Raw genomic sequence first — 144,179 nt, 5'->3', positions numbered from 1 at the left:
TTAATTATAAGGTAAGATTTTCAATCATATATATATTAATAATCACCTTTAATTATCCGCTTTTTTACTAAATTAACTCAAAAACATTTAATATTTACAAGAATGATTTAGGTTTAAAAATAATTACGGGAATGATTTAAAATAAATAGTGCATGTGGTGCCAGCACCCCATGGCTGACACCCAATTCAATTACATGGTAATCATTACCTGATGATTATTAGGAGTTTAAAAAATATATTTTTCTGGTGTCGGCACTGCAATGGCTGGCACCCATATGTATTTTTTCATTTATATTTTGTAAAATGCATTATTAATTGGTAAAAAAATATTAGGTGTCAGCGTCCAGGAGGCTGACACTGCCACTACCCTATACAATTCTTTTCGGTAATTTTTGGTGTCAGCATTGTGGTGGCCAGCACCCACGTCAGTACATTTTTTTTGGGTGTCGTGTTTCTAGTGGCTGGCGCCCCAGTAAAATATTAATGTTTTTTGGTGCTGGCTTTTTCTTTGCCGGCACCAATAGGCTATATATATCAGTTGTGGATGCACTTTGGGTTCTGATAAAACGAGAAATGAGGAAAAATATATTTTTTGACTTGCTGACAAGAAAAAAATGGGGGGGGGGGCGGAGAGAGAGATTGAAATTGTTTTTATTTGTTTGGGGAGTGTATCATCAACTGAAGATTTCTATTATGTATTGGTAGTGATTCATTAACAGAGTTGAATTATATATTGTCACAATAACTGCAAAGGGTATGCTATTAAGGGGTGAAGATGCCAGTTACAATTTATACGAGTAGGTGGCAGTCTTCATGGACTAAACCTTGTATCACAAGATTCTCAATGGAGCCATTTGAAGATCAACTTAACATTGTTTGGTCGGAAGCTCGGATTACAGAAGTCATTGCGATTTCTGCGCAATGATAGACCTGATTCAAGCAAAAATGAATATGCTGGAGAAAATATTTTTCAAAATACATTAGCAAATTGTGTAGTTTGATTAATCCAAATTTAGTTAGTATTATTGCACCTATAGAGTTTTCATAAATTATGATATTAGTTAGCTAAATTTTATAAAAAAAAGACAATAGTAGAGGTAAATAAATTTTTGAGTAATTTTTAATGTAAATATTAGTATGACAAAAATAAATGGAGTTGTTTTAAGTTATAAAAAATTATTGTTCATAAATTAGTAAATTTTATCTCAAACCGAACGGTATAAATTGAAAATAATAAAAGAGTGGTGATATAATATTTTAAAAATATAAAAAGGTTAAAAACTAATATTATACAAATTTGGTTATTTTTTATAAATACGAAATATAATACTAAACCAATATTCAGAAAAACCGTATTAAATAATGTTGAACAAATGTATTAATTGAATACAAAAGATTTGTTAGTGTTATGTTTTTTTAAAAAAATAAAGAGAGAAAAAAAATTAAAAGTTAGCGTCTTTTTTAAAGGAACACTACCGTCACGACAGTTAAGTCACATCTTGTGTTCTCGACCGAATGAGGGTGCACATCCTAACCCTCCACCGCGCCTTCATCATCTATATCTTCAGGGACCTCATCCAAATCGAGGTCACTAAAATCTTCAAGATCAAGGTGGGACTGATCTTCATTATCCGACCCTTCATCACAATTTGCTATGGGGGCCAACACCTCTGAATGTATCTCTAGACGGGGACGCAGGATTGGGTTGTTGTACTAGTATTCACCGTAGTTTGGATTTTTAGGTGTTTGCGATGTCCCTCTGCAACTCAACTGATCTTCCTAGCAGACATTAAGATCAAAATCAAATTCATAATACTGACTTATTGGATGTACAACTTGAATGGGTTTCGGATTGGCTAACTTTGCGAATAACTCAACCAATCGAGGATTCTCGATCTTAGGGGGGAAATAAATTGCGATCAATGTGGCAATATCATCATCATCATCTACAAGCTCTATTTCTAAGAACTTAAACGGATCCGTTGAAATTGGAAAATTTTAAAACAATCTTAACACCTACTTCTTACAATGGGTAGTTATCTTTATACTGATATTTTGTTTCAATTCTACCAGCATTACACGTTTATTGAATCTCATTCCTATTTTTTGGTGATTTTAAAATGCACAACTTTGTTTAATTGTTCGAAATGAATATAAATGTACGTGTTCCTTCCAATTTGAAATGTTTGTAATTAAGAAATGATTACACATGGCATGTTGTTAATGGTTGGTATAGCATAGCATAGGTGTGAGTTAGCAGAGAGAGAGGGGGGGGGGGGGGCATTGTGTATGTAAATCCATGTAAAAAGAGACGTTGGAATTTCAGAGCCGGCCGTCGCCAACACAAACTTCCCTTTTTAACCACATCAGCTTTACCGTTTATAACAACTAAATAATTGTTGGAGATGTCTATTTCCAAGCGAGTTTCATTCTATTTATCGTATTAGATGTACAACCCACTAGACTTTTTCAACTCTATAGTCTATAGTAAAATAAAGTTTAAATATTTTATATTTTTAATTGCCAAGGGAAGATGCTAAATGAGGGGGAAACTTGGGAAGAGGTGAACCCCCCACGTGAGGCTACCAAATCCCTCGCCTAAAAGTACGTGAGGTTCACTGCTCCCCATTATGCTTTCATTGCGTTAAAACTCTTGTTACAAATTTTCAGATATTTTTTTTTAATTAACCTTACGAAACAATAACTGTCGTTAGGCGTGGGTGTTAATCCTGTTTTAAGTGTCACCAACACCAATCTCATGCTCATCACCAATCATTACTCCACAATTCCTTTTTATATATAAAAAAGAAATGTATGTTAAGGTTAGTGTACAATGTGGAATTATAATTGTATCCCTTGCTTTATGTGTATAAGCTGTCAACCTAAATTCATGATTGCTAATGGGACCCCAAATTGGCCTTCTATCCACCTACAACCAAACCCACCTTTGCTATTTAAGGGTTAAATTGATGATTTTACTACGGAATTCCATAAAGTTGGTTGATGATTAAACACTTATCATAAATTTGACCACTGTCAAAATAATCCTATTTCTTTTTTAATCATTAATTTTTGGTTTTTTTTTCAAATTACTTTTTCTAACAAATTTGATGAAAGTAAATTAATAGAGATGACGTGGAATATTTGTAATAAGGTTTAATTTATTAATTAGGTAACCCAATAAGATAATTACATGTGAAATCATACATAAAATTTAAAATAACTCTTAATTTTTAAAAATAAACGTAATTCTCTAAAAGATGTTTCAAAATAAATGCATATATTTGTTTACTGAGAGGTTCCAAAAAGATAATTAATAAATCAAAGAAAGAATTGTATGAAACTGTGATTCCACATGATCCTTATCCCTTTCCAATAGGAGAATGACAAATCAAATATTTCTTCTTGATTTTTAGCATTTTTAGTTGAATTTAAATTTTTTCAAGAGCAAAAGGTTGAAAATCAAGAGAAAAAAAATCTGATTTGTAATTCTCTTATTGGAAAGGAATAGGAATGACGTGGAACCATTCTTTCTCAATAAATCAAACCGGAAATATTAAGTGTGTGCATTCATTTTGAAATCTTTTTAGATAATTACATTTATTTTCTTTAAATTAAGAGTTATTTTTAACTTCATGAGTTATTTATTTATTGTATTATTTTCCACATGTAATTATTTTATTGGGTTATCTAAGTAATAAACATTCCACATATGAAATTCTACATCATTCGCTAACGTTTTTAACGGTACTTTTATCAAATCATTAAAAAATAAAGGTTGATGGTAAAAAGATTAAAAATACAATTAAAATTATTAAACGTTAGTGACTAAATTTATCATTAAAACATAATTAAAAAGATACCATCAACTCTTAATGCCAAAAGAAAAGTTAAATACTTACCGGCACTAAAGTGGATTTTGCATGATAAGTAATTTAGAGTTGGAATTAGGTGATATTTGAAGAAAGGGCACCAATGTAATTTTGTTGTTGGTGAGGCATTTCAAAGTGAGTTGTCATAATCAAAAAGGTTTAAAGAAATTGATGGAGTAAAACATTACCAGTATCTCCAAGCTGGGCTCCACTTTGAAACAGCTATAAGTACGTATCGTCCCTTTACTCTTTCGAAGTTGTAATTAAGCTCCCCTAACTCTGCTGCTCCTCTTCTTCATTTTTCTCTATTTTCAGTGAATCAAAACAACAGTCACAGATTGTTTGTTACTAAAGCAACAATGGTTGACGTCGACCGGCGGATGTCCGGTCTGAATCCGGCTCATGTAGCTGGTTTACGCCGTCTCTCTGCTCGTGCTTCCGCTCCTTCAACTCCGACTTCTCTTCCTCTTCGCAACGGTCTTCAGTCTCTTTCTTCTCTAGCTGATAAAGTTATAACCCATTTACGAGATTCGGGTTTCCAAGTCCAGCCAGGTTTATTGGACGCTGAGTTCGCCCGAGCCGAAGCCGAGTTCGGTTTCGTTTTCCCACCTGACCTCCGAGCCATATTATCAGCCGGGTTACCTGTGGGTCCTGGTTTTCCCGATTGGCGATCTGTTGGAGCCCGACTCCATCTTCGGGCTTCGTTTGATCTTCCCATCGCTGCAATTTCCTTTCAAATAGCGCGCAACACTTTATGGTCCAAATCTTGGGGGCCCAGACCCTCTGACCCCGAGAAAGCTTTACGGGTCGCAAGGAATGCCCTTAAACGAGCTCCCCTTTTGATCCCCATTTTTAATCACTGCTATATTCCCTGCAATCCGTCTTTAGCCGGTAATCCAATTTTCTTCATTGATGAAACCCGGGTTTTCTGTTGCGGATTCGATCTATCTGATTTTTTTGAGAGGGAATCCTTGTTCCGAGGTTCCGAACCCGACCCGGGATCATTGAAGAAGCAGAGATCGGTTAGTGAAAAATCAGCTGGGTCGTCCACTCATTTTTCAAGGCGTAGTTTGGATGCGGGTTTGGTAACCGGGACGAGAACCCCTAGATGGGTCGAGTTCTGGAGCGACGCCGCGGTTGATCGGCGCCGGAGATTCTCGTCGTCGTCCTCGTCGAATTCGTCGCCTGAGAGGTACTTGGATATGCCGAGAACCAAAATCCCGAAATGGGTCGACGATTACATTGATCAAATCGGGTGTGTCCTTAGAGAAGGCGGGTGGGGGGAATGTGATGTAGCGGAAATCAGACACGTGTCAGCATCTGGGTTCTTCGAAGAAGAGATGGTTTTATTGGATAATCAAGCTGTTCTTGATGCGCTTCTTTTAAAAGTGGATCGGTTCTCAGATTCGCTCCGAAAAGCCGGATGGAGCTCCGAAGAAGTTTCGGATGCACTGGGGTTTGATTACCGACTGGAGAAGGAAAAGAAACCTGCAAAGAAATTATCCCCTCAGCTAGTAGAAAAAATTGGGAAACTTGCTGAATCGGTTACCCGGTCATGACAGAGCTTCTAGTTTGTGTTATAAAAATTTCCTGGGGGTTTGGATTAAGATAAAAAATAGTAAAAATATGGGGTGCCGCGTTGTACCTTGAAAAACAGAGAAGAAGAGAAAGGAGGTGTAAAAAAATGAAATCACATTGTTGTTGTTCATAATATCAAATAATGATTAGGTATTTTCTTTTGCTTGCAACTCACTTGCTTCTTTCCATACAAATGTTTGCTGAACTGGCGCTGTTCTCTAAATCCGCACCACTGCACTACGCCTAACCTTCTTTTCCTTTCTACTTGGATAATTAACTTTGAATAAATTCTAAAATCATCCAAGGATTGTATATGAAGAGTTTATTTTTAAGCTTGTTCGTGTTTGGTTAGTGCTCATTCAGAATTTCAAAATTATTCATGTTCATTTATTCAAATTTATGTGTACCCATATCCATTTATTTAAGTTAAACGAACATGTTCTCGAACATTAAATGACCATGTTTGTGAAAATATAATTCAATATGTTCATAAACAATAAACAAGCAAACAATAAATAATCATATATCTTAATTTTTAGACATAAAATAGTTAAATATTAATAGTAATTGTGGAGTGTGGCTCGCATTTTGAACGAAACAGAGTGGACATCGAGACGACATGTTCCCACATAAATCATATATTTTCTCCTAGTTAAACTCCGCTATCTTTTTTTAGTTGAACTCTAATTAATCTGGGAATATTGTAGTCATATTATTAACCTATTTAAAGGGTCTTTGTAATCCTATTTTAGGGAGTTGATAGAATATCTCTTATGTGAGATTTGATGGAGAGTTTTTGAGAGAGCTTTGTATTATGGTTTTGGATTTTGCTCTTTTAGGGTTTATTTTCTTCATCTTGTACTATTCGTTGGTTTGCCGATTAGTGAAGTTTTTTTTACCAATGGTTTTTTATCCTCTTCTTCGGAGTAGTTTTTCCACATAAATATTTTTGTGCTCAATTTTCTTTGTTCTTATTCATTGTTTATACGGGTCGATCCTCAACAGTAACTATATTATAAATAAATAAAATAAACTACACAAACAATAAAAATAATTGTGTTAATATATAATAATTGAATAATAAATGAGTTTTAAACAAGCTTTAAATAATTTGTTAAATGTGTAACACCCCTAACTCGTCTCCGTCGTTGGATTAGGGTTACAGAGCATTACAGTACAACCGAAAATATTTAACATCTTAACATTTAAATAATCTAAACATATTATAATCCATTCAATCACATGCATTTTGTCCCTAAATCGATCCATCGAGGCCCTAAAATAGCTTTGAAGCAATTCAGGACTAATTTGAAACAAAACAGAAGCTCTTAGAAAAAGTTGCAAAATTTAGAAAACAGGGGTCACACGGCCGTCTGACCAAATTGTGTGAAATCACCCTAGGCCATGTAACTTTCGAACAAGGGACACACAACCGTGTCTCAACCCGTGTCCTTACCCGTGTAACTCACTCAGTAGGGTCACACGGCCGTGTCACACGCCCATGTGCCAGGTCGTGTGTTAGGCCGTGTAACTCACTGACTTAGAACCTTAAGAAATTTCAAATGACATACGGCCGTGTGACAGCCCGTGTCCCAGGCTGTGTGAACCCAAAATTTACCTAAAATTAAACCATTTCATACCCAATTCATGCATAACTAACCAACCCATTTGTGCACACTTTCAAGGGACTAAAGCATCATTCAATTACACATAATCATGTCATTTCAACAACCTAATTCACCTAACTAATATGCCATTCAAAGACACCACAATTGCATCCAAACATCGTTTACCTAAACATGCCAATTTTACCTTATTTCAAGCATAATAACCTGGTTTAAACATCTACCAAATCATGTCTCAATTGACCATTTTCAAGCTCTCATAAACATACAAAAAAGGAGCCTTATATACAAACACTTATAAGTGACAAAAAAGACACAATTTGGTAAAGCATTGTAAATCACCAATCAAACATAACATTAAAAGTTTAAACATACCAAAAACATCCATTACACATCCATGAACTACCAATACAAAAGACCTATACATGCCATTATTAACCTTGGCCAAAATACTCAAAAGCTATCGAAATGATTGATGGATAGTGTGATAGGTCTCCAACAAGCTTCCAACCAAATCGAGCTTCCAATAATCTATAAAAGAAAGGAAAGAAACTACGTAAGCAACAAGTGCTTAGTAAGCTAATATAAACCAAAACATAACTTACCATGTCATTATACAATTCAAAGATTAAACATAAATCATCACCAATGCCATAATCTTAGTAAAAGCCTATACAACATCACCAACTCACAAGTTAGTATACTTGTCCATGACACAAATGAAATCAACCATAAGATATGTAAATTCCCATAGGTAAATACATCATTTAGCTCATAAATCCTTTTCACAAGTCATGATTTAATCCATTTACATACTTACCATTTTATTTCCTTTTCTTACCCGTTGAACCATCTAAATTATATCGGATACTAGGGAAATCTCACACATAGTCTGAGCTCACACATAGTCTAACTTTACATATAAACGTAACCTTTCCTTTACATCAATGCTCACACGAGCTGTGAAATGGGCTTGCTCACACGAGCTGTGGGTTGAAATGTAAGCTACACGATGTTGCTCACACAAGCTGCAGAGAATCCGCAAAAAATGCAGGACCTCAGCCATCGGTACGAAATTTAAGACCAACACACAAAACATGAAATCTCTAATGACATGTCATTTGTATCCTAAGAATTCTTAAGGTTCAACCGGGACTCGATATCCGTCAATTCATCATAGCATTGAGACATTTGTATATTTATTCATTCATATTAAAACGACATAATAAAAATTCAATTTTGATAAAACTAAAACGATTACAGTTCTTATGAACTTACCTCGATAATAGGGCGTAGAAGTAATATCGAACTAATCTGAAGCTTTAGTTTTTCCTCGATTTAGGTCTAATGGTGGTTTAACTTGATCTAAATAAATAATTCCATTCAATTAAGTACTTAGAAATTTTAACTTAATCCATAATTCATATTTATATAAAATTATAAATTTACCCCTAACATTTTAACTTTTTACAATTTAGTCCTTAAGCTCATAACTTAGAATCTAACCATTTCAACTTAGTTCCAACTCAACCCATGTTACAATGAACCTTAAAGCAACTCATATTTATCAAAAATTTGCAATAAACCCTATAGATTTACACCTTTAACAATTTAATTCCTAATTCTAAAATTCATCAAAAATTATTTAACAGAACATGTTTATTTTTCAACAAGGATTCATAACCTATCAACTAGCATCAAAACTCATTCAAAAACATCCATGGCAAGTTCCTCAACCTTTAACAATTTTGCAAATTAATCCTCGTGCTAGCTAGATTAAGCTAAAACGGATTCAAAAACATAAAAATCATTAAAAATGAGGCTTGAACATATACCATGCAAGTGAAAACAATGCTTGGCCGAACCCTAACTATTCATCCATTGAAGAATCAGTTAAGAAGAAACAAATGTGAGGAAGATTATGATTTTAGCCTATTTGTTTTTAACTTTATTTACCATTTTACCATTTTACCCTTTAAAAACAATCAAAATTTCAATAAAATCATGTCCATAACTATCCACTAACTCATTAAATGGTCTATTTATCATTCAAGTCTTTTATTTTAAGATTTCATAGCCATTAGACCCCTTTAGCTAATAGAACTCAACTTTTACACTTTTTACAATTTAGTCCTTTTACTTAATTAACCTTTTAAACATTAAAATTTCTCAACGAAATTTTAATATGACCTTAATATAATCTCATAAAAATTAAATAAATAATAAAATAATAATTTACTCGTCAGAATTGTGGTCCCAAAACCACTGTTTCTGACATCACTAAAAACAGGCTGTTACAAAAGAAGCCTTAAATGAACATAAATAACCTTGTTCAGAACATAAATAACTAACAAAGCTTTTTTCGTGTTTAGTTCGTTTTATAAATGAGCTTCAAAATTTTATTCATTTTCGTTTATTTAACTTCATAAATGAATAGAAGTTAAAATTTTCATGAACTGTTCATCGATTTACAAACTTACATATAGACTAAATCCACAATTGTACGCATAGTACATGACTAGTAATTAAATTTAATCACTATTTTTGAGCAGAATAACATCTCAAAGTTGTGTAAAACTTATTTTTTTAGCCCTACCGGTTACATCAATTTATAGGGAAAAAAAGTGAAACTCCAATTGAATTAGTATTTAATAGAAAAACAACTTCCCAGTTGAATTGGGATAGAGAGGGGTGGCAACCCTAGTTAAATATACTAGGGTTTATCATCCCTTGTGTTTAACATGAGGGGCGTTTGGGCCTTTCCTGTATCAGGTCCAATTATAGCTGCTTCCTAGATTTTTAACTCAACACTTTATAATTCACTCCAACCCAATAAATGCTTTTCTATTTTCCAAAATAAATGTCACACTTTGAATGTCACAAGTGAATAAATCCATAAATAGATTCAAAATCTGTTCTTCTTGTGTCCAGTCTGATGTACTGTCAGTTCAGTCAATCACATTTATGTCTTCATCTTCAGAGAGTCGTCCACTACGATGCTCAAGGCAATGCATCTCCTTAATTAGACTTGATAGACAACATATTAGTCTTTCAATCGGTTTGCTCATTTCCAATTAGACTAAGGACATGTTTAGATTCGTCTACTAGTACAAGTTGTCTTTCCTATTATGATCCGACCACGTAATACCGCTAAGTATTAGTTTAAATATTAGACAACCAATGAGCCAATATTTGCTTCAATTTTTCTTTGCATGCAAAAACCACATGAAGATATTATATAAAGAATATTAATGTAATCCATGAATTATTTTATTAACCAATATGTTCTAAAATAATACAAATTTACAAATGAATATATTACATTTAGGACACCAAATCTAACATAAATTAGGTATGAGTTATAGAGTTACACTTTTTATTATGATGACTATAGATATATTTCATTTATATGATTTAATGTGTTAATGGAATATTCTATAAAATCATGAGAACTTTCTATAAGGTAAAATGGTATTTATATGATTTTTTTTTGTCGTAACTAGGGTATCATTGCATGTAACAATAACTAATCCTCTTGTCGCAAGTGCTCTTTGAAGAGGTAAACGACTGGTCATGAAATGTGCTTTATTCCCATGATAAAAAATATCTTATTTTTTCCTCTCATTTTAACTATTTTAACAATTACTTTTATAACGTTTTAGGTGGTAAAAGTACAAGGTAAGGCCTTGCACTTAGGGTCAAATTGCGTTTCAACCCTTCTATTGAAAAAACATGCAAATTTGCTCATCCATTAAATTTTATCTGTTAAAAGATGACATGGAACGTTAATTTAAATGGTAATTACTCATTTGGTCCCTAAACTAGCTAAAATATCATTTTGATTTTTTAAATATTCTTAACATAATTCTAAATATTTAAAATAAATAAATATAAATTAGTAAAAATATGTTAAAATATGTTAAAAGTTTTCTAAAAATTCAAAATATATATTTAAAAATATTTAAAAATTAAATAAATCTTAAAAATTTTATCGAGTTTTGAGTCGAAACCCAAAAATCATCTTTTACAAAACTTTCTTCCCTATTTTACAAAACCCAGAAAAATAAAAAAGATTTCCCATACACAATTGAAGCCTTATTTTCTAAGGCCTTTTCTACTTTAGTGAATACTCATTTTCGTATCTCCTATCAAATCTCTTGATAATGTGTAATTACCATTATAAAATTTTGATTACTCATTTTTGCGTCCCTTTAGCTATTACAAACTTTCCCATTTGAAGATCTGGTTTTTTTAATACCCTAAGAAGCTTTAATCTCTAAGTTACTATGTTTAATAATTTTTGGGTTTTGAATTTTTAATATAAATTGCTAGGTTCTTAACAAGAACTCTTTGGGTTCTGAAATTTTAGAAAATAATGTTTAAATTTATGGGAAGAAATAAAAGATAAAAAGTGAAATTTTAATTTACAATAAAACCCTCAAAGCATTTAACACGTCTCTAGAGGTGGAGAAGTAGCAAAAAGAGCTCCTTGTCTTCATCTTCTTCTTCATCGCCAAAGAGAGATGCAAAATTGAAAGACTTTGTTTACTATAACTGTGTTGTTTCTTTGGTTTGATTGTATTTCAACAGTAATAAAATCATAATTTTATTGAAATGGATGCTTCTAGAATTGCATCGGAGAGCGTCTTCAACGGGTAAAGTTCTCGTTGCATTAAATAGTTTTCATCGAATTACGAATTTTATGTATTATGACTTTTATCTTATTAATTTTATAAAAATAAATTCAATCCTTTTATCTTTTATCTCTAAAAAAATATTTAAATCCAATTTATATTCATTGTTTTAGATTAAAAATACAACATAGATTTAATTATTATTCCTTTATCTATAGGGTGTATATATATATACTAATACATTTATAGGATACTATTCCATTTTGCTTAGACGGTTTTTTTTTTTTGCAAATAAAATTTAGATTATATATGCATGCTTTTTTTTCTTTGTTTGCAAATTGATTTCAAGAGCAAGAAAATTATTGTGGCTTACAAAAATAATGCCAACTTAAATGAAAAATATTATAACTACCTTTAATATTAATTGCAATTAAATTTTTTAATATATTTCAACCTATTTGTAAAATTTTCATATTTAAATGTGATTAAATGTGTTATGGCTTGTAATATTTTAGTCCTATATTTAGTGTTGAACCAAAATACATAAAACTGAAAATATTTTTTAATTCAAGTTTGAATATTTCAAAGGTTTTTAATTAAAAAGCTATGAATATATTTGAATTTAAAAGGTTAGGTAGAAGGTTTTTTATTTTATATGAGAGATGGGATAATATAGTTTGAATCTATATTAAATGGGTGTCTAATACGTGACTTAACTATCGCTTCATGCAAATCAATTAAGAAAATGTCAAAGTTATGATTTTGTATCATTTATATAAATTTAATTGTACTTAAAATAAACAAATAAAATTTAGCACATGTAATAATATTGAAATATTAAAATATAAATATAAAATAATAATTTTCTTGGAATTTTAGAGAAAAAAAAAAGTAGGGGGAAGGAGATAAAGAAAAACTGATGCCTAAAGCCAAAAGCTTTTCGCTGTTTAGCATTTACGAGACAAAACAATGAGTAGTTTGTGTTCCAACTCTCCCGACCAATTAAGCCAATTAGGATTATTTTCTCATTGTTTTTGAAAAATATTGTAAAAATCTTATAGAAAATAATTTTAAATAGTTTAGTGTAAAATTTAAATGTTTAGTATTATTGTTAAAAAGTATTTTGAGAAATAAAATGTTTATTTTAAATATAATGCTGTCAAGTAAAAATAAATTAGTTAATATTATGATATTTTAGTAAAAATTTAAATAATAAGTTATTGTAAAATTTAATTAATATATAACTTATATTTTAATAATTATTAACGTATAACCATTATAAATTTAAATATATAATTTTATATACTTGGAATAAATTCCAATACAAAAATAATTATATACTTAATATAAATATTATATAAAATATCTTAGAGTATAAATAAAAATTAAAGATGTCCCTTTGACTCCAAAATGCTTTTAAAAAAGCAAATGCTAGACAAAAATACTTTTGCTTTTGGGTTCAAAAGCACCTTTGATCTCAAAACTGTCTATTTAGCATTGTTTATAACTCCAAAATTATGGCTCCGAAAACACTTTTGGAGTAACACCTCGGTCCGATCGTCGGATCCGATTTACAAGATATTTTTAATAATTTTGGAACAATCACATGCAATTTAAAACATTGAATGATTATATTAATACACATTAATTATTACAAATGAAAACGGAACTAAATCGAGCTTTAAAATACAACAGATTAGATTCGGGCATGAAAAAGGACCAAACTGTAAATTTTTAAAAATTTAGAACTTGATATCGATACCAACGGAATAAATATCAATACTTTTATTGTAGGTATCGATATTGGTTTGGCATTCTGCAAATTTGAAAATATTATTCATTTGGTATCGATACTTTTATCCAGATGGTCAAAAATCACAAGTTTGAAAATTCATTTCATGCCCAAGCCTCTATCTTAATCATAGATACAATAGGTACACATTTTTAGTCATATAATAAATTATTAATATAACAAATATAATTTATTATTTTAATAAATTATTTAATATTTCAATTTTATTTTAATAATAAATTTTAAAATGATAATTTTAAATAATATTATTCGCATATTATTGAAAATATTCAATATTAATATTTTAATAATAAATATTCATTACAATTATACATATATTAATAATAAATGTTTTGTAGTATCAAGGTTAAAATATGTCATAAGTCTATGTACACTTCACAGATTTGCAATTTAGTTTTGTACTTTTATTTTCAAGAATTTAGTCCCTTTACTTTTCAAATTTGAAAGTCAAGTCCAATTGTTGACATCGTTAAATTTTTTGTCAATTTTATTGATGTCACATTTTAAATAAAAATAATCACTTGGTAGTCATGTAATTAAAAATGACATTGTAATGAACTTGAATTTAACATAATATTTTTAATATATGCAAAATAATGTAAAATATAAAATTATATATAAAATAATTCAATTAAACAATGAAAAATAAGAAAATCTCAAATGTATGTTTGTTTCATTAAAACAACTTTTATGAAATATTTTAAGAAATCTACCAAACAACAGAAAATATTTTACATAGATTCATCCAAACACCAGAAAAGATTAGCTTTTCCAAAAAAGCAAATCATTTTCTAGAAATCATTTTCCGAAAGTCATTTTCAGTGAAACAAACGAAGCCTAAATGTGCAATTGTTTTCTATTTATTTAAATGGTGAATAAATAAATAAAGTTAATTTCACATTTCACTATAATGTCTTTTGTGTTTATGTATTTTATATTTTGCATGCGTAGCAAAATTGTAACAAGCAAATATTAGCTCATTGATTGTCTAAAGTTTAAACTGAAGATAAGTGACATTGTAAATACTGTTTACATTGCAAGAAAGACAATTTAATTCAATAGATAATCTAAATGAGTCTGTAATCCCGTAAAAGAATTAAAGTGAGCATTTGATTCAAATACTGAGAAGGATTATTATGTTGACTACAATTCCAATTGGGGGGATGACTAGTCTTGGCTATCAGAGCAGATGACTCTATGAGTAGAGACATAGATGTATTCATTGGTAGAATGATACATTGGACTGGACCCAAGATGAATTAATTCTGAATCCATTTGTGAATTAATTCACTTGTGACACTCATAGTGTGATTTACCTAAATCCTGAGTTAGTCACTGACAATGCATATGCAACTCATGTGTTTTCATATAAGTGGAGGCTTATGCTCTAAAGATGATCGAGCCCATAGCCGGTATGTTGGGTAAATGACTTATGTATGGCATGGCTTTAATAGAAACAATGAAATTCATATCTCAGTTAAAGAGTTTAGGAATAATTTAACTGAGTCGATTTATTTAATGTGAAATTAAATTAGGTGGTCGTGAGAATTGTTCAACTAGAGAATTTGATTAAAGAATTTTCTTGAAAAATTAATTTGGAAAATCTAAGTGATTTTTGGAAAAAATTAATTTTGATCATGTAAAATTAAATTAATCAAATCAATTAAAATTAATATGATATTTTTGGAAGTTAATTTTCAAGTCAGACAATTGACCCAATGGGTAATTGAACTTGAAAATTGGACTTGAGACCGTAAATTGGGTCCGGGAGCCCAAAACTGATACTAAGACCCAAAAACTGGTCGAACCAAGCTCGGTATGTGAATCGACCCGATGGTCCAACTAGTGGCTAGACTAGACCAGATAGGTCATCAATAACCTGGATTAAATCGGTTCTGGGTGTCGTAAGGGTGTTGTATGTAACACCCCTAACCCATATCCGTCGCCGAATTTGGGTCACAAGGTATTACCGAACCCAAATACAGATTCGAACATTTATGCAAGTCATATTCATATATATATATAAAGCATATAGCTAATTAAAGGTTAAACATACATTATTACTCATATTACACATACAAATCAAAACCTCAGAAAATTTACCTGAATCCATACCATGAATATAATCATGTTTTCAAACAAATAAACATGCGTCAAAAACCATACAATATATATATTTTACAAAACACATAACTCGAATCATATGCACATCACCTTAATAATATTCGAATACCAAGCATAAATTAAACACTTTACTTCAGTGTTCTACACATGCTTATACACGGCTTAAAGTTTCAAGCAATTGCGGCATTAATCACTCCATAATATGATCAAGCATATTTCATTAAAAATAAATAAATCTTATGCTCATTTAACCGCAGCTATATGAACCATCCAAACAAAATTTATGAACACTTATTGTCATTTATTCATTCCTCAAATCGGCTAACTATTACCATAAGTCGACCATACCTAATTCATTCACAATTCGTCTAACTAATATTAGCCAACAATCCGTACATTAGCAACCATGACATACAATCATATATATATAGTTTCAATTTACCTATCTATAGCCGAATTTGCAAGTACATCAAATTATAACACAAAAATATATCTATTTTCTCACTACCAATTTGTGCGCATGTGACCATGTTAACTTGGACCATTATGTACACTTATAACATCTAATTTACACCTAATTCGCATGCTTAAGATACATACCTATAACCAATCCCAAACCACATAATCGTTCATCACATCCAACCTCCAAAAGTAATTCATTCCATTTTCATCTTGAGTTGTACCTAAAACTCAATCATTCAAGTATATATTATAAGCATACTTAACCATTACATACCTAAATCAATCCTCTCTTTTGTCATTTAGATCCAAAACAAAACCATCAACCAAACAGTTATAGAATATGCCAATTTCTTACAATTAGCAACCGAATTTGCATAGCTAAAATTTCATTAAATATATATATCTATCATTACTTCAATATTAAGCTAAATTATACAACTATCAACCGTTCAAAATTGATCCACATCTCATACTTTCAAAATTAGCTAACTATTAAACCAACTATTTAACCTACTTACCATTTCTCAAATGCTGAAATATAACCAACATCCCAAGCATATCACATATCTACCAATAACATACTTTCAAAATAGGTTCAAATTCTAGCCATATATATACACAAACTTTAACATTATAACCAAGCACCACACATATATATATCATGAAATATACTTTCCTAATAAGCTATTACCATAACCGAATACACTTAAGTATTAATATTAAGATTAAGCCATTTTCGCATGGCTAAATATAATCACACTTCATGACTAAACAAAATCAATGCTAACCTATGCATGCCATATGTTCAAAATTTCAAGCTTTCAAAATACCGAAATAGAGAACGATAGTGTGACGGACTTCCTTGACGATCTCCGAGCTCGTAACTAGCTTTCAAAATCTATAAAACAATGAATGAATAAACACACAGTAAGCTTAAATAGCTTAGTAAGTCGTAAGCAAATAGTTTTCAAAGAACACATATAAATTATACAATTAGGCAGAATTTTTACTAATCTTGAACACATATACAAATGCTAGTAATTAAGTGATTAATTCATATTTCCATGTTATACATAATACTTACCTTTACTTCCAAATTTCGTGTAACTCAAACATACCTGGGTTGTTTAATTCAAATTCACAACCTACGAACTTATGTATAATTCGTACTGTAATTCGTACTGTTTTTGGAAGTCGTAAATCAATTGCATTAAGCTCGTAATTATTCATCCTAAGCTAAATTCAATTCGACATTTAAGACATACATACATACAATTCAATTCAATTCGGTTATGTATAAAATAAATACATTCAATTTAGCATCAATTAATGACCTACGAACTTACCTCGGACAAAGACGAACGAAACGGGATGATTATTCGACCACTTTTGATTTCCCCCATTCCAAATCCGATTTCAACTTTTCTTGATCTAATTCAATATAAATTTTACTTATTTAATCATATATTCATTAAAATTTATTCAAAAACACATAAATGGGCAAATTGCATTTTAGCCATTAACATTTCACATTCTTTCAATTTAGTCCCTATTTCAAAACAACTCAAAATATTCAAAATTTCAACACACTCTAGTTAGGCCGAATCTACCTTAGGTCCCTAGCAAACCAATTCTATCATTTATTTCACATTTTGACCCCTCAATTTACAAATTTCGCAGATTAATCCTTAATACACATTTTTACTAAAAATCCCTTAATTAAACATAATAATCTATCAACCAAGATTTATTTTTCATCATCAAACCACAAAAAATCTCAAGCTATCAACAATGGCAAATCACAAAATCCACAACTAATTCAAAAATTCAAGCATTGGCTAGCTAGTATTCGAAACAACGATCTCAAAAACATAAAAAATCAAAAACCGAGCAAAAACGAACCTTGAATCAAGCTTGGACTATGGCTGAATGTTGCTTGCTCTTTTTCTTTCGTTTTCTTTGATATTTTCGGCCAAGGATGAACAACATGCATGTTTTAATTAGTTTATGTTTTATTTTATTAACATAATTAACTAGTTTACTAAAATAACCTTAATAGTTTTAATGATAAAACTTATAATACAATCCCATTACCGTCCATGCACACTTACAATGGTCAAATATCAACATAAGGACCCCACATTATAAAAGCCATAACAAAACAACACTTTAATAAATTGCTAGCCACTTTTGCATTTTACGCGATTAAGTAACTTTTTTTAAAAAATTGAGCACATAAACGATAAAATTTTCACACGAAATTTTCACACATATAAATTAACATGCTGTAGACACCAAAAATAATATTAAAATATTTTTTGACTAGAATTCGTGGTCCCGAAACTACTGTCCGACTAGGGTCTAAACCGGGCTGTTACATTGCACCTGTATCACCAGACACGACAGTGCTGGTGGCTACGACGATGGCTTACTGGTGGCCGATGGCAGTTGGTCGTCGGTGGTTGAGCAGTGGAATAGGTACACTCCTACTGGGGTTCTACCAGAGAATTTTGTTTCAGATTAATTATTTCAAAAATAATAATATTTTAATAGTTTATTATTAAATTTAATTTAATACTTTTCTTAATAGTATTTTTATTTATTTAATATTAAAGTAATTATTTTAATATTAAATTTAATTTAATGTTTATCTGGTAGATAAATATTCTATTGTTTTAATAAGATTTAATATTAAATTTAATCTAATATTTATGAAGATAAATATTAGATTAAATTTAATATTAAAGTGATTAAGTTTAATCATACTTGAACTCGTTAAACTCTCCTATATAAAGAGAGCATTGGGTCATTATTTACACACACCTGAATTCAAGAGAAAATTATAGAGAGAAAATCCTCTCAATAGATTATTTCAGAAAATTTCTAAAGATATTTTTTCTGATTTACAACTTGACCCAAAAGATTAAAGAAATTACAAAATTACCCCAATGGTAATTTTTGTGAAAAATTTTCTGATTCGAAGCGAGCCTACACTCGGCAGACGTGAGCTTGAGGATAGTGAAGAAGACTACTCGGTCAAAGCGCTCATCCTAGACAAATCGAAAAGGTAAAATTTTGATTAAGTATTTATTATTTTCGATATCACAACTAAGATTTTGTTTTGGAAAAATTTTTAAAACTCTGGTTTTTCCCTAAATTTATTTTCCGCTACATTTTTTGAACTCGTTTTTCTAACAATGCCAACTATATCCGAATTTGCCCAGGCAGTTAATAGGGTATTCATTTTCAATTTCTATTATAAGCCAATTTCTCAGTTCAATTATATATATTCAATACTAATTCATCAATATATATAAATATACAATAATCTCAAATCAATTCAATTTCATACTAGCACAATTCAATCAATTGTAATCAAATATCAAATCATCATTTTAAGTTTTAACCATCGACTTATCAATTTTCTATGTTTTGGTTCTTAACTCACTGTTGTACCAAATTGTATACAATTTAAACTATTATCAAACAAATAAAAATTCACAAATCAAATATAAAAAATTAAATATAATTATACTATGTGAACTTACGAGAAAAACAATAAACGGTAAATTCTCTAAGGACTAATCAACAAATTTGTCTTTTTCCTCGATTAATTCCGATTTGAACAAATTCCCGATCTATACAATTATTCAGTTCAATTTATCAATTTCAACCCTCTTATTTCATCCAATTATAAACATATATCAGGTCAATTTCATTTTTTGGATGCTCCCTAAAGCTTTGCATTTTATTCAATTTAGTTTCTAAAACCTAATTATCATAATTTTCACATTTAAGCCTCGTTTTTCATTCCTATTTCAATTTCATCTTTATACAGCCCTTTAAATTCAATAATTATAGAAATTTTATGCTAAATTCAAAATTATTACATTTTAGTCCCGTAGTTCAGAACTAACAATTTTTTTACAAAAGCTCCAAAAATCATCAATAGTAATATTTTAAATCTTTGTTAGTTTCAAAAACGGAGGTACGGATTAGCTAGACTTAGTTACGACGATTTTAAAAACATAAAATTTACGTAAAACAGGCTTAAAACCACTTACATGAAAAGGATGAAAGCTTGAAACTCTTTCTATTCTCTTCAAGTTTCGGCTATGGAGAAATAAAATGAAAAAGATGATGAAATGTATCATCTTTCTTTTCTTTATTACCTAATATAAAATTTATTATTATAAAATTTAAAAGTTTTAATATTATTTTAATTAAACCACAACCAAACTGTCCACTAACATCAAAATGGTTTATTTCCATTTATACTCTGGTTTAATTACTATTTTAGTCCTTTAGTAATTAAAAATCTCTAGCAATTAAATTGTATGACTTTTACAATTTAGTCCTTTTACCTTAATTAGTCACTAATTTAGCAAAATTATTTATCCAAAACTCAAACCCTCATTTTCCAACACCACTGAATTTCGGTACGAACCACTTGTACCTTGACTAACTCACAAATTAATAAAATCTATAGAATCAAAATTCACAATAACATTATATTAACTTGTAAATAGTAACTGATAATATTTACGAACTCACTCGTTAAAATTTTGGTCCCAAAACCACTATTTTCGACACCACTGAAAATCGAGTTGTCACATTTGGCCTTAAAAGCACTTTTGAAAAACAATGAGAAATAAAGTCTTACTCTCAAATCTTAATTTTAAGGACTACTACCAGATTGAAGGGCAAACGCAAAAGTACATATATATTGATAAATAGAATTCTACTTTTTACAATATTATATCATTGTACTTTAATGTTTGGATACCCAACACTACGAACAGAACATTGCCACAATGTCATAATAAACATCATCGGGATGTCATCAAAGACAATTGTCACATCATATCTAATCTCATTAATACTATCAACTTTCCAAGTTTACCAACTTTATATCAAAATACATCTAGCCCATTCCCTGACCTAAGTCCTAAACCAGTTCTACTAAAGGGACAATCATGCTATGAGGGACCCACTCTAAACTCTCTTTCTCTTGTAAATACTCCCTCTTTCAAGATTAGGGGACACATAACACGAGAGATCAACCATCACTCTACTAAAACGTCATCCTAAGCTTTCATCCTTAGTGACTCTCTACACCATCACGATGTGAACTATCACTATAATGTACCCCAAATACTTTATGTAACTTTTTGTTATAACAATTAGCACCGTTTATGAGAATTTGGACGAAAAGCTATGACTTAATTATCCCAGAACATCCTAAAAGTGTAAGAAAACGAGGTTAATAATGACAAGTGTGATCAACATTACCAAAACCAATATTACAACTAGTATGAGTATGGAGATATCCAATACGGTCAATGGAAGTATTATAGGTAAGGATATGATTAAGAGCAAAATTGTTATCAACAACTAGCACGAAATACCAAGGTTATGCTACTTACAACCATTATGGGCAATCGACTAGACATGGAGAAAATTATAAACAACCTTATGCAGAACAACCACCCAAATATTACCAAAACCTTAACTAACTTGATCTTGCTGGACATAACTAGCAGTTGCAACTTCAAAGGGTCGAAAACCCCATTATGCAAAATAATGCTCCCATAACACAACAATACATTAGACTTGTAACAACCCGATTTTTAGTTTTACCGAAAAGGCAGTTTTTGAACCTCATTTTCGTAAATCAAATTCGTAAATGAAATACATTAGGGAGGACTAACATGTTGGTTGAAAGTGTAGAACGTCAGTTTAAGCCAAAGAGTCAATGAAATGCTCCCTATGTTGCAACACGTTGCTTGGATGTCACAACACGACTTCCGGAATACCTTAGGAGTATAGTATCAACCATGTCGCGACACACACTAGGGGATGCTGCAACACAACCTTAAATGAGCACCAAAGAAGTACACTACCGCTGATGTCATGACATAGACATAAAGGTGTCACGACCCAGCTATGACGAGGCCACTAAAGATAGCAAGGGTGTTTTAATCTGCACAACTCCAATTTATGATGCTTAATGACTTGTATTAAAGGGATTCTTTCCCTTCCATTTAGTTTTCAATTCTTAGATTAGGGTTTTTACTTTAGCAATTTCTTTTCAATATTTTCAGCTCTTGTTTAATTATTCATTCTCTTAAGTTGAATTGCAAATCACTCAACTATTACTACGGATTTCCAGTTTCAAATTTCATTAATATTCAGAATCTCTTTTCATTTCTCTTTATTGTCTTGTGATATTTTATTAATGTTTCAATTCAATTTTGAGATTATGTTAATTAGATTTATGAGTAACTAAAATCTGAGCGAGAGTAACGAGCGGATGTGAGAGTAGTTGACAACTGTTTAGGGTTTCTTGATAGATAAGTTTGTTAGGGTTGAAAGAAATTAAACCTTAGGCCTGACAACCCTAGAAAGTCAATTAGGTAAATGAGGTCAGAGAATAGTCTATCGGGCACCACTTAACCTGTCTCGGTCTAAACTGTGAGGTTGAGAGATAAGTAGTTCTTGCCGACTACTTTGCTTGGTTAGAGGTCGAGAGCTAATAACTAGGTTAACTACCAGTTGATTGAATAGAACCCTAAATTAGAAGTTAGCTACAAACACTAAAGCGAGTTAGTCTTTTATCTTTGTCATTGAGAGATTTACAGTCAATTGTTTTTGTTATTTAATGCTCTTTACATGTTTTATTTTCATTAACCTATTCATATGATTTATTGTAATATGGTTTTAATTCACTACTGCTTATACTTATCAGTGTAGAAATTAATTATTAGTTTAATCAAGCCTCCTTTGCGTACAATTCTCGGAATACTTTCGTGTTCTACTGTAACTTATATATTACAACCTGACCTGTATACTTGCGGACACCGTCTAATTTTATACTTTTTGTAGCAATATTTTTCACTCTCGACATTAGCACGTTAGGAGGCAGTAATGTATCTGAGTCCATTTACTAGGGTTCATCAAGTGAAACAGTTTATATGAAATGAGAAATTGAAATAAGATTAAGATATAATGATATTGATGTTCATATGGAGAAATATTGAATTGAGGTTGAACAATGTATTGTGATATTGACTTTGACATGTATGCAATTGTATCATCCATTTGATTGGATAAGTTTTGAGTTGTCAATTAAAATACCTTGTTAATGTTTTGATTTGCAACGTTTAGCCAAACCATGCCAAGTTATGATAGCTTATTGTATTTAGATAAAAGATAAGGTAAGTTTTGTTTAATACATATGAACTTACTAAGCATTTTATATACTTACCTAGTTTATTTTACATTTTCCTTATAGATTGTCATCTTGTGGAACTCATCAAGCCAGATCGTTTCAAAGCTCACACTATCACCGGATCGATAGTTATACGATCATTTTGAGTTTAGGATTGTGGCATATATATAAGTGTCTTGTTGTGTATCTTAATGTATAAAAGTCTTGATGAGTTGAAGGTTTATAATGAAAATGGCATTTGATGATGATATGAATGTTCGTCACAACATGAAACTTACCTAATGCATGATTTGGTAATGGTTAATGCCTAGTTTAAAAATGATCTATTTTTTGTTATGTTTGGAATACAAGTTGATGTATGGATGGTTTGATTCACTTATAAGGTCACGAAGCTTTTAATGGTTGAATTGTATATGAGTATTGAGTTTGAGTAAAAATAGTTGACATAGTTGGGTGGATATTTGGGATCAAATAGGCTTAATTGGTTAATGGTTGAGAAATGTGACTTGTTCTTGATTATTGATATTCTTGTTCAAGGTTTATAACCATTAAGGTTTATGATGTACATATATGCATGAAATTGGAGTGAAATGGCATGTTTCTTTATGGTATGGAATAGGTAAAGATTGGTATACAAATGGTTTGAATTTTAAGTTCTAATGACATTGAAAAGTTTAAGTTTAATTTATGTTTAAATGGTGAATGTCTTTATGAAAGGTTGAACATGAAGGTTGAGCTTATTTGGTTTGTTTTTGACATTTTTTTTAATCAAGTGAAGTTATTACTTAATACATATAATGAATGGTTGGTTGGAAACAATTGAAATATGTACCATAATGGTTCATTTTTTGCCAAAAATACAGTCTACGTCCCGACAACCATCCTCCCTCGTTACAACATCGGCTGATAGCAAGTGACGTTGTAACGTCGAGTGCCCTAAGGTCATGACGTGACATACTATTTTGTTGTCGTCACGACGTGAAAAAGATGATGTCATGACATCGACCTTAAACTTTTTAAACTTTATAATTTGGTCCTATTTTGTGTTCGGGTTGACAAAAGAGCTTTCGTAAGCTCGTATAAGAACTGAATATGATTGTTTAACATAATTTGAATGAGATTAACCCTTGATTACACGGTGAATGTTTTTATACTGCAAAATTAACTATAGTTACTCTAACAACGAATGTAGTATCTTGTAGCTTGGACTCGAGGATTGGGTCGGGTGAGGTGTGTTATAGGACTACATAAATAGTTTAAGCTCTTTTCTAAAAAATCCAATCAACAAAGGGACAAAATGAGGTAACCTAAAAATGGTAAATGTAGCATCAAGGCAAAACGATGCAACTTCTTTAGCAACTGGGCATGGAGATCACCTAAGTGGAACATAGAAAAGGGAAGTAAGGTGTGACCAAGATAGGATAGGCATGACTATAGTCTACTATTCTTTCAAATGACAAAGGAGGAGCTGAAGAGAGAAATGAATCTTTTGGAAATATTGGTAAAGTAAGGAGAGGCTTTAATGGTCCAATATACAAATGATCCATTACCTTCCTAGGTTACCTCGAAGTTAGTCTTAGTTTCCTTTAAACTACCAAAGGAGACTTACAAGGGAACGAAAGATCCAAGGGACTGTCTACACTAATACAATAGTTACATAAGGATTATAGGTGCCTTTGACACCTTAAAATGCAAGTTGTTTCCCTTGACACTGCTCGAACATGCTAGAAATTAGTATTTAATACTTCTTGCAAGGTTTATAAGCAACTTTAATGGACTAGCTCCCTAGTTTATATGACAAAACAGGGCAAACATCATCGTGGCAAAAAAATGTTGGATTTGGTGTCCTAAGTGTAGTATATTAGTTCTGTATACTTTTATTTTTCAAACAAATTGGTTCAACAAAATATTCACTAATTATTAGCTCACTAGTTATTTAATGTTTAACTAATACTATGTGGCACTATGTGGTCGGATCGTAATACGAAAAGATAGCTTGTATTAGTAGATGAACCTGAACATGTCATTAGTTTAAATCAGAAATGAGCAAACCGATTGAAAGACTAATATGTTGTCTATCAAGTCCAATTGGGGAGATGCTTTCTTGAGCATTAGAGTGGATGACTCTTAGAAGATAGAGACATAGATGTGACTGATTGAACTGACAATACATAAAAAAAAGACCCAAATAGAACAGATCCTAGATCTAATTATGAGTTTTATTCACTTGTAGCGTTCATAGTTTGACATACTTTAATCTTGAGTGGATGATGGACTATGTATGGGTGACTTGTATACTTTAAGTAAAAGCCTGAGTACAAATAGATAATGAGTCGAAAGTTAGTGCGTAGGATATACGACTTTTGCAGTATGTAGCATCATTCAAAATTGTGGAATTCATAAACTAACTAATGGGTAAATGACATCCTCTCATCTACGTTACATGATAGATGAAAAGTAAACATGGTCACGAGTTGTTTGTCTTCGTGATAAATGACTTTATTACTATTTGATAGTAAATGACTTTTCATGAAGGAAGATGTAATGGCTACCATGAGATAAAATAAGATCATATTGGGACAAATGATTTGTCCCGAAAAGATTAAGAATATCCTATGAGGGTAATACATTTATGATAAAGTCATTAGACGATCACTTATTAAGTAACTTCTGTAATGGTATGTAATTAGGGAGAGCTTAGTCACGATACTATAGTGAAATGATTTCATGACTAAATAAGCTTATAATTGATAGGCGAAAAGTTGAAACTTAATTATAAAGTATTTGAGCCTTGATTACATATGTCCAATCCGTCCCTCCGCTAGCTTGTTGAAACCAGAATTGAATTGCATATAAAATCAAATGAACATAAATGAATGTAAATGATGAAGTTAGAGAAATGAGTTGTATTCACAAATGAATGTGTTTTCTCACTAAGTATAGAAATGACTTGAGAATTAATTTAAAGTTTTCAAATTATTATATAATTAATCATAATTAAATAATTTAAGTTCAAAAATAGAATTAAATTAATTAGTTATTATGAACCCGTTGAATATAGAAATTAAATATATTTCTTCATATATTCATTTATGGTAAAGTCGTCATGACTTTAATAGAATTATAATTAGAATTAGGTTTAGAAAATTATTTAATTGGGAAATTAATTTAGTTAATTTGATTAATTAAATAAAATAATATTTATTTTGAAAAATAAAAAACAAATATTAGTTGGATTTAAGTATAAAGTGTTAGGTCAACAGTCTAAGAAGCACATGTAATTGGACCCAATATAGAATAAGCCCAAATCCCCTCAGTTACATGAGAGGAGCGACAGCCCTAGCATTATTATCTAGGGTGTTTCGCCCCCCTTCTCCTAGTTGGACTAGGGGAGTGTTTTCTATTAAATAAATATTGTTTGTGTTATTCTTATTTAACTAAGATTCTCCTATCTCTCCTTATAAAAGGATGAAACTGGTACATCTATTTAAACATAAGTTTCATATATTGTTATCCTGCTAGAAAGAAATGAGAATTTATTTACTAAGAATAAATTTCGTTTTTTGGGAATTACAATTTCTACCGATTTCTATTGAGAGAATTACTTCCATTTCCTAATGGAAGTAATGAACTCATTTCTTGTTCTGTGTTGCTCGATATCACATTCGACACAATTTGGGGTACAAGGATAGCAAAAAAGGTCATTCAATTGAAAGTCGGGAACAATACAGATTCTTCTCACACAAAACACAAGTACTTTTCAGGAAAATTTTTATTGCTATAATAAATATCACAAACCGACTTGGTTTTCAAAATTTTTAAATTTTCGTTGTGACTAAAACTATTTCCTGAACTAGATTTTTCCAACAAAAACCCCATCATTTTGTTCAATAAAAGGTAAAAGGAAAGTGGAAGTTTGTGAGAGTATGTTCAATGATTTAACACTATTACAGAAGGGAATTAAGGGCTTAATAGATGAATGGGCAATCTAGGCCTTCATGGCTAGAGTAAACTATGAGCATCTGAAGTACACATTAATAAAGCATCAATGAGAAAAGTTGTATACCTTATATGAAAATAAACATCGATATGTAGAAACTAAATATTTGAGTGACTTTAGCCAAGGATTTATGATAATGAGAAAAAAAGAAATCTAGAGTCGATAATAAGGGGAATAGATATATCTCGAAAGGTTCACTTAGAAGGTCAAAGAAGGAACCTTAGGCTTAGAGTCAATATGGGAAAACAACCCTTCTTAAGGAATTCTCAAGCAAGGAAGCAATCGTTGTGGCAAAGCAGTGAATTGCCCTAGTACACATCTTAAACCAATTATCTTGAGAAGGGATATTAAAAGCTCTCATGCCAATGAAACCTTTAGACACCTACATGCAATTGAGGGAAAGATACATATATCCTAGAGAAGTCAGACATAACGCAAAAGAATGCTTGAACTTTATGAATTCCATAGAAAGGGCTAGTAGGTGAGGCTAACTAAGATAGTTGGTGGAGATGCAACCTAACCAGTAGAAGTGTCAAAAGGAAAAGGGATATAGAAGAGGAAAAGCATGTATAAAGAGCAATTGAAAGGGACTATCAACATGATAGTAGGTGCTACGAAGATGTGGGGTATTTGAACATTCAAAGAAAGTCCCACATTGGAAACAACATGTCTATAGAAGCTCCCGTCGAAAAGCCTAAAGGAGAACACAAATGGGGAGTAAACTTTGACAAGAGCAACAATAGGGCAATGGTTGACGGTGATGGTAATAATATTTTGGTGATAAAGGCCACCATTGCCAATCATATGGTGAAAAAGATCTTTATGGACAATGGGAGCGCATAGAAGTGTTGTTGGTGTTGCTAAATATAGTGGTGAAAATAGTACTAAAATAATATATAATTTTAAAGCACAAAAATGTTACCATTTTTATCAACTACTCAAAAGTATATGAAATCACTGTCGAGTAATAAATTACAAGAATATAATTCTATTGAATGAAGTATTCTAGGAATCGAACCCACGAAGAGATTAGAATAACATTGAATAAACCAATAACTAACACAACTTAAGTAATTAAATTTACTAATTGCTAAATATAAAACTAAATAAGATTAACCAAATCAAAGAAGAGAATTTTTACTAAACCAATTTAATGTAAAGAATCTAAATAAGATAATAATAAAAATGAAAAGTAATTCTTGAAGAAAATTCGCAAAGATGTAATGGTGAAGAATTATTTTGTTAATGGAACTTAATAATTTAATTCAATAGATCTAGGATTCATAACTAAGATGGTCATCAAGGTGCAGATATCTTGAGTTGGTGTATAGCTTACAAGTGTCTAAAGAATTCCTAAGTTAGTGTGTAGCTTATAGAAATTAACTAAACTGTTGGCTATCACTATCATTAATCCCCCATTACGTAAGTTGGTTTATATCTTGTAGGTAGCCTCACAGTTGGTGTATATGTTAGGGAGTTGGGTAACCATAACATCTCATCGCACTCTCCCTTAGTTTTTTCCTTAACCTATTTGTCATCTATGTTAATTACGAAGGATGATTTGAAAAATTAATTTAGTTACAACATAAAACCATCTTTAATCTACTTTAGTTATTAATCCATCAACTTATAATATCTTAGCTCATAGTAAAATGGAAATCAACACCAAACATAAAGAAGAGCATTATCAAAACAAAGAAAAATATTAAAGAAAGAAAAACCTTATTCAATTGAAGTACGAGTCTATTGAAGAGTTGATTGAACCCACAAACAAATTTAAGTTAATGAATTGAGATTCCTATATAGAGAAAAATGATCAATTTGAATGTAAATAAAATTGAAAATTTAGATATTAATTCATATAAATTTAAATAAAATAATATTGTTAATTTAAGAATAAAAAAGAAAAAGTGTAAACTTTTAGTAATGTTTTCCGTTAGGTTTGTCAAACTTTTGTGTTAGAAGGGAGCATCAAAGTTTGGTCCACATTTGAAAGGATTAACATGATTTTCACATTTCGATTCCACTGCATCTCATTTAGATAAAAACACTATATGGGAGTAAAGAGAAACAGGATGAAGGCTTGGTAGATTTAATTTTGGTCACCAAAACAATGAATACCAAATAATTGCACAGTAAATAACAATGGTTAGGTTTTGATCTTTCATACCACCTTCCTCACATGTGCATCCAATAATTACATCCGACAATAACCCAATTATTATATCCAAGATATGAAACTTACAAGAAACTGTCCATCCCATGTGTTGTGAAGAACACGCCATTTAATGCTCCAACGATCACTGCAACGCCACCATCCACCACCTGAACCGACCGCCACCACCGCTTTCACGTGAGCTAGCAGAAGTGGTGCATGCAATGAGGTGGGAGTGGGACAGCAGGCATGTTGTGGTGGGATTTTAATTTCAGTAAGAGAAATGGATGTTTTGGTGACACTTTTGCTCAATTTATGTCAACACTTCACCTATATACATCATATAACTATAAGATGAGAGTTGAATTAATTTGTGTACCTGGAGTGGCTCCTACAAGCACAACTTCTGGAAAGGGAAGTACTGCGTCTTAACCCGATACCACTATCCACTCATTCAACATCCAGCCCTCTTTTAGTATTATTTTTGAGAATTGCTGTGAACAAGTTATGTTGACAAAATTTAGTTTAAGATTCAAGTGTTTAGTATTATTGTCAAAAAGTATTTTTAAGAAATAAATTGTCCATTTCAGACATGGTGTTATAAAGCAACAAATATCTATTTAAGTAATGTTTAAATTAGTTAATATTATGATATTTTAACAAGAATATAAAAAATAATTTATTATAATATATATAAAGGTTAGAATTATGCTTTATTTTTAAAAGTGTTTTTGCCAAAAATAAAAATAAAAATCGAAAAAGAAGAGAATATTTTTACTTTTGGGTTTAAAAATACTTTACAAAAACACTTTAAAATTGAAAGATGGTGTATGTTTGGTATGACTTATAGCTTACAAAATAATGGTAAACTAAAAAGGAGGGCCTACTTTTAGGATGCAAATGGGGCTTGGAGTGGATATTAATGCGATAGAATGGGGGATTCACTTTCAAGTTTCCAGTTTGTTGGGTACATATAGGTGTAAAGCCCTCAAATGCTTTTTAAAGTAAGGGGTCAAGGCTTTGACACAAGTGCTGCCCCTAAGCACTTCATCGTCTTTAAAATAGGGAGTGATAGGTGTAGATACTCCACTAAATAAAAATATAAAAAAAAATCCCATTTTAATTTGGGGGATAAAAATCAGGATTTCAATCATATCTTTAGATTTATTACTTTGAATGACTTAATCTAATGGATTTTAGATTGACCCTTGCGTCGAATAATTGAGAATGGAATTTTATATTCTTTTCGGTTAACTGGAATTTGTAAGTGTGAAAACTTTTTATGTGTTGAAATTTTAGGGATGTATGATGGAAACTTGAATATATGAATTTATTGGTTGATTGGTTTTGAATGATGTTGCAAACTTCTCATACAGAGGACAGTTTTGTGGTTTCTGATGGACTTCAGCCCACATGGTTTAAGTTACACCTCAACTAGAGTAGGCCCAGGCAAAATTAGCGAAATAGTGGGTAGCAGCTGATGGGATTAAAAGCACGTAAAATGAGACCAACCTCGTACCAAACACTTAAACTATATTTTCTTAGAAGGTAATATTTACCACTCATTTTGCCCATTCTTTAACTAAGTCCATCTCTTTTAGCTTATATTATATTAAGAGAAGGATTGAATTGGTGCCTCAAGACATTAGAATGTTTTTAACTTTACCATTTCCACCAACTGTTTTGTATGTAAATTTTTTATAGATATATTAAGTACATGATTTTTTTTCACCTACATCTAGAGTCTGCCACATTATCAATCCTCAAAATGCTATACAATTGCAATAAATTAGAGAACAAGAGCTGCATAAAATCTTCACACAGCCTGAAGAAGTTGTCCATCTTCGTTATAGGCAATCTTTGGAGGCGATCTCATCACCTTTACCCTCAATGCTGCCTGCAAATTTTGCTCCAAACGTGAAACGGGGTTCATGTAGTAGCTTAGAGAATACATATAAATAGGCTATTTATTACCTTCTTATCGGAACCAAACTCAATAACATCCGAGGGTCGAAGTCGAGTAGCAACATTTGAAGGTATCCAAGATCTTCTCCCTTCATGCCTGTACATACAGTTGTTTAATTTTAGAGAAATTTAACGTTAAATAAAGACGGTTCCTCTCTGCTCATCACTTACTCGATATAGGTCCCATGTTCACTCTGCATGTCAATTAGGAAGAATGCACCTTCTTTATAGATGATTTGAGCATGTGTTTTTGATACCTGAGGTGAACGTATCACCACTGATCTTCCTGGAAAATTCTCATTCTTTTCACTTCTGCAATGACCAAAAGTGTATCAACAGACAGATAAATTAGAATGAAAGAAAATATTACAGTAATCAGTGGGATTGATTAATGTGTAACCAAACACATACCCGATCACAAACGATTTGTTCTCATCCCTACTTAAACAAATAGGTTGTGAGGTAGCTGCTTCGTTCCCAACTGACAATAAGAACCACCTGAAAACAGACAAGAAAGAGAAGAGATATTAGAGATTATAGTGTTGAAAAAACTTTCAGAAAATATGACGAAATTCACATATTTAAGAACTATCATACGCACTCTCCATTAATAGTCTGCTCGAGTGCATCATTGTCTTCAAACCATGTCTGCAATTGGTCACTTGCCTGAAGAAATTATAAAAATATGTTTCAAATAATTTCCATAGCCATTTATGCAGAATCAGTAGGATGAAAGGCAGCATACCTTGTCTGAGAGTCTGCAACTTAAGGACCTCCCTTCAAGATTTGAGCTGCAAATGAATCGGTTTGAGTTTGAGAAGGAAGAAGAAAAAAACAGAAGACATGCATTTACAAGGTCTAACCTGTTACCACCTAAGACCCAGTTGAGCATTATGGGCATTGCTAAGTTGATAAAAAATCTTCCACCAACTCTTCCTGGATGTGGTATCCGAAATTTTGTCAAAAACTGTAAAGCAGGTCAGATGCCATGGTGAATTGGCGCGTTCAGTTGTTAACTTCAATCATTTTTGCTTACACAAAACGGATTCTTACCGACAAGGGACCTAGCCCTACACCTAAATAAGCCTTGTAAGTTGAAGCCATGATTGCAGCCATTCTTGCCATTCCATGGATGATGGCAACTCGCAGTCTTCTAGCTCTCTCATAGCTGTGAAATTGAGTCACATGGTAGAATCAGTTTTAGATTGTAGAAAGTATATGTAGTGGACCAGTGACATCCACTGCATAGGAAATTCTCAGTTCATCAAAATTTTGATGAGTGAATCCAATGACCTTAATAAATTTCAAGGACACAAAAAGTATTACAGACACCAGAACTAATCCTTAATTTACTCAGCTAATGGTTTACTTAAGAAAAATCAGGGAATGCTTAGCTCCAATATCCAGTCTGATAGTATTTTCTTGATATATTTTGTTGATTCAATATGTTTTCACATCTTTAAAATTTACCCTTTATGAAGTATCTAGGAAAAAGGAAAATTTTGATATAATACCTCCTTAAAGAGGAAACAACATCAATAGGAGTCCCTGACTCAACACCTTGTTTCCATGCATTATCAAGTTCCAATGCTAATTGGTAACTGTCCTGCAAAGATGATGGAGTAAAAAGTGCATAACTCGGCATCCTTCTGATTACAGGGAAAACATGATAACGCTATCCAAATCACATGGTTTTAATTCATATATATATATATATATATATAATATGTTTATCTGAGGTCTATAAATTCGAACATCGTTTGATCTATGGCAATGCTTGAAGCCATACCTAAATGGCTTGAACTAGGGACAGCAAAGTGACTAGAAGTCATACCTCGATGGCCATGCATCCCCCTTGACCCATATTTGGCTGCATTGCATGGATAGAATCCCCAAGCAAGGTTACACGCCCTCTTCCCCAAGTTAGTGAGGGTGTTCGGTCATATATGTCTCGTCGAAGAATTGCATCTTCATCAGTAGCATGTAACAAATCTGTCACATTGTCACACCAATCCCCGAATATGTTAAGTAGCCTCTCCTTTTTACCTGAAAAAGATAAAAAATAATGTAAAACTTAAATATACTATACCATCTTTGAAATTAACAATCAAGTCCTGTATTAGATAGAGAGCATTCAAAAGGAGCAATTCTATTAGTTGAAAATTTAACAGAAAAATGTATGCATTTAAAACTTAAGCCAAAAAAAAAAAAAAGCATCCGAAGTTATCTACCATGGCTATCCACACCACCAGCTGGTTCCTTGTGAAATGCATACCACTGCATCTTTCCAGCACCAACATCTGAGGAAACAAAGTACTGCTTGTGTCCCAAAAATACACGGTACCTTCACAAGAGAAAGTTTCAATTAAAAAACTACAAGTAGCAAAGCCCCAAGACAGTCTAATCATATCCCAAGGCTTGAGCAAGTGAACACACACTTAACAAATTTAAGTCAATATAGGCAAAAATACGTAGAACTTACCCGACAGACTCAATATCAGCAGGCACAAAATCTGCAATACCGGTATAGCAAGTGTAGCCAGAATATACAGCTTCCTTTGGTCCGAACAAGTTCTTCCTCACCTGAAAAGGAGCGTTCAACATTTCAAAGGCTGAACAACTAGTTTAGTGAAAGCTTCAAGTTGCATTCAGAAGTTGATTTGATTCGATTACAGAAGATTGAATAAAATAAATTCATGTAGCTAATGAAAGCTCATACTCTTAACAAACAAAGACTATGTCTTGCACATACAATAAATTAAACAAAAAAATGGCACCTTGGACCATATTCCATCAGCTCCAACTAGAAGATCACCATCATAGCGGTTTCCATTTTCCAGTACCACAGTGACCTGAAGAGGCACAAAGGAAAAAACTTACCAAAACCGAACATAAAAGAAAGACTAATAAACTACAACATTTAAGGGTATAATCTTCACCTATTAGCAACTCATATTACCTTATCTCCATCATCCTCAAAATCAACAACATTGCTCTCATTAAAAATTACGTCTTCCCCAACTGCACGAGCCAGGATTTGTTGCAAAGTCATCCTACTAATAACTCTTGTTACTGGAAGCCCCCTTTCTGCCGCAGGTGTGAACGTATCAAACTTGACATACCTGTTTTAAACCATATATATACTAATACCAATATCAACCTCAACTTTTCTTTTGGAATTCTACCTTTGTTAGTAGAAAGATAACATTCAATTTCAGATTATGCATAAACTGAGTCAAATATATAGGGTATAGCAAGCATTTCAACCAAAGCAATTGCAGAAAATAACAGTAGATATTCAAGGCAAATAACAGTAAACAACTCACCAAGTACCGGAAACCCCGTCAACTAATCCATTGATTCTATCACCTGTGACGCACCCTGCTTCCATGACTTCCTCAGCAACTTCCATATCGATAGCCTCTAAAGCAGCCAATGCATTGCTTTGTATCTGAATTGGACCCCTATATTGCCCCTCACCTCTTATAGCACTCAAATCCTTCTCAAACACCACTACATCAAAACCTTTCTTTTTTGCAGCCAATGCAAAAACCAACCCTCCAATACCACCCCCAGCAATCAATATCTTCAGCTTCGTCTTCTTCTCCAACTGGTTTCCATCCAAATCTTTCGTCTCACTTGATTTGGAAACACTCTGGGTTCCAGCTCCCACTGTAGCTTTGACTTGTAAAAGCCCCTTCTTTTGGTTGTTTGCTTTGCTTCTAAAATGGTAATTGAAATGTATACAAGGCGAGGATTCTATTGGAATATCCTTAGAAATGGAAACTGGAAACTGAGTTCCTGTGAAAAGAATTGCTGAAGGCCTTTGAAACAAACTTGCTGCCATTCTTCTACCAAAAAAAGAAAAGACTTTTCAACTTTTAAGGCCAAAAAACCAAGAAATTTGGCTTTGCTTATGTTCAAGGTAAATGGAACAGATAGATACTGGACATGGAGAGATACAGAGGGAACTGACAGATTATAATCAAATTAGTCACCAATGTTAAGCACAGAAATTGTGGTGAAGCAGCACCGATCATGGAGATCCCACCACATACCCACCATCGGGGGAAGAAATATCTTACACAAATATATTAATGTTTTCTGTGGCTGTCTTTCGGTTCTAAAATTATTAAAATATTTCCACTACATAAAATTACGGCTTAATGTCAGATTTGGTACTGAACTTTAACAAATCTTTTAATGTGGTATCTAAATTTTAAAAAATTCGATTTTGGTGCCTAAACTTTAAATCTGTTTATCAATATGGTACCTTTGAATAACGGTGTTAATTTTAATCTTGTCAGAACTTGTGGCCCAACTGCAGTGTGCCACGTGTCACCATGGGATAGAAAATTTAAATAGTCATGTTAAGGGACGTGAAAATAATTATACCAAAGTATTATTATCAATATAGTATTATGGGTTCGAGAAACTTATTATTTTCCTATATTGTTAAAAAAAAGCATATATTATTGGAACTGGAACTTACAATGAGATCATTAGAAAAAATCTGTTACTCGAGAAAGCCTCTATTCTTCTGCTTCACAATGACAAGAAATGAAACAGATGAACAGAGTTTGCTAGAGCAAAAATGGACGCTAATAGTAATGTCGGCATCAAACTCATCCAACTTTGAAAGATTGCTTTGAAGCCCTTTGATGTAGTGCCACAAACAAACTGGAACAAACCCATAAGAAAATTCAAACAAAATTATTCCCATGTTCAAATAAACTGGAACAAATCCAGAAGTGTTCATTCGCAAATCTGAGATTGAAGATTAAAGAAAAAGAGGGGGGGGGGGGACCCAGAAATGTTCTTCCCTAGTAAACCCAGAACTTTTCTACCCAAAAATGATTACTTAAATCGATTCGTTGTATAAAGGGTTGCTTATAAAATATTACCAAGAATTGTCCAAAAAAATTGATGAAATTAGGATTTGAATTAGGCGAAAATAATATAGAAGAAGAATTTTAAGAAATTTAAGGAAAAACAGAGATTAACATGCTTTATAATGGGAAGAAGAAACATGGGTGTGGGCTTCTTGGACGGCGGTTTCTTCCATTTTTGCAACAAAACCATTCAAAGAGGGTATATTTAGTATCAGGTACTTGATGGAATTGAAATGAGGAAATATCTGACATTAACTGCCACGTGTCACCTTATAAGTAGGTCAGGTGCATTGACACGTCATCAACTGAGACAGGTACCACTTGGTAAACGGACTCAAAACTCAGGTACCAAAATCAAATTTATAAAAGTTTAGTACCACGTTAAAAGATTTGTCGAAACTCAAGCCCCTAGGCTATTCCCAGATCTAATGATACACATATATCTTCCAAGCTTTGGGAGCAATAAGTCGTCTCCGCAGAAAATTGAGTGATAATTTATTATTTAAGAAAAAAATGAATGGTTGCAATGAGAGATTTCAAGTAGCAAGAAATAATACGTGGAACATTTAACGTAGCATTTGGCATTTTGCAAATGCCATCTCAATGGAGCAAAGCGACCCTTGCCTGAGACGCAAACAAAAAAAGGATAATTTTCCTTGCAAGGAATAAATTAAGTGAAAAATAAAAGAAAATTCAGCTCCCAAAAAAAGTCTAAATGACGACATTTGAGATCATATTCCTTCCTTTTCTAGAATTCAGGTTTATAGGGATCTGTGTTTTACCAGCAGCCAAGTTTCATGCTTTGGGGATGTAAAAAGTTAATACCATAGTTTTAATTGGAGACTTCAACAGGAATATTCCCTACACATTGAAAACTAAGGCTCCACACTATATGATTTATAATCTGTGAATAAATGATATTGATAATTGAATCACGAAATAATCTTTAGATAATTTAAGTTTTAACAGTGACACTTTTGACTTCCCCACTCCATCTTTTAGTATGGCCTGTACCGCCAATCTGCTCTCGATGGCCTCCCACTCCCAATTGCATAACCCCACTGTTACAAATAAATTACATAAGCGAACAACTTAATGAACCCTGTTTTTGAATAATTGCATGATCACGTACGTATGTATGGATGTATATACTCACATCATCATAAGGCAGTCCTCCATACATCCTACCAAAGGGGCGCATTGGACCACCAAAACCTCTAAATGGTCCAGCAGGATTCATCATGAAACTAGGGCCAGCATCATCAACGGGTGTTGCTGAATCTATGGCCACCTGAATACCATATGTAAAATTATAAATCTACAGAAGCATTTTACCTGTGTTCTGGAAAATTCGCAGGAGAATATTAAGTTCGAAATAAAAACTTGAATAAAGGAACATCATTGATTGCAGATGAGCAGGCTTCACTATAACTGTAGACCCTGTCTTCAAACCTTACAAAAATGACTTGAACAAGATATATTGTAACCGGTCATCATGTTTTCGGACTAAAACTTGTATGCTATAATCCTTGATAAGTTACCACATGAATTCACAGCAGTAAAATAATAAAATCACAGTTTGCCAACCATTCATGGCAGAAAATCATAATTGAGAGTCCTAAAAGTTTGTAGAGCATCACCTACTGGAGTTAATCCTCCTAACCAAAATAATGGTTATTATGGTTGGATAAATAAACATAGCATCCAAGAACTTGGCCTTTTTAACATTCTATCAAGCATAAACCCATAACCACGAGGAAAAGGTAACCTATCAAATATCAACCTCAGAAGTAAGACAATCAGGTATGAGGCAAGAACATAAAAAGTTTGTTTTTGTTACCTGTTGTCCACAAATCTCGTGAGACCTACGAGATACTCTATCTGCAACTCCATCTTCAGCAAAAGTCACAAAACCAAAACCTCTGTGGCCAGATCTCTTGGGGTCCTACATTAAAGGAGCATTATGACCTTCATAAGCTGACTCCAATTCAACTCTCATTTATATATGATATTCATCACATTACCTTAGGAACATAAACGTCTATTATACGGCCAAATCTACCAAAATACAGACGCAGATCATCAGCAGTGGCCTCCTGAGGAAGTCTGCCAACAAATATCTTTTTGCCCATCCCTCGGCTGGACTCCCCTCCTACTTCAACATAAAAGGAAAATATAACGACATTAATAAATGATAATTGCATAAATCAAAGTCTCTGCCAAGAAACTTACTTCCATACATGGGGCCAGGATGGTCATACAAGGTAGGAGCACCAACTGCAGCATACCTAGTGGCAGCAGAAATGTAAGCATTGTATGCACCGTACCCCCCCTGTGACATTCTGCCTATTGGCTTTAAGTCATCTTCCTGTCAACAAAATATCAAATTAGTGTCTTTTACCACACATACTTCGAGTAAGGATGTGAAATTTCCAGGGAAATAGATCATGGAAACTAAGTTGTTCTTCATGTACTAACAGATCAAATTTGAACTTTAGGAAGGTAAAACAGATGAATTGTTAAAAGCCAAAAAACATGAAAATGATGTTAAAAAAAAGAGACACTGATGTCAACTTGCCTTAGGTGTTGCTCGATCAACTACTACTGTAGAACCACCCAGTTCATGAGCATCAGCCATCAGATTCTCCACAGATTCTGTAACAATGAACAGGTTTTAACATTCTTATCAATGTTAGACATAACAAGAATGGAGGATCAGAACCAGCATATAATTATATTTGATCAAATAGCATATGATTCTAAAAACTTGGAATTTCATTGGGAAAATAGGCAAGGATATAACTTCTAGCACTTTTATCTTGTAGTTGTAAACAGCCAAATAAAATAACCCATAGGTCGAAGGAAACATTCAAACCATTAGACGTAGAAAATTAGGTCAAAGGTACTAAGCTAGGTGTATGATAAACAAACCTGCGCTAGCAAAAGTGATAAAGCCAATTCCACGGTGAGCTTTTGAGACTTGATCCTGCAGAACTCATGCTTAATAATCATCTAAGAAAAGTCTACCAAGAAAGCTAATACATGCAACCATAAGCAGAACACACACATGACCTAATATAGAGAGAGATTACCTTCGGCATGTATAAATCTGTTATCTCACCATACTCCTCAAAATGCCTGTGAAGAAGAATATTTGATTGTTATTATCACTCCTGAAATAGCTGACAACCAACTCCATGTTCAAAGAATAAACAGAAAATAGATAAATAAAAGAAGCACTGCCATGATTCATATAGCAGTTACTTACCTCCGAAAGGTTGATTCATCCACTGATGGTGGAATCCTGGCCACAAATATCCTGGTAACTTTCTTTACGGGTGCTCTCATCTCCTCCTGTTAAGTGAAACAAAAAGAAAGTTATGGGTAAGGAATAGAAAAAAGACTAGTAAATTGAATTTTTTTTCCACAGAGAGAGAGAAAAGGCATCTACTAAAGTTTATATAATCAAACCTTTGGAGTAGCTATTTTAACTTCCAACATTCTCTCACCAAGAAAATGCTCAATTGATAGCACATTCTGTAGAAAATGGAACGCAAAGCAAGATTGTTATCACATGGTCTAGAGTTTTAAGCTAAAGAGAGGAAAAAGAAAACATCAGAGAGAAAGCAGGTTAATGTTTACCTTCGCATCATCAGCCGATGCAAACGTTACATAACCAAAACCACGGGATCGACCCGTAGTTCGCTCCTAGACAATAGAAAAACATAATCAATGAACAACATAAAATAAAAAAGGAATCGAATAAAGAAAAGAAAGGAAAGAAAGTTAAGTTATTTAGCAGTTGGTCAAGCTCGCAAACTAGCAATAACACTAGTAGACAAACTTGTATAGAAGAAAGCTTAAAAGAGTTCATGCCCCAGCTTGGGCTTTTTAAACATAGGATGGGTTTGGATGGGCGGTTGGGTGCGGTGCGGTGCGTTTAACTTACTTTTTGTCTCATGCTACAGTGTCGCTACAGTATCTAATCTCACCGCCACCGCAGTTTTTACACTAACAGCAGGTAAACGCAACGCCCATCCAAACCCCCCATAGAGTGAAGGTTCTAAAAGTCCTAGTATCCAGCTCGTCTCTGACACATCAGCCACCACTACTTGGAACAAATAATTAACATAAAAAAGCAATTACTGGTTAACTATGAACCTGCTTTACCATCAAGATTTCAAGAGCCAAACAACCTCACAAGAACCTTAGAACATCAAAATGATCTAATACTGACAGAAAAAAAACACATACTATGATACTATTTCGCATTTCTCAGAATTCGTGATATCCAGAAAAATTTATTAAACCTATAAACAAAATAAATGAGGAAAAAAAAGGCGGATACCTTCATGACAATACAATCCTCCAAATCACCATATTTACTCATGTATTCCCTCAAACCTTCAGTATCCACCTCCCAAGGGATTCCCAAAACCTAGGAAAAGACAATTCAACAAAATTAGGAAAAAAGAAAGGACCCTGCAATTAACCAAATAACTCACCAAATTAAGAACAGAAAACTAACCACAAGCTTCCGTTCCATCGAGTAAACAGGATAAATTGAGCTGAGAAATGAAAAGCGTTGAAATCCCTAAGTCACTCAAAACAAAAGATCTCACAAATCCTCTCTTAAAAAAATCTCTCACACTCTGTCTCTGGCTCTTTCTCTTCCTGCATACAATAAGCACACGCTCTTTCTCACACATAATCATCACCAAAACCGAAATCAAATTCACCACTTTTTATTTTTATAAAAAGAAATTTCAATTCTCAAAACAGAAGATCAATTGTGGTAGTTATTAACAGAACGTATAAGAAAATTTTCTCCTCTTTTTGGCGCTCACTGACCTGACCTTCCCAATCCAAAACCCTAAAATTTGCAGACCCTCTAGCGCTCGCTCGCTCCCTCGCTGGCTGGCTGGCTGGCAGGCTGCCGCTTTGAGTCGTTATCACAAATTCGGATATTGGCCTCATTCCCTTCCTTTTTTATAGCTACTTGGGCTACAAATTTGGGTGGTACACCGACTGCCATGAGCCAGCTCGGAGTGCACCCACCTGCCTAGCCCTCATGGGTCTTAAAGTACCCAACCCATTGTGCAAATAATAATCCCCAATGCCATTACATGTACATAAGGTGAATCATAGGGTTTTTTTACCCAAATAGTATATAAAAAGAAATATCAAAATGGTATGTTGCAACAATTATGTATCAAGATGGTACATTTAGATGGGTGGACGGTGGTGCATAGACGACACCGCCCTCATTCTGACACAATACACTTTAAATAATAATAATATTTTAGTAGTGATGCCAAAAGGATAGGCGACACCACTTTTCCTTTCTGGTATATACGGGTACAAAAAATACGAAAGGGGTGTGGTGCCTATCTGATAGGCGACACCAGTGACCCCTATCTGATAGGCGGCACTGGTTGTGCCTATCTGATAGGCGGCACTAGTGGTGTCTATCTAATAGGCGACACACCTAGTATCAGTTTGAAAAAAAAATAGCAGAACAAGAGAGGGAGAAGAGAAGAAAGAAAGAAAAGAGAAAAAAGAAAAGGTATTTTTATTTTTATTGTTATTTTCAAATATAATAGATTATGATAAGAAAATTTTATTTTGTTAGTATTATATAGTTTGTTTAGTATTATTTTATGCTTTGTTTTAAAGTTATTTTGTTTATTGTGATTTGTTAGTAAGTTTTGTGTTTAGATTATTGAAAATGTTATGTTGTAAAATTATTAATATATTTGAAAGTTTAACTATTATAAAGTAATTGTTAGTTAGTGATAACAACAGAAAAAATAGATAAATCTGAAAATATTTTTGTCATAGATATTGTTAGAAATGGCAATAAATTTGATATTGTTAGAAATGGACTCTTTTTATTCATTAATTTTTTTATGTAAGTATTTTTATGTTGTTTGAAATTGTTTTGAGAATTTTTGTTTATTTTTTAACAGATTGAGCATTGAAGATGGATAATCAGTTTTTCGTATGCGTTTATTTCGATGGAATCATCTCGACAACAACCGTTGGATGTATATTTGAATGTCGGCAACAAATAGCAATGAGATTTGATGAAAATGTCTCGTTCGATGATATGAAGAAAATGATTAGTGCAAAAATTGTTAGACGTTGTAGGAGAAGGATCTCGAAACTTTTCTACAAGTTTTCAGTTTTGACAGATCCCATTAAATTCACCGAAATGGAACTTGTAGACGATGAAGACATGGAGACAATGATCGCTTTTTATTGTGGGAATCGGAGTGACCAAAATGCACCGATTCACTTATTTGCTAAGTTAGCCGGTGTGGAGCAAAATGAAGATCTCGCTGCAAATGGTAAAGAACATGGAGCTCAAGACCGTGCATGGTGGCTCCAATATCGTACGTTGATAGTGGATTGATTATACGCGGGATCGATATCGATCTTAATGTTACACCTAATATTGATGTGGTTGGTGATAATGGATACGATAGTAGTGATCCTTGTGATCAAGGGGTCGATAGCGATAGTGATTCCGATGTGGACGAGGTCCCTGATGATATTGACGACGAAGACGTGAATGACAATAGAAACATTAACGTATCTTCAGTCGGGAACCAGATTCGACGTATTGTGATACACAATAATCCTAGGCCACACATATCGCTCATAGACCCTGACGCGGCATACGTAGCCGAGTTTTCAGAGTACTCTGAAATACTATTTACTTACCGGTTGGCCGTAAATTCTGATCCTGAGGAGTTGCTCGCAAGCCAGATATTTGAAAGCAAGGAAGAATATGTATTTGCTATTAAGTGGTATAACATGAATATATCAGTGGACTATAAAGTCGCAGTGTCTAAATCGACATTATATATTTGAGAGTGTTAGAAGTTGGCGGAAAGTTGCAATTGGCAAGTACAAGCTACATTTATTCAAAATTTGCAAATGTGGGAGATACGAAAATTTGTTGGGCCTCACACATGCACATCAACATGTATGACAGAAGATTACCGAAAACTTGATTCCAAAACTGTCTGTACGTGTATCATACTAATGGTGAAGGACATGCCGACCATTAAGGTTTCCTTACTGATTACCGAAATGCAAGCATGATTCCAGTATCGAGTATCATACCGAAAGGCGTGGATAGCTAAGCAGATGGCAATGGAGCAATTGTACGAGGATTTCGATGCGTCGTATAATGAGCTACAATGATGGATAGTCGCTATGCGGAAGTATGTACCAGTGATTGTCATTGAGTTACAGACACGACCATATTACGGCCTGGATGACCAACTACAATCGAAAAAAAATTTCTATCGGATGTTCTGGACATTTGATCCATGTATGGGCGTATTTTCCCACTGCAAGCCGTTTGTGCAAGTAGATGAACCTGGCTATATGGAAAATATACACAGATCCTACTTCTTGTAATTACTCAAGATGACAACAAGAACGTACTCCCGATAGCATTGGCCATCGTAGATAAGGAGAATATAGAATTGTGGGAATTCTTCTTTACCAACCTGCAGAGGTATATTATTAGCAACGATAATATTTGCATCATCTCCTATAGAGGGAAAGGATTAATTGACGCTATTAGGCGTTTCAATGTGCATAGAGATCCGTTTACTGCATCCGGCACATCACAGCTAACTTCCATCGAGATTATAAGAATATAGACTGGCGGAGACAAGTTGTGAGAATGGGTAAAGGATAACCTTACCTTTTCAATATAAGTTTTAATGTTTAAGGGCAATACTGTAACTTATCTTTTCTTAATACATATACAGCGCACGAGCTAGAGCCACACATTTTTCGCCAAAGAATGACTCGACTTGAGAGTGACATGGAGGGTCAAACGAACACATCTTTTTTACAGTGGTTGGGTGCCATGGAGCCATGGCAATGGGCTCAAAGTTTTGATGAGAGCTTTCGTTATGGTCAAATGACAACAAACTTAGTGGAGGGGATCAACACTGTGTTGTTGAAAACACGACATCTTCCAATTTCATCTGTCTTCTATGTTACATTCTACATGTTGGCTACCTTGATGCCAATAATGGGTTAGCAACAAGTCAACAAGATATAGGAGGGACACGTGTTTGTCGAATATGTTAGGGATGCAATGGTTGCAAATCGTCGAATGACGAGGTCGATGAATGTAGAAGTATATTCATGACGTCTTGAAATGTTTCGAGTTACAGAGACCATCGGTCGTTGACTCGGTATACCACCTATGTCCTATGGAGTTGATCTCTGAAACAGACGGTGTGATTGCAGAAGGTCTCAAACGCTTCATTATCTATGTGCGCATGTCATGGAAACGTGTGCTAAAGTCTCGTTCAATGTTGAACAATTTGTCGATGATGTGTACACACTCGAGCGCACATTGCGTGTCTGGGAGAATGAGTTCCCCGTCCTGCCAACCTGTCTACGTGGGAGGTACCTCCGACGACTTTCGAGCTTGTCCAAGACAAAAGGTTGCGTAGGAATTTGAAAGGTCGTCCGCAATCATCCAAAATCCGTAATGAAATGAACATTAGGGAGAAATTCGACAGTAAGAATTGTGGATTATGCAGATTAGCTGGTCATAATTGGAGTAAATGCTTGCAACGAAACTACCATGTTGGACAATCGTCACGATCAGGTGGGAATTGAGCTTATGTAATCCAATGTACCTAATTTATATTACAAAGTTTGTTCCAATTTTTAATGTTGTAATGTATTTAATTTATATAACAAAATTTATATTATAAAGTTTGTTCCAATTTTTAGTGTTTTAATGTTGTAATATTGCAATTAATCTAATTTATGACCACAAAATCATATGCCTCGAACACCATCGATGAACTTGAGCCGGGAGGAATGCCATACTGCAGTGGATATGACCTAGGAGGAGTGGAGTACTGCAGTGGATTCAGACCAGGAGGAGTGTTATACTGCGGTGGAACAACCCAAAGATATCAAACTCAGAATGATATCCGTATCCTAAAGAGTCCAGGAAATAGTCATTGACCCATAACTCCAGATGATAAGAACTATTAGCCGAATGTGTATGTGATCGCTCGGGCTCCAGCTGTGGCTCAGGCTCGGGCTCTAGCTCAACTGCTATATCGGGCATTGGCTCGTATGCACCAGGTCAATGCATGTGCGGGGGGACTACAGTCGATTGCCCACCAAGTAAATATGGTTTTCCCGTACTAGATTACCATTGTATGTACTCTAACGATGGTTGCAAATCGAAGAAATATCCATTTGAGGTTTCTGCGCCATTCGATTATCCCACACTGCAATATATTTTCGGTGCACAACCCCCCAATTATTTCCATATTTTGCTCTCTTGTTGATCAAGTGAATCTTCCCCAACTGCATTGGCGGATTTGGGATATACCGGATGTAACCAAACTGCCGGAGTACTCGATCCCCGTTATACCACTCGACTGTCTGGAAATTGATAATTGGTGCGTTAATGCACCACATGTGAGAATGAATGTGGGCAGATGAGGGTATAACAATCGTAATTTTTGGTCTCTGATATGGCATCCAGATAAACTGCATGATTAATAACATGGTTAAAATTTAACACAGTTCGAGTAAGATATACAAAGTAATTACATGTTACGAATATTGGAATAGCTTACCCCTTTCCCGGTATGTTGGTTAATCATCAGACGATATATCAGGATAGTGTACGACCTCTCGATACCCGGATAAAAACTCCATTTACGAAAAAATTACAAGTAAATATAGTATCGTTAGAATAGTATCATTATAAAAAAATGTCAATTAATAACAAGTTAAATTTTATCACATGTTCACTAGTGGAAATATGTATGGTTGGTGCCTAATTGATGCCAAGAATGGCATCCGATAAAAAGCCCATGACTACAGCAATATAAGGCATCCGCCTATGTCTATGGCATCAAGCTTTGTCGTCCGACAAAGCTCACGACACAACATAGCCAGAACTACGGAACCTTAACTATACAAGCGAACATTTTGCAAATCTGCTAATAGGGGTAAATACATCAGATGAACCCTGTTGTTGTTCGCATCGGGCATCAGTACACCCCCTATAATATGCATAATGTACGCTCGAGCTGCGCACATCACCTCATGCTCAATGGCATTAATTGGTAAATGTTCAAAATTGGCTTTCAGCCATGAAATTTTCAAACCCGTAAAATTAGACTCAGCATCGGCGGACGAGACTCCTAGTAGGCAACAAATGGCAGTCGGCTCAGCTATCACACTTACGCCCGTTATGGCACTCCCATCGATTGGGAGCCCAAGTTACAATGCATCATCCTCCAAAGTGACAGTGCACTCCCCATACGGCAAATGAAGTGTGGGTCTCCGGGCGTCAACGTTCGACTAATGCGGATATTAAATCGTAGCACAAATCAAACGTCCGAATCAATGTTGCTGACCCGAATCCAACTAACTCCAAGTATGGCATCAGTTGTTCATCCGAGAAATATCCTAAACTATTCACCTGACCCCTTAATGCGTGTACGAGCCCTGACAGTGTTAAATTACAGAAAATAGTTATAGTAACATAATTTATTTTCGTAAATTAAGTAGATCTTTTTTTAAGGGAACCCGTGATTAACAAATAACAATATATTACCATATTATTAACTGTGTTTGATATGTGACCATCGTTCTTAATCAATGGAGCCATTGCAATACCTGCAATTTCAAAACAAATTTCGGTTATTAATTTCAATGTTTGATGGATTTTAAATATTTATCAAAATACCTAAATTTTATATATTACTTTTAATTACAAAAAAAATACCAAACAATTTTTTCCACATCATATTTTTTGCTATACTACATTAACAAAATAAATATATCTTATAAATTCTAACTCAAACTCCAACTCAATGGTCCCATTCACAAATTCCATCTCAATGGTTTAATCTTTTACCTACATAAAAACAAAAATTTTATTATTAAAATACTAAAATAACATGCCAATAAAAAATATAACAAAAACATAACAAAATAAATACATAATAAATACGAATATTATTATTTTAAAATAATAATAAGTAAAATGTTTTGGTTTAAAATATAATATATATAATAACATGCCAACTTAATTATTTTCAAAAATATAATTTTTTTCATAGAAGTTCAAAAGAAATTTCATCTTAAATATTTATAAAAACATAAAATAAAATTTAAAAATATAAACTCTTATTCTCAATTATAAAATCTTAAAAATTAGAACATATAAACTAATTCCTAATTTATCTCATAAATTCTAAATTCCATATCAATGGTCTCATCTTTTACCTACATAAAAAATAACATTAAAATAATCAAAATAACATGCCAAATAAATTTCATAAAAAATATGTATAATCAACCTAAAACACACATAACAAATAAATGACATAAAATAATAAAACATTCTTTGTACATAACATAAATAGGCTTTTTTACTTCAATAAACATTAAAAATAAAATATGAATGAATGAAAATATAAAATAAATACAAACATACCTTAATAGCTCTTTTTAACCAAATAATACCTTACAAAAATAAATTTAAAAATTAAATCTGAATTAAATCAATAATAATAACAACAAAAAACAAATTAAATATTATATTAATCAATTAATTTATAACAAAAAAAAATTACTTTTTCTTTTCTATTTTTTTTCCTTCTCTTTCTCCTTCCCTCTCTCTTTTCTCCTCCTCTTTTTTTCTTTCTTTTTCCCTTCCTTTCCCGCCCTCTCCTTCTCTTTTTTCTTCTTCTTCTCTTTTTTTTTTCTTTTCCTTCTCTTTCTTCCCCTTCACTCACCTGGCAAAAATGAACATTGGGGACCATTATAAGGTCCCCAAACACACAAAAAAACAAATGAACTATTGCATGCAGTCGTCCCATCGCCTGCCACCGCAGTGCCGCCTGTGCTGTCTCCTCCACCACTGGGTGTCGCCTCTTCCCTAGGCGTGACCCAGTGTCCTGTCCCATCGTGTCAGCGGGTCAATTTTTGTGTTCGATTTTTACCATATACGACTCGTATTTGACCCATATTTTTACATGTGTGCCGCCTATCTACATGCCCCCACCATTATTTTTTTTATTATTTATTTAAAGTGTATTGTGTCAGAATATCAGGGTGGTGTCGCCTATGCACCACCCTCCACCCATCTAAATGTATCATTTTGGTACATAATTGCTGCAACATACCATTTTGGTATTTTTTATATTATTTGGGTAAAAAACCCTGATTCGTAAACTAGGGAAGGAATTTATCATCAGAAACATTAAATTTGTATTTGTACTTTGCATATATAATGGAACTTATGACATAAATAGTCGAAAAGTTTAAAATTACTGATATTAACACATTATCTAGAATGAAAATTTTAAAATCTCTAAATCAGAATTTTTTAAAATTAAAATATTTATTTTAGTTAAAAATTAGGATAAACTACACCACTAGTCATATGATAAGTTTTTGTTTTGGTCACTTAACTAAAAAATTATAATTTAGTTACTAAACTTTTCGAAATTGTTTTGTCACCGACAGTCAAGTGGCGCTATAGAAATATGTATTATCGATATAGAAATATCCAATTCATGTTCTTTGAAAACATAAAAAATATATAAACCATTAAGATTCTCTAATTTTTCCCTCGTTTCTTGACACGACTTTTTCATTATAAGAAGAAAAATTTGAATATAGATTTTTATAATTTGGGTTTTAAGAAAATAATTTAAATGAAATCAAATTTTGAGTTGAGTTTGAAAAAGAAAATGTTGCGTATATTTCATTTTTATTTTTTAAATAACATTAGAGTTTATTTCACAATGCTATGTAATATCAATTTTAGATGTTCTTCGAGGGTATGAAACTCGATTTGAAAATATTACTAATTTGGTTTCCAAAGCATTGAGGAAGCATGCAATGATCTAACTTTATTTTTGTTCTATTATTAATTTATTATTGGATTCTATTGGATGGTAATTTTCTTTGTTTCTCATACATATTAATTCTTCAACAACATTATTTTCAAGATTTTATTTTTCTAAAATTTGTATATAGAATTTCTTTTGTTTATATAATTTTGAGTTTTTAATAATTTTATATAGAACTAGAGATAAATTGAAAAATATATAAAATTGAGGACTAACATTATTTTTATACCAATTAAAAAGTACAACTTGATAGTGGAGTGACCAAAAAATTAATTTTAAAAAGCTTAATGTCTAAATTTTAACTCTTTTTTAGTTAAATAATTAAAACGAAAACTTACCTAATTTAATGGTTAATGGTGTAATTTACCTTAAATTAATTTGGCACTGAAAATTGACAATAAGAACATTGTTTTGACTCGTAGCTCTAAGATTACTAGCATGAATAAGCCAGCTTCAACACCACCTAGACTCTTAATCATAGACAGACTTGCACTGACCTCAACATAAAAAAAAGGATGAACCTGGTCTGTCTATTTGTACGCATTGGCTTAACTCACTCCTAACCTTCCTAGACACTGCAAAGAACACATAATGAAAACTGCCTGGTCAAGGCTGTACAAGGGAACGAGAAAGGGGTTTGATAAGAAGGAGTTTGGGAATGTCCCGCTTACATCGAGTTTGGAGTCGGGGCAGCATGGATACGAGACTATTGATTGAAGTGAAGTTTGGAATCATTGTGGTTTTCTATCTTCAGATTACCAAATTGGAGAATCACCAAGGCCTTTCAGCGATTTGACGCGCCCCCCTAAGCTAGACGCTTTACTTACCTGACCTCAAAGAGAATAGAATGAGTCGCCCTAGCTCTTACTAAGAGTTTGGCTCCTTAGTTGCTAGGTTTGTCTTTTCTTTTTTCGTAATGAAAAATTGGTAGTATTACTATTTATAATATTAAGTATCGAAGGGAACACTTCTTAATAAGTTCTTCAGAAGAAAAAGGGTCAAAAATTTGGTAGTATTTACAATATTAAATAGCAAAGAGTTGTTGACTCAACATGTAATGATTTAATTAATGCAGAATTTGATTTCCTCTAATCCAAATCTAAAGTTCGAATTTAGTTTTTATTTGATTGGAAGGTGAAATTTAGACATGTCTTGCGAAGAAGCAACAAGGTAGCTGATTGTTTAGCAAAGGCGGCTATAGGAAAGCTAAACCAAGTAATTCTCTTCCCATATTCACCACAGTATGTTATACGGCAACTTGAAAAGAATGCTTATAATTTAATATATAAAGAGATCACTAGTTCTATTCGTGTGTGTGTTTTTATCAACCAAAATAAATTAATTTTTATTTATATATAGATTTATTACACTATCCTCACTCTCGATATTATATTAAAAGAAATTAAATCTAAAATTTTGCACGACATAGACATACTAAAATAATTCAGGAATAACAATGTAATACATTTAAACTTACTTAATATAACATGCTTAGTAATTGAAGTAAAGACAAGATATTAATTACTGATCTAGACTATGTTGGGGACTTGCTCTCGATTAAATAAAATAAATGTTGCACATCCATAATTACAATTAATTTATTATTTACATGCGAAATCGATAATTTACAAAAAAATTATAATTAATTTATAGCTAATTCATGATCAAAACATATGAAAAAAATAATACTCGTACCAACATAACATTAATGTTTTCTTCATTCGTATTTGATTTTCTTATTGCTCAAATCTCAACACTCCCCCTCCCCCCATCCAAGTCCACCCAGTTCATCGTCATCCTGCCAATTTTATCTTTCATAGTACAAAACATGTGTAATTGTGTTGATGGGTGAGAGTTGGAGGTTGTAAAAGAGGTTCATTTGGCAGTTGAGGGTCCTAAGAGAAGTTCTGAGAGTTGGAGGAGCTAAGAAATATAGGAGAGATGAGTAGATGGAGTCATTGTTATTCCTTTTATTGAGCTTCAGAGAGTTATTTAAGGGGGATGCTCATAGGTTGTCTTCTCTTGGTTGACGGGCAAGGTCATGTAGTGTAGGCTTCTTTGCTAGATCAGGGATTAAGCTTGATACTATGCAATTACAGCTGATGACAATGGTCTTGCCGGGTGGAGTCAACAAACTAGTAATGTAGTTGAGCTTGGCATGGTCTCACCTTTCGACAAATTAGTTTCCATGGTAGAGTATGTCTAACATTTGTCCCCTACTAGAAGATGATGTTATAATGTGACCTCCCCTAAGATCAAGATGTGGTACAGTGTAAGGTGATACAGTTTTGAAAATTTTGAATTTGTAACTGATGATTTAATGCGGTGTTGCTTAAGGAATCATGTGTTAGCTGTTACCTAAGCTATGCATATTATAAGCATTATAATGAAATATGGGCTACGTGGAGACTTGTCACTACAGCAAAACAGGCTTTTAGCGGCATTTTTAGCGGCGTTTGGACAAAAAACGCCGCTAAAAATCGAGCATTAGCGGCGCTTTACGTAAAACGCCGCTAAAGATCCAGCATTAGCGGCGCTTTTTCAAAAACGCCGCTAAAAATGAGCAATAGCGGCGTTTTTCCAAAAAACGCCGCAAAAAACCCTAAGCCCAACGGCATCGTTTTATACCTTTCGGGGCTTTAGCGGCGTTTTTAAAAAAAGTGCCGCTAATGCTCATATTTTTAGCGGCGTTTTTGTAAAAGCGCCGCTAATGCTCAGTTCTTTAGCGGCGTTTTTGGGAAAGCGCCGCTAATGCTCAGTTGTTTAGCGGCGTTTTTGGGAAAGCGTCGCTAATGCTCAGATCTTTAGCGGCGTTTTTGGAAAAGCGCCGCAAAAACATTTTATCTGTCTATTTACTATTTAATTTGTTTATTTATATTAATTAAGATTCAATTTATTTTTAATTGAATATTTGTTAAAAATGGATAAATTTGAAATAATGACACGTAGAAATAATTTGAAATAAAAAACTTAGAAAATATTTGTTAAAATGGAGAAATTAAAATACTATTATTTAAAATAATTTTAAAATTTTTGGCTACATAATTGATTGATTTGAAATTTATATATTAAATAATTTCAAATATAATTGTAAAAGATACAATAGTGTTAATTTTAAAATATTTAATTTAATTATCATTATAGTTTAGGGTTTAATATATATGGTTAATTTAGGATTTAGGACCGGTTTAAGAGTTACAATTTTAAGGTTTATAGATTATGGAATTAGGGATTATGGATTAGGGATTCTGATTTAAGGGTTGTGATTTAATGTTTAGGGGTTAGGGGTTAGGGGTTAAGAGTTAGGGATTTAAGGTTTAGAGTTTAGAGGTTTAGGGTTTAGGGTTTTAGAGTTTAGAGTTTAGATTAATTAGTGTGTTTTAATTTATATATTAAATAATGTTTAGGGGTTAGGGGTTAGGATTTAGATTAATTAGTGTTTCTTAATTTATATGTTAAATAAGGTTTATGAGTTAGTGGTTAGGGGTTTAGGGTTTAGGGTTAAGAGTTAGCGATTTAGGGTTTAGAGATTCAGGGTCGGGTTAGGGTTTAAGCTTTAGATTAATTAGTATTTTTTAATTTATATATTAAATAAGTTCTTATATAATTATAAAAGAGATAATAATAAATTATAAAGATTATTAATTTAAAATTGATATGCAATTTACAATAATTGAATATAAAAAATTATAAAATATATGAGCTTTAGCGGCTTTATAGCAAAAACGCCGCTACTATGTATTAGAATTTTTCAAAACGATGTCATTTCATTACAAGAATTTAATTTATTAGTGGCGTTTCTTAAACGCCGGAAAAGGTAATATTAGCGGTGTTTATGATTAAAAATATTTAATCTAAACCATTTGATATATTTAAATATTAGATTTAAAAAATTAATAAAAGAAAGTAACAAATTGATACGGATAGGTAACTATCTATTTTGGATATATATATAGGACCAAATTATAACAAATAAAAATAAAATACAAAACTAAAATCATTCCACATCGAACATAATAATATCTCGTAATAAAATGGAGATTAGATCGAAATGAATAATATAAAATTATGATTAACGTCTCAATCTTTAATAGATATTTGACATGTGAGAGATTAATTGCTTACATTGGATAATTCTAACTTAATAATTAATTACAACCATTTAATCATTTTTTTCTTATTAAAATATACGATATTTATTTTGAGAGTACTTGATTTTTTTATAAAAATTCAATTTATAAAAAATAATAATAAATATTTTATAAAATCACTTAACTAATAATTTTTAACAGACAAAATAAAAGATTTTTAGCATAGCAAAACAGTGTCGTTTTATTCCAAATGAAATAATTTTTTGAGGCGTTTTTATGAAAAACGCCGCAAAAGGTAAGCAATAGCGGCGTTTTTATAAAAACGCCACAAAAATAATTTTACTTTAAAAAAATAACGCCATTTTATATAACAAAACAGTGTCGTTTTATTCCAAACAAAATATTTTTTTGCGGCGTTTTTGGAAAAAACGCCACAATAGATCAACAATAGCGACGTTTTTATAAAAAACGCCACAAATAAAAATTTCACGCTCCATTTTAAAAAATCTCCTCCCCCCCCCAACTTTCCCCCTAAAATCCCTAATTTCCCACCTCCAATAAAAAAACCCAAAAGCTTATTCAACTCAGTGGGTTTCTTCCCAACTGAAGCCAAGTCAGTTCTTGTTTGTTCTTCGTCTTAAAACTCTCAAATGGATAAAAATCAAAGAACCCAGGAAACCAAGGAAACGATGAGAAAAAAAGCAAAAAAGGATTGGAAATTGAAGGGTACCGAGTGGAAGGGTTGTTAATAGGAGGGCATGAAACTTGCATTATTTTTCCCACTCTTAACCTAGCATTTGATATCGGCCGATGCCCACAACGTGTCCTTTCTCAAGATTTCCTTTTTATTTCTCATGGCCATATGGATCATATTGTTAGTTTTTTCCTTTCTCTCTTTCTTTTCTTGTGTTCCTGTTCTTGCTTTTGGTAGTCTAATTATTGGTTTTCCTCTTTTTCTTTTATTGGATGCTGAATTGATAATAATGTTAGAAAATCAGGTGGTTACTGAAGAAATGTACTCTGCTTAAAGAATTTATTGTTTGAAGGTAGAATTGGAAGTTTCTTCTTATGAATCTTTGTTTTTAGGTACTTCAAATTGTGTAGTTGTTTACGTTTTTTTTTTCAATGTGTTATTTTCTTCATGTTGATTCCTACAATACTTGTGTATTAGGCTCTCTCCCCTTATTTTTTGTGTATTACTTTTGAATACATTCGTCAACCACGTATATTTAATAGAACCACTTATCGATTGACTCATACATATGAAGGGTGACTAAAGTTGTTCATGAAAAACAGCTCTGTTTTAGTTGTTCTGAAATATTCCTTGTTTTGTGCATAATCTGTTTCTTTTTTACACTTTTAGCTCAGTCGAAATGTTTCTAATATGTGCTTGAAGTTGTGTATTCCAGGGGCTTTGGGATGTAGAAAGCGACAATGATGGCCAACAAGAAGGCTGCGTTTTGCGGGTTTATGTTAATGTGGCTTTTAGCAAGAAAACTGTTTGGAAAGGTTTGCCTTTGCTGAATGATGATGAATCTCTTGTTTATATAGTGTGCTCTTTTATCATTTATGTATTTCTTGTGTCGCATCTTTGTATTTTGATTTGTTGAGTTTCTATTGTTATTGACTCCTGTTACAACGACTTTACATTTACGTGTCTCATATTATAATTGCATCTGTGATGGTACTTCAACAACAATAGAGTCAATAAATGATACAACCTGCAAAGCTTGCAATCTATATCCAACCAGAGACAACGACACACAATGATGAATTGCAATTTATCTACAAAAACTGATAAAATCTAACTGTAATCATTTAGAGCATGAAATTTGCTTGTTTTTCAGTGAGATTTAACCTGTGACAGGTCTCCTCCGAAAGGGTTGTTGTCAAGGATTCTGAAGGGAGAGAAATTGAATCACAACTTATCCCTCTTTCAAATTCCACTTTATGCATAAGAAGTCAATACATCAAAGCATATTTGGGAAAAAAGCCTAGAGAAATAGCTAAATATTGGGTTGCTTTTTCAGTTTTAGTACCTCCTCTAGGTTTCAGCACTTATATTACGTGTACTAGCTTCTTTAATCATGATTGTTAATTATTACGTGTTTTGTAGCTTCTTTTATATTTGGCCAATTTAATATAGATTAGATGAGTTGTGAGGTAGATTGCTCATTTATTTAAACACAATATTTTAATTCTAAATTTAAATTCATTAATTTTGTATTTACCATTAAAGTTAAAATTTTAATAGAAAATTTAATTTAATTAATTTTTTATCCTTAAAATTATATAGTTTAAAGTTTAAATTTCAAAAATAAAACATAATATAATATTTATTATAGAAATAAATATTATTTAATTAATTTTTTTTAAAAGTTATGTTTTTAGCGGCGTTTGTGAAAAAACGTCGCTAAAGGTCCTGATCTTTAGCGGCATTTATAAGAAAAGCGCCGCTAAAGGTCTTGATCTTTAGCAGCGTTTGTGAGGGAAGCGCCGCTAAAGGTCTTGGTCTTTAGCGGCGTTTGTAGGAGAAGCGCCGCTAAAGGCCTTGCTCTTTAGCGGCGTTTGTGAGAGAAGCGCCGCTAAAGGCCTTGCTCTTTAGCGGCGTTTGTGAGAGAAGCGCCGAAAATAAATCATTATGTAAAAATCAAATAGAAAAACACATCATAGCATTTTGTACTAGAGGTGTCCATGGGCCAGGCGGCCCGGCCCGCCTGAAATATGGGAGGGTTCGGGTAAAAATATAGGCCCGAAATATGGGTTTGGGCAAAAAACGAGGCCCGTTTAGAAAATGTGCCGGGCCTCGAGCACCACTTTTTTGGCTGGGCCGACCCGGCCCAAATTTAATAAAAATATATATTTTTTAATTTTAAAATATTTTAAAATACTTTTATTTTTATTTTTTTATTTTAAAATTATTTTTTGGTGTTTATTAAAAAATGGGCCGGGCCGGGCCGGGCCGGGCTCGGGCTTAGGATTTTATTCTCGGGCCAGGCCTGGACAAAATTCTAGGCCCATATTTCGGGCAAGGCTGGGCCCGGGCCTAGGAGGAGGGCCGAAATTTTTTCTGGGCCCGGCTCATGGACACCTCTATTTTGTACCCATTTATGGGGGAGTTTTTTTTCCTTTTTGGTACATGAATAAATAATGGGAATACCGCCCTATCTCATCATGCTCCAGTACATGCTGAATCCCGACCTAAAATTGCCCAATGCTGAATCCAGTACATGCTGATTTTTAATCAAAATTATTGGATTAAGCTAGATGTTTTAAAGTTTATCAGAATAAGTCGATTTTGAAGAGAGTGTAAAAATGTGTCCAGTTGGATGTATTTTCAACAGATTTTGCAGGAAAACGCTTCCAGTTGGACGCGCTGAGCATAGGGGCGAAGCCAGAACAATTTTTTAGGGGGACCGAATGAAATTTTAATTTTTTATAGTCTATATCTTTATAATTTTTAAAGGATTAAATCAAATTTTTATAATTTTAGGGGGTCAAATTGTAATTTTACCTTTATTAATTTAAAATTTTAAATTTTTTAAAGGGCCTAAATAGTATTTTTCTATTTTAGGGGGGCCGGGCTCCTGCCAACCCCCCTAGATTTGCCTCTAGCTAAACAAGTTTTTCTTATTTTCTCCCCTTGATCAGTTTAGAGTTTTCAAGATTTTTGGTTCTAGGGTTTTGTTTTAAGGGTTTTTTTTTTAGATTTTTAATTTTAAATTTTTATATATTCTTTAGGATTTTTTATAGTTTTTATATTTGTTAAAAAATTGTAAATTTTAGAATTTTATAAATATTTTAAACTTTTAAAATTATCCGTGTAATTTTTTAAAATTTTTGTTGAGAGAGTCAAATTTGTTCATTTTCAAAATTGACAAGAACCAAAATAGTACTTACACTAATCTATTATTCAAATTATTCGAATTGTAAAATTCAACTCGATTCGAACTCGAAACTCGAATTACTTATGCAAGTTATTTTTCGATTTTTTCGAATCAAATCGAGTTTTTCTCACCCTAAAGGAATAAGTAAATATGTTAAAAAAAACATGCATATTTCTGAAGATATTATCCCGGAATATTTGACCAATTCTAAGGTGAGGGGCAATTTTGAGGGGGTTGACAATTGAAAAGTTTGGGGCTTGGAAATTCGTCCAACTAAATGCATTTTCACACACTCTTTCTGAAATCAACCTATTCCGAAAAATTTCGAAAAAATCAATCTAATCCAATAATTTTAATTAAAAATCGATATATATGAGTAATTCACCCAACATCTTAAGGTTATACCAAACAGTTATGGAGTTAATTAATTCTATTATTAGAGTACTTTATAATAATTCATGAGTTTAGTTAATTATTTATTAGTAATTAAAAAATATGATAAAAGTCAACTAAATCATTAATTTGATGGTAAAATACTTTCATTCATTTCACGGAATAAATCTTAAAATTACAAATTAAATTTGTTATAATAAAATTATGTCTCTATTTAGACCATCGATTTGGGCCTTGAACAAGTTTCATTTATATTGTCCACTTGAAGTTGGCATATTTAACTAAACTAGAAGTATGGATCTACTAGGGTGTTAAGACTTCCAACCGAATTGGTTGAGATGATTGGATAAATATGAAAATTTTATTATTAAAATGTTATTTTTTAGATATAAATATCATATTTATTCAAGAGAGTTTTGTAGCGGTTAGAATATTGATTTATATAGACTTTTATGAGATAAATACTCAAGATAATTAATGAAATAATTTCAGCTTTTAAATAGGAGTTTAAAGCCTATCAAAATACTGTTGATTGACCACTTGAATAGGTTATTTCGTGTCGCACGTCAAGAGCAGTTTTGAAGTGTCTTTATCGACAATTTTGTTGTGTCCTTGTGTGGTTATTTTGCAACACTCTTTATATATTATTTAGAGAGTTTATTAATTGTATTGTGAGATATTTGGGTGAGTTGTTTGTGACAATTTGGGTCGATATTGGGGCTGTATTTACTTTTTTGTGTAATGGTAGATTGGACTTAAGCTAATAGGTGATTTGGATTCTTGTAAAATAAAATCACTCACTGGACGAGACTCCGCAGACGTAGTACTATTGTGTTTGAACTGCATTAACAAAGATCAGTTGTGTCGATTTTTTTGCTCTTATTTTTACACTGTCTATGTTTTTTCTAACTGTCGTTACAACAAACGTTAAGTAAAGTTGAATTGTCATTCGACAGACTAATTATTTTTCAACTATGATCTTTTGTAATTTATACCTAAAATTCTGATTTAATTAAGTTTTCACAAATCATTGAGACAATTATCACTATAGTACCATTTTACGCTTATATATTGCACATGTAAATAATTATATTAATTTAAAATTAAAATAAAGTGATGTATTTATTTTAATATGTACAATTGAATCAAAATTAAAGTTTTATGTATACATTAAAACCATAATCAAAATTTAATGTATATTATTGCACAAAATCATAATTTATATATAACATTACATATTTGACCAAAGTTTAACATATAATTTTGAGGTTTATCCAAATTAAATAATAATAATAATACCATAACAAAGTAGCAATAAAAGCCAAAGAGTTGGTTGCTTCAAGTTGAACATGTAATGAGTAAATTGATATGGAGTAGTCAAATTAAAAAGTTTAAATTTAAAAAGTTTTCACCTTACATATAAACATAAAATAAAATAAAATAAAAAGTTGGTGGATATTTACATTTGTATTTCAACATTCAAATAAGGGCTTCTTTGGGTGCCAACACACTACAGTGCGTTGAATTTTTTCCCCTTTATTATCAATCTCACTGCACCACAGCTGCAACATTACCTGTTTGGATGTGTTGGCTTCCAAAGACACCGAGGAGTTTCATTGCCTCGATGACCTTAAGTCGACTGGTGGTAAAAGCTCCAGATTAGGTGTAGTCAAGGCGAGACATTTTAGAAGACAATAATACTCATATTTTAATTTATTATTTTACCATTTTATCCTTAGATGTTAAACTAATTTCTTTCCCAATCTTATTTGTTTTCGATTTTGGAACAAAACAAAGAATTTCTAATATTTACTATTGTTATAAAAAATATTTAACTATAAAAATTAAAATAATTATCATTTTATTTAATAAATAATTTAAATTAATTATATAATTCATTAAAATATTGGAAGATACATTTTAATATTTTATTAAATGAATTTATAAATTTTACAAAATTAAAAATAATTATCATTTTATTTAATAAATAATTTAAATTAATTATATAATTCATTAAAATATTGGAAGATACATTTTAATATTTTATTAAATGAATTTATAAATTTTACATATTTTAATAATTTTAAAAAGTAAAATAATTTAAAAACTTCTATTATATATCAATTCTAATCGATGTCCTTAATAGTCATTTTTATTCTCACCTCACTCACATAATTGCGTTTGAATCCAAACACACACTCCACCATTGTTTCTAATCTCACCGCTACAGTATCCAATCTCACCGCTACATAACTAATCTCACCGTCACCGCTGTTTTTAACCTCATCGGAGGTAAACATACCGCCCATCCAAACTAGCCCTAAGTGTCTTTAGAGTCAGTGCGGCACGTTTGAAGCATTTTTCCTCTCAACCGCACCACAACAATTTATTTGGATTGCAACGGTACTGTGTTGGGTGGATTTAGATTAGTGGTGTGTTTACTTGTAGTTAGTATAAAAATAGCGGTGAGGTGAGATTAGACACTATAACGTGAGATAAAAATTAAGCTAAATACACAGTTTTAACGCACTGGAGACTTTTTTTTTTTTTTTCTACCTGCTCTTTGCTCGAGCTAGAAGTTTCAACATCAAATAATTAATAGATCATTTTACATTTATATCCTGTTTTGTCTTCTTGCCATTCTTTTCATTTTTATTGTTTTTTCCTTCACATTCTTTGTTATTGTTGCGGCTTCACGTTCTTTTCTTAATTCTTAATTTAAAATAAAATAATATTCATTATGTAATAAATTAATACATATTATTAACAATACAATTTGAGTTTATTATATAAAATACAATTAAAAATAATTATCATTTTATCTAATAAATAATTTAAATTAATTATGTAATTAATTAAAATTTATAATAAAATATCGGAAGATACATTTTAATATTTTATTAAATGAATTTATAAATTCGCATATATTTAATAATTTTATAAAAGTAAAATAATTTTTTTAAAAATCTTCTATCATATATCGTTTCTAATTTGATGTCTTTAATAGTCATTTTTTATTCTCACCTCATTGCTACAGTTGCGTTTGAATCTAAACACACATATTACCGCTGTTTCTAATCTAACTGCTACTGTATCCAATCCCAGCGCTACAGTAACTAATCTCACCGCCACCGTTATTTTTAACCTTACCGGAGGTAAACACACTACCCATCCAAACTAAGCCTAAATTTCTTTTTCTTTTTTCAATACACGTTGGGTTTGGCAATAGTGTGGCCTATGACTTTGTTAAGATGGATAGGGATAATCCTCTGTTATTAGATATCGATTATATTGTAATAGGATTTGGATTATATTTTGTCTTTATTTAATTCAATATCAATTATACTGTACTAGGATTTTGATTATATTTTTTCTTTATTTAAAAATAAGTAAAGTCTATTGGGTCTTAGCTCGATTGGCATGGGAATTGTTGCCAATGCAGGGAGATGTAAGTTCGAGTGCATTGAAACGTATTATCCTCCTATTTATTGGTTGGGGAGGGGCTATGAGTAGTTCTAGGCATTGTGTCAGAAAGAGCAGATATGACCAGAACCTATAATGATATTATTCAAAAAAAATGAGTAAATTAATATATATATATATATATATTAAATTAAAGAGCAAAATAATTCTGACTTAGCAACTAAACATCAACACATAATGTACCACATATACATCAAGAAAACTTAAATTTAATAAAAGAGTTTTAAGTTATTGAATTATTTTTCTTGTCAAATTCTAATTAACTGAAAAAGATTTCCACTATTAAATATAAATAAAATTAGTATAATTAGAACCAAATCAAGCCTGAAAATTATCATAATTCAAGATGGATTTGATTTATATTACATAATTACTATTTTTCAAATGAAAATAGTGTATGATAATATATCTTTGGAAGATCAACATTTTCTTTCTATATGATAATAAATTGTACTATTTGAAATATTCTAGTTGACTCAATGTGCAATCAAAATTTATTGAAAATAATTTACTCTTCTTTCAATCAAAAATTAAATTTTGGTATTAAATCAATAAATGTTAGGTGTAACAGTAAAATACATTATACATTCAAAGAAGAATATAAATTTAAAATTTAAAAATAACACTGTTGGGAGAAATAACTACGAATCCCTATTATGAATTTCAACACTAACATGAATAGTATAATATATGGATTAAATCCATAATTTTACTTGGTTAACTTTATATTCAGCCTGTACAAGGCCTGCTATAATACAATTTGTGGGGCCTTTAGGTTACCGGTTTTTAAATGGCTTAAATCTACCAAAGATCCCCATATATTTTTAAAATTTAAATATTTTATTTTTTTGAGACATTGAGTGCTTACAATTTTCTAATTTTAAATATTAGTTCCTCCGTCAATTTTGCCGTTAGATTTGTTGGTGTGGCTGATAAAAGGGTAAAAATAACTTTTCTATCCATCAACATTTATAGTTTTTGTCAATTTTGTCATTACTCTTTAAAAGTACAAAAACAATAAAAAAATTGTTTTAAAAATTATAAGTTCTTTCATGCTTTCAATAAAAAATATAAAAATTATAAAATTTTTAAAATTAAAAACTCTTTAAAATTAAAAATAAAAATAAATTTTAAAATATTCATTTTAAATAACTTTAAAAAAGATGAAAAATATAAAAATTTCCTAAATGTGTTATTTACTCCATGAATGTTAATGAGGTCTCTCTAAACCTTGAGCTTTCCGTTTGGTCCATATTAAATCAAATTTGAACATTTTTTTAATGTTAGATTAGATTAATTATATATCTAAAATATTTTAAGTAAATTTAATTATATTTTTATTTAATATTAGTATAAATTAATTTTAAATAATGATATAAATGTGGTTCAAAATAAATTTAATATTGTTATTTGTTCAAAATAAAATATATTGAAAGAATTTCTATATAATGCATTTTGAACACAACACTTACATAGTATATTTAAATTTAATTTAAAACACTTCAAGTTTGTATCATTATTTAAAATTTATTTTACATTAATATTTCATATAATTTATAATTAATTTAATTTAAAATATTTTATATATATTATTTTAAGTAAATTAAAAGATACGACTTAATATGGGTTGAAATAATAGCTTAAATTTTAGAGAGACCTAATTACCATTAGATGTTTTCATAAATAAACCTACGCCGAGGCCTAATTTCAAAAAGTTTCCAATTTCAAATAATATCAAATTATTTTATATTTATATATTACTATTTTAAATAGTAAAATGGGTCATGCCAAGCTAGTCAAAGATTAAAAATATAAGCGTAAGACAGTCCCAAAACAAGTTGGGCGAATTGGGTTCGCTAGGTTACATAGCCCATTGAATACCTCTTATCACCATTCAAGGAGTATTGTCCCAATTTTACCGGGGATGTCACCAAAGGGACAATCATTCAAGTAGTAAATAATATATTTTTAAAAATATATAATTTTTTTATATTTTTATTATTTTTAAAAAATATATTTTTTATTTTTTGAATTTTAAAGAGTTTTTTCATAATTTTGAATTTTCCAAAAATATATAAATTTTTATTTTTAAATATGAAAAAACTTATTCTTAGAAATTTGAAAATATTTTATGTAGTTTTAAAGAATAAGGACCAAATTTAAAAGAAAAACTATAAACGTTAAGGGTTAAAAAGTTATTTTACCATTTTACACCGCTACTTGACTATCTTCAAACAGAAAAAGTAGACAAAGGGACCAAGATTTTTGAATAAAAAGTACAGGGACTCATGTCTCAAAATTAAAGTATAAGGACTAATTTTAAATTTCAAAAGAGAAGAAGGATCTCTATCATATTTAAACAAATTTTTATGTAGTTTTAAAGAATAAGGATCAAATTAAAACATATATAAACATTGAGGGTTAAAATGTTACTTTTACTACTTTTAGCTGCTACTAAAGAACTTTAACGGTAAAATTAAACGGATGGATTAAGATTTTAATTAAAAAGTATAGGGACTCAATGTCTCAAAATTAAAGTATGGGAATTAAATTTTAAATTTTAAAAGAATACATAGATCTCCATAAGAATAAAGATCAAAGTAACAAAATTATAAGCGTTGATGGCTAAAAAAGTTAATTTACTATTTTTAATTGTTGCTCAATTAACTTTAAAGACAAAAGTAAATGAAGAAAACAATAGATTTTTAAATAATATATATATATATATCTTCAAACAAAAGTAAAAATAAATTTTAAATTAAAAAAACACAGACATCTTAGCATATTTAATCTTTTTAAATCCACGACATGATTAACACTTTGCTAATAATTCAAGTCTTTTTTATTTGATGTCTGGAATGACCCACTCCTGAAATAGAAGGATAAACATGTTTCAGTGTGCTTAAACTCATGTCCTACTGCACTAACAACAATAATAATATAAACAGATTTAATTCCAAAAAGAAATCCAACCCAATCAACCTTTCTATTGTCTTCATCCATAATAAGATGCAGAAACTTACATTGGAATGTTTTGGAAGTTTCTGTCCATTTCTTCATTTATAGCCTCACCAGTGCTCTCTCCCTTCCTTATATAAAATTCATAAATAATGTCATTTTAAATGACATTGATTTCAATATCTTGGATTGAAATAAAAACTAAAGATTTAGAAATGATAATACTATAGCCATAGTTTTTCTAAAGGAATATTCAATCAATCGATACCATTATTATTATAAAATTAAGAAAATGTTTAGTACAATTTTAGAGATTATAAATATAAATAGATATTGTGAATAATAAATGTGAATTTATTTCTTAAAAAAGCTTAGCTGAATCATAAGAAGAGATAATTATCAATCATTGAAGGAATATGGATGACTAGAAATTAATCAAACCTAGAAGTAACACTAAATATAGCAAGTCATGAATATATGCCATCTTATCTGCTTTAATGTAATTAATTCCTGCAATTTATCATTGAAATTGATATTCGATTAAAATAAATTTTATTTTTTTTATTTTTAAATGTAATAAAAGAACATAAGAACATATGCTAAAGGAAAAGAAGTAGATAATATATAGATATAAAAAGATAGAATGTGTCAGAGGGAGGGATAGGGTGGGGAATTGAGATCTAGGAAAAATGTCCTAAATACTTACCATATTGAATAATCAGAGGCTTTGTTGGGGGGGCCTTAGTGGGGGCATCTCACATGGGTCTACTTGATGAGATTATGTTTTGACCATTTCATTTTCTTCTTCTTTTAAAAGCATTATAAATTCTTATTCTAAAGTGCCCACTATATGGAATTCATTAAGATAAGATGGGGGGAATATGGGTGTGTTAGTGAGGCATGACCCTTTAGACATCAACACTAACACTACTCGACCCTGCCTTGGGAGGCAACCTACCTCCCACCTTCCCCTTATTTAATATTACACCACACACAAAAATAAATCAATAAACATGCCATGCTTGGTAATACAGAGAAGATCATGAAATTTTTTTAGGGAACTGTTTGGAGATGCATTATTATTTAGGTGGTGAAATTATTCCTAGCAAGCGAGCAACCCAGCCTCCGCCTTTGTTAAATAAATAAAAATGGGCAGAATAAGCTCATTATTGCATCACACGCTCTATTAGTAGTAATGGAATACAGACTCCACAAACCAAACTTATTCGGCCGACCTCCTTTCAGTGAAACCCTATTTCTGCTCCTTCATCAAATATGTACGACAAAAGCAGTTTATCTGTCGGCTAATCCCATATACCTACAAATATAGATACATTTGTCTAAGGATCTATAGCTAAATATAATTTCAAGTCTTTCAACTTTGTAATTATTTATATTTTTCTTTATTTTGGCACATAAAATCAGATTTCGTTAAGATTTAATAACTTAATATTTTGAGATTGGTTACATTATCACTTAAAAATATATATTTTTAATTTCAAGCGATGATAGTAGATCCACTTTGGTACCTAAACTTAGGAAGGGTCCATTTTGATCCTTGAAATGGGAAAATATAAAAATTTAATGATGTGATATTTAGAGATTATATTATATTATCACTTAAAATAATTTTTTAAAATTTCACGACATAATCTCAAATTGTCACATCATCGCTTTTTACATTTTCCCACTTAAATGATCAAAATGGACTCTACATAAGTTTAGGTACCAAAGTGGATCTAGTTACCGAATTTAAGGACCAAAATTTACATCAATCCTATTATAAATTGGGTTATCGAGTATAAGACCATCAATTTAGTTGGTTAAGATAAATAAAATCTCAAATTTGAAAAACATAAGTATAAATATTATTCAACATAAAACTTTGTTAGTAATATTGTATTTGTAACATGTGATTAATGTGTGTTTAGATTTGTAAGGTAGGTAAGAGTTAGTTAGTAGTTAGCACATGTAACTATGAGTTAATTGTATTTGTTAAATGTAATTAATATAATCAATTTATTTTACAGAATAGAATTAGGTAATTGAGGAAAGTTGGTTAGAAAATTTATAACCACCAATTGTTCTCACCAGATTCTATTCTCTCAATTGTATAAACTCAGCTCATCTCTTTTGAGATTTTACAGTATTATTAATAAATGAAGTAGCCTTTGTTTTCTCTCAACCTTGATTGTTCATGGTAGCAATTTCTTATCTGTTCTTCATTGCCATTTTATTCTTCTTTCTCATTCTTGTGAACTACACTTAGTATCATAGCTTAGATAAACCATTAAAGATTATTGATTGATTGTTATTTCTCAATTGATGATCTGCTAGGGAGGAATGATATGAACTTGATTAAAAGTTTTGATAAGTTGTTATTTTTTGTGTTCTCTAATTTGAGTTAGCCTCTATATGGCAACATGTTAAGATTCATTAATTGCAATGCTCCAAACTTGGCCAAAAAGTGTAGCCAGATTCAAAGTGTCACTAAGCTTGGTAGAGAATTCTTTTTCTAGTTCAAGTGTTTGAGGAGTTGTAGAAGAGAGTTTGACATGAAATTTGGCTTATAAAAAAGTTTAGGAAATTTGCTATTTGATCTTAAAGCTAATGACATGATAAAAACCTTCTCTTTTCCTTTTTTATTCACTTTAGTCTTTAAACATGTAATCACCTCAATTTTATCTTTTTTTTTTCTTCAAATTCGTTTATGACCCATAAAATACTAAAAATCTAAATCACTCTTCTATCTAAATTTTTTAAATAATTTATTTTACTAATATTATAAAAATAATATGGTATTACAATTCAATTGGCCCAAAATTCGATATCGAAGTCTTCGTGGCATTACAATTCTTCTCTCCTTAAGAAATTCCGTTCTCAAAATTTACTTGATTTGTACAAAACCTCAAATAAAAAAAAGTAAAAGTAAAAATAAATTTTAATATTTGAAACATTTAATGATTTGTTCAATAGTATTGCTGAAAGATTTAAGAGTTCAAAACGTCTTAAAAATCTTTAAGAAAATCCTAAATTATGAAACTGTCGCTTATCAAACTTCTCAGGTTCACGATCTGAAACAGAACCATTAAACATCTCGAATCTATTCAAAAATAAGGAAAAACAATGTTAGAGTCTAATGCAGTTCGGAAAATCGCAGTTCAAAGTTCCTATGTGGCATGTACGCTAGACTCTCTATCTATTTATACTTGATTTAAATATAGGAGTGGCTAAATCTAGGCTCTGATACCAATAATGCAACACCCCAAACTTGATCCAAAAGTTCGACCAGATATGGAGTGTCACAAAATTCGTCAAAGCGAACCCAATAATGCTTTCGTTTAGAATTATTCAAAGAATATTGTGTATTGAAGCATTCAATCACCAAAACATATACAAATAAATATGATTGAAAACTAGATTAAAATGAACTTAAAATATCATTTGGGGCTCATTTAGACAAACTGCAAGTTAGGTGTTAAGACTTGTGTACAAGTATCTATACTTTAGTAAATATACCTATACTTGAGTAGAAGTATTGATACTTGAAGCAAGGTATGGATGCTTGGCACCAAATTTTGAAAAAGTAAGCTATTGTTTGAGGAGTATCGATACTCCAAGGGTTTGTATTGATAGTCGAGCTCAAGTATCGATTACTTGGGGGCCATTGTGTCCCCTGTTTCAAAAACTTGGCTACTGTTTTTAATAGTATCATTACTTTAATTAGTTTGGGTTCTAATACCCAACTTAAAAGATATCGATACTCGGGCTTTAGGTACCAATAGTCGAGCCTAGAATTGCATAAAATAAGCCAAAATATACAACAAACTCATATCGATTCTCTTTTTTTCATAATAATTTCATGTTTTTGAAATTTTGGACTTTATTGAACAAAATGATTTTGTTTTACGGCTTTTGAACATTATTCGGTAAGTTTCAAAGTTTTTTTTATTCGGTAATTTTACACCCTTTCGTGTCTCTTTGTATAATTAATATTTTAACGTTTCAACCATCATATTTTATATTTCATTCATATAGATCATGCATGTCAAATTTGATATAAACTAGAAATTTCTAACTAGTTATTTTATGTAAAAAAATTAATCTTTTAATAAATATTAATATATGTAATATTTTAGACCAATATGATAGAAATATTAGATCAATTCAAAATTTACATGTATGACAAGTATAATTATATTGATAAATTTAACTACTGAATCGTTAAAACATTAATGGTAAGAAACAGCCTAACCCAACTTTAATTTTGTCTAAGATCCTCCTAAAGAATTATATAATATTTTTATTCACTGGAGATTTTATTTTATTATTCATACATGATATAGCATGTAGAAACAATACAATATACTGGTTATCTGCATTTCAGCTGGTAGAAGATATTTTCCAAAAATAAATTGAACTTGAGGAAAAACTAAAATGTTGAACTCCAAGAAAATCAAAACTGAAATGGATGCAAATATCACGTAAAGTTCAGAATATGATGGTTAGACATATGCCATTGAAAGCCAGGTATCGCTAAAAAAGGAAAGGAAAATCCATGCATGGATGAGAAACATTGAGTTTGAAAGTTAAAATGCTAATATATTCTCCCCAATCACCGACATTACCTTCTATTAATGTTAGAGTTTCCGATCCCCGGGAAACTGTCAAAGGATGACAATAGTTTCTTTCAATTTGCTAATCAAATTCCTAGTTAATGATTCTTAGACTTATCTCATCATTTTGCAGATAAAATTAAGTTTGAAATGGTATTTTTCTCGGGGTTGAATGGGGTGGCTGCAATAGAGATATAAAGAATATATTCAGAAGTTTAATCTGATAATGAACGCATAAGTTGAAATTCTCTGTGGCATTAATAGTAACAAGTAAATTTCACACTGTACAAGTAAACCAAAGACATAATCATGGCTACCCATTACAGGAACCAATAAAACTCTAAACTCTATCTTTTATCTAAGCATCTGCATATTGCCCACAGCTTGATGATGGTGATGAGATGGCTGGCAAGCTTTAACCAGGGAATTAGAGTAGCCCATGTTAGCCATTGTTGCACTTGGAATCCCAACTCCCATCGGCCTGTTAACGGCAGCTTGTTCCAAAGACTGCACTTGTTTCTTCAAAAATTTGACATAATGAATCGCCTCGTCCAACATTGAAGCTGTATCCATTTTGGTGCCTCCTGGAACAAGCCTCTGCAGAATCCTTATCCTCTCGCTTATCCGTTCTCTTCTATGCCTGGCGGCCACGCTCTGAGGATCCTTTGAGATCTTAACGTTTCTTCTTTTTGGAGGCTTGATGGATTCTGGGTCTATATGGATAGGTTGCATTGCTGCTATACGGAATATCATCTCCCTCATTGCTGCCATAGAGTTCTTCTTATCTACTGAAGAAGGGTATGGATTTGCATTGTTGAAAGGAGTTGGGTATTTGAACTTGCTGTTGCTACTGCATATATTATGGGGTTGAAGAGGTGGAGTAATGGGTTCTTGAACTGGGTTGCTGCCATTGCCAAAAGGCAAGGTCATGAACGTATTAATGGAAGAAACATTGGGGTTGGGGTAAACAGGTAGTGTGGGAAGGATGGTGGTGCTTGAAGTCCCATTGGAGAAATGGGTTTCAGGTGGCAATAACGTGGGAGAAGTATGGAAAGCAGGCTCACAAAAATCGGGAAGCTTTTCTTCCATTTGCATCATCATTGTCATCACATCCATGTGATCATCTTCTGTTGAGGATTTCACCATGTCAACATCCATTGAATCTACTGAAAGACGGAATGGCAGAGGGATGGGAAGGAGCTGAAGATATATAATGGCTTTTTATAGAATTAGGGTTTTTAATGGGAGATATGTGCAGAGAGATAAGGAGATGAGATTAAAAAGTGTACCCACCAATGTCCAACAAAGAAGTGGAAAGGCCTTTATATAGCAACTCGTGACCATTTTTTCTTTAAAAAAAGAGAAATTTCATGCAAAGATGATATAGGAAACTCCACTCTCAGCCAAACCTCATTTATGATTTGATTATTTGATGTTAGATAGTGACCGCCCATTATGTGGGACTAACTCCAATCGCTGACCATATCAACCATCCGATCTATATAGTGAACCTTAAAGGTTCAAAGCTAACAACACGTGTAAAACATCAGAATAGCCATGCGTTTTGGCCCACAAATTCAATGGCTTGGATTGAAGGAATTTTCTCAAATAAGATGCATGAACCACTTTATTTCTATACACTGACCCTTTGAGTACCGAAAGAAAGAGCCTGCTTTGCATGCTTTTTTGCCTTAATTTATTTATTTTTACTTTGTCCAAAGAAGACCATGAAACCCCACAGTCACATGACATTTCTCAGAAGTTGCCGGACTCCGGCACCGGATAAAGATTCCGGTAACTGTGAAGTGGGGTTGAGAGGTCAATATCTCAATTTATATAATATTATATTAGCAGTGGCAGTAGATACAGTTTGGGTCTGTTTGGCACGCTTTTTAAGGTGGATTAGAAGGTGACGGTGATTCAGACCTCCACTGCAAGTACACAAATTCTCCTTTCGGGTGAAATTTATTTTCTTTTGTTGCTAACTGCTACTGCTTGGCATTCCTCAGCCTGCCCTTTTCAGTTTTCATCCACTCGGGGGAAATAAAATGTCACACAAAGGACACCATATGTGAAGAAAATTTTTAGTGACATGAAAATTGACTAACATGGTTTGCTTCATACTCAACTCTACTCTGAAATTTGGATGTATAAATATAATGTGTCAAGATTTATGTAGTTTAAAATGAGAAGCATGACAAGTAGTGAAATGCACATGGGGGGCTCTCAGACCCAACATTTTTCCTCCAACTTTATTCAATATTAGTGGAACCATATCAGAAAATCACCCAGGGACCGAGTTGAAAAGATAATTAAAAGAAATTGATTTCTAGTAGAAAAACAGTATTTTGATTACAACTTGTTATTCAAGAAATAAGTACAGAGCAGATAATTACAATTTTCCGAAAGTGGTCCCATTTTCCTGAGCCTACTGGGTTTTTTTTTTTTGGGTTTCATTTCACTGATATTTTTCGATGTTCACCAAAAGATGTCTCTTTTTTACACAGCTTTCTGAAATGAACAAAACAAAAGCCGCAATGGAAATTCAAATTTTATCAGATTGTAAAGCTTTGACCTTGGTGGATTGGCATTAACAGTACATGCATCGATCATTCAAGAAAGAGAACCTTCCATCTTTTTAATGCACTCATACAGAAACAAAGGCAACACAAGGAGAACTTTTTAGGTTCCCATTAAATTTGGAGTCGAAGTAGGAGGGGGGGGGGTCGGTGCCTCCAAATTTCCAGGCTCCTACAAGCACTATAAAACAGTAGTAACCCATTCATAAATGCAGTATTGATTCATCTCTGCCAAAGAGCCAACTCAGGGCCTGGCGGTCCAACTTAATTTACTGAAAACATTAGGTCAAGATTTAATACCACACATCCAATTGAAACTGGACTAAAATGGCAAGTTCTTGAGGATTTCTTTATTACTAGCTTAGCTATTCTTGCATAGTGAAAAGGAATCTAAAGATAAAATGATAATATATATTTATATATATAAAAATAAATCGGAAGGACCACAAGAAGAGATAAGATAGTCATGCATGCTCAATGAAATGATTGAGCTTATCGCACCGGTTGTCATGATCTGTTACGTGATTCTTAAGGTGTTGATGAGCTGATATATATTAATGAAGAAGACTCGAGACATATTGCTTTGATGTATATACTGTTCATTTGTATGAGTTTTTCAAACATCTAACATTATACATGTAATTGTATTTATTAATCAAAATATAATTTATTTTTAAGTTAATATTTCAAATATTTTAAAAGACTAAAGAAAAAAAAAGAAAGTAATCAAAATGAAGAAATTGAAATACTATTATTTAAAATAATTTTATACTACATTTTTTAATTTTAAAATTAATAAATTTATATATCTAGTTATCTAAAATTTAAAATAAATAATACATACTTGATGATAATTTTAAATTTAATAATCAAACAATTAAAATAAATTTAAACAAAATTTAATTAAATTATAATGATTTTTATGATAAGAAATTTAAATATCAAGATAAAAAGCATCTTTATGATAATTAAATTATATTTATATTTAAGATAAGGTTAAAATGTGTTTGTAGTCCTTGCACTTTTCTAAAATTAGAAATTTAGTCTCTCTACTTTTTAGATTTCAAAACTCAGATCCAACTGTTAACACTGTTAATTTTTTTCGTGACATTTGGAAATAAAAAACTACTCACTTGGTAGTTGGTAGGCATGTAATTAAAAAGATGTTGTAATTAACCTAAATTTAACAAAAAATAATTAATAGTATTAATAATTGAATTTGAATTTTGAAATCTAAAAGGAGATGGAGTAAATTTCGGAAATACAAGTATGTGGACTAAATTCCTAATTTTGAAAAGTACAAGGACTATAGGAATATTTTAACCTTATGACAAATATTAAATATAATATTATTAATCTTTAGGATATTTTTTATATTTTATTTTATTTCTGAATTTTAAACATTAAATTATATTTTAAAGGATAAATAAAATATATAAATTAAATTTTCTATGAAAAACTTAACATCTTTTTTTTAAATAACTATTATATCTTCAATAATTAAATTATAATGATATTTTTAAAAAATCTAATTATAAGAAATTTTAACAAATTTGGATATATAAAAATAACAATGAGTCATTTTGTATTATTTAGAAAAGAAAGTAAGGATTAAAAGTTAGTGAGAGAGGATTATTTTAATGTATATTTTTAAGTATTCACTTTATGAAATAAACTAATGAATACATTCATGTATAAACTATATTATATTTAATGTACAAAAACGCTACAATGTTTTTTTATTTTACAATTGACATTTATACACTTTAACATATTCATAGAAATATCACTACACCAAAACAGGTCTTTAGCGGCATATTTTGTGGCGCTTGGACGAACAACGCCGCTAAAAACCAAGCATTAGCGGCGCAAAGACCTAAACGCCGTAAAAGAACATCATTAGCAGCGTTTACCACAATGCGCCGCTAAATCTCTTAACCAAAACGCTGTGTTTTCGTCTTGATGTATCTTAAAAGTAGTGGCGTTTACGCAAAACGCCGTTAAAGGACAGTAATAGCGGCGCTTTTTGGAAACGCCGCAAAATAGCTTAACCAAAACGCAGAGTTTGGTCTTGAGGTACCTTAGAATTAGTGGCGTTTATAGGAAAACGCCGTTAAAGTACAGTAATAGCGGCGCTTCACGGAAGCGCCGCAAACTATCTGAACCGAAACACATCGTTTTGGTCTTGATTTATACTACAACTAGTGGCGCATACGGTCAAACGCATGTAAAGAATAGTATTAGCGGCGATTTGTGTCTAGCGCCGCAAAATATCTTAACAAAAACGCAACGTTGTGATCTTAATGTATATAAAATTAATGGCGCTTATGGTAAACCGCCGCGAAAGATATTAATAGCGGCGCTTCTAACCAAAACGCATAATTTCGGCCTCGATGTATAGTAGAATTAGTGGCGCTTAGTGAAACGCCGTTAAAGCATAGTATTAGCGGCGCTTGGATAAAAGCGCCACCAATATCTGAACCAAAACGCATCGTTTTGGTCTTGATGTATACTTGATTTAGTGGCGATTTGGTAAAACGCCGCTAAAGCACGATGATAGCGGCGATTTGTTGCTAGCGCCGCGACATACCATAAACAAAACGCAACGTTTTGGTCTTAATTTATACTAAAATTAGTGGCGCTTTGTTGAAAGCGCCGCAAAATATCTTAACAGATTTTTGGGTTTTAACCATGCATTATATAATGTAGGTTACTATATATTTAGTTAATCATATTTGGTTTAGGTATAGGGTATTAGGGTTCATTATATAATGTTTAGTATTTTTGGATTACAGTGTAAAGTTTAAAGTTTAGGGTTTACGATGTAGGTTTAGGGTTAGAGTATTAGGGTTCATTATATAATGTTTAGTATTTTTGGATTACAGTGTAAAGTTTAAAGTTTAGGGTTTACGATGTAGGTTTAGGGTTAGGGTATTAGGGTGTTAATTTAGGGTTAGGGTATTAGGGTGTTTTGGGTTTAAGGTTTAGGAGTCTGGGGTATAAGGTTTAAGGTTTGGGGTTTAGGCTACTTTACTTATGTTAATAGGTTAATTATTGTTTCGGATTTTGGGGTCTGGTTATTGGTTTTAGGGTTTAGGTTTTAGGGTTTAACGATTTAGCAGCTTAAGATTTTAGGGTTTAGAGGTTTAGAGGTTTAGGGTTAAATCCCAAAAGCGTGTATGAACAACGGTTTAATGTTCAATTGTATACATGAACTTTAATTTGATCTAAATATTGTAAAATATTAACACAATTATTGATATAATTAACATCATTTTTCATTTATATATTGCATACATAAATATTTATATTTATTCAATATAAAAATATATTTTGATGTAAAAATTTTTATAGATCATGAAATAAATTTTTAAAAATGCATTATTCTCCCATTTTTTATTAATTGATAATTTCATTTTATAAATTTTGTTTTAATTTTGGATCAATTTGGCTTGAATCTTGGATGAAGGCATTAGCGGCGCTTGAGCAAAAGACGCTAAAGGTGATGTATTACCGGCGTTTTATGAAGAAACGCCGCCAATTTCTTAAGTGTAACAAAGACACGGTGCCGTTTTTTGTTTTCATTTAGTGGCGCATTTGGAAAACGCCGCAAAAATTTATAACGAGTTGAGGAAACGGCGTCGTTTCCTATTTTTATTAGTGGCGCTTTTGCTAATGCGCCGCAAAAATGTTACGGTATATAAGTGAAAACGGCACCGTTTTATTCTGAACTTGGAATTTTAGTGTCGTTTTTATTTAAAACGCCGCAAGTGTGGACTCAATAACGGCGTTTGTTCTCAACGCGCCGCAAATATGACTTAAAAATTTCTTAAACGACGTCGTTTCTTAAGAGGACATTTAACTTAATACCTTTCTGTCGTCCTCCAAAAGCAGAAAGAGTGAATTTGCAGAAAAGTTAAGTGCAGACCTCAAGTGTCGAAATGGAACAAATTTTAGACTTCTTACAAAGGAAAAAAGAAGGTCGGGGTCGGTCTTGAAAGAAGTTTGGCACAGCTGCGAGATTTTTCGATTAAATAGGTAAGGCGTTTCTGTTATTTTTGGATTAAATTTTTAGGGTTTTAGGTCAGTCCTAGTTATTTGGGGTTTTAGGGTTTCGATTAAACAACTTCAACAATGTACTATTCCGATTAAATATGTAAGACGTTTCTGTTAAATAGGTAAGGCGTTTCTGTTATTACAGCCACTTATGGATTTGAGTTTCATATTCCGATTTCTGGTATTGATTTGTGGTATTGAAAAAATTTATATTACAGTCACAATATTGATTTGTGGTATCAATTTACTATTCCGATTTAGATTATAGCAGAAGAGAGGGTGGCAAAATTTATATTCCGATTTAGATTATAGCACATGAATTGGAAGGGATGAATAAAAATAAAAAATGAATTGCTATGGATTCTCTACAGGATGTAAAATCCGAATTGGTTGGTCAATTAGAATTAGATTATGTTGTTATGTGCGAAATAATTGAGTGGATTTGAAATAATTTGTTTTGATTATGTTGTTATGTTCAAATATGCTTTGGATTTGAAATAATTTCGAGTCCGAAATAATTTGTTTTTGATTATGTTGTTATGTTCGAAATATGCTTTGGATTTGAAATAATTTCGGTCTCAAATAATTTGTTTTTGATTATGTTGTTATGTTCGAATTATGCTTTGGTTCAAATCGGATCTGGTTTTTGTCTGCGTTGCTTTCTTAGCTTGTTGGGTTGGAGCTCGTTTCATTGCTGCCAAATTTGGATATTCTTTGGCGTGGAGGTAAATTTTGTAAAGGTAAATTTTATGTTGCAAATAAAAGGTTTTTAGTTAATCATCTTTAGTTAATCATCTTGCTGTTCGTGGTAGTTATATACCCGTTGCATTTTGGTCAGCCTGTCATGTATTATGCAAATCCCGAAATGGTTTTAAGCAAGTGGACTTTGTTTATTTAGTTATGCACATAATACTTTCATATTTTATTTGTTGTAGAAGTTGGTATCTCACAGTTTCTCATCAAATGTATGCGAGTAGTATCGAATGCAAATTGTTTTAATGACCATTTGATCAATTGTTCTGCTTTTTTGTAATATTCCTTTATAACATATTGGAAGATATGTTATGTTTTAACTTAATATATTTGAAACATAATATCTTATGCCTCACAAAATCCAATTTTGATGATTGTCTTATTTTAAATAATGCTTCCAATCAATGGTATGTTGTATTATTTAAACAAAATCCACGAAATAAAAATTACTTACTAAAACTTGTAATTCAAATTTTAATTTCAAGTCCAAATTAATATTTTACTTAAATACATTACTTACAATTTAATTTAACTTATTAATAATATATATATTGTTAAGTAATAATTTTTGAAATTTATATCTTACATTACTTAAATATATATTTTAAGTATATTTTACATGACTTACATTACTTACTAAAACATATTTTTACTAAAATTTACTTGAATATATTAATTAAATAAATTACTTAAATACTTGATTGTTTGAAATTGGTTTAAATTTTAAATACATTACTTAAATATATATTACTTACTAAAATTTAAGTATATATTACATTACTTACATAACTTGTTAAAATATATTATCATTTCAATTTTTTTAATATTATACATATATTCATTTACGTATGTAAGCTATATTTAAATTTTATTAATAATATTTAAACATATTTTGTTGTCAAATCAGTGACACATATACCTCTCCACTAATTATTCAAAGGAAGATTAGTTTAAAAGCAAAGATTGCTTATATAAGCTATATTTAAATTTTATTAATAATAAATTTATAACTTAAATAAGTATTACTATATTTTAATATTATACATATATTCATTTACATAACACATAACTTACATAACCTACTTAATATATAACTTGCATAACTTAAATAAGTTACATAATAATACATAATACACAACTTACATGTGTAAATAATACTGAGCTTACATAACTTACATACCCTACATAAATTAAATAAGTTACATAATAATACATACCCTACATAAATTAAATAAGTTACATTATAAGGTTTCTATATTAGTATTAAATTTATTACTATTAAATTTATAAATAATTATAAATATTGTTTTAATATCTATATTAGTATTATAAATATTGTTTTAATATAACCTATAAAATTTAAAAGTTTTCTAAATAATTATAAATATTGTTTAAATATTAAATTTATTAGTATTAAATTTTAAGTTTTCTAAATAATTATATATAAGCTTATATATCTTACATAATACATAAGTACATAACAAACATAATAAAGAACTTACATAATAACACATACCGTATATAAATTAAATAAGTTACATGATACACCAAAAAAAAACTTACATAACTTAGATAATATCCTACATAATAAATTACATAATAATACATACTTACATAAATTAAATAAGTTACATAATACACAAATTACATAACTTACATAATACATAATTTACATAATACACAACCCACATAACTTACATAATACATAATTTACATAATACACAACCGACATAACTTACATAATACATATTTTACATCACTTACATAAGACATAACTTACATAAGTTTCATAATACACAACTGACATAACTTACATAATACATATTTTACATTACTTACATAAGACATAACTTACATAAGTTTCATAATACACAACTGACATAACTTACATAATACACAACTTACATAAGTTTCATAAGACACAACTTACATAGCTTACATAACTTACACAACTTACATAACTTACATAATAAATAAGTTATTCCTAAATCCTAAACCCGTGCAATTTATTGTCAATGTCAGACTTCAAGAATTAAGAAATGGACCGTTCTTGGATGAATTTGTCAAGGGTTAGCAACGGTTATCGAAATGGGGTGCAGAGTTTTCTAAATTTTGCATTTCGATATGCAAGCCAAGAGAACATGATTCTTTGCCCATGTAATAAGTGTGTCAACATAAACTGGCATTACCGTGAGGTTGTATACGAGCATCTAATTGTTGATGGGTTTGTTAAGGGTTATAAGCAATGGCTTTTTCATGGAGAATGCCCTAGAAGTACTTCCTCTTCAACAATGGATGTATCTTATCCTGGTACTACTTACCATCAGTCTGATAGATGGGATGACATGGAAGGTATGTTGCGGGATGCATTTAATATGCACAATCATGGTGTACAATCGTTCCCAGGGGATTTTATGGCATCTGATGATTGTAATATTGGTGGAACTGCTTTTACCGAACCGAGAAGTAGTGTACCTCATGAAGAGCCAAATGGAGAAGCGGCAAAGTTCTACGCTCTACTTAATGACATGAACGAAGAACTGTATGAAGGATCAAAATTTTCAAAAATGGCCTTCTGTGTTCGTCTTTTTCAGTTAAAATGTTTGGGAGGGTGGACCGAAAACTCGTTGACAATGCTATTAGAGTTTTTGAGAGAGATGTTCCCGTTTGCAAAAATCCCTCAGTCATGCAAGGATATGAAGAAAATGATAAAAGATTTAGGCCTTGGGTACAACAAAATCCATAGTTGCCTAAATGACTGCATGTTGTATTGGGGTGATCAGAAAAACCAACAATGCTGTCATGTATGCGGCCAATCCCGTTGGATAAATAAAAACACAGAAGACGGGAACGACGATGAAAATGTTGCACAGTCGAGGAAGAAGCCAGTTAAGATTTTGCGGTATTTTCCTTTGATACCAAGGCTTCAAAGGCTTTTCATGTCATCGAAGACAGCGGAGTCAATGACGTGGCACCATGATGGACGAACCGATGATGGATTACTAAGGCATCTGGCAGATTCTTTAGCTTGGAAAGCATTTGACAATAAATTTCCAAACTTTGCAAGCGATCCTAGGAGTGTGAGGCTTGGGCTAGCATCTGATGGATTTAATCCTTTCAAGATTATGAGCACTGCCTACAGTACTTGGCCAATAGTGCTTGTTCCTTACAATCTGCCTCCATGAATTTGCATGAAGCAATCTTCCCTTATCTTATCTATGATTATCCCTGGAGAGAAAGGGCCCGGGAATGATAGCGACATTTATTTACAGCCACTTATTGAAGAGTTAAAACAATTATGGGCTGGTGTTGAGACATACGATGTGCTGAGAAAGGAGAACTTTAATTTACGTGCAGCTTTGATGTGGACCATAAATGACTTTCCCGCTTATGCCAATTTATCCGGTTGGAGTACTAAGGGTCATTATGCGTGTCCTTGTTGTGCTGCACAAACATGCTCGCAATGGTTGTACAATGGGAAAAAGTTCTCTTACATAGGGCATTGTCGGTGGTTACCGGAAAATCATAGATTTAGATTTCAGAGTTTTGTATTTGACGGCAGTGAAGAGGTCAGAGAAGCTCCTTCCCTGACCAGTGTCTCTGAAATCGTGTTCATGTTGGAAGATATGAATTTCATTTATGGGAAGATGAACCAACCACCAAACACGCAGATCAGAAACAGAAGATCAAATGATGAAGCCGATGAAAGCTCCGACGAAGAGGACGATCCTAATGAGGCGGACTTGTGGAAAAAAAGAAGTATTTTTTTTGAGTTGCCTTATTGGGAGCATCAGCTTTTACGACACAATCTTGATGTTATGCACATTGAGAAAAATGTCTGCGAGAACATTGTGGGTACAATTTTGAACGTCGACGGAAAATCAAAAGACAATCTTCAGAGTCGACTTGATTTAGTCCAAATGGGAATTCGGCCTGATCTACATCCCAATCCACTTCCGAATGGGAAATATCGGTTGCCGCCTTCTATTTTCTCAATTTCCAAGACGGAGAAAGAACTATTTTGCATGGTGTTGAAGGATATAAAGGTTCCGGATGCATATGCATCAAATATATCTCGATGTGTTAGTGTTAAAGATCGAAGATTATATTCGCTAAAATCACATGACTATCACATCTTGATGCAAGATTTAATGCCAGTTGCTCTACGATGTTGTATGTCCAAGAAGGTGACGTCTTGTATCATTGAACTATCCAACATAATGAAAGCCATTTGTGGCAAAGTTTTGGATGTTCAAGAACTTCAGAAGGTACAGGATCGAGCCACTTTGACTTTATGCAACATGGAGAAAATCTTCCCACCTTCCTTCTTCACCATTATGGTTCACTTGATAATTCATCTCCCGTACGAAGCAATTCTTGGCGGACCCATTTCCTATCGATGGATGTATCCCATAGAAAGGTCTTAAAGAATTATTTTTAAAATTTTCCTTCATTCACCTCTATGCCTTTAGTTACAACTTTGATAATGTTGTATATTGTGTTTAGGTTCCTATCCAAATTAAAGTCTTACTGCCGCAACAAGAGATATCCAGAAGGATCGATTGCTGAAGGCTACTTGGCAGAGGAATGTATGACCTTCTGCTCGAGATATTTGGAAGATGTCGAAACAAGGTTGAACAGACCAAATAGGAATGCTGGACTCACGGACTATGACTTAGTCGATACTTATTTGTTCCAAAGTTTTGGACAACCAATCGGCAAAGTTGAAATTGCGGAATTAGATAATTTATCGTGGGTACAAGCACATCGATATGTTCTGTTTCACCACGAATCATTGGAACCTTTACTAAGTAAGTTCTACAAATTTCATAAATATTTATCAAACTAAAATTGTTTATCTTCTAACAAAGATCACATTTTTTTAACATAGTGAGTACAAACAAATATTGAGATCTCGTCATGCTCCAAGAACACAACATCGAGATATCAATAAGTTGTTTACAGAATCTTTTTATGAATGGTTAAGCCAAACGGTATGTGGTTGGAGCTTTTGCTTACAAATTATAATGCTTTCTCATAACTTTTTTAATTACTTAGTTTGCTTTCCATTCAATAGGTTTGGAATGGGAAGAGCGTAAACGATGAAGTTAGATGCCTCACCCAAGGTCCAAATCGAGTGGTTAAAAGATATAGTGCATTCCTCATCAACGGATTCAGATTTCATACAAAATATCGCGAGAGGTTGAGGAGAACGCAAAATTGTGGAATAGTTGTTAATTCTGCAATTACAAGTTATGCTAGCGCTAGGGACAATAATCCTGTCGAGGGAAATGTGGAATATTTCGGACGATTCATCGACATAATTGAGTTGGATTATTACGGCAAATGGAAAGTTGTCTTATTTCGAGTGATTGGGCGATGTTAATACGACTAGTGGAATCAAGCAAGATCAATTTGGTTTTACAATGGTGAACTTTGACCGATTGATTCACACAGGACAACAACTGATAGATGAGCCGTATGTATTCTCAAGTCAAGTCAAACAAGTTTTTTACTCAAAAGATCCAACTGATGAGGGTTGGTACGTTGTACTCCGTAACATCCCTAGAGACCTGTTTGACATGAGCAGTGGAAGTAGAGATAACATCGACGACAGATCAGAAACTTTGCCATTTCCAGAACAAAACTTAAACGATAATATTCCTAGTACTAGTGCACAATTTCAATGGGTTTGTCAGGATACAGATGAAGATATTTACGAATAATGATGTAGTAAGATTTTACGATTGATTAATTATATGTAACTTACATTAGTATTAAATCTTGGTCTTATTATATAACTTAACTATATTACATGTGCTGTTATTGTTGTAATTAGTTATTAAGTTTAATTACATTTTATGTGTATTGCGATAAAATGCCTAGAAGAAAAATTATAAGGAAAGCATTGTTTAAAATCATCCAAACTCGATGAAACAAATAGTCTTGAACAATGATGAGAATTGGATCTTGAATGTTCCGATTACACGAGGATCCTACGGAAGTTCAAAGTAACTTACATTAATTCCATGCGTGTTGACTTATAATTGATTTATTTTTCAAATTCTTATATTATAATATACCATTTGTAGCTGAAAATGGTGGGACGCGTAGAGGTCGAGGACGTCGATACTTAGAGAGTTATACGAGTTAGATCCAATGAGCGTGTCAAGGTATACTGAAATGCTTTTGGTCACTGTTGGATCGAGGCTCGACTTTTAGCGAGATACATGGGCATTTTAGCACGAAATCCGAATATGTTGCCTATCAACTACGAGTCATGGCGTCAAATGCCCGATAGCAACAAAAACCAAGCCCTCGATAATATTAAGGTAACAAAATGTTAATGTCATCTGTAATGCTTGGGGAATAGTTTCATTTATATTTACTTTATTAACTTGTGTTTTTTGTAGGCGAGGTTTGCTTTAGAGGTCTCCGATGCTTATGTAAAGAAGGCATTGGGAAAAAGATGGAGAGACAATAAAAGTACTTTGAAGAAAAATTATTATAAGACAAAAACCACCCTCGATGAGAAATTGCAAAATGTCCTGCCGGATATGTTGAGGTACCAATGGGAAGATGCGGTTAGATTTTGGCATTCTCAGAAAGGCGAGGTACGACGTACTTCCAAACTATTGTAATTATTTTGGTTTATAGTATTTACTATTTACGTACTAAAAATTTTATAACGTAGGATCGTGAACGAGTTGGAAAAAGTAGCCGGCAGCAACAAAAATTCACTCACACAGTCGGGTCGAGAAGTTTTGCATGTGTAGCTGAGGCGGAGGTATTTTAATTTTTTAATATTCTCAAATATGTATAACTTTCTATTAAATAATATTTTTACTACTATATTGTAGGAACGGTCGTCCGGTCAAAAAGTTGGACGCCTACAACTTTTTGAAATTACACATAAGAAGAAAGATGGATCTGCTATGACTCCTGAAGCTGGTGAAATTATGGTACGTTTACTTAATATGATTTCACTAGTTTTAGTTATTTATAGTGTTTATTTTCTAATGGTTTAATTCATTGGATGTAATGCGACTATTGTTATATTGCATTTGTTTTTTTTACTATATATTGCGTTCCTAACTATGTGATTTATTTATTAGGAAAAACTAAAGGAAAAAAAGACGGAGTACGAAGCGATTGCTTCTAGTGATAGTTCGGTTCATCTTGAAGACATTGATAACCGGATTATTATCAAGTTTTGGTCTGAAAAGTATGGTCGGGTTCGATTTCAAGGATCTTTTATCATTAACCCAATATTTTGGATCCAGCTCGCACCAACACATGGCTTCGGGGAGTCAATCTTAAGCTGAAGTTCAGAGGTTAAAAGACCAGATGGTTCAGATGCAAGCGACCACATTTGAGGTTCAAAGGAAATATGAAGAACTTCAGCAGCAACTTAAAGCAGAGGCGGCAGCGAGGGAAGCAGCGGCTACAACGAGAGAAGCAAAGGCTGCAGCGAGAGAAGCAACGAGAGAAGCGAGGCAGCATGAGAGAAGCAAATGAGAAGCAGAGGTCAGCGAGAGAAGCGACAATAGAAGCGAGAGGTTCAAAAGAAATATGAAGAACTACACTCGACTTCAAAAGATGCGATCGAGAGAAGCGAGAGCAGAGCAAAAAGTACGACGAACTTCAACAGCAGCTTCAGATTATGATGACGATGTTTAAGCAGTCGCAACTTCCGCCGTCATAGTGTATGTTGCATAAATACTTTTAACGCTTTTGTAAAGAAAAGTATGAATTCAATTTTATTTATCAATTAAAATTATTTTAGTCATTTAATTTGAAATATTATATAAATTTATTGTTTTTGGTTAGTTTAGATTTGGTTACTTTTGATTTGCTGTTGCAGGAGGGCTAAAAAAAATAAAAAATTTTATTTAAAAAAAATCCCAAAATTAGTGGCGCTTTTTAAAAAAGCGCCGCTAAAAGTCATATCAAAACAGTGGCGTTTGTGAAATAAGCGCCGCTAAAGAACACTACTTTTAGCGGCGTTTTTAATAAGCGCCGCTATAGAACATTACTTTTAGAGGCGCTTTCTTCCAAAGCGTCGCTAAAGAACATGATCTTTAGCGGCGTTTTTTCCAAAGCGCCGCTAAAGAACATGATCTTTAGTGGCGTTTTTTACAAAAGCGCCGCTAAAGAACATGATCTTTAGCGGCTTTTTTTCCTAAGCGCCGCTAAAGAACATGATCTTTAGGGGCGTTTCTTTCTAAGCGCCGCTAAAGAGCATGATCTTTAGCGGCGTTTTTCTAAGCGCCGCTAAAGAACATGATCTTTAGCGGCGTTTTTTTATGTAAGCGCCGCAAAAGTTAGTGACGTTGTCATTAGCGGCATTTTTTGTGGCGCTTCTATAAGCGCCGGAAATGGAGTTAGTGGCGTTAAAAAACGCCACTAAAGACCTAAAAAAACGTCGCTAAAAACCTGTTCTGCTGTAGTGTATTCTTTTCTATAAAAAAATCTAAAAGCTCTTCAAACCCTACCACCTCCTTATGTCATCCATCTAAATACATTGGAGTGAAGTTTGTTTCTGACTCAAACATCACCTTTGTTTTGCTAGAATCGAACTTCAACTCTAACAACACCAAGGTAACCACATGCGAGAAGATAAACATATTGAAATCATAGGTTGACCGGAGTTGTTTAATTTGGGTTTTCATTTGAAGATTTCTAATTTTCACGTCGTTTTATAGAGATCCAAATTATAAGATGAGAAGGGGCTTCGGTCCGGTGTCCAGATTAGCTGGATAAGGCCATGGACAGTAGTGACTTACAACAGTAGCTAGGGTTGTGCAAAGAAAGAAAAGAAGAGAAATAGAAGATTTTTTATAAATTAAATACAGGTTCGGGCCCTGGGGTCATTTGGGCATAAGGCTGAAAAGGATCTAAAATGTTGTTTTTCAATTTTTGAGGGCCCAAAAAAACTTTTACCAACTTTTAAGGGCCCCCCAAAAAAAATTTTAAGCTTTTAAAGGCCCAAAATTCTTTTTTACCAATTTTAAGGAACCTAAAATCCCATTTTATTGTTTTGCTTAAGATCCCAAAATTGTTAAGAATGGGTCTATCTAAATGGAATCAATTAATCACAAGAAATGAAATCTTTATAATTGATTTATAAACTTGATTATGAATTAAATGCATAAAATACAAAATTTAGGTAAATTTTAAAATTTTCAATTTAGATTCTGTGAAATTATATCACAAATAATTATCAATTTTTATTTTTATAGTTTAAGAAAGGAAAAAGATGATGATAAATGACGAGCTTTAAAGTTTTTGGAATGAAAAAGTAAGAAAGAAAAACATGATGGTAAGCAATAACAAATGGAGAAAACCAACAACTTATAGGAAAAATAAGATATCAATATTGTTGGGTAAGAATGTAACACCCCTTACTTATCCCGTCGATTGATATGGATTGATGATGTCACTAGAGCACCATTAAAGTGATAATCTTAAAAATATTTAAGATTTAAAACTTCGGAAATTTTTAATAAAATTGTACAAATAAAATAAGATAAAATCAATTTAAATGTTTGAACACCAAGTTTAAATCATTTAGGAACAATTAATGGGTGATTGGAGGTGTTTGGGACCCAAAACAAGGTTTGACGAGTTCAAAATTTCCAAAACAGTGCAAGGGCACTATCTATGGGCTAAGTATCAATACTAATACCTAGGCTCCATGTTCCAATACCTTTAGGCAGGGTATTGGTACATGGATACACCTGGGCCAAAAGTACTGTAGCTTTTTAGCTATTTACTTCCTAAGGGTCGATACTTAAATAAGTGTATCGGAACTTGGATCCCTGGGACTAATTTTTTTGCCACTAGCTTGCAAAGTTCAAATATATGAAGTAAAGGCACCGAACCCGTAATGCAGTGGACCCAAAATTCACATAGAAAACACCTCAAACACACTCCAAATCACTCTTAACCAATACCAACATAAATTTTCCACAAAAGATCAAATCAAGGCATATATTACCAACCACAATCACATCCCAACTTACTCTAATTCCATGGTCATTGAAGACAGTTAATAAAATCATGTCAAGTCTTCCCAAAATGAATATCATACACTTCCACAAATGGCTAAAATTAAGTTAATTAAGAGCATGTATGCTTGATAAATATTTCATACAACTCAAAATTAAAGGTTTACTAAATGAGCCTCCAACTGAAGAATTCAATTCCCAATATTTCAAAATACTAAGTAGCTTATGAAACTAGTATATGAACAAACCTTAGAAAGAAGATTCTTATTTTATTTTTAATTAGGTTACAGACTTTATAGGGAGAACTAAGTACAAATAAAGAAATAATCCCTAAAAACCAGTAACTTCCTAAGAATTAGAGATTGATATTAGATCCTACTATACAAGATAACTCCTAGGACTAAGGCAAGTATTCTGTCCTTAATCTTAGGGATTCTAACACTCCCCCACAAGCTGGTGTGTAGATATTTATTAAACTCAGCTTGCTAATGAGTTCCTCGAACATGTTCCTGTTCAAGCTTTTAGTTAGCATGTCTGCAACTTGTTGCTTGGTAGGTAGGTAGGTGATGCACACTTCTCCTGAGTCAATTTTTTCCTTGATGAAGTGGCGATCTATTTCTACATGTTTGGTAGGTAGGTAGGTGATGCACACTTCTCCTGACAGTTGCTTGGTTGTCACAATACATCTTTATAGGTTTAGTGTAAAGCACTTTTAGTTCTACCATTAGTCGTTGTATCCAGATTCCTTCGCATATGCCATGGGATAGTGCTCGATACTCTGCCTCTGCACTGCTACGTGCTACAACAGGATGCTTTTTGCTTCTCCACGTCACAAAATTTCCCCACACATAGCTACAGTAACCACTTGTAGAATGTCTATCATTAACAGACCCTGCCCAGTCTGCATCAATGTAAATTTCCACACGTCTACTGGCAATTTTTTTGTAGTGTAGGCCTTTACAAGGGGCCCCCTTTAGATATCTTAAAATTCTGTAAGCAGCTTCCAAATGCTTCTCTCTTAGGCCATGCATGTATTGGCTGATAACACTCACACCAAATGCTATGTCTGGATGGCTATGAGATAGGTAGATTAGTCTTCCTACCAGGCGTTGATATCTTCCCCTGTCGACTTCTTCTCCATCTTTATCAGTTCCCAATTTGGGATTAAATTCCATGGGAGTTTCGGCTAGTTTACACCCGAACATCCCAACTTCAGATAATAGATCAAGAATATACTTTTTTTGGGAGATGAAAATCCCTATTTTAGACATTGCTACTTCTATTCCAAGGAAGTACTTAAGGTTCCCGAAGTCCTTAAGTTCGAATTCAGCACTAAGAAATTCTTTTAGACTTCTATTTTGCTTGAATCATCCCCAGTTAATATTATATCATCTACATAAAAAATGAGAATACAACATTTCCCACCTTTTGAATGCTTGTAAAACATGGTATGATCTGTCTATCCTTGGGTGTAGCTCCTACTGATCATAGCCTTGGCAAATCAGCTGAACCATGCCCTTGAAGACTGCTTCAACCCATATAAGGACTTCTTCAACTTGCATACTTGGCCATTGCTTTGTTCAAACTCGGGTAGGAAATCCATGTACACTTCCTCATTTAACTCTCTATTGAGGAATGCATTTTTTACATCCAAGTGAGTCAAAGGCCAGTTCATGTTGACAGCTAGGGATAGAAGAACTCGAATGGTGTTTAGCTTGGCAACCGGTGCAAACGTCTCGTCGTAGTCTAGGCCATAGGTTTGGGTGAAACCCTTAGTGACGAGCAGAGCTTTGTGTCGATCAATGCTGGCATCAGGTTTAAACTTTGTGGTAAAGATCCATTTGCATCCTACAGTCTTCTTCCCACTAGGTAGATCCGAGACTTCCCAAGTTTCATTTGCCTTGAGAGCCCTCATTTCTCCCATCACAGCTTTCCTCCACTTAGCAGATTCAATAGCCTCTTTTATATTTTTGGTGTTTTCATAGAATCAACATTAGACACAAAAGCTCTATAAGACTTAGATAAGTTTCTATAGGACACAAACATAGAAATAGGGTGTTGAATGCAGCTTCTTGTGCCCTTTCTAACAGCAATTGAAAGATAGATGGATGGCGATAGAGGTGAGACTTCTATTTCAGAAAAGTTCTGTAACACCTCTAACCCATATCCGTCGCCGAATTAGGGTTACGAGGCATTACTGAACAAACACAACCATCTCAAAATCAATGCATATATATTATATATATATTTAAATATAATAAGCTTGGTCTATTATAAAACAAAATGCAAAATTTTAAACTTCTCTCTTCTAACCATTTCTAATAAACAAAGACATTAAAATCTAACTAATAAAAACATTGCAAACTAGCAAATCCATAAGAAAATAAACCATTTTAGTATGGCTATAATAATCATATACAATACAACAAAATACGACCTTCAAAACATTTATCTAGTTTATACATGCCATAGTTAGAATTTAAATATTTTAAATACCGAGATAATAGATAGGGTGATGAACTTGCTGACGATCCCCGAGCTTGAAGCTTGATCTAAAGTCTATAAAACAGAGAGAGGTAACGAACAAAGTAAGCTTATATAGCTTAGTAAGTCTATAGCATAACTAAAAAAAAATAAAAGTCATATAATTTCCAAATCAAATTCACTGAAATCGTAAATAACACAAATAATTATTATATTAGCATTTGTTGTCCTTAAACCATTTTATTTATAATCAAATATATATATATACATCAAATGCATACCTCTAAATATATGTATACAGATACATCATATGCATATAACCTATCATATATATATATATACACTAAATAAACATTATAACCGAATGCATTTAACCAAACATGTATATATATATACTTATTGAATGCATTTGCGAATATATATTTATCAATTGCTTAGCAAATGCATATACCTATTGCATATATATTTAATATATGCATATACCGAATGCACATATATATATTAATAATTGCTTAGACCGAATATATATATTCTCATCAATTTAATATAACCAAAATCATATGACTGAACATTTGTATACTCATCAAATGCATGTAACTGAAAAATAGGTCGAACATTTATGTATTCATCAATTCCATATAATCAAAATCATAGATATATCAATTGCATATTCTCACATAATTTAAACAGATTCACCGGCACTTAGCCTACTAGGTTTTAAAACTCGATTCTAAGATTTTGCACGGCTTTTAGCCTGTTAGACTTATTGTCTGAAATGTATCACCGGCATTAAGCCTGCTAGACTTATAGTCTGAATAATTTCACCGACATCAAGCCTGCTAGACATAAAGTCTGAATTATTTCACTGGCAATAAACCTGATAGGCACTGAGCCTGAAAATCTCAATTCACAGAAGTTGTTACTCATGTTCGAACTATATTTGTATATACTGTCCATACATAAAAATTTAGCTCAATAATTTATAAACTATATTTTTAAACCACATAGATATATAAAGATCAAATACCAAATTCATTAAATAATTTAATTATACATCCGTACACTCACATATATATATACATATAACTTAATAAATTAAATTCTACTATTAAAATCTTATCATTTAACTTTTATCATACCTTAAGTAATATACATTTACTAATCGAATCACTTAAATACATATATATATATTTCATAACATTAAAAAAATCAATTCAAAGAAAATATATATCATACATTCTAATACCTTATAGATAATCTAAGCTAACAATTTCATACCTTTAATTCAATACAAAATTTGTACATGTATATACACACATACTGAAATTACATATACATACATAAGATTCATACCTTTAAATATATTCAAGACTTATTCATGAGTATACATATATATTACAACTCACATGTACATATATATACACATTCATACCTTTAACCAAGTCCAAGGGTTTATACATGTATATGCTTATATATATATATATATATATATATATATATATATATATATATATATATATATATATATTCGACCTTATGTATGCATATATATTATATATATAAATACCTTTGATTAAAAACAAGTATTTATACATATATATATTTTCAAACATGATACATATATATATATATATATCATTCATACTTAAACCAAATTCAATCCATATACTTTCAATTTCAGCTCATCAAAATACAATAGATATTGATGCATGTATACTGATTTAATAACCTCAAATTGCTAATGGACTTACCTCGTACGTTGAAAAGTCGAAACCAGACGATTAATCGACAACTTTAGTTTTTCCCCGATCCAACTCTGATTTCTTCGGTTCTTGATCTAATTATATTCAAAATAAGCTAGTTTAAATATAATTACATTCAATTTAATTCAAAAACACATAAATGGGTAAATTACCATTTTCCCCCTAACATTTACACTTTTTACAATTTAGTCCCTATTGGATAAAACACAAAATACACAAAATTTGTTCACAACATACAAGGGCCGAATGTGCCTATTGTTCATACAAGTCCTCACATTTCATTTATTTCACATTTTAATCCCTCAAAAATTTAATTTCACAATTTTAACTCTAATTACTCAATTTCACCAAAACTTCCAATACAAAACATATTAATCTAAAATGTATCTTTCATTATTCATCATCAAACATCACATAACACAAATGTTCATCAATGGTACAACTCAAAATATTCATCAAAATTAAAAATTCAAACATGGGTCGGATAGTATTCAAAGCAACGATCTCAAAAACGTAAAAATTATTAAAAATCGAACAAAGAACTAACCTTAATTTGAGCTCATTAATGGCCGAACCTAGCTAGGTTTTATTTTTTTTCTTGTTTCAAATTCGGCAATAGAAAGATGATGATGAATTTATTTTCTTTTTGTTTTATTTAACATATAATAACATATATATTTTTGGTTTACTATTTTAACCTTATTTAATTTAATTATAAAACATATAATACAAGGGCAATGTTGACCATTGCCACCCACTATCATCTAAATGGCCCAATTTTCATTTAAATCCCCCATTTTTAAAAGACAACAACAATTAGGTGATTTTATGATTGACCCTTAAATTTTTAATTTTACACGATTAAGTCATTTTCTTTAATCGGTCATTCAAATGATAACATTTAAACATGGAAATTTCACACAATAAAATTCACACATAATAAACTCTCTAAATAATATTAAAATATTTTTTTCTCGAATTTGTTGTCTCAAACCCACTCTGTCTGATTAGGGTCAAAATTAGGCTGTTACAAGTTTTCGGTTGGGGATGAACTTGGCACTGCTGTCGTCGAGAATAAACCCATAATTTTAGAGCCTGTTCTTGCTATACCCGCAGTTCTAGATCAGGTGGCTGCTGCTCATTGATCATGCCTATTTCTTGCTGTATAGGGGAACCACTGTCTAAATCTAGAACTACAATAACATCCTGATTTATAGGCTTGGTAATGGAGGTAGGATCAGGAGGTATAATGAGGAGGGTATTAAGAGTCTCACCTTCATTGAGAGTCTCCCCCTGAAGATGAGCTGCTATAAAGTATGGTTCATTCTCAAAAAAGGTAACATCTCGAGAGAAACATTCGGCGTAAGGTAGGTGAATAACACTTATAGCCTTTTTGTGTTGGAGAATAGCCAATGAAAGCACAAGTGTGGGCTCGAGGATCAAGTTTGGATTGATTTGGTTGGTGATTGTGGACAAAAGCTTTGCACCTAAAGTTTTTGGTTAGAAGATTGGGAACACGAAATAAAGGAAAAGCCTTTTGAAGAATATTTATAGGTGTTTAGAAATTTAAAACCTTTGATGGTAGTCGATTTATGAGATAACAGATTGTTAGGATAGCTTCTCCCCACATATATTTTGGAACCCCCATGGTGAACATTAGTGCTCAAGCCACAGCAAGGAGATGACAATTTTTTCTCTCGAAAATCTCGTTTTGTTGAGGGGTGTCAGGACAAGAACTTTGGTGTATGATACCTTGTTCAGCAAGATAAGGACTAAGAACAGAATTAAAATATTCTCTTCCATTGTCAGTATGGAGAGTATGTATCGTAGAGTTGAACTGGGTTCGAATCATTGAATGAAAGTTTTGGAAAACTTTAGGTGTTTCTAATTTTTTTTTGAGAAGGTACACCCAACAAATCCTAGTGTGGTCATCAATGAAAGTTATGAACCACCTAGCCCCAGTAATATTTTTTACTCTACTGGCTCTCCATAAGTCACTATGAATTAAAGAAAATAGTTGAGACTGGTTATTGGGTTTTAATGGGTATGGTACACGGGTGTGTTTGGATAGTTGACAGATTTCACGTTTCAAGGAATCAATACTTTTATTTCTAAATAACAGTGGAAGGTGTTTCTTCAAATACAAAAAGTACAGATGTCCTAGTCTACGGTGCCATAACATAATTGTGTCTTTCTTGGAAGTAGATAGAGCCAACCCTTCTTGTCCACTGTCTTTATTCCAAATATAGAGACCACCATCAACTTTAGCAATGCCAATCATCCTCCTCTATTTCTGTTCATGTACCACACAACCAGTTGCAGAAAATTCAGTAAAGACACTTTCATCCTTAATTAGTTTACTGATTGAAAGTAAATTGCAGGACAGGTTTGGAACATGTAACACTTCATCAAGAAAAAAAATTCTTTGTTAATTGTATATTTTCAATAGCAGCCACAGGTGAGTAAGAGCTATCAGCAATGCAAATTCGGGACTAATTATGACAGGGGGTATAGGTGCAAAACAAGGTAGAGTTACCTATCATGTGATCAGAGGCACCCGAATCGAGTATCCAAGAGGATTGGTTGTTAGATTCGAAAATACTATTGAGGGCAATATCTTGAATGGCTAGGGATCCATGAGCAATGGTAGTGCCTAGTATCTTATGGAGAGCCTCAAGTTGATTTTTGGTTAGGAGAACATTAAGAGCTTTATCTGTATCAGTAGAGGTGTTAGAGGATACTAGTACAGCCTTATTGTCCTTCTGATTTTTTCCAAGATAGCTATGTAGTTTGAAGTATTTTTCTTTTGTATGTCCTACATGGTTGCAGTGGTTGCAGAATGGCCTGGTTGAGCCTGAATCATTCCTAACACGGGGATTTTGTTGTTGTGGGTCTCTAGAGATAAAGGTCGAGTTTTCAGTGGGACGATCACTAGCAGTTGTCACAGGTTTATGTTCCTTTATATCCCCCATCATGACAAGTCAATGCTTCTCTTCTCTTCTAACTTCTGCAAATGCTTCACCAATGGTTGGTAGGGAGATTCTACCCAGAATTCGACCACGGACCTCATCAAGTTCTCAGTTTAGTCCTGCTAGAAACTTATAGAGACGTTCCTTGTTGAGATGAGTCGTAAACTTGGTGTGTTCCTCGCCTTCTCTCCAGTCTGCCTCATAGTACATGTCCAGTTCCTGCCACAAAAGTTTCAAATCATTGTAGTACTGAGGTACTTCACGTGTACCATGTCGGATATCTTTCAATTTCAGTTTGATTTCAAATACTTAGGAGGCATTTCCAAGATTCGAGTGGTTTTCTTTGATTGCATCCCACATATCTTTTACAGTTTTGAAGAAAAGGTAGGTGCAACTAATATGGCCTTCCATTGAATTAATTAACCAAGCCATTACAATCGAGTTGTTGAGTTCCCAAGTGCCATAAGTTGGGTCTATTGTAGCTGGTCGTGGGATGTCTCCATTAATATATCCTAGTTTTCCACGACCACGGTTCACCATGATGACCGATTGGGACCACTATAGGAAATTTTTTCCATCTAGTCGATGGTTAGTGATTATAAGAAAGGAATTAAGGTCCCCTTGAAGAGTTCCTTATTGCTGTTTGGAATCATTTGTGAGGTTTCTATAGTGTCACTCATGGGAAGGAATAAAACAGAATGCAAAAGAAATTAAAGATGAGGGACGTTTGGAATGAGATTAGAGATGCCAGGAAAAAATCTTAAGGCTCTGATACCATGAACAAACCTTAGAAAGAATATTGTTATTTTATTTTTAATTAGGTTATAGACTTTATAGGGAGAACTAAGTACAAATAAGAAAACAATCCCTAAAAATCAGTACTAAAAATTAGTAACTTCCTAAGAATTAGAGATTAATATTAGATCCTACAATACAAGGTAACTCCTAGGACTAAGGCAAGTATTTTGTCCTTAATCTTAGGGATTCTAACAGTATATATACATGCTGACACCCTAAGTACATGCAACAAGCCATGTATACACTAATTTCATACTCTCGAGAGTATTGAGATAGTATAGATAGGTTATACGCATAAGCATAAATTCTTAGTAATTTCAAATGGAAAACATTATACTAATTTCAAATGGAAAACATTGTACTAACCTTGTCATAAGGATAACCCAATTAATATAACCTTACATAATTACCAAGTGATTAAATGGATTAACATGGATAGGTCAAAATGTAACAAGAGAATGGTGGTAAGAAAGTCTTTATCAAAGCTATTTTGTAGGCTATCCCAACTTAATCGATGTCATTTTTTTGCTCATGATTCTCTTTGTTTGGAGATGAAGCATATTATTAGTAAATTTTGGTGGCAGAAGCATCATGGCAAGCGTGGGATTCATTCGTGTGAATAGACTCAATTATGTGATCTTAAAGAGAACGGCAGCAAGGGTTTTAGGTGTTTGTCAAATTTTATTTTGGCATTACTTGCTAAGCAAGGATGGCGACTACTTTGTTGTCTAACTTCTTTATTGTCTCGTACATTGAAAGCTAAGTATTACCCAAATTTAAATTTCTTATGAGCAAGTTTAGGATATCACCCTTTACATACCTGAAAAAGTATTTGGGCTACAAATGGGCACCTTCAAGCTGATAAATGTTGATGAGTTGGAACAATGACTCAAATCTTGGTCTAGGCTAAAGCTTGGGTGCCAGGGTCTACAGATTTGAGGATCCAAAATAATGTTAGTAACTCACACATATGATTGGTTACTGGTCTATTTTACTCAAATACAAGACTTTGGAAAGAGGATTTGATTAATAATACATTTCATGCTGATGAAGCAGAAAGAATTATATGCATTCCCTTACACGAGTTCCACATGATGATAAACTTGTATGACGAGGCGAAGCTTCAGGTGAGTATTCTGTGCAAAGTGGATACAAACTACTTTTACAAAGTATTCACACACCTATGCCTAATTACAACCAAAATACTTATACACTTTTTTACAAAAAAAACTTTGGCTCATTAATCTACCAGCTAAAATAAAGATTACAAATTGGAGAGTTTTCCAGAATTTCCTTCCTGCTTTTAATAACTTACACTACATAAGATTGGTTGGTTTAGCTACTTGTCTTAGATACTTTAATGGAGTTGAAAACTTAGAGCATGTTTTCCGTGATTACTCCATTGTAAAGGAAATATGGCAGATGTTAAATACCATTTGGCCCCAAGCAGTATCCGAGTTAGAATACAAGGATTGGTTGGCATATATTTTCTTGAATAATTCCATTTACCAGTGTAGGATAGTGGCTTGTGTAATTTAGACTACATGGACAGGTAGGATTAAAGCAGTTCATGAAGGAGATAGATAGACACCTTTCGACACAACCCACTTTATCATTACATATGTGCAGGAGTTAGATGGAATCAACCAGAAATTACATATTCAAAGGGTGGAGACTGAACGATGGAGGTTGTCGGAAAGTCCTTATGTGAATATTTATTTTGATGTTACTTTTCAAAATCATTCCAAGAGGTCATGACGGTAATTGTGATTAAAATTCAAATGGTGTAGTGTTGGGTTCCAGAATGATAATGAATGACCACATATTTTTGGCATTCGCTGCGGGGGCTCTTGCATGCTTTCATGCGGTTTAGATGGACCTGGTATTGGGATTTTTTGAGGAGATTGAGGGGGACACGCTTACTATAGTGAAAAAGCTTCATGCAATCAGGGAAGACAGATACGAATCAGTGCGTACATAAGGAGCTCAATATCGCTCGGTGAAAGTTATCAAAGTTGTTTTTTCAGACATGCACCGAAACAGGGGAACAGAGTAGCACATCTATTAGCTATAGAGGGCATAAAGAGAGGAGTATCGACTTATCTGACACAAGGGATGCCTTTTTCCGCTGCTATTGCGGTGGAAAAAGATTGGTGGTGGATGGATCTGCCAGATTAGGTTATACCGCTCGCCGATTATCTACAAGCAGTCTCTGAAATTTGTTCATCTTCAAGGGATAATAGTGATTCATATAGGCTTATCTCTTTTTTTTTTTTTTCAGATGGTTTGAAAGTAGGTTTCATGTCATTTGTTTTGGTTGGGTTGCTTTTGTTTAGCATTAAAATGTTTCAGTTTTCTAACGTACTTTACAGCTTTCCTTTATTATTTGGAAACTGTCTTTTTTTTAATAATAATAAAATTCATTTGTTCATTAAAAAAAAGAAATTAAACATGTTATAGAATAATATTATGTAATAATAAAAATCAAACATTTGTAAATGAATTGATTGGTCAATAGACTCAAGTTTGATTAACAAGTTATTAACTTATAAAAGAAAACTTCTACTCAAGAGCACCCATGGCCTAATGGATAAGGCGCTTGACTTCTAATCAAGCGATTGTGGGTTCGAGTCCCACTGGGTGTGTTCATTATTTTTTTTCCAATTCTCTTTCTCTTTCTTTTCGGTGAGACCAAGATGGTGGCAGAGCTTTAAATGGTGTGCATTGATGACGCACAGCTAGAACCAAATCACCTCTCTGCTCCACGTGACCCCCTTGTCCCATTAGCCTACTTTTTCATTACCAGACTTAAAAAGTTTAAAAGCTCCTTCACCTCTGCAACTTGTTAGCTGTTTACCAACAATGGCTTCTTCTTCGGTTCTCAGCAAGCTTCTTTTGCCCCTTTTCCTCACTCACATTGCCGTCTCGATCTCGAAAACCGAAGCTCAAGTTGAAGACACAAGGTTGAAGCTGGTGAGAGATGCTTTCGAATGGCCACTTTCAATGTCGTTTCAGGGTGACTTACACGACAATGAAGAAGGCGATGAGGAGGTAGATGATGAAGCTGAAAATGGGTATAGTGGTAGATCTTTGTTGTGGTGGAAGAGAATGAGGTATTACATTTCGTATGGGGCGCTTTCGGCTAACAGAATCCCATGTCCACCAAGGTCAGGCAGGTCTTATTATACTCACAACTGTTTCAAGGCTCATGGCCCTGTTCATCCTTATACCAGGGGATGTTCCAGGATCACTCGCTGCAGGAGATGAGGTTTTAAATTTATCCCTTTTTAGAATCTGGGTTTGTATTAGTTAATCATTATTTTGCGAAATGTGGAAGATTTGAGTGTTTTGGGATCTGGGGCTTCTTTTTGCCCTTCGTTTAGTATTTGAAGAGCATCATGTGTCATAAGGTTAAACTACTTTATGGTTATGGTAGTTATTATTATATATAGTTTTGGTCTGGAAGGGCGGGGGTGTTCATTGGCAGTCGCTATTTTATATCATATATGTGATCTCATCAACTTACCTGTAAATGCTTGAAGACCTGAATCCTGCTGTTGCGTGCTGCAACAAACGCCGCAGCTTGAAAAGGTAAACTAGTCACCAAAATTTTCCACCTTAATTTTAAATAATTATTAAATAATTCGATAATTTTTATTATTTAAAATCGTTGTTATATATTTTTCTTTATCGCCATTTGTATTAATCAAAAGTTTTTATCCACTTTTTCTTTTACGGTTTAATTTTTTTTATGAATATGATAAATTTGCAAATTAAAATCTAAATAATTTTCTTCTTCAATTTCAATACTGATGCTTAGATCATCTTGGATCTAAGATATATTCTTTACTTGTTAATAAGTATTGATCCACTGTACCGATACTAAATCGTCACTTAGAGTTTATTTTAAAAAAACTTAACATCGGAAATGAGATAAACTTTCGAATAGTTAAATAATTATTTTATAACTTTTAAATCAAAATATAAATTTATTAATAATTTAATAATTTAATAGATGAAAACTTTTTCTTTTCTTCAATGTGGTAGGATAATAATAAGATAATAAGTAGCCGAAGCTGTCCCAGCCACTTTCCAACAACTTACTGAGACAAATTTAAGTGCCATCCATGGCCATGGGGCTTGGACGAATCTCGAGGGGATGAGAATTGGCATAGGTGTTTAAAGTTTGCTAAAAGAAAGGAGGGTCAGGAAATTTCCATTGATCAAATCAAGTAAGGAAGTTGAGACTTGAGAGTGGTATTTGCTACCAATTAAGTATATAGTCAAAAATGGGTGGTAAACCCATTGCGGAGCGGGGGAGGTCAAGTTAAAATTAGATGTACTACATAACAATCGATTTAAATATATAAACAACCAGATTTTGAGAGGGTTATAGTATATGTATAGAGAGGGAAATTACAAAAATATTAAACCTTAGGGAGATCTACTTATATTTTTGGGACGACTATAATATATCAACAAAGAACTAAATTGTAAAAGAATTTAAACCTTGGGACCATGACCCTCTGGCCTCTGCTAGGCTCCACCATTGGTATAATTATAGGGATAGCATTTGTTTGTGAGATTATTCGGCATCAACCCATCAACTAAAGGACATCAAGTCAAAAGAATGAACTAAGGCCCGCTCCAGGAGTAGGATACATATTAGTTTTGGGCCTCATAAAAATGATATCTTAACCCTAACCACAAAATTGAAGAAAAAATTATTTATTATATATGTACCGTAATAATTAGACATGAAATAAATAATAATTAGTACAACCTCAGACGTAAAATTAGAATAATGAATAAAAATTATTGTAAAAAATAAGATATCTCCAAAATAAACAAAAAATATTTCTTCTCTTTTCTAAAAATAAGTCATGGGCGTAACTGGATATTGCCAAATAAACTGGTTTATTTCCAGCTTATATACATAAAAAATAACAATCTTACCAAATGTAGCATACTAGTGTCTTATTTTAAGGAGAAAAAAAAGGTGTGGTGTGGAATACACTTCTCAGTATTTTTTAAAGTGCAACAAGTACGTTACAAGTACAAATATAAGTTCGGGCAACCCCAAAGTATTAAACTATTACAGCACAAACATATTAAGAATTGCTACAAACTAGACTAAAACCAACAAACTGAAACTAACTAGACTAAAACTCCTAAACAAGATAGGATTCAGAGATCTATGCATATAATTGTGCATGATAGGTTTTAAAATCTGAGACCTGAGTCCTCCACCTTTTCCAAATAAACCAAGGCTTCATTGGCACATGTGATGATTTTGTTTTTTATGTAAAGAAAAAAGTAATTATTTAAATGAAATTACTAACCATATGAATTTTACATTAACTGAAAATTTGGTGTTATGGATTTTACTTTGAATATTTTCAGACATTTAAAATAATTATATTGTTTATATTTGATTTCATTTGTTTATACAACAATTATCAAACACTACACATTGGTGCATATTGATACAATATAATTCGAAAACTATATTCCTAAACTTTTAAGTACATCAATAATATTCATGTAATTCTAGTAATATTAGAAGTTAATAATGTATTTTTTATTTTATAATTAAATTTAAAATTTTAACATGTATTTTTTATTTAAATATTTTACTATATGTCTATTTAACTTTACTCGTTAAATCTAAAAATTTCATTAAAATGTATTAAATAATTTAATAAAATATTTATTCCTTAAATCTAAAAATTCCACTAACAATGTATTAAATAATCTAATAAAAATGTTTATTAGAAAAAACTACGTATGTTTAAAAGAGAAGGATTTATGTGTTGTTTAAAAGTTTTAGAACTAAAATAAATATGCCAAAGAAAACACTTTAAAAATACAGTCAAATGCATGCAATAATAATTCTGCTTTGAAGAAAACAAATTAGATGCTTGATGGGGTTTTCTAACCCTCACAATTCAAGATTTGAGTATTTCACTTTCCTTTTCTTCAAAAATAAATTCACAAATTCCTATTTAAATTATACTCTCTTTTTTTTACCTTCCTACCTAAACTATTTTTTCCCCTAACTTCTTACTTTCATTAGCCAGACCCTTAAGTCTGCTTTTAAAAAAAAATTTTAACTCATAAATTGGTAGCTAAACTATGTTATTTTTCTCATTTTGGCACGTACATATTTTTTTGGTCACAAGTGGATAGGGGTGAGCAAAACTCGATTTAATTCAAAAAATATAAAATAAATTCGAATTCTGATTTATTCGAATTATTCGAGTCAACTCAAATAACTCGGTTCAAGTTTTGAGTTCAAGTCGAGTTGAATTTCACAATTCAAATAACTCGAATAATTCGAATAACAGATTGTTATAAATACCCTTTTGCTCCCTATCATTTTGAAAACAAGCAAATTGGTTTCTCTCAACAAAAATTACAAAAAAAAAACAACTCAAAATAATTTTCAGATTTTTAAAATAATTTTAAATTTAAAATATTTATAAAAATTAAAATTTATATTTTTAAAAATTCTAAAATATATATAAAAAAGTTAAAATTTTAAAAAGTTCTAAAATCATATTTTTGGACCTAACTAATTCTTCAAATAGATCATACTCAAGTATCTTATTTTTTTCTTTGAAAAAATTCAAATATATATAGTTTTAAATTTATATGTTCTAACATGTAATTAGTTATACTATAACAATATTTTTATTTGACATGTTTAATTTTTTTAATTTAACTTGATTCGACTTGACTCGATTCGAAAAAATTTTAAATTGAGTTAGGATGATAAAATAGGACTCGTGAACTCGAAATTTTTTCACTTGATTCGACTCAATTCGATAAAATGCTCACCCTACAAGTGGAATCTAAACTAATTTTTCCCCAGACTACCGCTATCGTTAGTCAAACCATTAAGTTTTTTTAATAACCAATTAAAAATCGTCATGTAGTAAAAAAAAAAAGAGACAATTTGCCATTATGCCATTATAGATTAAAAAATAATTAAAGGGACTAAAGAAGCAATCATGCCATTGTTATTTAATGAGGCGACATAAATTGTAAAATTATTATATATATTATTAATAAATTAAAGTTACAAAATATATATTATAATATGTTTCACTTAATATTGAAGTAAATATATATTATAGTAATAAAAGAAATAAAGAAAGTCAAAAGCAAAACGAAACAGAAAGAAAGAAAGAAAAAGAGAAAGAAAGAAGAACGCACGGCTTAAGGGTTTCAAAGTTTCAAGTTCAATTGGTTAGTTAATTTAGTCCCCTTTTCTTGTAATCTTTATATTTTTGGAATCCCGGTGTTAAGTACTACCCGAACCATGTCGAAATTTTAGCAATTATTGAATTTTTAAGTGTTGTTAACATTGAATAATGTTAGTATTAGGGATTAAATAGATAGATTTTAAGTTAGAAATGAAAAGGATTAAATTGTAGAATGAATTGTAAATTTTGAGTAATAAGGACTAAATTGTAAAAAATTAAATTTAGGATTTAAGTAAAAATAGGAGTTAAATTTAGTTTAAAGTGGAAATTGTATGAAAATATAGAATTAACTGTGAAGAATAAAAATTAGTCTCTGTTTAGGGACTAAATTGGAATTTAGGAAAATATTGAATAAAAATTGAAATATTCAATATGAAATTGAATTGTGTTGTATTGATGAATTTTAATTGTTTTAATTCTGTAGCTAACATCGTGCTAGAATCCTCAACTAAAAAGGGGAAAGATGAAGTTGACGTGGAATAACTCAGAATTCCTGGTTTGTATTTCTATAATCCGAAACTAGTTATTAATTGTTGTATTTTTGATTTAATGCATATGGTAAGTGTTGAGATGAGTATTTGGCACTTTAATGCATAGGATTGGAAGAGTTCAGAGATTTTTTCGACTTCGAGTCGATGAGGCACTGGGTGCCAATTTACTTTGGTTTAACCGATGAGACAGTGGCTGTCAAATTTATATAGAGCTAGGCACAGTTATTACTTCAGATTTATCCGATGAGGCACTGAGTGACAAACTGGTGTGTTGGTTGGATCTATGTATCCGTCTGAGTCCGAGTCGTGTTAATAGGGGTAATTAAATAAAATAGTATTATGATTGATATTGGATGATATTGTATGTGAATGAAAATGGGATAGTGAATTGAAACATGAAAATGAGACACATGAATTACATATTCATGAATTGGATATGGATTGAATAATATTATGGTTTAAATGATATATATATATATATTAATTTGTGAAAACTATTATATAGTAAGTGATGAGATTTGAGAATGGTATGAAATGATGTATTTATGAATTGAATATTGAATGGCTAATGTCATTGTATGAATAAATGTAGTCTTAAATATTCAGATGTGCTTATAATTAAAATATGCATATTATATTATCTTGTCTTTAAATATTCGGATTATAGAAATACCACTGAGTTTTACTCAACGTACGGTTTTGTTTTCCGTGCGCAGATTAGATACTTCAATTTTGATCACCGATTCAGCATCCAACAACGCTCCCAAACTCAAACGTGGTGATAATTACTCTTTTGTGTCGGCATGTACTTAGGGTGTCTAAATAATAGTTATTTTGTGGATTGAATGTAAATGACATTATAAGTTTAATATTGGTAGGTTTTATACATATAAATATGTGTTTGTTTTTGAAGCCATATTATGGCATGGTAAATTGAACTAAATCTAGATAGGTGCATGTGAATTTAAATCTATGTTTAAGTGCTCATGAACTAGGCAAATTGATTTGGATTTGGTATGTTTATAATTTGGATTAAAATGATGATTTGATGACTTGTTTTGATGATATGAAATGTTTGAGAATCTTGCCTGTTTGATTGATAAACTTCGGTAAAGCTTTGAAACCCTATTTCGGCGACGGATATGGGTTACGGGTGTTACATTTTGACTGATTTTTGATCCAACTGATTGCTCCAATCTGGTTTTGAAAACACTACTTTTGATCAATGAAGAAACTTTTTTAATCCTGCCAGGTTAAACAAGTAGACAGTAAAGCTCAAAAACAAATTTAATTGCCAAATTCAAACGTTGGTAACATTGGCAAACATTATAAAAGAATAAAAAAGAAAATTAGAATAAAAATAAAGAAAGAGAAATAATGTAAAGGAAAATAAAAGAATTAAAAAATATTTTTTAAAGGTTATATGACATGGCAATCTATTATTGGTTGGATTTTTTTTAACAAATATAACATTTTGGTGCAAAATGAGCATCGGAAAAATAGTTTAGGTACCACTTGAGACCAAAAAAATTTGAGGTACCAACTTGGGAAAAAGAGTATTGTTTAGGTACAAATTTGTGGGTTAAACCTTTTTTTTAAATAGACTTAATGGTTTGGCTAATTAAGATATCAAGTTAGAGAAATAATAATAATTTAGATATCACTTGTGGTAAAAAAAATTAAGTATCAAGATAAAAAATAACATAATTTAAGTATCAATTTGTGGATTAATCCTCATTTACTATATATTTTGAAAGAATGAAAAAGAGAAGACAAGCTATGGGGCAAGTGAGAAAGAAGAAAAGAAAATAATATTGAGATGAAAGGATAAAAGAAAATAAAAAGTAAAAATACTAAATTCTAAAATATAGTAACTTTTTATTGACGTCTAAAGAGTAATCTTATTATAGTGATATTCCTTTCTAAATCAATGCAAAAAAACAGAAATGAGGAGGTGGTAGCCTTTTGCTAATTTTTCATAGTCAGTCTCTCATATTTTATTAGGCTTATAATTTAGTCATAAATTCATTTTAAGCTGAATTAAGATAATCCAAACAAGCAACTTGATATTTAGATGCCTAATGAAAAACAATGGAGGGTTAATTCCATTTATGGTCCTTGTAATATAATCCAATTTAGTGATTATTCTTGTTTCATTTTTGGGTTGTCGCTATATTATGGTAAGTTTAGCATTATTTTTAAGAAGCATCATTACTAGACATATGGTTTTAAGCTTTTCAAAAAAAACATTACTTTATAAAAAAAGCTTTTTAGCCAAAAGTAGAGTTTCAACTTTTGCTTAAAAAGTGTTCTTTCTTTCATTTGCTTGTGGGTTTAGAGTTTGTTGGGAGTGGGCTTTTGGGCTTTTACCACGCATCTTTTCTCCTTCATTTATGAACGGTAGATATTGAAAAATATAATCTGGCCACCAAAAGACATCAACTACCCAGTAATCATAATTTGGTGAAGTAACTGAAAAGTAGGAAAATTGCAGTTCACGTTGGTGTACTGTCTGTCTTTCCATGAAAATGTAATGTATGTCCAAACCCCTTTCATCACTCTAGGTTTTGACAAGTAGTTCATCCATAATGCCTGGTTGGTGGACTCCCCCACCACTTTCTCTTTCCACCCAACAATTTGTAAATTTGGTGTCCATTTGGGATTGTACTAATTTATTTATGCATCCACTCAACCTTAATATTTGACTTCCACCCATTTTTCTTTATCCAGCTACACATCTTAACCCCAAGAAATCAGTATTTTAATTATAGTAAATAAAATATTGATAGCTTTAATTCCATGCAATAAAATAATCAAGTTTTAGAAATGAAACTTAAAGGGTTGGTTTGACTAATTAATACATGCAGCTAGTGCCCAAAGCATTTACATTTTAAATACATATGGCATTTTGACTGACAAAATTATGTATTATGAGAGTTGAATCAGAGTGAGTTGATATATTAATAATTAGTTGACATGACAATGGCATCCATTCAAATACAACCAATTTTATGAAAATGCATATTTTTTTAGATAACTACATGTATGACCTAAGCTGTCTAAAATAGGTAGTGTCGTAGTGTGGTGAAATTAATCGTCTTAATTATTTTTCAATTTAACCAAATAAAAATAATGAATTGAAAAATATTTTAATAAAATAAATGAACAAAATTAGGAGCTAAATTAAAAGGATAAATTATATTAGTAGTCATCTAATTATGGATTTTTTTGTCACCCAAGTATGTAAAATTATAAAATAGTCTCAATTATTTAATTTCGTCCTTTTTTTTGTCACTGAACTATATTGATTTTTTGAATGTTTCTATTTTTATGTTAGTCAACTGATAACAAAAAAAATAAAATTAAATAATTGAGTGATGATTTTGTAACTTTTTAAAAAAGTTAATAGATAAATAAAAAAACATTGGGCATAAAACGGCGACCAAACTTAGTGGGCACTTACGAAAGAATGGTGGCAAGTAAACTTGAATGGTTAAACTAATGTCACTTACCTCAACAGTGAACTTTCAACGAACCTAAGCTTCATTTTAAAAAAAGAAAAAAGAAAAGTTATCGTCCAACTTCAGCAGCAGCGAATTGAGCTTGACTGGTCCAAAGCCTTTTTAAACGTGGGGAATTTTGAACCTGTCTTGTTCTTTCGCTCCTCTGAATAGTTTTTACTTGCCCAGTTGAGTTGAAGTCTAAACCACTAATGACCTTGCAACTTGCAATTAGTTTAAAACCCAACTTGATTTTCTTACATATATCTCAAGGGACAAGAATCCCCATGACTGGTGGATCAAATTCACTTATGTGGGTTCAATAACATCAACATAAATGATGGGAGGCACTTGACTATACAAGTTACTAAGGAGACTAAAGACAACTTCTTTTTCATTAATGATAGGAAATATGAAGTAATGGTTAGATGGTGACAGGAAGGAGTAAGTAGTGAAGCTATTGGTCCGTTTTTAAATATCTCAAAACTTGAGAAAGCAGCCGGAGGTTACCCCCAAGATGGTCAAAAGTAAAGAAAGCAGCCTTGAATGTCCTCTGGGCAGCTAGGGAAGCCAAGATTCCATGAACAATTAAGGGTTGGAATTGCTTGAGCTGAATTAGGTGGGGTCCCCACTATAAGAGGCTGCACATTTAATTGATGGATTGACTGACTGGTAGAACACTTAAAACCGCACTTGGTGCATTGCACGGGTGCAATTTGTTTTTGTTGCTTTGCCCCTGGTCCTGGTGGGCTATAATTTAGTCCTTCGTTTTTTGGACCGTCGAGGTTGATTAGGCGCACTCGCACCGTCCGTCCGCTTCAGCTACGGTTCGATGTATGTTTTGGACTAATCTAAGAACCCGACAAAATCTCACGATTTCACCATTTTTCTTCTGTTTCTACTTCCCAGGAAAATTGACGTTTCGGCGGCGTCTCAGATATTTTTTTGGTGGGGAGGGGTTTAGCTTTGTTGATTAATTTGATGTTAATTTGGAGCCCCTAAACCAGTTTTCATGCCTAAAGTGGATTATGTTGTTCTAAAATAAGCAAGTTATACATGAATATTTGTAAATATTTTATTCCTTCTTTCTAAACTAGAAGGTGAAGTTAAAGATTAGATTAAAGTTTCAGCAACAAGTTTAACCACTTTTCTATAAATTTAAATATTCAAGGTAAATATAAGACGGGGCATAATCAGGTAAGGTGAGCTTTGGCTCTATGTACAATTCTTTTTGGCAAACTCAATTATAATTATTCAATGTGATTTGCCGAAACTATTTTTTTGATAAATAAAAATTTAGTTGTCGACTAAAAAAAGAAAAAAAATTGGAGTCGCCACTTGACCTTTTTTTTTATTAGGTGTGATCGGATCACCTCTTAACTCGATCATTTTAATAAATATTTAAATTTACTAAAACAATAATTTTTGGTCTATAAAATCCAGAAAATGAGCTCGGGAGTCGGGTTACACACGAGAAAGGATTAGCACCCTCGATGCGCCCAAAATTGGCACCTAACTGATTATTTAATGTCTTAATGTTGAGTATTGAAAAATCGAAAAGAAAAAATATGACCCTTTTTGAAAACTTGTATAAATCAAAATGTATGCTGAGGTCTTCTTATTTCGGGAGACAAACTGTCACACCCAACAAGTTAGGATGTGCTATTTCACGTCCTTGAAAATGAGCTTGTCTTTTTATATATATATTTTAAAAAAACTCATGTAGTGAAGTTTAAAGAGGATATTCAATTGTTTAAGACGGATGAAAAATCGCGGCTCAATACATTAGGGCACAATTTCTCAAAATTCCAAATATTGAATACTGCTTTTATTTTTTTGAAAAATTCTCGTCTCGAGAAATCAACATGTCATGTCCAATACATTAGGACACAACGTATCAAATTCCCGAGAGTGAGCTTTTTGTTTATATGTTTTGATTAAAGAATATTCTCGATTATTTAGATTCGACGAAGAAAATTGGAACCCAATACGTTAGGGCTTAATCTTCTTGAAGATTCCAAATGCCGAGTATTTACGTTGTTTACGAATAAAACGATTTTAATGCTCGAATAAAATGTAATCCCCATTTTTTTTAAAATGACGGAATGACAATGTAACGCGAAATGATAATTCATAAGTCAAAATATACACTAATGAATACAAATAATCAAATAATATGAACAAGCAACACAATATGCGTAATAGCAATCGTCTCACATCATACAACATTCAAAAATTAAATGAATTATTAACCAATTTTTAAAGATACACTACATAAATAATAATATTTAGATGAATTTTGAAGCAAATGTTATGAAAATTAAGGTACATAATAATATACATATGTTAATTTAAATAAGTAATGAATAGAGATTGAAAAACTTCATAGAATAGTATATATAATAGTACGTATAAAAGGTTGAAATAAATGAAGTGTATAATGGAGTATTTTAAAAAATAAATTATATACTGAAATAGGTGGAAGTAATATAATAACATGTATCGGTGATTTATTATGTATATATGCACGATAAGAAATAATTTGATATAAATTGTACATGTATAAAAATATTAAAAGAATATTATTGTATAAATACTTAAATATAAAATACATAAAATGGGTTTAAAATTTATAAAGATAAAACCACAAAAGTATATATTATGTTGAGTTAATAAAATAACACCTTATAAAATTATAATAATAACATAAGTAAAACTCAAGATGAATATATATAATAAGATAATGTATATAAAATAAATAAATGAAAATATAACCGAATATATCACTAATAGTAACAATATAAAATGTTTAATAAATTAATAAAAAAACAAATGTTAAAAAAAAAGGGGTTACATCGCAATTGAATCTAAATTAACAAGAAAAGAATAGAATTGTAAACAAGATGAGGGGTTAAAGTGCAATCTACGGATTACATGGGGGCAGATTGGGAATATTTCCCCGCCCCCAAAACGCTGCGCTTCCTTCTGGACCACAATAGAATAAAAACAAAATGCGAGGTAAGAAAATAAAAAAATAAAAGGGAAAATGGAACCTATTCTGAATACACTGCTAATGCGGAGGGACTAGAGGGACAAATAACCCAACAATCAGAAACGCGCGGATCCTTCCCTCGGGTCGAGTCACCGCGCGGGTCTCATCCTTTAACGACGACATTTTGAAACCATTGCATTGGCATTAAACGACGCCGTTTCTTACGTTGTTTACAAGCTAAAAAAAAAAGCAAACCCTAAAATCTCAGCAGCCTATTCTTATTTTGAAGAAAACCTGAAGCAAAGAAATAGCCCCCATGCGCCGCTTCAACATCGGAGCCCCCAACCATCTGATTTCAATCGGAACCAACAAGGGATTCGACGGCGGGCTTAACCAGGTACGGGTTCTACCCCCTCTTCTTTTTATCATTTCATATATGTATACGTGACAGTGAAGAAAAGATCGGAGAAAATAAAATAGAAAAAAAAACAAAACAAAACAAACTTCCAGATTTACCTTAAAAAAATCTTTGATTTCTTTCTTTTTTTGTATTTCAATCTGTCTCTCAAAAAAATACAAAGGGCTCCCTATTAGTTCTTATAGCCGAACATTCAAAAAATGCCCATAAAAAAATACAATCTTTTTCTTTTTTTGCTGCATTGTTTTCATCCTATTTGCAGGTATGGTGTACGGAGGCGGTGGACGTGGCGTGTACGGAGGCCAGCTTGAGGCGCGTGGGGGCGCTACACGCGCGGGAAGGGTGCGGAGGCTGTTAGGGTTTCTGGCTTCTGTTTTTGTATTGGGTCGCGTTGGGCCATTAGGTTTTGGTTTATTTGGGCTATTGAGCCCGTTGTTTGTAAATGGACACTTAAAAATGGACTACTGTTATATATATATATTATATTAGTTTATTATTTGTGTTTGGGCCGGGCGAATATTGGGCATTACATAATTATTTTGTCTTTTTGTTGAGTAATATTTTTCTCGTATCATATTAAGGGAAACGCAAGAGATATTTATACATGTTCCTACTGTTATTGTTACAGCTCACAATATGACCCACTATATTGTCTATGTCTTGGGGCCGATGGCACTGACATTTCCTGTCTCTGGTGTTGACATTCCTTTGGCATCCTCTAACTTATTGGATGCGTGTCTCTGGAGCACGCGGTCCTTTTTTATCTTGGGACTGACACCTCCAACGAGTCTCGTACCTGTTCGTTACAAGCAAGGGTCCCTTGCGAGCTCTCCCCGCGACCTATCTTTGCGAACATCTAGCATCCCAGCGGGGTCCCCAGCCAGCTAACTTTACGGGGTCCTCAGTGAACTATCTTTATGGTGAACATTCTTCTTCCGGGTCGGGTTTATCCTGGTCAGAAACTCAGACCCTATTAGGTCATTTGGGCTGGTGGTTACTAAATCCTAACAATCCAGTCCCCCCTTAGTGGGCCTAAGGAACGTTATAAAGTGGCGGACCTTAGGTCCATTTTGAACACAACTTTTTGGGTACGTCGCGAGCCACGGTGTATAGCCTTACCGTGTGAACCTAAGTATTGGGTGTGTGCATCTGACCGTTGAGAGATGAATCGTTTCTTCTTGCTCGCATCTTGGTCGTTGATTCATTTTTGGCCATCCGAACGATTTAAGAAACTTCTCTTTAAAAAGGGGTCTCTGGTGGGTTAGGTTTCTTCACTGTTTGGTATTTTCTACAAGTTGGAATTTAGGTAATTCTCACAAATATTTTCTGCTTCTTAGTTTCGATTTCTGTGTTTTTTTACTCAAATCATGGTGAAGATGAAAAGAGGCCACAACCAACTCATCTCGGTCAGTCCAGTTCTAGTCATTGTAACTGAAAAGTCTTATGTCTGCACCACCACACCGGATGAAATAGAACAGGCTTTGGCTGTGTGAGGAATAAAGCTCCCCCACTTTGCCTATGAATTTTCCATCCCTTCGTGGTCGCACCGAGTGTGCGAGGCAATAAATGATAACTTCATTCTCCCGTTACATGCCATAGATTTAACACCCCTAACCCATATCCGTCGCTGAACAGGTTTACAGAGCATTACCAGAATAAACAGATCAAATACAAACATTTCATATTATTTAACATTCATGTCAGGTATTATTCATAAATTCCATTATATGAGCCCTCAAGGCCCAAAACACACATTAGAAACAAGTTACGACTAAACCGAGTACTTAAAGAATTTTTCACAAAATCTCAAAATTTTTCCAAGGTGCAGGAGACACACGCCCGTTTGGTCAGGCCGTGTGGCTCACACGACCAAGAGACACGTTCGTTTCTCAAGCCGTATGGGTATTCGAAATAGGGCACACCGTCGTGTCCCAACCCGTGTGCATACCCGTGTAACTCTCTAACTTGGGTCACACGGCCAAGCTACACACTCGGGTGCTAGGCCCTGTAAACATGAAAATTTATATTAAATAGGTGCAGAGGTCACACGGCCAAGCCACAAGCCCTTGCGCTACAATTTTGCGAGTTCTTTTTTATCTTGACTTTTCTATTTACCCTATAGCGTGTGAATTATAGGGGTCATCCATGTTTCTTCTTGGGTCATACAGAGTACTTAGGGGCATTGTATCTTGGCATTTCCTTGTGTTTGAGTAGGATTTTTTCTCAATGGTGATGGAGGATGCTAACTTTGATAGAGCATTTGTGCTGTGACTTTGTCGAACCCCACCAACAATTGGGTCACTATTGCATGACATTATTTTAGGATTGCTTCTTTTACCTTGTACTCGTCATGTATTTACTTCGCTACTAGCTGGGAGTTCGTGTGTATGGTCAGGTCCCTACTGCCCAACTAACACGCAAATTGTAGCCCAAAGATCAGTGCTTTATATTCGGTGGTGTTGTTCAATGTTTGGAATCCAAACGATAGTCCATATTACCATTGGTTTCCCTCTAGGTCTATGATGAACGCGTATGCCCCCAATCCTATTTTAGCTGTAGAGCCGTCGATGTAAACTAACCAACCTTTCGGGTTGTCTATTGTGCGCATAATTCTTGGAGGCGTGTTTACTATTGGCGGTGTTCAACAATGAAAAGTAAATTTTTGTTCGCATATCACACTATCTCTGCGAGATATTTTACTATTTGATGCATCAAATTACAACCCATGTTACCTGTTATGTCCTCGCTTCTTTCAAACGAGCACTCTACTATGAAGTCGACTAGTACCTGCCATTTTATTGTCGTTCACGGGGTGAAATCTATCCTGAACTCTACGAGTTCGATGCTCCACTTTGTTATCCTCCCTAAGGTGTCTGCTTTGGTGATCACTTCCTTCATTGGTTAGTCAGTGACTATAACGATTGGGTAGGCCTGAAAGGACGGACGTAGCTTACGAGTTGTAATTATTTAAGCATAAATTTATTTTTCTATTTTTGTGTACTTGAGCTTGTCGTGCTGAACCACCTTGCTGAAATAGTATACCAGGAATTAAAGAGTGCTTTTAGACATGACCAAGACAACTGCAACCGTCTCCTCTGAGGCTATTAAGTACATGTATAGTTTTTCTTCCGTTCGAGGTGACTTTAACAATGAAGGGGAGGTGAGGTATTGTTTCAATTGTTTGAAGGCAGTTTGCTTCTGGGAGCACATTCAACCTATGCACAATTACCCGTGGACCTACGCCTGGTATATCCATCGTGAACCATGTGAATACATCTGAATTCCCTGTTTAGTATTGACGAGATCTTAACTATTTTTTTACAAAAAACTATAGTCTTGATGTGCTCCGCTGCTTTATGTTTCTTATCCCAATGATCTTCTCTTACATCTAGATCGTCTAAGTTGATTGCTTTGATCATTAATTACTCCTTTCAAGAACCCTGCCTCTCGGTCAGAGGCTCCTTTGCTTGTCTGACAAATAGCATGTGACACCGCCTTGCCATGCGATGGTCGGATCGCAAGAAGCTGACGCCGGTACTTATCAGAAATTTGATCTTCATGCAAGATGTCGCCATTATAATCCTCGCCATCCTTATAATTGGTCTTCCAAATATGGCGTTATATGCTATAGGGTGGTCAGTCACATAGAATTAGACACTCTGTGGTCGTATGCTCGTCACCCCTTAAAGTGACTGGTAGTGTGATCGTGTATTTTACCTCGATAGGGTGATTCGTGAAGTCGCAATGAGGGCTGGTCTTGGACAACAATTATTCTTTTAAACCCATTTTACTATATGCTTTTCAATATAGGACTTCCACCGCGCTACCGCTATTGACAAGTATCCTCTTAACTTCGAAGCCTGCGATCGTAGCCGAAACTACCATAGGGTCATTTTCCTCCTTGTCATAGATTAGCTCCTCGTCGTCGCTTCTAAATTCCACACTCTATTTTTCCTAGTATCACAGCCTCTCCGGAACAGTAAGTGACACCACACCTCTCATGTGAGCTCGCCTTTTTGTACTTGACTACATCTAGTCGTCATTGGTGCCTATGATTACATGAATGGTGCCTTGTACCTTTTGCTTACCCTTGGGATCCGGTCCTCGTGAGCTTTGGCCTTGCTACCGACCTCATTGATTTACAAACTCAAGAAGTTCGCCACTTCGGACCGCATTTTCTATTGCGTTATTTAGCTTGAAATAGTCTTCCGTCTTATATCCCCTATCATCGTAGAAGGCACATTGGTCCTTGGAGGTTGTTCTTATACCGGTATTTCACATTATGAGTGGTTCAGGAAGTATGCTTGGGCTCTTTACTTGGTTGAAGATGTAAGCTCGCGTGGCATTCAGCGAGGTGTAAGCCTCAAACCTGCCCTGGGGGGATAATGCCTCATGTGTTCTTATTGGGGCATCTGCTGGTGTCTAAGTGTGTCGCATTAGGCTAAGGTCACGTGTGATCTGTCGATCTTGACCCGTAGGGACTAGTTGATGGGAGATTTCCTATCGCGTTGTCCCTCTCTACTCTTAGGTTGTCTGTCCTCCATTTGAAAATTAACCTACGACACTCTCTTAATTTCTTCTGTCTCTACGAACTTATGGGCTCGCTCGTACAATTCGACTAGCCTCTATGGCCTATTTTCTATGAATGAATATTGTACATAGTTATTTTGCACTCCCAAAATGAAGGCGTCTATCGCCCAGTAGTCTTCCAAGTTTTTTGTGTTGAGTGTAGCTGCATGAAACCTCTTTATATATTCTTGAAGGGGCTCACCCTTCCGTTGCTTTACTGACATCAACCACATGGGTATGTTCATGGTCGCTCAATGGGCCCTGAACCTACCCTAGAACATTTGCCCCAATTGTGAAAAGTTACAAACCGAGCCTTGTAGGAGGGAGAGATACAAGTCATTGGCGCTTGCTTTCAACGTTGTAGAGAAGACATTACATTTAGTTGCGTCAGACGCTCTCAACACGTTCATATAGTCATTATACTGCATCAGGTGGGCTTGTGGATCTCTTCTTCCTTCAAACATATCTTTAAGTACATTGAAATCACAGTGCAAGCCTACTATTGCGATTTTGGGGGACAGTGGGTTGTTAGAGTAGAATAACCAATCTATATCTTGTGACTTAGGGTGCAAAGCTTGCATGTCACGGCGAAGCTCGTCCATTTCATTCAGCCACTCTTTCACTTGGGTATTCGGAGCTTCATCTTGGGTGTTGGTGTTTCCCTAGGACCCTGAGTTGTCAACATGTACTTTTTTGTGCAGTTCCTCATTCTGCCTTAGTAACTTCTGCTAGAAGGCTTATTGTTCCACAAACTATGCTTCTTGTGTGATCATTTGTTCCCTCATGAACTTCATCTGCTCCTAGAGGGCCAGGAACTGCTGTGAGGGTGGTTTCTCGTTGAGAGAATAGGCATTCCCTTACCCGAGGAGAGATTACGGTCCAACGAAGGGGAATACCCTCGCTAGATCGCATTGTCAAGGTTTTCGGGTCTGTCAGTGAACAAAGTAGTGAACAAGTCTGTCTCATTGTACTGGAGCCCGAAACCGAACGCTCCAACTTAACCAGAGAATGAGATAAAAAGAAAAGTCTCGTTTGGGTGAGTCGTTTGGTTTTTTAGGGTTGAAGAGAACTGAATCAAACTGGAGAAAATTTGCCAGTCAGAAGTAGTTCGATGCTCACCGCACCAGCTGTTGAGTAATATTTTTCTCGTATCGTATTAAGGGAAACGTAAAGGGTATTTATACTTATTCATAGTGCTACTGTTACAGCTCACAATAGGGCCCACTATTTTGTCTCGGTTTTAAGGCCGATCGCACTGACATTCCCTGTCTCTGGTACTAACATTCCCTGGGCATCCCTTGGCTTATTGTACGCGTGTTTGTAGAGCATGCAGTCCTTTCTGATACTGGGGCTGACACGTCCAACGAGCCCTGTACCCACTGGTCACAAGCGAGGGTCTCTTGTGAGCTCTCCCCGCGAGCTATCTTTGCAAATATCCAAAATCCCAGCATGGTCCCCAGCGAACTATCTTTACAACGAACATTCTTCTTCCGAGTCTGGTCTATCCTAGTTGAAGACCCAGACCCTATTGGGTTATTTGAGCTGGCGGTTACTAAATCCTAACAAATTTTTAATGGAAAAATTAACTTCTTTCAATTAAATTATTTTAGAATAAAATTTTTTAACTTTGATCTCTCATTTTTTTTTAAATTTTATCTCAATCCCTTATTATCTAACTTCCAACTTTACCCCTGAATATAAGTATTAATGTTCGCTATTTATCATTTAAATCCATAGCACGGAGATTACATTTTCAAAAAGAAAATATCAATTCAATATTAAAAATAATATTATTAAGAAGAACAATTATAAACTATGATTATGAATAATAAAATGAATATTAAAATAAATAATTGTGAACAATTTAGGTTGAACGTCCCAACTCCCAGCTTTAACGAAAAAGATGTGAATGGGTATAAGACAAGTTGTGCATGAAAATCACCAATTTAACTCATATTTAATTGCATTTATCTTATTGACTTTCATGAATGTAACATCTAAACAAAAACACTTTAATGATATCCAATCCATGACCAAAAAGAAGCTAAAGTATTTGTGTGATTTCAGAACTTATATTTCATGGAGTATCACTTCATTTCATTGTGGGTCGAAATATTTTATTATATCACTTTCATGTAAATTGCACGCTTCCTAAAACAAACAATGAAAATGCTTCCTTCTCCTACCTATACCTAACCAATCATTTGCACCAATCTATCCTCTCTAAATTTTTTTCTTCTTTACCCTCTAAATTTAAATTTTATTCTGGAAATCTTTATATTAACAGTCAGATTATTTTTTACGGTCTCTCTACTTAAAAATGACAAACTAACTCTTGTATGTTAAAACAAAGGTCAAACTGGTTTTTCTGTTAAAAAATTGTGGATGAAATTTTTAGCAAAAATGATTAGTTTGCTCTTTAATTTTAACATACAAGGAGGCTCTTGATTACATCATGAACTAATTTAATTTGACTCCAAGTATATTCTAATATTTAATTCGATTTGATTCTTATTTTAAATGGTTTTATAATTATACTTAATTTATTGTAACTTGTGAAAAAGAAATATGGTACCACATGCATGTTAAATATTTAACAAACTAAATCAAATCAAATATATGTTTGGTAAGGACTGATGGAGACCAAAAAAATTGTCATCTTTTTCTCATGAAACTTTTGTTTCAGTTAAATGACTTAAAAATCACACATTTAAGACTTCAACCAAAATCATCATCTAGAAGATAATTAAATTAATGAAATGAATGTCTTCAAAGGATTTCTGCGCATGAGAGGTTAAAACCATGTGACCCAGCTAAGTTCTTACCATTTATTTCGCTCTTATACTAACTCTCTATCCATTCACACAATTATTTTTACCACCATAGTTTCAAGTTTTATGGTATAAAAATTTATTTTACTTTTTAATAAAAAAATCCAAATTTAAATAATGATGTCAACCTGTCTAAATTGATCCAACCCATAAATAGGTTCTGATCATTTGAGACAATGTCTAAAACGATTCATATCTCCTCTCCAATCCATAAACAGAAAGCTTTTTCAAACTTGCGTTCTCCTACCTTGGTAACGATAAATCTACTTTAAATCAATAAAAAAATTGACTAACTTTGAAAAAAATAATTAATAAATCCGGAATACCAGCATTTACTTCCTCTTCTCTTAGCCGATCTACTGCCCATTTTAAAACAAACAAATAGAACAGAGGAAAACAGGGTGGAGTAAGTGATATGTATAGAAGGTGGGAACATGTGATGGCTAAGGTTTGCGGACCCCAAAACTTACAACAGTTTTTCTCGTTCTTTGCGCACTGAGTGCTTGCTACTGATTGAATCTTGGTTCAAACAAGTTGGCCAATGTGATTCTTCTTGTAATTATTGTTTAGGGAATGCAGATATTGAGGATATGATCCCAAACCCACACCTCCGTCTCATGCCAGTTATGGTATATTAATCTTTCTTCATTTTCCTTGCTTTATAATTTATAATTTATTTTTTAAAAGGAGAATGAGCCAAAAATAAATTAATAAATCATCACCTTTTATTTAAATGAATCATAATTCTAAAAATATTATTATAAGAATCAACTTATAATAATAATATAGCTGAAATATTACTAGAAAAATATATCAAATAACAGAACAATTTAATTCATTAGTTATTATTATTATTTTATATTGATATAAGTAAAATGAATCAAAGCGGTAAAATTGTAAAAAAAATCTCACATTATCATTATTTATTAAGTTAAATAAATAAACATGAACAAGATTTTGAGGCTCATTTATTAAATAAACCGCAAAGCTTGTTTAGTTCATTTATGTTTCTTTTATTGTTCATAATATAATTATTAATATATTTAACTATTTTACATCAAAAAATAATATATGTTGCTTATTATTCATGAATATGTTCGTTTAACTTAAACGAACAATTACAAATAAAAATTGATTTGTTTAAACTTAATTCATTTACATCCCTAATTACGTTTATATTCCAAAAAAAATAGTACTATTGAAAATGTAATTACCAATTTAAAAAATAAAATAAAATCCAAACGAAAAAAGAACATTAATTTAAAATTTTATATTACTCCCGAAAATGTAAATTACTTGAAGTAAAGGTTAGCATACAATGTAATAGAGGAAGGGCCACACATCGTGAGGTGGGTAATGTGGTCACACAACCAAGGTGTTTACAATCTCACGTCACAGGCATCATTGATGGCTATAAAAAAAATTTAAAAGAAAAAAGTCCTCAGAATCAAGGATGCGCAATCTTATTGTTTTTGTCTTGTATAAATGTTAAAACTCCACAACGCTTTCAAAACTTATATGGACACGTTTAATTTGTGCCAACTCTATAGAGGTAGGCAAGGCAAGGTACTCCCCAAAAGAAATGAATATAGTTTTGCTACATTCTTTTTCTTCATGTCAATTATAGAATTATGTACCTTCCTTCTAATATTTATTTTTTTAAATATATATATCATCAACGGATTAAGCTAAATATTCAAATTTTTTTAGTCATAAATATTTCTAAACGTTTTGTAATAAAAGATAGCTCAGTTGCCGTTGTTATTGTTGACACCGGTGAATACAATGGTAGATAGAGGCCTTGGTCTTTTAAAAACGAAACGTTATCTTTTAATCCCTTTATAAATGATGGAATTAAAAGTTTATATATACACATATACATATATATATATATATATATATGATAAAATTACACTGATCTCTTGAAAATTTTATAATTCAATTCTATCCCATTAAAAGCACATAGGGTGGAGCTTGCTTAAGCATGTACTATCCTCCAATTAAGGATTCAAAGGAGGTTATGAGTTACATAGAAATTATATAAAAATTGTTAAAAAAATTGAATGCTACATTTGGATTTTGAGTGAAAAAAGAAGTTATTTTTAAAAGTGTAAATTTAGTGATTAAACATAGAAATAAAGATTTATAGTTATGTCGAATGAATCGGTTGTGTGGAGAAAAATGGGAATCCATGTGGTTTAAAAATGTGTAGAGATGGGCCACAAGATCTACCACGTTTTAAAAACAAGGGTGATATTCAGATTTGGAAAATCAAATACAAAATATACTTGCCTATCACGTGCATTTTAGAGGAGAGAGTTCATACAACAGAATTGAACGCCTACCATATAAATAATAAATAATAAATAATAATAAAATAAAAAAAATCTTTCTCCTATATAAAAGGACTTTCCGCCACTACAACGCCCTCTCACCCCTCTTTTGCTTTCTTTTCTTGTCGCTCAAACAAACGAGCAAAACGAAAGCTTCGTTTTTCTTCCAAAACCCATATTGAACCAAGTGTTGAGTCTAGAATGGAGTGGGTTCGAGGGGATAGGGTTGGGTGTGGCAGTTTTGGCACTGTTAATTTGGTGGCATCTAAGGAGTTTTCAAAATCTCCTTCAATGGCGGTAAAATCTTGTGAAGCTATGGGTTCCGTTTCCCTCAAGAAGGAGAAGCAAGTGCTTGATCAACTTGGGATTTGCCCGCAAGTTATTCGCTGTTTTGGCGATGATTATACGGTTGAGAAGGGTGAGAAGTTGTATAATTTGTTCTTGGAGTATGCTAATAAAGGAAGCCTGGCTGATCATGTTAAGAAAAGCGGCGGAAACTTGATTGAATCCGATGTTAGAAGATATGCGAGATCGATACTTAAAGGGCTAAGCTTTGTTCATGCTAAAGGGTTTGCTCACTGTGATATTAAACTTCAAAATATTCTTTTGTTTGATAATGGTGATGTCAAGATAGCTGATTTTGGATTGGCAAAGAAAAACGGTGAAAAACAGAGGACGATGGAAATTAGGGGAACTCCTCTGAATATTGCACCGGAGTCTGTTAACCGAAACGAGTATGATTCACCGGTAGATATCTGGGCACTTGGGTGTGCTATTGTTGAGATGATTACCGGGAAACCAGCCTGGAATTTCAAACCAGGAACAAACGTGACGGCTTTGTTGATTAAAGTTGGGGCTAGTGATGAATTGCCTGAAATTCCTGTCGAGCTATCGGAGGAAGGAAAAGATTTTCTCAGAAAGTGCTTCGTTAAAGATCCAAAGAACCGATGGACTGCTGACATGCTCTTGGATCATCCTTTTATGGTTGGTAAAGACGACGCCATTGCAGTGAATCGATGTGAGGATGGAGAAGCGTCTCCGTCGACGTCTCCAAGATGGTCGTTTGAAGAATTTTCAGAGTCACCGAGATGTCCTTTCCAGTTTCCAGACTGGGTTTCAACTCAGTCGACAGCTTCATCGCAATCAATTTATCAAGACAATTCAAGCTTTGCTTCTTCGTTTTCGAGTTACGTTTCATCGCCATTGGAAAGGGTTCGTCAATTGGCTTCGGAGCAGGCTCCCGACTGGTCCATCTCCGGGGACTGGATCACCCTGAGGTAGTAGAAAGAGAAAGAAATAGTTTAATTGCGTTGATCAATTTTGACGGCTCTGATCCAATTGGTTTTCGTGTTTTTATGTGGCAATTGGTGATGAAATATTTTTGGATTGTAAATGATTAGGAAAAATTCTGATTGGCTACACTGGTAGCCACATAGTGTACACTGTACAGGCAATTCTTTCCTTTTATTTTATTTTTTTTTGGGATAAATTTTCCGTCTCTTTTCCCAACAAATATCGAAACTTGGCATTTCCTGGAAAATAAATTAAAACAGGGCAGTTCAGAATTTGTTGGACAGCTTCAGTTCAAGTTCCGATTTCACCTAAACATTAATCTTTTACAATTACAGTGGTGGGTAATTGTTCATCTAAAAGTCAGAATTCAGCCATTCAGTCCACCAATCCATTTGTTGTATTCTGAGAACGCCATGGTTGAAATTACTACATGACATTTTAAGGAATGTTCTAAAGTAGGGTAAGCTTTTTGGTTGTGTTTTTATTGAATCAAACGTTTAAGCTGTTTTGTTGATGGGGGTATTGAGCCTTTGATTCTTGTTTAGATTCAAGACTTGGCCTGATGTCTATTTCAGTGCTATTTCTAGAATTGCAAAGTGGAGGAGTTGTTGTTCTGATGATTGTTTTTGTAATCCCACGCTTCATCCTTAGAATCCACAACAAATATTCTAATCCTCATCTGCAATGCTTGTTTCTTAATGAAAATTTCATTGGAAAAGAAGAAATGATAATGATTTCTAAAGCAAAGAATATAGGCAGATTGCAAGCTGCCGACACCTTACCCTTTTTGCAAAGTAGTCCGTCAGTGGATAAAAAATCATTCGGATGGAAACACCCTTCAACCATTTCCTATTCATATTCACCAAACTCTTTTTCCTTTCACTCCAATTCCAACACCAAATTAATAATGCTATTCAAATATCTCCATCATTATATCGGACTTTTTTTTTCTATACAAGAGCTAAAATTACTCATAATTTCTCCCTAACTTTTAAATAGGAGGACACTTAAACCCACGTATTCATGTATTGACAACAGTGTCGATGTCAATTGAGAGCTAAGACTCAATCAACATATGATACTCATTTTTTAATCTGCGACTGTTCGTGCTTTCCCTTTTTCTTTATTGCTTGAGAGATAAAAATGTTGTGAATTGAGTTACTAGATTAAAAAGCTACCTTAATGAGTGATTAATCTATTCATCACACAAGCTTCAAACTCTCCTCTTTTTAAAATGGCGGATTTGGGGGAATTAATCAAAGGTTCGTTAATGATAGATCCAATGCTATGCATATGATCGACAACATGTGATATATCAAAACAAGCAACAATATGCTATAAATAAACATCCCAATGTCATTGCTTCATATATTTCTAAAGTTATAATTGAAAACTCTTCAAGATTTCTTCACCTAATCATGATTCTGCTTCAATATTGAGTAATTTTTGCTGAACTTCATTTCATATTTGGCTGGCTTTCCTTGATGCACAAGTGATGCGCATTAGACATTAGTCTTTCCCAAAAACCATACTTAGGCTTACCTGATAGAATGAAAATAATAATAATAAGAAGTACGATGGAATTAAGAGCTAGTTTTAGTACTTTAATTGTGGTTAAAGTAATATGGAACTCTCCCCTCTGAAAATTGAAAATGGATGATGCTATTTTTCTTAGTTAACTATGATGACTTTGAACATTGAAGCCAATGTGGCTTGTTGGTTACTTGAAAGAGCTTTGCCCCACTTCCATAATTTGGCATATTCGTTGTTTTCGACTCAAACATGCTTTGATTTCCTTTTCAACCCAAGAAAATGGGGAAAATGAATATACAATCACATTGCCATGGATGGGAAATTTTGGGCATTTTCAATATGTGTTATTCTGTTTGGATAAATAGTTGGAAGAAAATTTGGGTTATTGAAATATCATGATTAAGCAAATACTTATAAATTAAATAGAAATAAAATAAAATATTCAATAAGGATATCTTTGACTAGATTTATAAAATATATAAATATGTTTACTAATATAACATATAAAAATATATTAGATCTAAATATAAAAAAATGATATTTTGAAGTTTTTATAGTGATTAGCTATGAGTAATTTTGAAAGAAAAACCACCTGCTAGCCCAAGAACTCAACTTAGAATATCAAAATATGGCTTATATTTTCATAATTAAATTCATTTTTATTCTAAAATAGTAATTTTATCATATTCAGTATTCTTCAATTAGAATAATCATTTTCATGTTAAAACATTTTTAAAATTAATCACTTTTTTATATAAAAAATATAATTAACAATAATCAAATAATATAGATTTATATAATGAAAATATAACTTGGGCCAAGCTAAGTGACAGCCCCAACAATCCTTATCTAAGCTTAACCCAAGTTTATCAGGCTTCTCTCTATACCTATCAGAGGGTTCATTAAATTTATGAAATTTCTTTTAATGAACATTTTAACTCCACTCACAACCTTTAGTTTAAAATTAGTGTAAATTATTAGTAAGTTTTAATTTTAAAATATTACAAAATGATCACTAAATTATCTGAAAGTTTTCATTTAAGTCACTAAATTATTCGAATTTTTTTATTTAAGTCACTAGACTGTTAAGTTTTTTTTTTTTTTTAGTTTGGCTAGTGATCTCTAAGCGGCAATTCAACAATCAACATGGTGGATCAGTACCCATCGATGAATAGAAAAGCATATCTTAGATTCAAGTCAATTTGACGGTCACCGGAGATTAAAGATAAAAGTTGTTTGGATTTTAGTTTACAAATTCATTATGTTTAAAGTTGTTTTATGAAAAGAAGAATTGAAATGTAGAATAGAAGGGGAATAAGAGTTTTTGATTGGTGCAAGTGGATACGACAGAGAATGCCATGCTATAACAATTTTAGCAGTCCAATAATTTAAATAAAAATTTTCAAATAATTCAATAATTAATTTATAATTTTTTAAAATTAAATAATCAAAATATAAAATTACTAATAATTTAATTACCCTGCATATAAACCAGCTCAAGTACATAAAAAAAAAACATGGTGAAAGCCCTCAAATCGATGGCTTATTCAGTGGGTGTGATCTAAAGCTCAAATTATATCCGCACACCTTCCAAGAAAAAGGATTGAATTCAAGGTTGTAAAATGTAATTTTTTACTTGAATTTCAATTTTTATACATAAAAAATATTATAGTTTGATTTTATAAGTTGTGATTATTATGTTTATTGAGTTGAGTGGTGAGAAAGTACAAGATTTTAAGTTTCAATATTGTAAATAGAAAATCTTTAAATTTAAAATGTAATTCGATTCAACTCTTAATTTAATTAAATATAAAAAAAATTCAAATGTAAAGTAAAATAAAATAAATGTAATAAATAAAAGTGATTATATCAAAATAATCTTAATTACAAGTATAAGCAAGGTAAAAAAGGTAAATCATTGATGAAAAAGTGTAAATATCATCAAAACTCGTTTATATAACTTATGTAAGTGCAAGCAAATATTAGGGTTGGAGGGCCAAAAACTATGCAGTAAATAAACCACCGACCACTACTAGGTTTCCAATGCCATTGGATCTTCCCACGGGAGGGATTGATCCAATCTAAATTTGCGTGGCCACCCATATTTTTCTATCACAATAATTCCAAGCCGTCAAATCAACACAACTGATACAAGTACAGGTCTATTGAATTATTAGCTGTAAATGCACTTGTTTTTTAGTGAAATAGCCCTACTCATCTTGATTGGGTTCATGGTGACTAAACATTCAATCCTCTTGTAGAACTTGGGCTTCACCAACTTACCTAAAACATAAGCCCTGGAACGAACAATGAAGTTTAGTGTCAATGGCACCGGCTGAGTCGGTGCACCGTTCAGGCTACCCAAGCTAGCCCCTCCTCCATACAATGGAATTTGACTACCTAACATCACCACAGTTAACGCCCTTTGGCTCTTTCTTGATTGGTAAAACTTCCGCATCTGCAAAATCCCCCATATGCGTATAAGATATTTTTGCTTTGGGAAGATTAAATAAATGAATCACGAATGAAGACAAAGTGCATCAAACATTTTAATATTATAATAGAGATGGGGTCGTTGCTGGTTTACCGTTCCGGTGGCGACAGTGAGCTGAGAGTAAGAGAGATCTAAAGGTGTTGATGTTACATGAACCCCAAAAAATGTGGCTGTGTTACGGAACGTGAGCTTCACTGTGCAGTTCATCGTCACCATTTCGGTGCTCACTCCCGAGGAATCCGTACCTGCGTGAACCCTGAATTCGTTGAACGATATGCTCTGCCAACAAAATCAATCCATAAATAAATGCATGTCAAATCTTGAAATAATATTATAAAGTTCTAACCTTCATGGTGATTTTAGGTTTTTGAGGTCTACTAGCACCCCAAAGGATCAAAGAAAACGTAGTGAAAAGCACAAAGAAGCCGACCACAAATGCGAGGAAATAGCAACGACGACGATGGAAGTCCTGGTGGGCGCCATCACCATCAAGTAAGCCTTCTTCTTCAATGGCATCGAACTCTTTCCATGGCTTGCGACCCTTGCGAGATCCGTCGTGCTTACGCTGTGGTTTCATGGATCCAGACAAGCGGGTTGAAGAAGACTCACGCGAGGAATGAGGGCCTAATGAAGAGTTGGAGTGAGAGTGAGGAGGTGAGCCCATGGGGCTGAGCACCGGTGTGGAGTGGAATGAGTTTGTGGTCTTTTCACCATCATGAGAGTCCCTGGATGGGCTCTGCACATAGTAGACTTGGCGACGATCCGATCTTGCCGGTGAAGATTGACTTAGGCTGCTCACCTCTGAGTCTGTCTTGGAGAGATGAGCCGACATTTTCTCTAGTTCTAGCTGTTGTTTTGAAAGTCGAAGACCCAATGCTAGTGATGAAGAAGGAGGAGGAGAAGAAGAAATAGCAGGAGAGAGTATGGAAATGGGGTTTACTTGAGAATTAAATGTTTAGTAAAATTGTAGGATCTCTGGAACGTACCTTTTGCTGTCTGCACGCAGCATTTAGTTTTGTTTATTATTATCGATGTGAAAAAGTAATTAATGAGAGAAGGTGGGGAGAGAGAGACAGAGCAATGGCAGTTGTCCAGTTAAATAGGTCATTGTTTGTATTCATATATGAAATTGTCAACTTTAACTATTTTTTACACTGAACCAGTTTCACGGCAGATCTACAGCTAGCCTGTGTGTCAACACAAAGATTGGCTCTACTGTGTGAGTGAAATCAAGATCAAAGTAACATCAAGGGATCTGTGTTGAAAGCACTGAGACAAGATCAACCTGGAAGGATTTGGAGTGGGCCTCAAAATCTCACTGCATCTTATATTCTAAATTGTAAACCAAAGGGGATGGATGAACTGTGGAGCAAAAACCATTAAAGCTCCCCCCCTGTAGGGATGGATGGTTCATAAATTGTTCTATCATGTGCCTAATGATGCAAATTAGGTTGACTTGAGGGCGCTAATCAATGCACGTTTCCTTCAATATAATTGTCTTCAGTTTTGTCAAAAGAAATACAGAGAGTCTACCAGAATTTTCGTTTGGCATGTTAATGTATGGCTTGGACTATGGTGCATGAACTCTGCGGGTCTTATGGAAAAACACCACTAACAACCGACAACGCTAGATGACAATCTATCTCTTATGTTGACACCAAAGTTTGAATGTTCAACCATTGTTCTTAGAAATTACTTGCCAACTTTTTGCCCAAAGATGCACCATTGTAGTATAGTACAATTGGATGGACCTAACAATTTGTATTATTTTGTATCATAATCATATTTAAGGTATTACGATTTTTATATAAAATTAATAGTTTGAGTTATATAGATTTGATATGTGACCTCATAATAGAGTACAGGGATTTCTTGGGATTGACTCATCTTCTGGCTTTTAGCTATGAAATTTGGCTAACTTTACTCTTGTAAGTCATATAATGTACAGAGACACAATATAAATAAAGTAGCAGAATAAAAGAAAATGGAATGGGATATAATACAGTAACGCAGGGGCTTAATTGACATCATATTGGATAAGGCCCAATCAGAGCATTTAACTATGGGTTACTGTGATGTGATGGTTGTAGCCATAATTGGACTTGTTACCATGTATTTACCAGCATCATCCCTCCAACTCAAAGCACCAAAAATCACATCTTTCTTCAATAATTTTGGGCCCTCCAACCTGAGCTTGTAGCTTTGTTTCTCATATTTCTGCTTGAAAACCAACTTCGGAGGCTCCACCACCACCTTTATACCATCCATGCCTGTCACCTTTGCCGTATAAGCCATTCCTTCTTTGCCCACATTTGTTACCGTCCTCTGAAATTCTTGTTCAAACTTGTCAGCTGAAGTTGAAAGCCCATCATCATTGAAGAAAGCTATGAAAGTAGGGTAATTAAGATCCAAGGACCGGTTCATGCAGTCGTGACTTAGCTTCGTAAACATTCGGATTTTCTTTGATGTGTAATTCATTGCACACAGCAGCTTCATGTAGTCTTCTGGTGTTGCATCGTACACAAGCCCGGGATCAAGAGCCTTGATGGGATTGATGTGGCCAGCTCCAATGTCTAGAGGACTAGCGGGCTGGTTAAAATTTGAGACATCTTTAATGGGGCTTAAATTGTTGTCAAATGGATTGGCAGTGGTCATAATGGCAGAGCGAATGGCTGCAGGGCTCCAGTCAGGGTGCGCTTTCTTCACAAGTGCTGCCACGCCTGCCGCATGGGGTGCAGCCATAGAGGTTCCTGATAAGAGATTGAATTTGCTAAACAAAGGATGTGATCCGACTTTAGTAACTTCACTGACTGGAGACCATGATGCTAACACTAAAGAACCAGGAGCCAATATATCAGGCTTTAGAACATTGGGACAGCTTAAAAATGGCCCTCTGGAACTATACGCATCTACCTTTGGTGCTGGTTTTGTGCCAATGCTTGTTTTCCGAAATTGAAACCTTCCCCTGGGATCACTGTTCTGCTTTATGTAGTCTATCACAGTTTGACCATCATCAAGGCCAATAAATGCTGCTGGAAATGAGCTTCTAGTGTGAAGTTCAGATAAATAAGAGTAATTGGATATGAAAACAGCTGCAGATACCATTGCAGATTCTGCATTTTCGACTTGATCGCTTATACTTAGATGGTCCTTGCAAACGATTATGTTGTTTCGTACTTGCCTTAGTTCCTCCAAGCTTGCACATTCATCCATAACAATGAGAGGCATTTGGTTTCGAGAAAAATTACCTGGATACAAGGATTCAAAGGTGATTTGCACTCCATTTCCCAAAGTCAAAATTCCATCAAATTCACGATCTATAGAACCAGCAGCCACGGTTAACATCCATGGTGCTCCATTGACTAAAGACCAATATAAAGGCCCATCGTTTCCGGCCGATGCTGCTATGAAAATACCCTTTTCCATCGCTGCGAAAGTGGCTACTGCTATCGGATCATCATCCAAGACATTGTTATCCACGCTTAACCCCAAGGATAAGGACAATATATCAACTCCATCTTGAATTGCCTGGTCAATTGCAGCTAGTACATCGGATGTGTATGTTCCATATCTCCAAACTACTTTGTACATTGCTATATGAGCCCGTGGAGCCATGCCATTAGCTGTTCCTGAAGCATAGCCAAAATAGGAAGCTCCTTTTGCAGAGTTACCCGCAGCAATTGATGATGTATGAGTTCCATGTCCATTGATATCCCTAGGGGAATTCATTGGAATAGTTAACTTAGGATGGCTAGAAAGCAACCCTTTGTTGTAAAACCGAGCCCCGATGAGTTTCTTGTTGCAAAAGGAAGAATTGAAATTGGTGCCTGACTCGCATTTTCCTTTCCATCTGGTGGGAACTTGAGCCATCCCCTCATCACTATAACTCTCACTCTCAGGCCAAATTCCAGAGTCAACTATACCAATAATGACATCTTCACCATAATTTGGAGCTGTCCATGCACCTGAAACTGAGTTTAAACCAAGAAATTGAGAAGTATGAGTTGTATGGACAGTGAGAGGACGATCTCGAGTGAATGAAAGGTAACCAAAGGATTTCTTTAGGGATTCAAGCTCCGATAAGGTGAGAGTAGCACTGAATCCGTTGATAGAATGAGTGTAAGTGTATAAATGTTTGGAAGTAACGGTGGAAGAGGCTGAAGCTGCTTCAGAGGTGTCTGATATGGAAGAAAGCATTGAGAAATACCAGCTGTGATGACTGGAGAAGGCTTTAGGCATGGCTGATGGGTCCATGTGGATGATATATGTGTCGGGTTTCGCTCGAGTGAACGGATGAATGGAGACAATGAACAAAACAGTGGATAGAGTATGAAGAAAATTCATGGTTGAACTCTGTGGCATAAATCAGTATGAAACTCTCTCTTTATCGGATGTTCCTGTATAAGATGTGCAATATCACGGAATTTTTCATGTCGTCACCCCCTTTCTTTTTTCCCTTTTTTTTTTCCTTTGCTAAAAGCACGCATGGTAGTGGGAGACAGACTATAAGTGACCTTTTAGTTTTACTTCTCCAATAATAGCTATCTTGTTCCTGCTTTTCATTTCTTTTGAGATAAGTGTTGGTGGGTCATATATAATTTTTTTAAGAATCTTTTGTAGACTTGAAAAGAACTTTGAAAATCACTCATACTAAAATCTTAGTTGCATAGGAGAATAGTCCTTATCTTATTTTTATACCCAGCAAGAGTGCTATTATCCCTGAATTTGTCCCATAATTGTTTAGCATCTTGCCTTTGTTGCCGGACATTTTTTTAGTTCCAGCTTTTGGTTTTTATATTTCATTTTGATGGCTGCTTCCGATAGTCAATTTCAAGTGTCCTACTTTAACACAGTTTTAACAGCAGAAATCCTACAAATTTGCAGTCTTTCCAAAACAAGTCAAGACCATGACTTTTAAGTTTGTCTTTCTCCTTGCTCCAGATCTTGAGACCAAGGATGGATGAATTCATCTATTCAATTACCAATATGGAATGCACTTCTCTTAGTGTAAAAAAAAGATTTAATGCAAAATTTGAAGTTAAATGTTGATGGATTTTCTAACTCTTGCAGGAGAAGTTTTTAAAGTGTAAACACATTCAACGAGTGCTTAAGGTTATTTAAAGAGGTGACAAATTCAACACAATAAGAGTATCTTGTTGGAATGGACAATGTGTGGTGCATGGCCACTATCAAGGAAATGTAAACATTTTGCGCTTGATAAGATGCCCCGAACCGAGACCTAACATACACCGCATATGCTAGGCTTCAAGTAAGTAAATGAACTAAAAAAGAAGAAGTTAAAACACATTTTTTTCTATAAAAATATCCAATTACAATTTATAAACATTAATAGAGTTTGAGAATCCGAAAGTAAATTTCGAGATAAATAAAGTAAACTAAGAGAATTCAAATCAAAAGTTAAAACTTAAGTAGCACTATCCATTAGTCTTGAAAATCTAACAAGTATTATCATTTAGAAACTTTTTAAGACAATGCATTTTAAGAATGTCACTCCCCAGATATTTCATGTTCATAAATAAAATTTGAACCTGTAAAATAGAAAAAGGTGTAACAACTCGTTTTTCAGTGATGTCGAAAATAGTGATTTCAGGACTATAATTTCGACGAATGAATCCGTAAATATTATTATTTAATATTTACAAGTCAAATGCAATGTTATAGGGAATTTTGATTTGATAAATTTTGTTAATTTAATAGTTAATTAAAATAGAAGTGGTTTTGAAAAATGAGGTATCAAGACCTCGTTTTCATAAACCGTGCCCATAAATATTTTTATTAAATATTTACAGAGTTATCATATAAGTATATTTAATTGTGGTTCGAAAATTTTAGTGAGTGAATGATTAATTACGGTATAAGTATTAAATTGCAACAACCACAAAAGTTAATCATTATTGATTTTTATTAATTAAATGTCATAATATATATATGTAGGCTTAATGGTGTAAAAAACCCTCAAACTTTTTTCAGAAAAAGCAATTAAGCCCCTCCTTTTTTTCCACTCAATTGAGCACTTGAACTTTCAAAATGCATCAAAAAGACCCTCAAACTTGTTCGAAAAGAGCAATTAAGCCCCTACCTTTTTTTTCACTCAATTGGGTACTTGAAATTTTAAAATGCATCAAAAAGACCCTCAAGCTTCTTTGACAAAAGCAATAAAGCCCCTACTTTTTTTTCACTTAATTGGGTACTTGAACTTTCAAAATGCATCAAAAAGACCCTCAAAATTTTTCAAAAAAGCAATTAAGTCCCTGCTCTTATTAAAAATTAGAAAAAAATAAATTTTAGAAAAATTATTAAATTTTAATAAAAATATAAAAATTTAAATTTTATTAAAATTAGAATTTTCTTATAAAAATCTTAAAAAATAAAAATTGTAACTTTTATAAAAATCATAAAAAATTAATGACCCTAATTTTTTCAATTAAAATCTTCACGTGTCGCAACACAACGTGACATGTGGCAAAAATGATAAAAATAAAAATCAATAAAAGTTATAGCAAAATTATAAAATTCTTCTTTTGGTACGATAATTTTATAAATTTTTTACTAAATTTATATTTTTTACATTTTGTATAATTTTCTTACGACTTTATAAAATTTTATAATTTTTTACGATTTTTATAAAATTTTACATTTTTAAATATTTTTTATATTTTTATATTTTTCTAATTTTTCTAATTTTTAATATTTTAATATTTTATTAAAATTTAATAATATTTATAGCTTTTATTGATTTTAATTTTTTTTTCTAATTTTTAATAAAAGCAGGGGCTTAATTGTTTTTTTTTTTGAAAAAGTTTGAGAGTCTTTTTGATGCATTTTGAAAGTTCAAGTACCCAATTGAGTGCAAAAAAAGGAGGGGCTTAATTGCTTTGTTTGAAAAGGTTTGAGGGCCTTTTTGATTTATTTTTAAAATTCAAGTACTCAAATGAGTGCAAAAAAAAAACAAGGGTTTTTTTTTTTTTAAGTTTGAGGATTTTTTGCACCCTTAAGCCTATATATGTATGTTAGTGCATGTTTTCAACACATGTTTTGTTAAATTTAAAAAAAAAAAAAAAGAGAGAGAGTTAATGTTTAGTTAAAAAAATGATAAAAAAAAGGGGTGAGTGGAAAGAGAGTGTTGTCTTCATTCTCATCGTCCACCGTTCGAAGTCATTGAAGGGGAATTTGGAAGGTCCAAAATTCTTCCAAGCTTTTGGCCTTGACATGTAGTGTAATTGAATTCTGTTTTTTGTAATTTTTATATTTTTGAGATCGTTGTAGTTAATCTAACTAGTTCGGGTAATAAATCGTAAAATTGTTAAAATTTTGAAAAGTTACCATTATTGAATTTTGAGGTTTTTGATGTTATATGATTGAGTTTAAAGCTTTGATGAAAAATAGGACTATTTTGTAAAGTGATTTTTGTTAGTTTTGAGTTTAGGGACTAAAATTAGAATATGTTGAAATTGACATGAAATCTTTATAAATATAGATCTTGGAGAGATGTATAAGGATGTGTTTGAAGTGGATTTAAAGTTTGGGGATTAAAATGAATTATATGCTTATTTCGATTTTAAGAACTAAATTGAATAAAAAGCAAAACTTAAGAGAAATTGTGAAAAATGAATAAAAGATGTCATATTTATGAAAAGAGATGATTTAAACTATTTCAAACATATAATTGGAAATGCATTACTGTCTAGATCAAAATAGATAGATAATCGAGGAAAATGTAAAATTACATATTAGTCCCGACACATGTGCTTTTACTATTTGACCTCGATAAGTTCATACAGCTTTTAATCATTATATATGTTAATTAATTTTGTTATAAATACTTATATATACTTAATGAATCTTGAATGAAATAACACTGATATAGAAGTTGAGTTTGGACTTAAATGAAAGGTATTTAGATATGTATGAGATAATTAAACTTCGTGTAGATTATTGCCCGACATTGAGATGAATTTAATACATGTTTTAGCATTGGAAGTGTTGTGGTAACATGAATGTCCTAAATCCTGAATAAGTGCTTTTGATAGTACTTTTGTACTCCTTATAGCACATTCATGCTCATGTTAGCATTACAGTGCTCCTGATAGCACATATGTGCTTTTGTTAACACTACAGTGCTCATGTTAGCTACACATTTGTGCCCAGTTATGCACTCCAGTGCCCTGTTTGTACATTGGTGCTCCTGTATGCACTTTCGTATTCTATTTATCACCCCGGTGTATCTTAATATTGTAACCCATGTGTCGAAACCATTTTTTGTAAAAATGGTTGACTTTTATTTTGAAAAAAAAAACAAAAAAAAAACGAGAGTCGCCACCGATATTTTTTTTGAGGTGTGATCGGATCACCTTGCAATTCAATTGTTTTAATAAAACGTTTTGATTTTACTAAAATAATGGTTTTGGTCTAAGAAATTTGAGAAAAATGGATTCGAGAGTCGGTTACGTGCGAGGAAGGATTATCACCCTCGTCACGCCCAAAATTGGTACCTAATTGATTAATTAATGTCTTAATGTCCAAGGTTGAAAATTTTGATGAGACTTAAAACACGATCCTTTTGTTAAAATTATCTAAAAGAATTTAAAATGGGCCTATTTCACGACAATCGAGAGAAAGAATTATACCCGTGAATTAGGACATAATATTAAATCCCGAAACGAGAATAAACACTGAAAATTTTATTTATTTTTAGAAATTTTTGATTATCTCGGTTTTAGAAAAGAAATCATATTCCGTAAGTTGGAAAACGATCTTTTTTAATTCCCGAGATAATTTTGAAAATGTCTTTTTGAAAAATGGTTCGTATATTTGGATTTATCGGAAAAAATTGAAACCTCATAAGTTAGGGAACGACTTTTCGAATTCCAAAATACTAAATATTGCTTATTTTCTAATTTTTATATTTTTACAAATTTGGATAAAAGGTGTGATATTTAAAATAATACATGAATGAAATGTTGCATTAATAAATAACAATAATGAAAATAATAAAGACAATTTACGAGAATCATATAATATATTGCTTTAACATTAATAAGAATAATCAAAAGATAAATAAAATAAATAATAACAATGGTAATAATGCCAAGGTATGCACATAAAAGGACAACACCAACTTAAAAAAACAAATAAATACATAAATAATGTAAGGAAAAATAGTTTATAAAAAAATATTGAAAGTAAAGAACCGAATTAAAACATAAACGAAATCTAAAGACACAATTTGGAATAAAATATGTAAATAAATGAAATAATAAAAACCATAAAAATAACAATAATAACAACAATAATAATAACAATGAAAGTCAAGAATAAAATAAATAAAATAAAATAAAACATCATTAAAAACAAAAATCAAAATAAAAAAGAAATGGCAAGCAAATAAATAAAATAAAGAAAACACAACAAAAAAAGAAAATAAACCTAGACAGAGATAGATGGGGATTAAATTGACATTGAAATAAAATTAAGAGCCTAAATCCTAATAAAAAAAGTTTGTGAATATAAGCGGGGCTAAAATTATAATAAAATAAGCGAAAAGGACTAAATTGAAATTTAATCAGAAATTTGGGTAAAAATCGAGAATGAAAATAAGATAGAGGACCCATTTGAAAGGCGCGAATAACTCAGAAGGACCAACTGGGGAAATATCCCCGCCCTTTGAAACGCGCCGTTTTGCTAGGACTAAATCGAAAATGAAATAAAATTTGAAGTACAAATTAGAAAATAAAAAAATAAAAAAGGATTGGATTAAAACAATTGAAAAATGCGAAAGGGTCTAATGTGCAAATAGACTATTCCACAAAAACACGCGGATCCTCTCCGCGGGTCGGGTCAATGCGCGGGCTAAAGGGGGCCAAGACAAAATGGTGTCGTTTTAGGGTTATTGCAATCAGCCCTAAACGGCGCCGTATTACAGGGCCTATAAAAGCTAAGATTTTTTTTAAAATTCTATCCCTTGTTATTTTAAAAAAAATCTGAGAATTCTCTCTCACCCCCTCAGCCTCTCCAAACGTCGACCCAGACTCCGGCCACCGGCCATTGATCGATGGCAACGGTGCCGCCATCCATGGTGGCCGAAAAATCGAAAGAAGCCCATTTTTTAGGCTTTTCAACTCCTTTAGCCTAAAAATGTCGTTTTTCATCAGAAATGACGAACCTCACCCACGGCAACGCAAAAACGAAAAAAAAGGTAAGTTTTCTTCTTCGTTTTTTATTTTTTCCCTTCAAACAAACTAAAATGAAAAAATAAACAAAATCGAAGACTACTTCTGAGAAATTTTTTCCTTTTTCTATTAATTGTATTCGTAAAAAAAAGTCTTACATCACTGTCTTTTGGGGCTTTCTATAGCCGAAAAATATACAATGCTATCCTCCCTTTTTTTCTGTGTCTGGTGTTTATTTTGTAGGTACAAGAGCCACTGTGTCTGAGGTCGACGTATGGCGGTCTGAAAGGCGTCGTGGGAAAGGTCTTGTGACAACAAATGAAAAGGGGTAGGGTTAGGTTTTTTTTCTGAAAATGTTAGGATAGTGGGCCACTTGGGCCGTCTAGGGTTTTTTAGTGTTTGGTTTTGTAAATTGGGCTTTTGGGTTTAATGAATATCGGGCTGCATATGTGGTAAATGGACTGTGGACTATTATTTTGGTTTATTTTGTGTTTTATAATTGTGATTTGGGCCCAGCCAAAATTGGCCTATTACAGCTGCCCCTCTTTGCTCATTGTCGTGTAACGAGAATGGAGCAAATACTTTAAAGAGGCCAATTTTGCCTAGTTTTGCTGAATCTTGACTTTATGGTGCTTCTTTGTTTCAAGTAGCTCATTCCATTTCACCGCATCTTTAAAGGTATAGGAATTGGTGTTTCGATTTGTTCCAATGTAATTTCAGGGAGAAAAGACTTGTAGATTCGATCTACTCCGCTGTAACTTCAAGGAGATAAGAATTGGTAATTTCAACCTGCTCTACTGCAACTTCAGGGAGATAAGGTTTGGGTATTTTTATCCTGCTCTACTACAACTTCAGGGAGATAAGAATTGTGGCATCGATCTGCTCCAATGTAATTTCAGGGAGAAGAGATTTGTAGCTTCGATCTACTCCGCTGGAACATCAATGAGATAAGAATTGGTAACTTCAACCTGCTCCACTGCAACTTCAGGGAGATAAGGTTTGTGTATTTTTATCCTGCTCCACTGCAACTTCAGGGAGATAAGAATTGTGGCTTCGATCTACTCTAATGTAATTTCAGGGCGAAGAGATTTGTAGCTTCGATCTACTTCGCTGGAACTTCACGGAGATAAGAATTGGTAACTTCAACCTGCTCCACTACAACTTCAGGGAGATAAGGTTTGTGTATTTTTATCTTGCTCCATTGCAACTTCCGTGAGATAAGGATTGTGGCTTCGATCTGCTTCAATGTAATTTCAATGAGAAGAGATTTGTAGCTTCGATCTACTCCGCTGGAACTTCAAGGAGATAAGAATTGGTAACTTCAACCTACTCCACTACAACTTCAGGGAGATAAGGTTTGTGTATTTTTATCCTACTCCACTGTAACTTCAGGGAGATAAGGATTGTGGCTTTACCGATATGTTCTCTGGGGAACATGACCTATAAAGTCCATTTCATGGACCTATTTATGCCTAGTGATTAGGATGTTATGATCAGAATGAATCAGATGCTCCTAACTAGATGTGTATGAATGATATTTGTATGAATGCAAAATGTCATGAGAATGATCCCTTTTTAATGTTTGAGTTGTCATCGCTTGTCGTTCATCAAGGTCATATCACCTTCGTAATATCCTATATTCTTGTTTAGCTGATATCTTTAACAGCAGATCTGAAGAAATGGTAACAGTCTAAACTTTCCTTCCTTAAATATTTTCAACCCTTAGGCTTGGTGAGTTCTAAATAACGGTCTTGTTTCAAGCTCTTGTACTATTTAGAAGTTTCTATAGTAATATGTAGAACTCATTTTGTGAAAGTATTATTAGTCCATTAATCGTATTTCAATGCAAAATGCTTGGAAAAAGATCATTAAGGTAGACAAAACTGAAATTTATCATGAAACAAAGTCTGAAAAGAATGGATTAATCAAAGAAAGCGAACATTGCTGGAATACAAAATAGGTGAGGGGAACAAATAAATACCCCAAATATCGCAGCCTGAGCTTCTCTGTTCAAACTTCTTGAGGACCATTTTGAACTCAACATGTGTTTAGGAGATCTAGTGTACTTTGTCGATGCCCCAAGATGTAGCATACCTCCTTCTCGTTAATTCAGGTATAGCAAAATCACTGCATACCCCCACCTTTGATCAAAATTTGAATTGCCCTTTTACGAGTTTTCAATTCGAACCCCTTTGGTCTTAAGGCGCCCTTTGCGGGTTCGCCTTGGCCTCTCCATTTATTTATTTATTTTTGTGAAGTACTTCTTGACTGACTCTACATTTACTGGGTTAGGCAGTTCTTGCCATCCATCTCAGCTAATATCAATGCTCCTCTAGAAATCCATTTTTTACCACATAAGGTCCTTCCCAGTTCGGCATTCACTTTCCTCTAAAGTCCTTTTGTATAGGAAGGATCTTCTTCAACACCAGGTCCCCCTCATGGAATTCTCTGGCACGAACCTTTTTGTTGTAAGCTTGCATAATTTGGTTTTGGTACATCTAACGATGACGGATAACTTTTAACTTTTTTTCTTCAATTAGGTTCAATTGATCGTACCAAGATTGGATCCATTCTGCTTCCTCCAACTTTAGCTCAGCCAATACTCGGAGAGAAGGAATTTCGACTTCAATAAGTAAAATCGCCTCCATTCCATAAACTAGAGAGAAAGGCATTACCCCGGTGGAGGTCCTGACAGATGTTCGATAAGCAAATAGGGCAAATGGTAATTTCTCATGCCAGTCTTTGTAGGTCTCTATCATTTTCCCTACGATCTTCTTAATGTTTTTATTGGCTACCTCAACTGCACCATTCATTTTTGGGCAATACGGTGATGAGTTATGGTGTCTGATCTTGAATTGACTGCAGACCTCCGCTATTATACTGTTGTTCAAATTCAGCGCATTATCGGATATGATTCTTTCTAGTATTTCATATCGACATATGATCTATTTTTTTAAGAATTTGCTTACTACCAACTTTGTGAAGTTGGCATATGAAGCAGTTTCTACCCATTTAGTGAAGTAATCAATGACCACGAAAATGAAATGATGTCCATTAGAAGCTTTCGGTGATATTGGCCCAATGGCATCCATGCACCACATGGAGAAAGGCTAGGAAGAAGTCATGACATGAAGAGGTGAGGGAGGCACATGAATTTTGTCTCCATAAATCTGGCAGTTGTGACATCTCTTGGTGCAATTAATACAATCCCCTTCCATGGTGGACCAATAATACCCAAACCTCATGATTTTCTTAGCCCTCGTAAAACCATTAGCGTGTGTTCCGCAAACGCCCTCATTGACTTCTTCTAAGATTTTCTTAGCCTCGACAGCCTCCACACATCTTAATAGTACCTGATCATTTCCTCTTTTGTATAGGATCTCCTCATCTAAGACATAGTCACTAGCCAGTCTTCTCAATGTCCTCTTATCATTTTCGGTTGCTTGGTCAGAGTACTCGCGATTTTTCACATATTGCAGCGTATCTTGGTACCAAGGGCGATCATCCTTTTCTCCTTCATCAATTCTATAAGAATGAGTCGGGGTCTCATAGATGCTCATCTGGATAGGCCTCATGCTCTGTTTGTTCACTTTGATCATGGAAGCTAAAGTAGCCAACGCGTCAGCCATCTGGTTTTCATGTCGCGGAAGGTAGCAAAAAGTGATATCATCGAAATCCTTAATTAGTTCGAGAACCAGCTCTCAATAACAGATTAATTGGGATCTCTTTTCTCCCATTCACCTTTAAGTTGGTATATGACCAATGCGGAATCCCCATATACCTCTAGTATTTTGATTTTACGTTCTATGGCTGCACGGATGCCCATGATGCATGCTTCATATTTTGTCATGTTTTTTGTGAAATCAAAATCCAATTTGCTAGTAAAAGGATAATGATGTCCGTTCGGGGATACTAGGACTGCCCCGATTCTAATGCCCACAGCGTTTAAGGCACTGTCAAAGTTTAGCTTCCAAATATGATCTTCTTAGGAGTCTTCTTAAATGGTTGCCACATACATTAAGTCTTCATTCGGGAAATCAAAATTCAAAGGCTCGTAATCATCCAGGGCTCTACTAGCTAAAAAATCAGCTATTGCACTCCCTTTCACGGCCTTCTGGCTCACATAGATTATGTCAAATTCGAAAAGCAAAATCTGTCATCTGGCCATCCTTCCATTCAAAGCAGTCGACTCCATCACATACTTTAGGGGATCTAGTTTCGAGATTAGCCAAGTCGTATGGTACAACATGTACTACCTCAGTCTCCGAGTTGTCTAGATCAAGGTGCAACATAATTTCTCGAATGGCGAGTATCTCATTTCACACTCAATGAATTTCTTACTAAGATAATATATCGCCCTTTCTTTCTTTCCCGTCTCATTGTGTTGGCCAAGCACACATCCCATAGAATTGTCAAACACTGTCAAACACAGTATCAGTGGCTTATCCGGACTGAGTGGTGACAGACTGGGGCATTCGACAGGTACTGTTTTACCTTGTCAAAAGCTTCCTGGCATCCCTCTTCCCATACACTCGGATTATGCTTCTTAAGAAGATAAAATATAGGGTCACATTTCTCGGTTAGGTGTGAAATGAATCGGGCAATGTATTTTAGTCTTCCTAGGAAACCTCAAACTTCCTTTTGAGTACGTGGCAGAGGTAGTTCTTGTATCGCCTTGACTTTATCTGGGTCAATTTCAATTCCCTTTTCACTGACTACGAAGCCTAGCAGGTTCCCTGACCTAGCCCCGAAGGTGCATTTTGCTGGATTGAGCTTGAGCTGGAACTTTTTCAACCTTAAGAACAATTTCCTCCGGACTTGCACCTGCTCCTTTTCTGTTCGAGATTTTGCAATCATATCGTCGACGTAAACCTCGATTTCCTTGTGCATCATGTCATGAAACAAGATTACCATGGCTCTTTGATACGTTGCTCCCGCATTCTTTAATAGGGGTGTTCAGTCGGTTAACCATTAACTGAATTAACCGACCTTTCAAAATTTTTAACTGTTAATCGAACCGAAATTTTTTCGGTTAATTCGGTCGGTTAATCGAATTAACCAAAAATTATATGTTTTTTTTTATTTTTGGTTAAAAATTAACCAAATTAACCGAATTAACTTAATTACCCGAATTAACCGAATTGAATCACTACATAATTAAAAACATTACATAAGTTTTAAATTTTATTTTTATTTATTAAATTATTTGTTTATACTTTTAGACTTTAGTTTTAGTTTTAGTTTTAGAATTTTATTTTTATTTATTAAATTATTTGTAATTTTTATGATTGGGTTGGGTTGGGTAATTGGGTTGGGCTGGATACTTGGGTTTGGATTGGGTTTAGGTGAATAGTGGGTCTATTTATATATTATAATTTTATTTATTAATTTTTTGGTTAAACCGAAAAAATTTGGTTAACTGACCGGTTTCGAACCAAATTAACCGTTAACTGAGAAATCAAAAAATAATTAACCGACCTCCGACCGAAAAATTTGGTTAACCGACTGATTAACCGAATTCGGCCGGTTAACCGAATTTTTTCAGTTTTACTTGAATTTTGCACACCCTTATTCTTTAATCCAAATGACATCACTTTATAGTACAACATTCTCCACAAGGTTACAAATGTGGTCTTTTCCTTGTCTTCGGGATGCATCTTTATCTGATTGTATCCAAAGAAGCCATCCATAAATGAGAGCAGTGAGTAGCCAGCTGTTTTATCCACTAAGGTGTTAATGTGAGGCAATGGGAAATTGTCTTTTGGGTTAGCTTTGTTCAAGTCTCTGTAATCCAAACACATTCGTACTTTCCCATCTTTCTTTGGGACGAGGACGATGTTGGCTACCCATTCTGAATATTTGACCACTTGTAAGAATCTAGCATCAAATTGATTCTTAACCTCTTATTTTACTTTCAGCAAAATGTTAGGCCTTATCCTTCAAAGCTTCTGTTGGATTGACTTACATCCTTCTTTTATGGAGAGGCGGTGTACTACAATATCAGTGTTCAACCCGAGTAAATCTTGATACAACCATGCGAAGACATCTTTAAATTCTTGGAGTAACTCAATGAGGTCTCGTCTCGTTTCTTTGATTATGCTAACTCTAATTTTCACTTCTTTTCCTTCTTTCAAGGTCACAATCTCTACTATCTTTTTATGTGGTAGAATTTACTTCTCTTCTTATTCTACCATCCTTAACAGATCCGGAGATAAGCTACAGTCTCTATCATTTTCAAAATCTTAAGATCCCTCTAGACACATGTCTTGTTTAAAAGTAGATTCTGAGTCAGTATCAACGTCGCTCATGTCGTTGATATATGAAGACCTGCTGTAGGCACTAAATGATATCCAAAGAACAAATGAATTTAAGAATAGCTATTTGTATGGTATGGTCATGAATGAAATGAAAGAATAAAAGAATGTTCGCTTAAAGTGAGACACAAAAATGCATTTTTCATTGAAATAAAGATATTGAACATGACTCTATTTCAGAAAAAGATCCCTATTGCTTCTAGGCTTAAAGCAATAAGTGTTTTGAACATTACTTTGAATCAGCTCTAAAACCTATAGGAATCTCTTTCGTAGTCTAGCTGTTCAGAACACTTCCAAGCTCATAAAGGTGGATGCCCGATAAGTTTTCTTCCACCACTCCCTCTTCAGATATGGCGTTGATGCTCAAATTTTCCATCATTTCTTCGGCAGTTTATTTTCTTTTCATTCTTCGTTCGGGGTGAATGATTCCCCCTGAAACGAATGTTTTGGATATATGGGGAAAGGTCATTGGTTCACATTTGACCTTTATCCCGCTCAATCGCGCTCTTCTTCTCTCTTGTTTCTTTTCCAGTTCTTTCTTTCTTTGCCTCGCATCTGGCTTATACCTCAAGCCACAACGATCCTGTTTGTCAGTCAAGATTGGTACTTCGACCCGTCCCTAGAGGTTTTTTCCAAGTCCTCTTCCAAGCAATGCTCCATTTCCAAATGTCAGTCGCAAGCTCATCCTTGTAGCTTTGGATATTTTAGGCACTAGGATTTTGCTTCCCTTGACGATGAAGGTTGCGTTTACAAATTCCAACAATCGGAATAAACATTCTATCGCTTCACCATCGGCCTCTATATACGGTGTGTCATTGGTAACCGATGCAATAATATCTTCTTCTGTATTTATAGTTACCAATCGACCCTCTGTTACCAACTTTAGCTTTTGGTGAAGTGATGATGGTACTGCCCCTGCTGAGTGGATCCAAGGCCTCCCCAATAGGCAATTGTAAGAAGGTTTAATGTGCATTACCAAGAAGTCCACCTTGTATGTGTTTGGACCGATCAAGAGAGGTATCTGAATCCTTCCCATAACTTTCCTTTCAGTACCATTAAATGCTCTCACTATATTTTGGCACGATTTCATGTGAGAACTGTCCACAGGTAACCTGTTTAACATGGACATGGGCAAAACATTTAGTGTCGATCCGTTGTCAGTCAGTACTCCCGGTAATGTGTTCCCCTTGCAACGGGTAGTGATATGCAGAGCCTTGGTGGATTCCATGCCCGCTAGTGGAATTTTATCGTCATTAAAAAAGAAGACATTGTCAGCACTGATGTTGTTGAAAAAACGGTCTAGTTTGTTTACTAAAATGTCGTCAGCAACATAGGTCTCGTTTAACACCTTCATAAGCGCGTTACGGTGCATCTCTGAACTTAAGAGTAGAGCCAGTACTGATATGTGAAATGGCTACTTGTGTAGCTGTTCCACGACACTGTACTCACTATATTTTAGGAATTTCAAAAATTCCTTAGCTTCTCTCTCAGTTACCGGCTCATTAGCAGGTAGTTCTGGCTTCTCTTTTCTTTGCTCGACCACCAAAGACTTCCCCTTTACAGGTTCTATTTTTGTGTTTAGGGTATCATAGCGCTTTCGAATACATGTGTGGGAACCCATAACTTTATCTTCCTCTAGCGTGCAGACTAGGCCCTCCTCTTTCGAGAATGTCACATTGCAGTCATAATTCTAAGGTACCCTTTTGCTATATTCATAAAGAAAAGTAACATGTTTTTAAATTATGACCTTTGGTGTAACTTGTGCCCCGGTTTTGTTGGCTTTCAGACATAAAATGATTATTATCGGGTGATTAGACCTGTAGAACTTCTCTAACGACCCTCCTTCTGAGGCACAAACATTGTTTCCTTCGACGTACTCAAAGAATTCCAGTTCTTTGTTGTCCATTAAACCTTGTACTAGGGCCCTGAATTCACTGCATTCTTGAATTTCATACCCTTTTTCATCATGGAATGCACAATAGCCCATTGCTCCTTGAGATTTATCTTCCAAATTTGATGCAATTAATCCCCTTTCTACCATTTCTTTCCAAACTTCTCTCAGCGAGGTTTTCACATCAGCAATGTTCTCCGTGATTCTCCTCATCACGTTTTCATTTATTGCGTTTACTCCCTTATCAGCATGGTTGGGTAACAGACTTTATGCACCAGATGGATCATCGAATTTGCCAATGCCATATTGATAAGCCTTTCGACTAATTTTTTGAAAGCGGTGTAACTTTCTATCGAGTGCCCCGTGATTCCTGTATGGTATTCGCATTGGGGCTTTACGTCATACCATTTGGGGTATGGGGGTTGCTTTGGTTGTAGGTAGAAAAGGGAAACAACGTGTACATTAAACAAACTTTTGTACAAATCCCTGTATGTCATTGAAATAGGCATAAACTGGGGCTTCTTCGTTCTCTGCCTAGCATTGGACTCTTGTCTTAGTGGGCCCTGATGACCAGTGGTTATCGTTCTTGTTTAGCTCACAGTAACTGGCTTCAAATAACTCTTGTTATACGTGGTTATATTATTCACATCATTTTCTCTTTTCCTTGGGGCTGACCTTTTGGCGCTTTCACCAGCCTCTATCTTTCCGCATCTTATCGTATTCTCTATCATCTCATTGGTTATTATTATATCTAAAAAAAACTCTTAGTCGCGCTTCTCAGCATGTGATTAATAAAATGCGCATTTAGGGTATTGATGAAGAGCATGGTCGTTTCTCTTTTTAGCAGTGGCGGTTGGACTTGTGTTGCGACTTCCTTCCACCTTTGCGTATATTGCCTAAAGCTTTCATTTGGCTTTTTCTCCATGTTTTGTAGTGTAATTCTATCAGGCGTCATGTCTGTTACAAGGCTATACTGTTTCATGAAAGCCTGCGCCAGGTCCTTCCACGAGCTAATTTGGGCACGATTTAGCTGGTTATACCACTTGGTCGCAGCTCCAGTCAAGCTATCTTGAAAACAGTGAATTAATAGCTGATCATTGTTGACATATCCTGTCATCCTTCGATAGAACATGGTAATGTAAACCTCAAGGTAGCTGGTCTCGTTGTATTTTTCAAATTCTGGTACTTTAAACTTTGGAGGGAGCACTAAACCTAGGACCAGGCTCAACTCCTTAGCATTGATTCCACTATAGTAATCAGCAATTTCCAGTGCTTTGAATTTTTCTTCTAGCCACTTGCATCAGTCCTCTAGTTGTTTTGGGAGCTCCACTCTCGCCTTTCCTATTTTTGCTATGTCGTCAATGTCAGGGACAATAGGATTTGCTGGGTTATCTCCAGGGTTGAAGCCCGAACCCATATGGAAATTTATCAGTGCCGAAGTACCAGTTTGATATTGGGGCCTGATATTGACGGACACCCTTTGTGGTTGTGCTTAGGTGTCGGTTGGGGTAAAGCCTGAAGGATAAGTAGAATTCTCGTTGTCGTCCCCAGTACTGAGCATAGGGCTCTTCCCTTTTTCTAGCCCTCCAGCCAGCAGCTGTGTTAACTGCTTCATCATGCTCCTCTGAGATTCTAGTATTTGTTCCCCCATGTCCAGCTGGATTTTGGCTAATTGTTCTTGCATTTGTATTTGCAATTGATCCTGCCCCTCCTTTTGCATTTATTCCAATCTTTCAAACCTTTGGTCCATTGCTTTTGTTTTCTTTCGTGTAACGTAAGGATGTTATAGTGTCACTGCCACGATTTCAGTCCTTTTGTGAGTTTGAATGCACATGATACAATGATATGCAAATGCATGAATGCAAATGAATGTAAAAAGGCATTGATTCTGATTTAATTTCATTAGAGTAAATTTTCTAGAAACAAATTTCTT

The 144,179-nt window shown here is 33.0% G+C and overlaps 8 protein-coding genes, 1 long non-coding RNA gene and 1 other non-coding gene across 12 annotated transcripts; 4 read left to right on the top strand and 6 right to left on the bottom strand.

Annotated features, from left to right (window-relative positions):
* The first annotated feature begins 4,118 nt into the window (after nt 1-4,118).
* LOC105803917 (uncharacterized) lies at nt 4,119-5,620 on the top strand. The gene has a single exon (XM_012636357.2). It carries the CDS (start codon nt 4,232-4,234, stop codon nt 5,429-5,431), a length of 1,200 nt encoding a protein of 399 aa, XP_012491811.1. The 5' UTR covers nt 4,119-4,231; the 3' UTR covers nt 5,432-5,620.
* A 25,503-nt stretch (nt 5,621-31,123) lies between these two features.
* On the bottom strand, nt 31,124-35,539 carry LOC105803918 (zeaxanthin epoxidase, chloroplastic). The gene is made up of 15 exons (XM_012636358.2): nt 34,786-35,539; nt 34,419-34,581; nt 34,237-34,311; nt 33,942-34,042; nt 33,691-33,803; nt 33,294-33,505; nt 32,974-33,065; nt 32,513-32,627; nt 32,323-32,426; nt 32,205-32,250; nt 32,061-32,125; nt 31,871-31,957; nt 31,631-31,771; nt 31,469-31,556; nt 31,124-31,391 (listed from the first exon to the last, which is right to left on the bottom strand). The coding sequence occupies exons 1-15, from the start codon at nt 35,304-35,306 to the stop codon at nt 31,311-31,313; spliced, it is 2,004 nt and encodes a 667-aa protein (XP_012491812.1). The 5' UTR covers nt 35,307-35,539; the 3' UTR covers nt 31,124-31,310.
* A 1,621-nt stretch (nt 35,540-37,160) lies between these two features.
* Nucleotides 37,161-41,369, bottom strand: LOC105803919 (uncharacterized). Of its 3 annotated transcripts, none has more exons than XM_052624346.1 (14): nt 41,203-41,369; nt 40,880-41,025; nt 40,700-40,789; nt 39,994-40,059; nt 39,823-39,888; nt 39,620-39,705; nt 39,444-39,489; nt 39,283-39,337; nt 38,926-39,006; nt 38,584-38,715; nt 38,376-38,506; nt 38,192-38,296; nt 37,508-37,642; nt 37,161-37,412 (listed from the first exon to the last, which is right to left on the bottom strand). In XM_052624346.1, exons 2-14 carry the CDS (start codon nt 40,895-40,897, stop codon nt 37,350-37,352), a joined length of 1,074 nt encoding a protein of 357 aa, XP_052480306.1. In that variant the 5' UTR covers nt 40,898-41,025; nt 41,203-41,369; the 3' UTR covers nt 37,161-37,349. The 3 variants fall into 3 exon arrangements, with proteins under 3 accessions (XP_052480306.1, XP_052480308.1, XP_052480307.1); XM_052624348.1 differs by having other exon boundaries at nt 38,376-38,503; XM_052624347.1 differs by having other exon boundaries at nt 41,208-41,360.
* Nucleotides 41,370-68,952: 27,583 nt separating this feature from the next.
* Nucleotides 68,953-70,004, bottom strand: LOC105803920 (transcription factor HEC2). Its single transcript, XM_012636362.2, has one exon. It carries the CDS (start codon nt 69,873-69,875, stop codon nt 69,072-69,074), a length of 804 nt encoding a protein of 267 aa, XP_012491816.1. The 5' UTR covers nt 69,876-70,004; the 3' UTR covers nt 68,953-69,071.
* Nucleotides 70,005-88,491: 18,487 nt separating this feature from the next.
* Nucleotides 88,492-96,469, bottom strand: LOC128034678 (uncharacterized). Its single transcript, XR_008190819.1, has 4 exons — nt 95,166-96,469; nt 94,950-95,056; nt 90,351-90,436; nt 88,492-88,674 (listed from the first exon to the last, which is right to left on the bottom strand). It is a non-coding gene; the product is annotated as an uncharacterized LOC128034678 (long non-coding RNA).
* A 232-nt stretch (nt 96,470-96,701) lies between these two features.
* Nucleotides 96,702-96,774, top strand: TRNAR-UCU (transfer RNA arginine (anticodon UCU)). Its single transcript has one exon. It is a non-coding gene; the product is annotated as a tRNA-Arg (tRNA).
* A 113-nt stretch (nt 96,775-96,887) lies between these two features.
* LOC105803921 (protein RALF-like 34) lies at nt 96,888-97,796 on the top strand. Its single transcript, XM_052623389.1, has one exon. The coding sequence runs from the start codon at nt 96,992-96,994 to the stop codon at nt 97,394-97,396; it is 405 nt and encodes a 134-aa protein (XP_052479349.1). The 5' UTR covers nt 96,888-96,991; the 3' UTR covers nt 97,397-97,796.
* Nucleotides 97,797-118,637: 20,841 nt separating this feature from the next.
* LOC105803923 (mitogen-activated protein kinase kinase kinase 20) lies at nt 118,638-120,107 on the top strand. The gene has a single exon (XM_012636367.2). It carries the CDS (start codon nt 118,733-118,735, stop codon nt 119,810-119,812), a length of 1,080 nt encoding a protein of 359 aa, XP_012491821.1. The 5' UTR covers nt 118,638-118,732; the 3' UTR covers nt 119,813-120,107.
* Nucleotides 120,108-123,279: 3,172 nt separating this feature from the next.
* Nucleotides 123,280-124,950, bottom strand: LOC105803924 (uncharacterized). Its single transcript, XM_012636368.2, has 3 exons — nt 124,198-124,950; nt 123,945-124,130; nt 123,280-123,815 (listed from the first exon to the last, which is right to left on the bottom strand). Exons 1-3 carry the CDS (start codon nt 124,681-124,683, stop codon nt 123,531-123,533), a joined length of 957 nt encoding a protein of 318 aa, XP_012491822.1. The 5' UTR covers nt 124,684-124,950; the 3' UTR covers nt 123,280-123,530.
* A 796-nt stretch (nt 124,951-125,746) lies between these two features.
* LOC105803922 (subtilisin-like protease SBT1.9) lies at nt 125,747-128,321 on the bottom strand. The gene has a single exon (XM_012636366.2). The coding sequence runs from the start codon at nt 128,211-128,213 to the stop codon at nt 125,919-125,921; it is 2,295 nt and encodes a 764-aa protein (XP_012491820.1). The 5' UTR covers nt 128,214-128,321; the 3' UTR covers nt 125,747-125,918.
* Between the last annotated feature and the right edge of the window lie 15,858 nt (nt 128,322-144,179).

Source organism: Gossypium raimondii, chromosome 11, assembly GCF_025698545.1.
Source record: "Gossypium raimondii isolate GPD5lz chromosome 11, ASM2569854v1, whole genome shotgun sequence".
NCBI lineage: Eukaryota > Viridiplantae > Streptophyta > Magnoliopsida > Malvales > Malvaceae > Gossypium > Gossypium raimondii.
The sequence above is the reverse complement of the archived record's forward strand: the minus strand, read 5'-3'. Positions and strand labels throughout refer to the sequence as shown.

What these genes read in the sequence shown, in the direction of transcription:
- LOC105803924 (XM_012636368.2), bottom strand. Translation starts at nt 124,683, where the DNA reads ATGTCGGCTCATCTCTCCAAGACAGACTCAGAGGTGAGCAGCCTAAGT. An exon ending in AACCTAAAATCACCATGAAG is followed by an intron (nt 124,131 to 124,197) that starts GTTAGAACTTTA and finishes TTTTGTTGGCAG; the next exon opens with AGCATATCGTTCAACGAATT. An exon ending in TCACTGTCGCCACCGGAACG is followed by an intron (nt 123,816 to 123,944) that starts GTAAACCAGCAA and finishes GGGATTTTGCAG; the next exon opens with ATGCGGAAGTTTTACCAATC.
- LOC105803918 (XM_012636358.2), bottom strand. Translation starts at nt 35,306, where the DNA reads ATGGCAGCAAGTTTGTTTCAAAGGCCTTCAGCAATTCTTTTCACAGGA. An exon ending in TTGAGGATGATGGAGATAAG is followed by an intron (nt 34,312 to 34,418) that starts GTAATATGAGTT and finishes GTGCCTCTTCAG; the next exon opens with GTCACTGTGGTACTGGAAAA. An exon ending in GAGCAGACTATTAATGGAGA is followed by an intron (nt 31,958 to 32,060) that starts GTGCGTATGATA and finishes GTCTGTTTTCAG; the next exon opens with GTGGTTCTTATTGTCAGTTG.
- LOC105803919 (XM_052624346.1), bottom strand. An exon ending in AGGATTGTATTGTCATGAAG is followed by an intron (nt 40,060 to 40,699) that starts GTATCCGCCTTT and finishes TCTATTGTCTAG; the next exon opens with GAGCGAACTACGGGTCGATC. An exon ending in TATCACTTTTGCTAGCGCAG is followed by an intron (nt 39,007 to 39,282) that starts GTTTGTTTATCA and finishes TCATTGTTACAG; the next exon opens with AATCTGTGGAGAATCTGATG.
- LOC105803921 (XM_052623389.1), top strand. Translation starts at nt 96,992, where the DNA reads ATGGCTTCTTCTTCGGTTCTCAGCAAGCTTCTTTTGCCCCTTTTCCTC.
- LOC105803923 (XM_012636367.2), top strand. Translation starts at nt 118,733, where the DNA reads ATGGAGTGGGTTCGAGGGGATAGGGTTGGGTGTGGCAGTTTTGGCACT.
- LOC105803922 (XM_012636366.2), bottom strand. Translation starts at nt 128,213, where the DNA reads ATGCCACAGAGTTCAACCATGAATTTTCTTCATACTCTATCCACTGTT.
- LOC105803920 (XM_012636362.2), bottom strand. Translation starts at nt 69,875, where the DNA reads ATGGATGTTGACATGGTGAAATCCTCAACAGAAGATGATCACATGGAT.
- LOC105803917 (XM_012636357.2), top strand. Translation starts at nt 4,232, where the DNA reads ATGGTTGACGTCGACCGGCGGATGTCCGGTCTGAATCCGGCTCATGTA.